Source organism: Symphalangus syndactylus, chromosome 10 (assembly GCF_028878055.3).
Source record: "Symphalangus syndactylus isolate Jambi chromosome 10, NHGRI_mSymSyn1-v2.1_pri, whole genome shotgun sequence".
Taxonomy (NCBI): domain Eukaryota; kingdom Metazoa; phylum Chordata; class Mammalia; order Primates; family Hylobatidae; genus Symphalangus; species Symphalangus syndactylus.
Genome location: NC_072432.2, coordinates 126,550,610 through 126,692,397, shown reverse-complemented (window position 1 = coordinate 126,692,397; position 141,788 = coordinate 126,550,610). Strand labels below are relative to the sequence as shown.

At 45.4% G+C, this 141,788-nt stretch overlaps 5 protein-coding genes, 1 non-coding gene and 2 pseudogenes across 16 annotated transcripts; 3 read left to right on the top strand and 5 right to left on the bottom strand.

The window, feature by feature from the left end:
* Positions 1-17,757: 17,757 nt before the first annotated feature.
* Positions 17,758-26,150, top strand: DUSP26 (dual specificity phosphatase 26). Of its 2 annotated transcripts, none has more exons than XM_055295936.2 (4): positions 17,758-18,116; positions 20,200-20,493; positions 23,695-23,909; positions 25,262-26,150. In XM_055295936.2, the coding sequence occupies exons 2-4, from the start codon at positions 20,273-20,275 to the stop codon at positions 25,459-25,461; spliced, it is 636 nt and encodes a 211-aa protein (XP_055151911.1). In that variant the 5' UTR covers positions 17,758-18,116; positions 20,200-20,272; the 3' UTR covers positions 25,462-26,150. The 2 variants fall into 2 exon arrangements, with proteins under 2 accessions (XP_055151911.1, XP_055151912.1); XM_055295937.2 differs by having other exon boundaries at positions 20,197-20,493.
* Positions 26,151-48,686: 22,536 nt separating this feature from the next.
* RNF122 (ring finger protein 122) lies at positions 48,687-68,417 on the top strand. 2 transcript variants are annotated; one of them, XM_055295939.2, is made up of 6 exons: positions 48,687-49,163; positions 57,390-57,546; positions 64,784-64,829; positions 65,087-65,128; positions 66,682-66,764; positions 67,311-68,417. In XM_055295939.2, exons 1-6 carry the CDS (start codon positions 49,139-49,141, stop codon positions 67,423-67,425), a joined length of 468 nt encoding a protein of 155 aa, XP_055151914.1. In that variant the 5' UTR covers positions 48,687-49,138; the 3' UTR covers positions 67,426-68,417. The 2 variants fall into 2 exon arrangements, with proteins under 2 accessions (XP_055151914.1, XP_063467543.1); XM_063611473.1 differs by having other exon boundaries at positions 48,719-49,163; positions 66,685-66,764.
* A 7,280-nt stretch (positions 68,418-75,697) lies between these two features.
* Positions 75,698-76,636, bottom strand: LOC129491495 (large ribosomal subunit protein uL16-like). The gene has a single exon (XM_055295938.2). It carries the CDS (start codon positions 76,458-76,460, stop codon positions 75,963-75,965), a length of 498 nt encoding a protein of 165 aa, XP_055151913.1. The 5' UTR covers positions 76,461-76,636; the 3' UTR covers positions 75,698-75,962.
* On the bottom strand, positions 76,324-76,421 carry LOC129492414 (uncharacterized; annotated as a pseudogene).
* A 14,964-nt stretch (positions 76,637-91,600) lies between the features above and the next one.
* On the bottom strand, positions 91,601-94,282 carry LOC129491670 (thymosin beta-4-like; annotated as a pseudogene).
* An 8,773-nt stretch (positions 94,283-103,055) lies between these two features.
* On the bottom strand, positions 103,056-103,159 carry LOC129492437 (small nucleolar RNA U13). Its single transcript, XR_008660884.1, has one exon. It is a non-coding gene; the product is annotated as a small nucleolar RNA U13 (small nucleolar RNA).
* Positions 103,160-103,432: 273 nt separating this feature from the next.
* TTI2 (TELO2 interacting protein 2) lies at positions 103,433-120,656 on the top strand. Of its 9 annotated transcripts, none has more exons than XM_055295932.2 (8): positions 103,433-103,553; positions 103,931-104,676; positions 106,711-106,897; positions 109,256-109,348; positions 113,092-113,279; positions 113,455-113,598; positions 116,637-116,799; positions 117,830-120,656. In XM_055295932.2, the coding sequence occupies exons 2-8, from the start codon at positions 104,030-104,032 to the stop codon at positions 117,932-117,934; spliced, it is 1,527 nt and encodes a 508-aa protein (XP_055151907.2). In that variant the 5' UTR covers positions 103,433-103,553; positions 103,931-104,029; the 3' UTR covers positions 117,935-120,656. The 9 variants fall into 9 exon arrangements, with proteins under 9 accessions (XP_055151907.2, XP_063467534.1, XP_063467538.1 ...); XM_063611464.1 differs by having other exon boundaries at positions 103,479-103,553; positions 103,964-104,676; positions 117,830-118,030; XM_063611465.1 differs by having other exon boundaries at positions 103,491-103,675; positions 103,964-104,676; positions 117,830-118,030.
* Positions 115,778-132,165, bottom strand: MAK16 (MAK16 homolog). The gene is made up of 10 exons (XM_055295935.2): positions 131,630-132,165; positions 128,410-128,459; positions 128,208-128,317; positions 128,039-128,103; positions 127,698-127,849; positions 126,486-126,540; positions 121,234-121,308; positions 120,341-120,457; positions 119,785-119,850; positions 115,778-118,671 (listed from the first exon to the last, which is right to left on the bottom strand). Exons 1-10 carry the CDS (start codon positions 131,642-131,644, stop codon positions 118,474-118,476), a joined length of 903 nt encoding a protein of 300 aa, XP_055151910.1. The 5' UTR covers positions 131,645-132,165; the 3' UTR covers positions 115,778-118,473.
* Positions 132,166-141,788: the final 9,623 nt, after the last annotated feature.

Here is a 141,788-nt window from a genome sequence, read left to right as displayed (position 1 = left end):
CTGGGTGACAAGAGCAAAACTCTGCCTCAAATATATATATATATATATGTATATATATATATAGAGAGAGAGAGAGAGCTAGGAACATTTTGTAACAGACATAACACTGCTTGAAGTCTTTTTTTTGTCTACTGTTACACTTTAATAAGGAAGTATATCTGACCTCATCAAAGATAAAGGCCACTATCATAAACTTTTTTTTTTTTTTTTTTGAGACGGAGTCTCTCTCTGTCACTAGGCTGGAGTGCAGTGTCTCAATCTTGACTCACTGCACCTTCCACCTCCCGGGTTCAAGCAATTCTCCTGCCTTGGCCTCCCGAGTAGCTGGGACTACAGGTGTGCACCACCATGCCCAGTTAATTTTTTTATTTTTAGTAGAGACAGAGTTTCACCATGTTGGCCAGGATGGTCTCGATCTCCTGACCTTGTGATCTGCCCGCCTCAGCCTCCCAAAGTGCTGGGATTACAGGCGTGAGCCACTGCCTGTAGCTTAGGCATTGTACTTTGCATGTAGTAGAGTTTTAGTAGCTGAGTAGCTGGGACTACAGGCATGCACCACCATCTACCATGCCCAGCTAATTGTTTTTCTTTTTTTGAGAGCCAGGGTCTCGCTCTGTTTCCCAGGCTGGCCCAGAATTCCTGGGCTTAAAAAATTTTTTAACTTTTTTAAAATTCTTAATTCAATCTCTAAATTTCCCTCAAATATTTTCTTCTGTAGCCAAATTACAAATTATTTAAGCTCTTTTTCAGTGATCAAGAATTTTTCTAATCATTGCAATTTGCATTATGAATAAAGAAGACTGGAGTGGGTAAGCCATAAAACATCACTAAAAGTCTACTACATGCAAAATACAATGCCTAACCTAATGCCATATTACATAACAGGCTCTAATAAATGGGGATTTGAGACCCAAGCTCAAGGCCAGCCCCTGTGGCTCCAGGACACAAGCCTGCTCCTGTAGACCCAGCCTCCAGGCCCACCTCAGCACAGCCCTGTGGCCTCAGACTCCAGGCTGACCATTGCAGACCCAGCCTCCTGGCCAGCCCCAGCAAACCCAGGCACCAGGCCAGCACCTGCAAACATAGGCTCTACACTAGATCCTGCAGACCCAGGCTTTAGGCTGGCCTCCATGGACCCAAGACCTAGGTGTGCCCCCACAGGCTCAGACTCCAGAAACATTCTTATGGACTTGGACACCAAACCTATCCCAGTGCCAGGCCAGCCGTTACAGACTAAGGCTCAAGGCCCACTTTGGTGCCAAGTCAGCTTCTGTGGACTCAGGCTTCAGGTCAGCACCCATGGATCCAGGATACAGGCCTGTCCCTGCAGATCTAGGCTTCAGGCCCAACCTCGGAGAATCGGTTGACACAGCAGACCCAGGCTCCAGGCCCAACCCCACAGACCCAAGCATGATGCCCAGGCCCTGTGGACCCAGATACCAGGCCAGTCTGCCTTAGACCTCCAGCAGTAAGCCTGCCATGATGGCCCACCAAGAAACACTGGACAGGCTGACTGGCAAAGGGCTTTTCCTAACAAAGTCAGCCTGTAAAGATCAAAACGAGTGGGTGGGCACGGTGGCTCACACCTGTAATTTCAGCACTTTGGGAGGCCAAGGCAGGTGGATCACTTGAGGCCAGAAGTTTGAGGCCAGCCTGGCCAAATGGCAAAACCCAATCTCTACTAGAAATACAAAAATTAGTCAGGCATGGTGGCATATGCCTGTAATTCCAGCCACCTGGGAGACTGAGGCATGAGAATTGCTTGAACCCGGGAGGTGGAGGTTGCCGTGAGCCAAGATCACACCACTATACTCTAGCATGGGCAACAGAGCGAGACTCTGTCTCAAAAAAACGAAAAGATCAGAATAGGTGCATGTTTCTTCAAATGTGCAGACACCAACACATGGCCATAGAAACTCAAATAATCAGGGAAACGTGACACCACCAAAGTTTCAAACTAAAGCACCAGTAATAAGAAATGGAAATCCACAAATGACCTGACAAATAATTCAGTTTTGACACAACTCAGTTTACAGAAAACACAAGAGTAGAGAAAAAATGTAAATGACACTATGATGGAACAAACAAGACAAGTATATGGGACATCCTTTAAGACAACTGGCCACTTACATCTAATAAGTCAATGTAATGGAAGAGGAACATGGTAGAGAGGTTATATTCTAAATTCAAAAGGGCCGGGCACAGTGGCTCATGCCTGTAATCCCTGCACTTTGGGAGATCAAGGCAGGCAGATCACCTGAGGACAGAAGTTTGAGACCAGCCTGGCCAACATGGTGAAACCTCGTCTCTACTAAAAATACAAAAAATTAGCTGGTCGTGGTGGCACATGCCTGTAATTCCAGCTACTTAGGAGGCTGAGACAGGAGAATCACTTGAACCGGAAGGCAGAGGTTGCAGTGAGCTGAGATCACACCACTGTACTCCACCTCAAAAAAAAAGAAAGGAAGGAAGGAAGGAAGGAAGGAAGGAAGGAAGGAAGGAAATTCAAATTCCAAAATAGCTTCCTAAAGTGATTTCTTGGCCAGCCAAGAGAAAAAAATGAAAACTTAAAATGATCTTTCTCCTTAAATCACAACTCCAAACTGAAGAGTCTTTATCCTACTCTTCCTTATCCTGCATCTTATGTTATTTAAACCTCCCTCTGCCCCTATCTTCTTCTCTTATCTGTTCCCCTCTTTTTCCTAGCTAGCCAGCAACCCTCAAAACTCAATTGCCTCTTAAAATTAAACTTTTCTTTGAACACAAAAAAGTTCTTAAGGTTGATTTTAAGCTCTTATCTTGCTTTTAGTTGAGAGTCATTGTCAAAATCTTTAGAAAGTCTAGACAGGATAGAGAGAAATTGCAAAGAGGAAAGAAAAATATTTGATATGGTCTTTCCAACCAGGGGAATTCTAATCTGTCTTTCTAGTGATAGAGGTATTCATTTTACTGGGACTATTATTAAAGAGCTTTACAGAGCCCTGACACATTCAGATACTTCACTGTCCATATCACTCCCAATATTCAGGAAAGATAGAAAGAAATAAAGAAATTCTAAAACTCAAATTACCAAAATTCTTCAAGACTCGCAAACTTCCATGGTCTAAGGTATTGCCGTTGGCTTTAATGATAATGAGATCAACTGTTTCTGGGGCTTAGCAACTCTACCCATGAGTTAGTAACAGGCTGGCTCGGGAGTCTAGAAAGTTTATCTCTAAATGTAGACATCACCCTGTTCCAAGAAGACATGGTCAACTGTTTTAAGGGGCTAGTACAATACACCCATTTTTATCATCAATAGGTAGGGGAAGCTGTTCTTCAACTTTTTCCTAAACAACCCTTGCATGACTTAAAATCTGGAGACCTGGGCTGGGAGACCTGGGCTGGGCATGGTGGCTCATGCCTGTAATCCCAGCACTTTGCTGAGGCAGGAGGATCACCTGAGGTCAGGAGTTTGAGACCAGCCTGGCCAACATGGAGAAACCCCATCTCTACTAAAAATTCAAAATTAGCCAGGCATGGTGGCAGGTGTCTGTAATCCCAGCTACTCGGGAGACTGAGGCAGAAGAATTGCTTGAACCCAGGAGGGAGGTGGAGGTTGCAGTGAGCCAAGATCGTGCCACTGCATTCCAGCCTGAGTGACAGAGCTAGACTCCATCTCAAAAAAAAAAAAAAAAAAAATCTGGAGACCTGGTTTTTTGGAACAGACTTCAGAGAAAAACAGCCCTTGAACCATGGGGGAAATGACCCTATCAGGTGCTGTTAACAATTAGCACAGCAGCAAAACTGTAAGGTGTTGATCCTCCAGTTCGTGCCTGAGGCACCCCCAAGATGACTACATCCTAAATCCAGAAATCTGTGAATTTGTTACTTTTTGTGAAAAAGGGGACTATGAAGTTATAATTAAGCTTAATTATATTAAGGTTAATTACCTTGAGATAGAAAGATGATTTTGGATTTTCCAGGTGGAACCAATGTATTTACAAGCATCCTTATAAGAAGGAAACAGGAGTTTCACAAATAAAGAAAAAGCAATGCAATGAGAGAAGCAGAAAAAGAGAAGGATTTGAAAATACCAATGGCTGGCTTTAAAATGAAGGAATGGATCATGAGCCAAGGAATACAGGTGGCCTCCAGAAGCCAGAAAAGGCAAGCAAGCCGATTGCCTCCTAAGACCTCCAGAAGGAAGGCATTCCATGGACTGATTTTAGATTTCTGACCTCCAGAAATGTAATAAAATAAACGTGTGTTATTTTAAGCCATAAGCCCATGAGAATTTGTTACAGCAGCAACAGAGAACTAAGAAGGCTGTCTCTCAACTGAAGAAACATAAACTATCCCTGAGTTATTGGAAGACTGTCGTTATCAGAGACCTTAACCTGAGCATTTTTAGGAACCTACAGAAACATACAGTCTTTGGGAAGAGATAACGTTTACCCAACAAGACGACTGTGGGGGATATAGACATTCCCACCTGAGGTCCATGCACTAAGACCACAGATTGCAACTCTTTAATCTACGTTCTTTTGTTTTTTGTTTTCCTACCTCTCTTCTTTTCTCGGTTGCTGATTTGAGGCTATTTTCACCTATTTATTCATTAGACCCCTATTCTTTTTTTTTTTTTTTTTTTTTGAGATGGAGTCTCGCTCTGTGGCCCAGGATGGAGTGCAGTGGTGTAATCTTGGCTCACTGCAACCTCTGCCTCCCAGGTTCAACTGATTCTCCCACCTCAGCCTCCCGAGTAGCTGGGATTACAGGCACCCGCCATCGTGCCTGGCTAATTTTTATAGAGACAGAGTTTCACCATGTTAGCCAAGCTGGCCTTGAACTGCTGACCTCAGATGATCCGCCCACCTCGGCCTCCCAAGGTACTGGGATTACCAGCATGAGCCACCATGCCCAGCCAGACTCCTATTCTTAATATTGTTTTGTTTTGTTTTGAGACAGACTTGCTCTGTCACGCAGACTGGAGTGCAGTGATGTGATCTTGGCTCACCACAAACTCCGTCTCCCAGGTTCAAGCCAGGATACTGAGAAACACCCTACAATTCATAGGAGAGCCCCTTCACTCAGCATCAACTCCAAGTGAAGTTCTGCCATAGAGTTCTGACACTAATTACCCAGAGTTAATGAAGACATCACAGATTAGATTCAAAGTCCTCCACAAGACTGCTCTCACTTCAGACACAAGCTGTCAGTCTCTGGGGTCCTCAGGCCTCCTACACTTCTGATTGTCTATAAATGTAGGGGCTTTCCTGACCTCCTCAAATTCAGGAATTCACTAGAATGAGTCATAGAACTCAGGAAAGTGGTATAATTACAATTACTATTATTGTAAAGAATACACATAGGGCAAGACCCAGGAAGGAGTGACGACCTACCATGCCCTCCCCCCATAGCATAGAGTGCATTTCCCTCCTAGTGCATCCGTGTGTCCACCAATCAGGAAGCTTCTCTGAGCTTCAGTGTCCAGAGTTTTTACTGGGGTTTCATTATGTAGGCATGATAGATTAAATCATTGGTGAAATGATCAAGCTCAATCTCCAACCCCTCTCTCCTTTCCAGAGATTGTGTAACTGAAAGTCCCAATGCTGTGCCTATGTGTTTGGTCTTTCCAGTGACCAGATTGCATCCTGAAGCTTTCTTGGGTCCCACCCTGAGTTGCTCTATTATCATAACAAAGATACACTTATCATTCTGAAATTTCAAGAATATCTCCTCTCAGAACCAGGGATAAAGGCCAGTCAAAGTTTTTATTATGGAACATCCACACCAAGAAATGACCAGGCCTAAAATGTCAATAATGCCAAGTTTGAGAAACTCTGCTTTAAAACTATCTAATGACCCTGATACTACAGATTTCTTTGTCTGGTGCCAAACTATTCTTGGTGAGCAGTGTCAGAATGTTACAACCATTAGATAATCTTGTAGGGTTATTTTGGCCAAAAATAGATTATTAAGTGGCCTCCAATGACTATATTGAATTTGTGGCACAAAGACCTAGTAACCATTTTCTTTAAGCTGGACAGAAACATATTACCTTGATCAACCAATGCCTGCTTTCAGGAGAGACACTAATGTCACCTAGGATCAATTTTGGCTTGATTTCTTCTCTAGAAAAAGACACATCATTAGATTATTTAATTCAAGTAGAAGAGAGACTAAGCATTGACTTTAATTAATTAATTTATTTATGTATTTTGAGATGGCGTCTTGCTCTGTTGCCCAGGAAGGAGTGCAGTGGCGCAATCTCAGTTCACTCCAACCTCCGCCTCCCAGGTTCAAGCAATTCTCCTGCCTCAGCCTCTTGAGTAGCTGGGATTATAGGCATGCGCCACCATGTCTGGCTAATTTTTGTATTTTTAGTAGAGACGAGGTTTCAAAATAGCCTCAAATCAGGACAGACGTGTTGGTCAGTCTGTGCTCAAACTCCTGACCTCGTGATCTGCCTGCCTTGGCCTCCCAAAGTGCTGGGATTACAAGCGTGAGCCACCGCGCCCGTCCACGTTGACTTTATTTTTTAACCTAAATCCTACCCACCTAAGGAGAATTCTGGATTGTTTTCTTTCTTCTCCAAACCTCTTCACTTCATGCATCACAATAGTCCTGAAAAGTAAGGTGAATCCTAGAGTGTGACAGGGAAGTTAGACAATGCCATCAAGGCTATGGGAGTACTCACCTGAGAAGTTCATGAAATTGGAGGTCAGGCATGGTGGCTCACACCTGTAAACCCAGCACTTTGGGAGACCAAGGTTGGTAGATCATCTGAGATCGGGAGTTCAAGACCAGCCTGGCCAACATGGTGAAACCCCAACTCTACTAAAAATACAAAAATTAGCTGGGCATGGTGGCTCATGCCTGTAATCCCAGCTACTCAAAAGGCAAAGGCAGAAGAATCGCTTGAACCTGGAAGGTGGAGGTTGCAGTGAGCCGATCCTGGGTGACGCAGTGAGCCAATCCTGGGTGACACAGTGAGACTCTGCCTCAAGAAAAAAAAAAAAGAGAGAAATTGAACAGGCAGGGGTACAAAATGAAGATGACTCAGATTTAATATTGACCTCTCATAAGAAATAGTTATTCTTTTAGGGGAAGAATGTTGTACTTACTGCCCTACAGACCTCTGGAATCTTTCCTGTAATAGTCAATATTTTCAGAAAAATTAGGTAATTTGGCTAATAACACCAAATTTGATTTTGTGGGATCCTCAGACTAGGGATGTGATCTGTGGTCTTGATTTACTTTGGGCACACTTGGCTCCTGGTTGAGAAGTAGAAGACAAACTCTGAACATGATCCTTTGTTTAGTACATTTGTCTGTGTTGCTGTGTTCATATGGTGATCTACAGAGTCTTAAATGCTGAGATGCAATAGCTGTCCCAACTAATAATTCAACAAATAATCATCCAAAAAAACAGCAGGAAAACCTCATGCTAATGGAGGTTGAAACATGTACCTTTGGAATCTTGGAGATTGAACCAACCATTCCCAGAAACTTGATACATAATTGTGATGCCTCAAAACAGCAAGGATCTGGATTGATCACATCCCAAATACTAATGGTCTATCCTTCAGCTCAGAATGAAAGATGGTAAAAAGGAGAAAAATAAAAAACAAAACTATCTACCCCTACATAGTTTGCTGTCTGCTTTAACAGGACTTTACCATTCCATTGTCTTCATTTGCATAACTTTGCTACCCCAAGACACTTGTCCAAGGAGGTGAAAGTTGCAAATAACTTTCTCGTTCACTGTAAAAACTTATCAAAAGATCCAGCAACTCCAAAAAGCATCAGTATACAGTTTATATCCTAAGAATCTTTGAGCTCCTCTTCGCAAAATTCTTACCTTGCTGTTTCTACAGATTCTAAACTATTGTATGATGATAATTACTCAATTCTAATGAAGTCCATGCATTGAAAGACCCATCTTAAACCAAACTTCAAAATATCAATAAATCAGATCTTGCAATTCCTTCTGAGAGTTGTTGTCTGCAAAGTTAGCATTCTCACTTACTGTGATAAACAATAAACTCAGCTTTGTGATATTAAAAGGTTATCCTGATGATACTTGGGAAGCCAGCATTCTACAAGGGCAATGAGAAAATTCTACAGCCAACATAAAGGGAAGGCAGATTACAACAAAGAAATGGTTAAGAACCCCAGAAGAAAAGACTTCTCATTGGCAAAAATTAATGCTGGAAGACAACGGGGTAACATCTTTGATGTGCTGAAAAACAAAATTGGGAGCCTAAATTTCTAAACTCCAGCAAAATGTCATTCACAAGTCAGAAAAAATTTAAAATTTATAGATATTCAAGCACTTAAGAATTTACTAACAATAGTCCTTTACAAAAAGAACTACTAAATAAGAAAATAAACCTACAAGGAACGAACAGTATAAAGATATATATAAAATGCCAAAGAATTGTTTAAAAATGCTGGTAAATCTAAATAAATACTGAGTGGGAAAAAAGTTAGAATAGCCATCATTTTTTGAATGTTTTTAAAAACCAGCTGGCTCTCCCAGTTGAAGATAGCATATTAAAAGCAAGCATTTAATTCTGTTTCTTCCTGAAACCTCATAAAAATGACAGTAGATTTTCTATAGACAGATATAAGTATCTATATATACATATATTTATCCATACATATTTATACATATATAAATGTATGTGCATATATATATATTCCACAAGAATGAAAATAACAGAAAATCTTTTAATAGCAACAAAATGTTGGAGGCTGAAAAGCAAAAAGAAAGTCAGTTGGGGAATATTGACAATCAACGTGATTTACACCACAGAAATATCCAAAAGGCTCAGGAACTGGCGACACTGTTACCTCTGGAAGCACATATAAGAATGTGTAGCCCAGACTTATCTGCAAATCTGTTTAAATTAAACCCCCAGATCTCTAATCACTGCCCAGTCAGGCAACTGTTCCTGCCCTACACCAGTATAAGATTGTAGGTTCATTCTCTGAAAAAGTAAAACAAAGGATCTCTTGATTAGGGGGATACTAGGCATATTTGAGCATAATGTTATTCTAAAGCAGGACACTGCAAAAGATAAATAAATAAAAACTTAAAAATAAAAGCCAGAGAAGGCCCAGGAAACAGGACGTTCAGAGGCAAAAAGAATTCCCAGCATGAGAGTAAAAGATTCTAATCTCCAGGGTGACCAAGCTTTATACTAGTGTAGACGGCAACCAGTCCAGATGAGGGTAAGTCAGAAGGCTCCAGAAAGGACTTAATGAAAAAAATGATATTAAGAAAACAACTATATTTACCAAGAAAACATATAAGCAATTGGGAAAGAATATGGGGGCTGAATTACTGAGACATTCATTGAAAATTAAGCAAACAAACAAACAAAAAATAATTATTTACTGACGGGAAGACAGAAGATTATGCAGGAGAAGAAATCATGGCATATGACATGATTCAACTGTGAATAACAATTGTATAGTTTTTAATATTCTGAACACTGAATATTTATATAACAAAATTATGATATAGTTATATAAGAAAAAACAGGTGGCTGAGCATGGTGGCTTATGCCTGTAATCCCAATGCTTTGGGAGGCCGGGACAGGAGGATAGCTTGAGGCCACCAGCCCAGGCAACAAAGTAAGACCACGCCTCTATAAAATCTAAAAAAAAAAAAGAAAGAAAGAGATATATATAGCTGGTCACCTGTTGTACCAGCTACTTGTGGGGGCTGAGGCAAGAGGATTGCTTGAGCCTAGGAGGTCAAGGCTGCAGTGAGCCAAGATTGTGCCACTGCACTCCAGCCTGGATGACAAAGCAAGACCTTGTCTCCAAAAAGAGAAAGACAGAGAGAGAATGGAGGAAGGAAGGAAGGAAGGAAGGAAGGAAGGAAGGAGGAAAGGGAAGGAAGGGAAGGAAGACAGGAGGGAGAAGGGAGGGAGGGAGGAAGAAGGAAGGAAGGAAAGAAGGAAAGGAAGGAAGGAAGGAAGGAAGGAAGGAAGGAAGGAAGGAAGGAAGGAGGGAGGGAGGGAGGGAGGGAGGGAGGGAGGGAAGGAAGGAAGGAAAGAAGGGAAGGAAGGAAAGAAGAAAAGAAGGAAGGGAGAAAGAGAAAGAAAGAAAGAAAAAAGGAAAGAAAAGAGAAAGAAAGAAAGAAAGAAAGAAAGAAAGAAAGAAAGAAAGAAAGAAAGAAAGAAAAGAAAAGAAATAAAGAGGTGCAGAGAATGATATCCCAAAGTATGGTGCTTTGGCATGCTGAGCAGTTTTGAATTAAAGGAAATCAGAAGGCCTCAGAAGCTGCCTCAGAACAAAGGACTTCCTAACCCTCTCTTATTGCCCCCCAACCCACCCTCCAGCACAGGGAGAGTCTCTCAGAAATTTTCTTATCAGAATAAGATGATATTTTCCAAAAAAAATGCAATTGTCTTAAGACCCCCTCCCTAAGAATCTCATCAAATAACCAGGAAAGATTAACGAGAAGAGAAGAGACAAGAGAAGAAACAGGAATAAAAGTCATCACCAGTCTCAGACAGACGTCTCATCTATTCTTCTGAGGGCAGCTCTGAGAGATTACCTATGAGACTTTACCTGCATAATATGACAACCTTTGATCACAGTGCAGTTCCACCCCTCACCTTTCCATAACTTACCAGTCCTGTTCAGTTTACTCACCTAATCATTTTAAAACTATTGTCTGCTTTTTGGGCCCATTCATTTCCCCCGAAAATTATTTCCTACTCTTCACAATTGCTCACATTTCCCCCACCTCCCTCTCCCCTATGAAGAGGGTATGTAAGTTTCAACCATCTGGGGCTGGGTGAGATGGCTCATGCCTGTAATCCCAGCACTTTGGGAGGCCGAGGCAGGCAGATCACCTGAGGTCAGAAGTTTGAGACGAGCCTGGCCAACATGATGAAACCCCATCTCTACTAAAAATGCAAAAATTAGCCAGATGTGGTGGCACCTGCCTGTAGTCCCAGCTACTTGGGAGGCTAAGGCAGGAGAATCGCTTGAACCTGGGAGGTGGAGGTGGCAGTGAGCTGGGATCACACCACTACACTCCAGCCTGGGCAACAGAGTGAGACTCTATCTCAAAAAAGAAAAAAATAATAATAAAAATAAAGACTTACATAGAAGGGAGATAAAGATAGAAATTTGCATCCCAAAACAGGAATTATATATTCTTTTCAAGCATATATGGAACATTTACTAAAGTTGGCCACATAAGAAGCCACTAAAAAAGTCTCAACCAATTTCATGAAACTGACATTTTAAAATTAATTCATGGCCAGGCACAATGGCTCACATCTGTAATCCCAGCACTTTGGGAGGCCAAGGCAAGTGGATCACAAGGTCAGGAGATCGAGACCATCCTGGCTAAGATGGTGAAACCCCTTCTCTACTAAAAATACAAAAAATTAGCCGGGCGTGGTGGCGGGTGCCTGTAGTCCCAACTACTCGGGAGACTGAGGCAGGATAATGGTATGAACCCGGGAGGCGGAGCTTGCAGTGAGCCAAGATTGTGCCACTGCACTCCAGCCTGGGTGACAGAGAAAGACTCCATCTCAAAAAAAAAAAAGAAAAAAAAAATTAATTCGTACTGATTGCAGAGAATTTGGGAAATAGAGACAATTTAAAGGACAAGATTAGAAATGGTCTGAGCTAGGGCGTGGTGGCTCACACCTGTAATTCCAGCACTTTGGAAGGCCAAGATGGGCAGCTCCCTTGAGCTCAGAATTTCGAGGCCAGCCTGGGCAACATGGCGAGACCCCCATCTCTACAAAAAAATATAAAACTTAGCTGGGCATGGTGGCACGTGCCTGTAATCCCAGCTACTTGCGGGGCTGAGGCAGGAAGATCGCTTGAGCCTGGGAGGTTGAGGCTGCAGTGAGCCAAGATTATGCCACTGCATTCCAACCTGAGTGACAAAGTAAGACCCTGTCTCAAAAAAAAAAAAATTATCTGAAATCTAGCCAAGCATGGTGGCTCCCACCTATAATCCTAGCAATTTGAGAGGCCAAGGTAGGAAGGTCACTTGAAGCCAGGAGTTCAAGAGCAGCCTGGGCAACATAGAGAGACCCTATCTATACAAAAAATCATAATAATAACTGGGTGTGGTGGTGCCTCCCTGTAATCCCAGCTATTTGGGAGGCTGAGGCAAGAGGATCCTTTGAGCCCAGGAGATTGAGGCTTCAGTGAGCCATCATTGCACCACTGCACTCCAGCCTGGGTGACAGAGCAAGTCCCTATCTGAAAACAAAATTATCTGAAATCCTATTCGGGCTACAGTTTACCTCTTTTAATATTTGACATACTTCTTTTCAGTCTTTCTCAAGATGTGTATTTAGGAATTTTTTTCTATCTCCTTGTTGTTGCTCTTGTTGCAATACTGAGATTTACTCTATATTCTTTTTGTATCCTGTTTTGCAAATAATAATTCTACTTTATTACCACTAGAGGAGCACTAGCCTCCCTTACAAAGTTATGCTAATGGAAAGAATTTCTGCTCTTGCAACAGTGTGTGGTCCTTAGAAGAAAGCTAATATTTAATATTAACAGTGTTAAGATGGTTTCACCCCCAGGTAAATTGGCAGGAAAATGGAGCGAAATGCATTGGTGGAAAGGTGAAGGACAGAAGTGGAGTTGAAGCAAAACCAGATTCTCACTCTACACAAAAGACCAGCGTGCCTGTCTCCCCAGTTCAGAGCCAGCAAGAGCCCCACTAATACCACCACCCGCTTGGTGCCTGCAAGAACTGACCCAAAGCACACGCAAGGCCGTGGAGGAAAGCAGGAGTTAAACGGGCAACAAAAAAAAGCTGAAGAAGGTTTGGGACGGGGAAGATGCAGATTTAGAAAAATAACATTATGAAAATGGGCACCCTTGAAGAACATTCTGTGCCCCTTGTCCCCTCACCTTATTTATTCCATCGCCAAATGCAGTCACCGCTGTCGGTCCTCTGCTATCTGAAGCATTAGGTGAAAGTGCTGTTTCACCCAGCAGCAGACTTCAGGGTGGGCCAGCCCAGGAGGGATGGGCATGGCGGTATCTGGTGTGTGGTTGGGAGGAAGCGCTATCCTCTACTTAGGAGGAAGGATTACATAGCAGCAGGGAGCTTCTCCAGAGATTGAAGAGGCTGCTGGTCCCAACCTCTGTACGCATCGCACCTCGCAGATCCTGCCACCGGGAGCCACATCCCTGAAGGGACAAAGCCAGGAGAGTCGCTTGAGAATGATTCATGCTATTTCTGTTAAATGCCTGGCACACAGCAGGACTTGATACATTTTAACAACTACTCTTCTATTTTCTTTAAGTCTACTACAGTGGTTTGAGGCACAGGCTTTGGTTTACAATAGTTCTAGGTTGAAATCCGTGCTCAAATTCCACTCATTAGCTCTCTGGCCTCAGAGTGGATTTACCACTAGCACTCTAAACCTGTTTCCTCAACTGTGAAATTGAATTAATTAAATCTATTTATGGGATTGAATTCGCTAATGTATTTAAAGCCCAGCCCACAATTAAATGGTAGCAGTTAGAATTGACCTTTAACATATGCCATATTTTGATGGTCATTCTTGTTTTTTTTTTTTTTCCCACATTCTATTTTGGAACAACTCCCTGTCTGTATATTTATTTAATCATTTCTTTCAAAACTATTTTGAAATCTATTTTTATCTTTTTTTTTTTTTTTTTGAGTCACCCAGGCTGGAGTGCAGTGGCACAGTCATGACTCACAGCAGCCTCAAACTCCTGGGCTCCAGCGATCTTCCCACCTCACCCTCCCGAGTAGCCAGGACTACAGGTGCGTGCCACCATGGCCAGCTAATTCTTTATTTTTTGTAGAGTCATGGTCTCACTATGTTCCCTAGGCTGGTCTCCAACTCCTGGCTTCATGAAATCCTCCCACCTCGGTCCGCCAAAGTGTTGGGATTACAGGCACACAAGCTGCAGTGCCTGGCCCTATCTTTATCTTTCCATAGCCTTATTTTTCCATCTCTAATCTGTTCATCCCAGCATAGTGTATCCATTCGTACTTCTAGTACGGGCAATATGAATTTAAATAAGTGTATAAATAAATGAAACAAATATAGCTCATAGGTCCTTTGATGGAAGTGTATATGAGAGCACAAAGAAGGAAACGGACAAATAAGAGTGGATCTAGGCTGGGCACAGTGGCTCATGCCTATAATCCCAGCACTTTGGGAGGCCGAGGCAGGCAGATCACTTGAGTTCAGGAGTTTAAGACCAGCTTGGCCAAGATGGTGAAACCCTGTCTCTACTCAAAATACAAAATTTAGCCAGGCATGGTGGCACACTCTTGTATCCCAGCTACTTGGGAGGCTGATGCAGGAGAATTGCTTGAACCCGAGAGGTGGAGGTTGCAGTGAGCTGAGACTGAGCCACTGCACTCCAGCCTGGGTGACAGAGCAAGATTTCGTCTCAAAAAAAAAAAAAAAAAAAAAAAAATAGTGGATCCAGGCCAGGCACGGTGGCTCACACCTATAATCCCAGCACTTTGGGAGGCTGAGGCAAGTAGATCATGAGGTCAGGAGCCCGAGACCAACCTGGCCAACTTGGTGAAACCCCGTCTCTACTAAAAATACAAAAAATTAGCTGGGCGTGGTGGTGCATGCCTATAATTCCAGCTACTCAGGAGGGTGAGGCAGGAGAATTGCTTGAACCCAGGAGGCAGAGGTTGCAGTGAGCTGAGATCATGCCTCTGCACTCCAGCCTGGACAACAGAGCAAGACTTGGTCTCAAAAAAATAAAAAGAGTGAATCCAAAAAGGCTATACAGAGGAAACGATTCTCCAGCCTAGTCTTGAAACACTGAAGTTTCAAATAAGGTAGCCCTGGGTTTGAACCTGTGTCCTGCCACACACTAGATGTGGATGAGTTAACTAATCTGACCAAATGTCAGTCTCTCTCAGGTATTCAATCAGAATGATGACACCAATTTAATACATGGGTGAGATAAAATGAGCTGATTGGCAGGGCATGGTGGCTCTGGCCTATAATCCCAGCACTTTGGGAGGCTGAGGCGGGCAAACCACCTGAGGTCAGGAGCTTGAGACCAGCCTGGCCAACATGGTGAAACCTAATCTCTACAAAAATACAAAAATTAGCCAGGTGTGGTGGCAGGCACTTGTTATCCCAGCTACTCAGGAGGCGACACACAAGAATTGCTTGAACTGGGGAGGCAGCGGTTGCAGTGAGCCAAGATCACACCACTGCACTCCAGCCTAGGAGACAGAGCAAGACTCTGTCTAAAAAAAAAAGGGAAAAAAAATTGCCAGGCATTGTGGCATGCACCTGTATAGTCCCAGCTACTTAGGAGGCTGAGGCAAGAGGATCCTTTAAAAGAGGATCGTTTAAGCCCAGGAAGTTGAGGCTGCAGTGAGCTATGATTACACCACTGCACTCCAGCCTGAGACGCTGCCTCCAAAAAAAAAAGAAAACAAATCAAATGGGCTATAGATCGACTCATGAAAATGATCCTCACAGATATGTCAGTCCCCAGGCAATTTCTATAATTACCCATAAACAGCTGTACACATTGTCTGTGGTGTACTTTAAACCATATTTTCCCAGCATTTTGAAAAAAGTGCAATGCAGGGTTGAAACAGAAGTCTCGTCAAAGATTGAGATCGGCTTTACCTACAACATCCTCTCAACCTACCAATCTTGAAGACTTTTCACTTAAAATGACATTGATCTTCACATGAGGTCGGGAGTTCGAAACCAGCCTGGCCAACATGGAGAAACCCTGTGTCTACTAAAAAATACAAAATTAGCCAGGCGTGGTGGCGCATGCCTGTAATCCCAGCTACTCGAGAGGCTGAGGCAGGAGAATCGCTTGAACCCGGGAAGCAGAGGTTGCGGTGAGCTGACATTGCACCATTGCACTCCAGCCTGGGCAAAAAGAGCAAAACTCTGTCTCAAACAAACAAACAAACAAACAAACAAAAATGACATTGATCTTGTAAGTGCTCTTTCACAATTCGTTTTGTGATAATGTTTTAACTAGGTTTTCCTGGGTGTGCAAATTAAAATCTCAAATTTCTCAGGTCAATTCCTTGGGGCTTTTTGTTTGTTTGATTATTTGTTTGTTTTCACTTTTGTTTGTTTGTGTGTTGCGATGGAGTCTTGCTCTGTCGCTCAGGCTGGAGTGCAGTGGCATGATCTCAGCTCATTACAACCTCCACCTCCCATGTTCAAGCGATTCTCCCACCTCAGCTTCCCAAGTAGCTGGGACTACAGGCGCCTGCCACCACGCCTGGCTAATTTTTGTTTTTTTAGTACAGACGGGGTTTCACCATGTTGGCCAGGCTGGTCTCGAACTCCTGACCTCAGGTGATCCGCCCACCCTGGCCTCCCAAAGTGCTGGGATTACAGGTGTGAGCCACCATGCCCTGCCTCTTTGTTTTAAATGACAAGGATTTCATTTCTTATTTAAACTGCTGTACCACAAGGGACAAGGAAAAGTGAAAAGAATTTTGTTTCTCTAGAGAAAAAAAAAGGCTAGGAGGTACATTAAACTTGGATGGCAGCCTGTCATGGAACCTGGGGATTGTCACATTGGCCAGTACTTTCTCTAACCCAGAGATCAAAACCTGATCTGCCACTACTGCTGGGAATGGAGTCAGTCCTGGTTTCAGCTATAGCTGACCACATCAGCTTCAATCTGAGCCAATCTACTTTCTGCCTTTCTTCTAGTAGACAGCCAGAGTTCAAGCCAGCCTAGTTCTCAACAGCATCATCTGCTAACATTTATCATCTCCCCCACTTCCCTCTCACACAATAAGGTAGGCACTGGGGAAGGTAGCACAGTCCCTGCCTTCAAAGTGCTTACAATCTTGGTGCTTACGATAAAAATGCAGATCAAGTGAATATGTCACTAGAAGGCAGCACGTGAGAAATTAATATGAAGATGGCCAGGCACAGTGGCTCATGCCTGTAATCTCAGCACTTTGAGAGAAGGTGGGTGGATCACTTGAGGTCAGGATTTCAAGACCAGCCTGGTGAACATGGTGAAACCCCGTCTGTACTAAAAAACAAACAAACAAAGAAAAAATATATACAAAAAATTAGCCGGGCATGGAGGCGGGCACCTATAATCCCAGCTACTTGGGAAGCTGAGGCAGGAGAATGGCTTGAACCTGGGAAGCGGGTTGCAATGAGCCAAGATTGTGCCACTGCACTCCAGCCTGGGCAACAGAGTGGGACTGCATCTCAAAAAAGAAAGAAATTAATATGAAGATGAATGTTTTGAGAGTCTGGGGAAAGTGAAGTTCACTATGAGCTGAGCTGGTGGAAATGGCTTCCTGAATGAAGGAAATCCACGGTGCCTTCTCCATTTTGTGGGAGGCACTGGTTTAGAGAGTGGTTAAGGACATAAACTGCAAAGCCAGGCTGCCATTGTTTGAACAAGCTCAGCTCTGCCAGTAACAAGCTGTGTGACCAGGGCAGAGTACCTAGCCTCTCTGTGCCTAGGTCGCCTCCTCCCTAAAATTAGAACAATAGTAATCATGTCTCCCTCATAGACTTGTGGGGAGGATAAAATGCCTTAAGCTAAATGAAGCACATGGCATATAATGAAGGCTAATGGGGGCTACGGACCATTGTTCTTTATGACACGGTTTCTTCAGACCGAGGCATGTACAAGCCAGTGCACAGAATCGTGTCTATGTAATTAGTTAATTCTGTCTGGGAGGAGTGTGTGCGTTTAAGGCAGTGCCTGGGATGACTTATAATGTAATCTTTAGGCAAAACGCTTTGTAATTGGTGCAGCTCTGAGAACACACGCATGCATTCCAGGCGGTGCTGCTGGGGCTCGGCGGGGCCGTGTCTGGTCTGCAAGGCGCGCGGGCTCGTGGGGGGTTGCTGGGGAGCCCACGCTGCCTGGCGACTCGGGCCACTGAATGTGAGACCGAGTCCCTGTATGTCACCAGCGCACACGCTGATTTGAACCCTGCTTCGACGTGTGTGTCATGGCTTAAAAATAGCTGCTAATCTGTCAACCTGTCTTGGGCAGAAACAGCGGCGGCGACAGCAGCAAGAGCGTCATGGCCGTGGCGCTGTCTGCGCCGGCGATCCGCCTTTCGGACTGAGGCCCAGCGCAGCGCTTGCAAAGAGGTAGAGGGGCTGCGGCGGGCCTTCGCCTTCCCAGCTGGCTCTCCAGGCTGGGGAGAGGCGCCCAGCTAGGGGCGAAGGGGGAGGGAGGGGACCGGGAAGCGGGCACCCGAGCCCAGCGAGCCAGCCGCTCTCTCCCGGGCGCCCTCCCTCCGCGCGCGGGGCCGGGCTGCCTGGCTGGCGAGGACTGGGGCGACAGCCATGGACCTGTTACAAAGGCGACCGCAGGCGGAGGGAGGGAGCGGTGGGCCACGGCCCCTGGAGCCGACGGATGGGATTGGAGAATGCCCAGGGCTGTATCCCGGGACAGAAAGGGGCTTCTGCACCCCCCGGGAAAAACAGCCCCACGGAGATCCTTCTTAGAAATGGGCTCCTTCACGCGTCCCCCATCCCATTCATCACCTAGTAGACAGCAGACTCTCTAAGAGGAAAGGTTGTATTGTAATAAAGTAATGGGGTCTTTAGGCCTGGGTGCAAAGGTAGAAGATGATGATGATAGTGATGGTGGTGATGGTGGTAGTGATGATGGTGATGGTAATGGCTGTAGTGCTATATTTCTGTGCTCCTTCTGGACCTAGCCATTGAAAACTCTCTCTCTCTCCCTAAACACCCTAAGATCCAATCTTCCCTCACCAATCCTGGTCCTAAAACCCCTGCTTCTAATGCCTTGTAAGTGCTTGGTTTCTCTTGGCACTGGGGCAAGGGAGAGCTGGGCCCTGGCTAGGGGTGTGAGATGGGGACAGAGCATAGGCAGGGACAAAGATGGCCTCTCACTGCTGGTCATAGAGTTGAAGTCCCCCTGGCGGAAGGCCAGGAAGGGAGTGGAAGGGGATTCTGCAGGCTCCAGGACCTCCTGCTTTCAAACAGGCAGGACCACAGGTGTGAGAGGATGGGGAGGGAGGGGGGAGGGGCCTTGCCATTGTTGCCTCCCTGCTTGAAGGTCCCAGGGCAAGCCTCAAACGCTGATCCTTCCCAGCTCTGCAGCTCAACAGGTAATCTGAGACACACCTGCTAAGCCCCTCATTATTGACCTCACGTGTTTTGTAGGGTCACTTGACTCCAACAGCCATACGGTTGGTAATTCTAAGCCTCTGAGCCCCTGGACCTGGCAGGATCCCTCATTTTTCCCTTTCCTTCCTGCTTTCTAGGCCCCCACCACACACCTCTGTCCCCGCTCCCCTCAAGACACACACAGACAAAACACTCCAACCCTGCATCAATTCCCCCACCATCCACCTCTGTCACCCTCCCCTCAAGACACACACAGACAAAACACTCCAACCCTGCTTCGATTCAGAAATTCTCACATTAGAGCTGAGATCTGATCAGTAATTTCCTAATGCTGATCCAAGGAGGGTGGTTTGCCTGTTGTGCACATAGATTGGTGCCTTCTTCCATAAGCTCGTGCATTCAGCAAGTATTTATTTTTCCCAAACTTACTCTTCCTCTTTATTGCTATTCTCCACTCACCCCATCCCCCGCCCCCACCACACCCTTCCCATAGCAGGTTTATCTCTGAGGCAGTGGCAGGCCATGAAGGGGTTAAAGTCTAACTCTCTGGCACAGAGATGGCAGGCCTGACATGTGTCATGGCCTCAGCTGCTGTTGTCTCCCTGCTAATTCTCTCTGCAAGGGTCTAAATGTACCCCCAACCCCATCCCAGCTCCCTAGGCTCTCTGCCTATAGCCCCAGGCAGATGAGACCCAGATTCCAGCTGGCAAGATCCCCAGCAGTGGGGACAGCCACCCAAGTGCCAAGTGTGTGTGTGTGTGTGTGTGTGTGTGTGTGTCTGTATGCGTGCTGGCAGTGGGGGTGGGGTGATGGAGCTGAAACCTAGCAGCTGGGCAGCTCCCTCTCCCCGTAAACAAGGACATGTGACTCTCCCACCTCGTTGCGTGGCAGAGCCAAAGAGCTGAGCAAAAGGAGCTGCTGCAGCTTGAAGGAAAAGCCACCCCTGAAGGCTCCCGCCAGAGCCAGCTTACCTTCTCTCCCTCGAGAATCTTCTCCCGAAGGACCAGCCCAGGGAAGGGAAGCAGCTGCTCTGGACTCACTCAAGTGTGTCTCACACCCCTTCCTCTTCCAGCAGCAGCTACCTGGCAACTGAACCCATCATTGCCGCAGCCACTCCTGCAGCTGCCACGGTTTCTGCCACCTCTAAGATGTGCCCTGGTAACTGGCTTTGGGCTTCTATGACTTTTATGGCCCGCTTCTCCCGGAGTAACTCAAGGTCTCCTGTTCGAACTCGAGGGACCCTGGAGGAGATGCCAACCGTTCAACATCCTTTCCTCAATGTCTTCGAGTTGGAGCGGCTCCTCTACACGGGCAAGACGGCCTGTAACCATGCCGACGAGGTCTGGCCAGGCCTCTATCTCGGAGACCAGTATGTATCGGGCAGACTGGGCCCACGGCAGAGTGTGTGTGCGTGTGTGTGTGTAAGAAAGGAGAAGGGTGGCAGACAGGCATGGAGTGGTGTCATTGGTTCCTGGTTGAAGATTGAGGGGATAGGGCACATGGGCCGAGAGTAGAGGCTGCAGGTTTGGGAGAGTTTGGCCAGGATTATTGAAATGCCCAACTCCGGCCAGTCAGTGTCTCTTGCCTGTAATCCCAGCACTTTGAGAGGCCGAGGCAGGAGTATGTAGAGTATCGGAGTTCTAGACCAGCCTGAGCAACAAAGCCAGACCCCATCTCTACTTATTATTTTAAAATAAAATTAATAAAATAAAAATACCCAACTCTGGACAGAAAGACTCTGTTCCAGTAATAATATCATTCATGTATCACATATTTATTGTTACGTGCCAGTGCTACATACCAGGCACAATAGATGACTTCTCTGACCTTCCATCTATTGTGCAATGTCTCTGGGAAAAGGCAGTCACTGGAAGCCAGGAGCAGTAGGTAGGAAGCTGCAGTGGTTTCTCTTGAGACCAAGCAAAGCGGTAGTGCCTACAGAGATTCTGCAATTTGAAGGCTATAGAGAGAAAAACATCAAAGGAAGAGCCATCCCCACTTCTCTCCCTCAAAGTTATACAAGGATGCTTTTTTTGCTTCTTTGGTTGGTTTTGGTTTTGGTTTCGGTTTCTTTCTTTTTTTTTTTTTTTTTGCAGACAGAGTGTCACTCTGTTGCCCAGGCTGGAGTGCAGTGGCGCGATCTTGGCTCACTGCAACCTCCGCCTTGCGGGTTCAAGCGATTCTCCTGCCTCAGCCTCCAGAGAAGCTGGGACTACAGGCACACACCAGCTAATTATTTTTTTGTATTTTAGTAGAGACGGGGTTTCACCATGTTGCCCAGGCTGGTCTTCAGCTCCTGAGCTCAGGCAATCCACCTGTCTCAGCCTCTCAACGTGCTAGGATTACAGGTGTGAGCCACCGTGCCCAGCATTGTTTTTGTTTTTGAGACAGGGTCTCACTGTGTTGCCCAGGCTGGAGTGCAGTGGCCCAATCTCAGCTCACGGCAAACTCCGCCTCCCCCGTTCAAGCGATTCTCCTGCCTCTGCCTCCCAAGTAGCTGGGCTTACAGGCGCCCATCACCACGCCCAGCTGATTTTTGTATTTTTTAGTAGAGACGGGGTTTAGCCATGTTAGCCAGGCTGATTTTGAACTCCTGGCCTCAAGCGATCCACCCGTTTCGGCCTCCCAAAGTGCTGGGATTATAAGCATGAGCCACCATGCCTGGCCTACAAGGATTTTTTTCACACACATTATCTCTCTTAATCTTCACAACAGCCCTGTGAGATAGGTATCACTCTCCCTGGGTTACAGATGAGGAGACCAAAGCTCAGAAAAGTTGTGACTGGCCAAGGCCACATGTGTTGTAAGTAGCAGAGCCCGGACTTGGAGACTCAAGTTCAGTGCTCTTTCTGCGTAAGGAGTTTGCACTGGACAGAGCATTTGCCCTGAGATATGACTGTGGTGCCCAGGGGTGTCTGCCACCAAGCTGAGGGGTCTGGGCCAGATGAACACCTGAAGGTGACATCATAAAACAGGGTAAATGTGGCCGGGCATGGTGGCTCACATCTGTAATCCCAGCACTTCGGGATACTGAGGCGGATGGATCACGAGGTCAGGAGTTCAAGACCAGCCTGGCCAAGATAGTGAAACCCCGTCTCTACTAAAAATACAAATATTAGCCTGGTGTGGTGGTGGGCGCCTGTAATCCCAGCTACTCAGGAGGTTGAGGCAGAGAATTGCTTGAACCCAGGAGGCAGAGGTGGCAGTGAGCCGAGATCGCACCACTGCACTCTAGCACTCCAGCCTAGGCAACAGAGCAAGACACCATCTCAAAAAAAAAAAAAAAAAAAAAAACACGGCAAGTGTGAGCCATGGAATATCTGGCAAAAACACAAGAGGGTTCTGGGTGTCAACAAGAGTAGAGACATAGGGGAGTTAGGTGTGGAAGTGGATGTCAGAACCATACTATCTCAGGGTGGGCAGGACCGATGAAATGAGCAGAACACTCTGCCTGACACTCATTTCCCCTCTGCAGCATCCATGGCTGCATGGCCATCTCCTCTTTCTGCCTGAATACCCCAGGGACAGGAAAACCACTCTCTCTCTCGAGGTGCTCCACCCTTTCCTCAGCTAGACTCCACCATTAGAATGTACTTCCTTGTATGAAATTGAAATCAGCTGGCCAGGCACAGTGGCTCACGCCTATAATCCCAGCACTTTGGGATACCTAGGTAGGTGGAACACGAGGTCAGGAGTTCGAGACCAGCCTGGCCAACAAGATGAAATCCTGTCTCTACTGAAAATACAAAAATTAGCCGGGCATGGTGGTGGGCACCTGTAATCCCAGCTACTCAAGAGGCTGAGGCAGGAGATTCGCTTGAACCTGGGAGGCAGAGGTTGCAGTGAGCTGAGATCGCACCATTGCACTTCAGCCTGGGAGACATAGCAAGACTCTGTCCCCTCTCCCAAAAAGAAAAATGAAATCTGCTTCCCTGGGGCTTTAATTCTTTGATCCTCATTCTACCCTTGAGAACCCTACAGATCCAACACAATCCCAATTCCAGAAAACACACTTTCAGTTTTATTATGGCTATTTTCACCCCATCCCCTTAGTCTTCTCTTCTCCAGGCAAAACATCCCCTATACCTTCAACCACGGCTCACAGGACAAGACTCCAAGTCATTGCCCATCTTGGTTCCTCCCTTCTGGGTCACTAGTAAGTAAAGTAGTGTCCTTAGGCCAATAGTAGGATCCAGGAGGCCAGGCACGGTGGCTCACACCTGTCATCCCAGCACTTTGGAAGGCCGAGGTGGGAGGATAACTTGAGGTCAGGAGTTCAAGACCAGCCTGGCCAACATGATAAAGCCCCATCTCTACTAAAGATACAAAAATTATCCGGGTATAGTGGCATGTGCCTGTAATCCCAGCTACCTGGGAGGCTGAGGCAGGAGAATCGTTTGAACCCAGGAGATGGAGGTGGCAGTGAGCACTCTAGTCTAGGAAACAGAGCGAGACTCCCTCTCAAAAAAAAATCAACAATGGGATTCAGGAAGTTAACAGGGTGTAGACAAGGGAGTCTTCCCCAACAACCTGGCTTTCCCACCCTTCCTCTAACCTCTACTCAATGCAGGGACATGGCTAACAACCGCCGGGAGCTTCGCCGCCTGGGCATCACGCACGTCCTCAATGCCTCACACAGCCGATGGCGAGGCACACCCGAGGCCTATGAGGGGCTGGGCATCCGCTACCTGGGTGTTGAGGCCCACGACTCGCCAGCCTTTGACATGAGCATCCACTTCCAGACGGCCGCCGACTTCATCCACCGGGCGCTGAGCCAGCCAGGAGGTAGGAGGGGAATGCTGGGAGCAGGAAAGAACAGGGTACCTGGAATCTGGGGAAGTCCAAGGGTCTGAGAGTGGAGTGAGATTTTAGTGACATGAAAAAATGCTCAGGATCTTGTTAAGAAAGAAAAAAATACTATCTCAACCATTTTTTTAAAGCAATACAGAAAAAGACAAGAAGGAAATTATCAAAAATGTTAAGAGTGGCAAGTTACACCTGGGTGGCAAGATTATATGTGATCGACTATTTCTTTTTCGTTTTTTTGAGATAGAGTCTTTCTCTGTCACCCAGGCTGGAGTGCAGTGACGTGATCTCGGCTCACTGCAACCTCCATCTCCCAGGTTCAAGTGATTCTCCTGCCTCAGCCTCCCAAGTAGCTGAGATTACAGGTGCCTGCCACCACATCCAGCTAATTTTTGTATTTTTAATAGAGACATGGTTTCACCATGTTGGCCAGGCTGGTCTCGAACTCCTGACCTCAGGTGATCCACCTACCTCGGCATCCCAAAGTGCTGGGATTACAGGCATGAGCCACTGCACCCAGCCAGCAGGAGGATTTCTTGAGCCCAGGAATTAGAGGTTGTAGTGAGCTATAATTGTGCCACTGCACTCAGCCTGAGAGGCAGAGCAAGACCCTGTCTCTCAATACATGTATATATTCAATGGTTGAGAATAACAAGCTGGAATGGTGGATAGATTGAGGAAGGGGCCAGTAACAACAGTGTTTTCAATTGATTCATTCACGCTACTCTATGCAAAGCTGGCTCTTACATCAGTGGTGAGTCTCCACCTTTGACCCCTTTCAGGTTTATGGACACTGAGCCACTGCGTGTCCCCTTCCTCTCATTCTGTCCAGGCCTCTCCCCTTTTGCCAGGGATCTGCATTCCTAACACCCACTCATCTGCACCCATCCCTGTCTTCATGCACCTGTACTTACCTGTCTTCCTCTTCCCTGTCCATGTCACCCTTTTTTTTTTTTTTTTTTTTTTTTGAGATGGGGTTTCGCTTTTGTTGCCTGGGCTGGAGTGCAATGACACAATCTTGGCTCACTGCAGCCTCTGCCTCCTGGGTTCAAGTGATTCTGCTGCCTCAGCCTCCTGAGTAGCTGAGATTACAGGCATGGGCCACCACGCCCAGCTGATTTTTATATTTTTAGTAGAGATGGGGTTTTACCATGTTGGCCAGGCTGGTCTCGAACTCCTGACCTCAGGCGATCTTCCCCCTTCAGCCTCCCAAAGTGCTGGAATTACCGGCATGAGCCACCATGCCCGGCCCCATGTCACCCTTTCCCCAGCCTCCTCCAAGCTGCCACAAGCAGTCTCAAAGCTCTCTCTCTCTGTGTCTCTCCTCTCAGGGAAGATCCTGGTGCATTGTGCCGTGGGCGTGAGCCGATCCGCCACCCTGGTACTGGCCTACCTCATGCTGTACCACCACCTTACCCTCGTGGAGGCCATCAAGAAAGTCAAAGACCACCGAGGCATCATCCCTAACCGGGGCTTCCTGAGGCAGCTCCTGGCCCTGGACCGCAGGCTGCGGCAGGGTCTGGAAGCATGAGGGGAGGGGGACAGAGGTCAGGCCAGGCCCGTGGGTGGGTCCCTGGCTTCCAGCTGGAGATAGGAGGCCCAGGTGGCAGGTAGCAGGAGGCCCAGGTCACCCATCCTCCCCTGGGGTCAGGAGAGGCCGAGCCCCAGGCCACTGTCACTCTTTGTGGGAGGGGATGGGGAGTGAGGTTGGGCAGTGTGGTGGATGGGCACCCAGGAAGGGTTGACCAGGGAAAGCGGCAGCTAGGCTGTAGATGGAAGATGGTCCTGGGATTCGAACACCGCTGGGATCTGGCCAGGGTGCTCCCTGGGATTCACAGTCCCTTCCCCTCTTTGTGCCCAAGTGTTCCCCTCTCTCCCTCACCAAAACAAAAGGGCCATCTCTGCCCTGCACTTGTGCAGAAAGTCAGGGATACGGCAAGCATGAATGCAACGGTGTAGAGTTGTGTGAAACCCCTAGCATAGAGACAGACAGCGAAGAGATGGTGTGAAAAGCTTGCAGAACCAGAGAGAGAACCCCACAGACTTTCCACTCCAAGCGCAGGAGGAGGTAGCTAGCGTGTGAGGGTTGGCACTAGGCCCACGGCTGCTGCTTGGGGCCAAAAACATACAGAGGTGTATGGCTGGCAGTCTTGAAATTGTCACTCGCTTACTGGATCCAAGTGTCTCGAGGATAAATAAAGATCATGAAAAAGAAGAGAATTTCTTGAAGTCATTGAGAGTTTGAAAGAGTTCTAGGCCTCTCTCCTGGGAACCCCAGCCTTGCTGGAGAAAAGGACAGTCCTGACTCCCTCGTATCCTCCACCAGCCTTCAAACCTCACCAGTTCTTCTGGTGCCCTTTCTCCCAAGTCCAATTTCATGCTCCTACAGCGATATATTGGGCTGTTGTTTCCAGCCAGTCCACAAAGGGGCAGCAGAGGACCAGAAAGTTCAGGTTTGCAACAAGCTCTGCTGTTGTTCAGAGGGCACACCCTGTACCTTCCCAGCTTTGAAGAGGTCTCTAGACCGGGCGCAAGGGCTCACGCCTGTAATCCTAACACTTTGGAAGGCCGAGGAGGGTGGATCACCTGAGGTCAGGAGTTCAAGACCAGCCTGGCCAACATGGCGAAACCCCATCTCTACTAAAACTGCAAAAATTAACCAGGCATGGTGGCGCACGCCTGTAATCCCAGTTACTTGGGAGGCTGAGGAGGGAAAATCGCTTGAACCTGGGAGGTGGAGGTTGCAGTGAGCCGAGATCGCGCCACTACACTTCAGCCTGCGCGATGGGAGCAAGACTCCATCTCAAAAAAAAAAAAAAAAAAAGAAGTCTGCATTCACACACCTGGATGTTAAGAAATATAATACCACCAGGTGCGGTGGTTCATGCCTATAATCCTAGCACTTTGGGAAACCAACGCAGGCCAATTGTTTCAGCCCAAGAGTTTGAGATCAGCCTGGGAAACACGGCGAGACCCCATCTCTATAAAAAAATTAAAAATTAGCCAGGCGGGGTGGAGCATGCCTGTAGTCCCAGCTACTTGGGAGGCTGATGTGGGAGGATCGCTTGAGCCCAGGAGGCTGAGACTACAGTGAGCTGTGACGGTATAAAGGCACTGCAGCCTGGGCAACAGACCAAGGCCATGTCTCAAAAAGAAAAGAGGCTGGGTGCGGTGGCTCATGCGTGTAACCCCAGCACTTTTGGAGGCTGAGGTGGGCGGATCATTTGAGATCAGAAGTTCGAGACCAGCATGGCCAACATAGTGAAACCCTGTCTCTACTAAAAATACAAAAATTAGCTGGGCATGATGGTGCACACCTGTAATCCCAGCTACTAGGGAGGCTGAGGCAGGAAAATCGCTTGAACCCAGGAGGCGGAGATTGTAGTGAGCAGAGATCACGCCACTGCACTCCAGTCTGGGTGACAAAGCTAGATTCCATCTCAAAAAAAAAAAAAAAGAAAAAGAAAAAAAGAAAAGAAAATACAGGGGGAACAAAAAAAAAATCACTTAATATAGCTGTGTGTCCGGTCCCAAAGTATAGAACTCAGAACCTTAAAGTTGGTAGGTGCCTTCATAGATTATCCATTTCCACTCTCCTCAATCATGGTGTTGCTCTGTTGCCTAAGCTGGGTTGGGGTGATCTTGGCTCTCTGCAACCTCCGCCTCCTAGGTTCAAGCGATTCTCCTGCCTCGGCCTCCTGAGTACCTGGGATTACAGGCGCCACCATGCTTGGCTAATTTTTGTATTTTTAGTAGAGACGGGGTACCACCATGTTGGCTGGCTGGTCTCAAACTCCTGACTTTAGGTGATCTGCCCACCTCGGCCTCCCAAAGTGCTGGGATTACAGGTGTGAGCCACTGCACCTGGCCACTTATTCAGTATTTTTGACAACAGTCATCAAGCATTTGCTCAAACATCTTTGAGAACAGGAAACCACTACATAATTTCCACACCATCCCACCAGCTTTAAATTTTAGAAAGCTCTGCCTTGCATGCACATAATGCAATTGTGTTACGGTGGTGCTGAGAGGAGGTTGAAAGATCTGACCAGCTAGGATTCCTGGGCTGACTGCAGCACGCACCAATTAGGGAAGGTGGGTGAGTCACTTTACTTCTTCCCCCTCTGTTTACTGGCAATTGTACAGCAGACTTCCACGGGATTGTTGTGATCATTTAATTAGATAAGAGGCTGGGTACGCGGTGGCTCATGCCTGTAATCCCAGCACTTTGGGAGACTGAGGTGGGCAGATCACTAGAAGTCAGGAGTTCAAGACCAGCCTGGACAACATGGTGAAACTCTGTCTCTACTGAAAAAATACAAAAATTAGCTGGGCATGGCAGCAAACACGTGTAATCCCAGCTACCCGAGAGGCTGAGGCAGGAGAATTGCTTGAACCTGGGAGGTGGAGGTTGCAGTGAGCTGAGATGGCACCACTGCACTCTAGCCTGGGTGATAGAGTGAGAGTCCATCTCAAAAATATATATATAAAATAAAGTAGATAAGAGACATAAAGCCCAAACACATCAGTATTTAATAAGTGTTCTTTCATTAGCTCAACCATTGTGGAAGACAGTGTGGTGATTCCTCAAGGATCTAGAACTAGAAATACCATTTGACCCAGCCATCCCATTACTGGGTATATACCCAAAGGATTATAAATCATGCTGCCATAAAGACACATGCACAGGCCGGGCGTGGTGGCTCATGCCTGTAATCCCAGCACTTTGGGAGGCTGAGGCGTGTGGATCACGAGGTCAGGAGATCAAGACCATGGTGAAACCCCGTCTCTACTAAAAATACAAAAAAAATTAGCTGGCATGGTGGCAGGCGCCTGTAGCCCCAGCTACTCGGGAAGCTGAGGCAGGAGAATGGCATGAACCCGGGAGGCGGAGCTTGCAGTGAGCCGAGATTGTACCACTGCACTCCAGCCTGGGCGACAGAGCGAGACTCCTTCTCAAAAAAAAAAAGACACACGCACACATATGTTTATTGAGGCACTATTCACAATAGCAAAGACTTGGAACCAACCCAAATGTCCATCAATGATGCACTGGATTAAGAAAATGTGGCACATATACACCATGGAATACTATGCAGCCATAAAAAAGGATGAGTTCATGTCCTTTGTAGGGACATGTATGAAGCTGGAAACCATCATTCTGAGCAAACTATCGCAAGGACAGAAAACCAAACACCTCATGTTCTCACTCATAGGTGGGAATCGAACAATGAGAACACTTGGACACAGGAAGGGGAACGTCACACACTGGGGCCTGTCGTGGGGTTGGAGGAGGGAGGAGGGATAGCATTAGGAGATATACCTAATGTAAATAAAGAGTTAATGGGTGCAGCACACCAACATGGCACATGTATACATATGTAACAAACCTGCACGTTGTGCACATGTACCCGAGAACTTAAAATATAATAAAAAAAGAGTGCATTGAAAAAAAAAAAAGTGTTCTTACTCTTCTTCCTTCCCTGTGACAGCCCTTCCTGTGCTTTGAAGCCAGCTGTCAGGGTTCTCCTATGTCCTCCTACTTTTAGCCTAACAGCCATGATTGTTTTCAATCGCCTGCATTTGTCATATTTTAAGTTGCCAACATTGGCATTCTTTTCCAACTATGGCAACTGAAATTCCAGATCTCACAGAATGTGTAGTTTTCAATGCTCCAGGCTAGACCTATAAGATAGGAGGCCAGCAAGATCTATTTACTGGCTGTGATCTCAAAATGTGGTCACTGTTAAGGGACACATTTATCTAAGGGAGAGAGTGAGGCCTTCATTAGCAATGTTGACTCTCGGCCGGGCACGGTGGCTCACGCCTGTAATCCCAGCACTTTGGGAGGCCTAGGTGGGTGGATTACTGGAGGTCAGGAATTTGAGACCAGCCTGGCCAACATGGCAAAACCCCATCTCTACTGAAAAAATACATATATATGTATTAGCTTGGCATGGTGGTGCGTACCTGCATTCCCAACTACTCTGGAGGCTGAGGCAGGAGAATCACTTGAATCAGAGAGGTGGAGGTTGCAGTTAGCTGAGATCACACCACTGCACTCCAGCCTGGACAACAGAGTAAAACTCTGTCTCAAAAAAAAAAAAAAAAAGAAAGAAAGAAAGAGAAAGAGGAAAGAAAGAAAGAAAGAAAGAAAGAAAGAAAGAAAGAAAGAAAAGAGAATGAAAGAAGCAAGAGAGAAAGAAGGAAAGAAAGAAAAGAAAGAAAGAAGAAAGAGAAAGAGAAGAAAGAAAGAAAGAAAGAAAGAAAGAAAGAAAGAAAGAAAGAAAGAAGAAAGAAAGAAAGAAAGAAGAAAGAGAAAGAAAGAAAGAAAGGAGGGAGGGAGGGAGGGAAGGGGAGGTGGGAGAGGAGGGGAATGTTGACTCTAATTAAATGCTTTGATTCGCTGTCAGACCATGGGCCAAAGGACTTAAGTATAACTAAAAAGAGCCCTCAAATCACTCAGGCTCTTAGAAGGACTGACTGTAATTATGATCTCTCCTCCTTTTTGCTATTGCTCTTTTTTTCTTTTCTTTTTTTTTATTATTATACTTTAAGTTTTAGGGTACATGTGCACAATGTGCAGGTTTGTTACATATGTATACATGTGCCATATTGGTGTGCTGCACCCATTAACTCGTCATTTAGCATTAGGTATATCTCCTAATGCTATCCCTCCCCCCTCCCCCCACCCCACAACAGTCCCCGGAGTGTGATGTTCCCCTTCCTGTGTCCATGTGTTCATTGTTCATTCCCACCTATGAGTGAGAACATGCGGTGTTTGGTTTTTTGTCCTTGCGATAGTTTGCTGAGAATGATGGTTCCTATTGCTCTTTATTTTTTTAGAAATCGTCTTGCTCTCTCACCCAGGCTGCAGTGTAGTGGTGCCATCATAGCTCACTGCAGCCGTGAACTCCTGGGCTCAAGTGATCATCCCACCTAAGCCTCCCAAAATGCTAGAATTACAGGTGTGAGCCACCATGCCCTGCCAGTTCTCATTTAGAAAATATATACCTACTAATCTAACCTAACAGCCGTAACAATATCTATCCAGTCTGAATGGTTTTAGACTCTTTGCATGTTGAATAACTTCAGAATTTAATTCTAACTTCTAGTAGGGAAGTATTGCTACTAAAGTATATTTGAGGCCGGGTGCAGTGGCTCATGCCTGTAATCTCAGCATTTTAGGAGGCTGAAGCAGGCAGATCACCAGAGGTCAGGGGTTTGAGACCGGCCTGGCAACATGGGAAAACCCCATCTCTACTACAAATACAAAAATTAGCCGATGTGGTGGCACAAGTCTGTAATCCCAGCTACTCAGGAAGCTGAGTCACGAGAATTGCTTGAACCCAGGAGGTGGAGGTTCCAGTGAGCAGAGAACACGCCACTGCACTCTAGCCTGGGCAACAGAGTGAGACTCTGTCTCAAAAAAAAAAAAAAAAAAAAAAAAAAAAGTATATTTGACCAAAGAACAGCTTCCAGATTATCCTCATAAAACACTTTGTACGTTTTTATTATTTAACAAAGACATATTATGGCTATGCCCAGGCATTCTTCTGTCTTTATAGATACCAACTCATTTAATCCTCATAAAAGCCCTATGAAGTAGGTATAATTGCAATTGCTTAGGAATGGGCAGATTAAGGTTGCCTAATTTGCCCAAAGACACACAAATAGTAAATAGAAGAGCTAGGATTTATACCTGGGTTCTCAGACTCCAGAATATATATATATATATATATAATCATCCTACTATGCTTTGCCTTCAACTCCACCATCTCAAGTTGTATGTGTGGTGTGTGTGTGTGTGTGTGTGTGTGTGTGTGTGTGTATTGTGGGAGGGAGAAAAGGACTTGCTACTGAGACTTCAGACTGGGAAGCCCCACTCTTACTAGCTCTGAGAGTTTACATCTGGAGATATCAAGCAACTGAAGATTTCCCTATCTTTTCTAGAGATTGCCACTCTTCTAGAGGGATCTATGTAGTTCAAGGGGGAGAACTGAGAGGCCACAGCCTGGGTGTCACATAGATAGAATCAGGCCTATCCTTCCAGGGGGGCCAAGGGTGACACCTGTCACAAATGAGTCTCACTCCCACCTCCAAAACCAAAATTAAAAATCCAGCCAGCCTCCCCCATCCTGCTCTTGGGCAGTTAATCATTTGATCCCAAACAATGGGCCAGAGCATTAGTAGGAATAAATGTGCTCCTGTATTTAGCCTGTGCTTCCAGCCCATGGAGCCTCAATGCTCCAAAAATGAGATCCAAGTCAATCTTGTCATCCTACCCCTTCTTCCCTTATCACCTCCAGTCACCAACTCTGCAGTGTTCACTCAAATCCTTGAGCAGACCCCTAGAGCCTTTGCTTTCTCTGGGGAGGTGGGGGGATGTTTGCCCATTCCTTCACCCCCGTAACTAATCCCAGCTGGGAAATTCCACAGGGATGCAGCTAAGGGAAAACTACTGATTCTGAGCCCCAGTGTGGCAGATGGAGCTGGAAATACACAGGTGGGCAGCTCAGAATTATGCTGGCTATAGTGGGTTCAGCATTGCTGCACCAAAAGACCCCTGCTAGAAACGGATCCCTTAAAGAAAAGGAGGACTGAATAGAAGAAAAATGGTCCAGATTATAAGGAAAGATAAAGCCTGTTTATCATAAGTTTCTGTTCTTATTACTTTTTTTTGAGTGGGATGAAGAGGCAAGAGATTCAAAAGTTTATGAGAAAGCCCTGTTCACACTCAAATCCCTAGAACTTGTGAATATGTCCCCTTAGCTGATCAAAGGGACTTTGCCCTTGATTAAAATGGCAACCTTGAGATGAGGATATTACATTGGAGTGTCTGAATGAGCCCAATCACAGGAATCCTTCAAAGTAGAGAACCAGCTGGGCGCAGTGGTTCACACCTGTAATCCTATCACTTTGGGAGGCCAAGGCACGAGGATAGCTTGAGGCCAGGAGTCTGAGACCAGCCAGGGCATCTCTACAAACAAGCAAACAAATAAACATTTTAAAAATTAGCCAGGCATGGTTTTAAAAATTAGCTAGGTTAAAACCATGCCTGGCTAATTTTTAAAATGTTTATTTGTTTGTAGAGAGGGGTCTAGTCTCCCAAGGCTGAGGTGGGAGGATCACTTGAGCCCAGGAATTCGACACTACTGTGATGGATCCTGCCACTGCACTCCAGCCTTGGCAACAGACCAAGACCCTGTCTCTATAAAAAAAAAAAAAATTAAAATTAAAAAGTGGTGAACCTGTTCTGTGGTGAGAGGTTTGTTGTGAGAAAGGCTGGACCCCCATTTGCTGGCTTTGATGAAGAAGAGGGACAGTGGCTCACACACATAATCCCAGCACCTAGGCTCAAACGATCTGTCTGCCTTGGCTTCCCAAAATGCTGGGATTACAGATGTGAGCCACCTAGGCTCACCTAGGCCCCATTTGCTGGCTTTGATGAAGAAGAGGGGCAGTGGCTTGCACACGTAATCCCAGCATGCTGGGAGGCTGAGGCGGGTGGATGGCTTGAGCCCAGGAGTTCAAGACTAGCCTGGGCAACATGGCGAGATCCTGTCTCTATGAATAATAATAATAAAAAAAAAGTTGTGCAATGGAATACTATTCAGCAATTAAAAATGAATTATTTAATAAAGAAGAAGAGGGACATAAACTAAGGAATGTGGGTGGCCTTTAGAAACTGGAAAAGGCGGCCGAGCGCGGTGGCTCACGCTTGTAATCCCAGCACTTTGGGAGGCCGAGGCGGGCGGATCATGAGGTCAGGAGATCGAGACCACGGTGAAACCCCGTCTCTACTAAAGATACAAAAAATTAGCCGGGCGTGGTGGCGGGCGCCTGTAGTCCCAGCTACTCGGAGAGGCTGAGGCAGGAGAATGGCGTGAACCCGGGAGGCGGAGCTTGCAGTGAGCCGAGATTGCGCCACTGCACTCCAGCCTGGGCGACAGAGCGAGACTCCGTCTCAAAAAAAAAAAAAAAAGAAACTGGAAAAGGCAAGAAAGTGGATTCTTCCCTCAATCCTCCAGAAAGGAACACAGCTGAGGTCTAAACTCTAGCTTTTTTCCTCTGTTGCCCAAATTCCTTTCTTTTTTTTTTTTTTTGTTGAGATGGAGTCTTGCTCTGTCACCCAGGCTGGAGTGCAGTGGTGTGATCTGGGCTCACTGCAACCTCCACCTCCTGGATTCAAGTGATTCTCGTGCCTCAGCCACTCGAGTAGCTGGGACTACAGGCATGCGCCACTATGTGCCACCACATGCGGCTAATTTTTTGTATTTTTAGTAGAGATGGGGTTTCACTATGTTGGCTAGGCTGGTCACGAACTCCTGACCTCAAGGGGGATCCACCTGCCTCAACTTCCCAAAGTGCTGGGATTACAGGCGTGAGCCACCACGCCCAACCCCAAATTCCTTTCTAAGGGGCCCCAGGATTCACCTTCTACAAATCGTAAAATCTCATCAGGTGGGTTTTATTTAACCCTGTATAACGTGGCTTACTTTCCAACCTGACTCTGGCACAACATCACATGAAAGGCAAAGAAGGAAACAGTCAGGTGCAGAGGCTCGTGTCTGTAATCCCAGCACTTTGGGAGGCCAAGGCAGGCAGATCGTTTGAGCCTAGGAGTTCGAGACCAGCCTGGGCAATATAGGAAGACAAAAAATACAAAAATTAGCCAGGCATGATGGCGCATACCTATAGTCCCAGCTAGTTGGGAGGCTGAGGTGGGAGGATTGCTTGAACCCAGGACGCAGAAGTTACAGTGAGCCAAGATTGTGCCACTGCACTCCAGCCTGGTCAACAGAGTGAGGTGATGTCTCAAAAGAATAATAATAATAATAATAATCTCTATTAACTAGACCTTTCCTCTTCCAGACCCTCCCAATCCTGAAGAGATTAGCTAGAGTGTAGCATCTTTTAAAGGTCTAAATAGGAAACATTTGCCATTTATTGTCTCTAAGGGCAGCCACCTATGAGACTTCATCTACATAATAACTCTCATCTCTGCACACCCTTACCTATACTCAGACACCACTTTCTATTGATTCCAGGTCTGTGGATAATAACTCTTTCAACCAATTGCCAATCAAAAAATCCTTGAATCCACCTGTGACCTGTAAGCCCTGCTTTGGGTTGTCCTGCCTTTCCAGACTGAACCAATGTGTACCTCACACATACTGATTGATGTCTTATGTCTGTATAAATCCAAGCTGTAACCCAATGACCTTGGGCACATGTTCTCAGGACCTCTTGAGACTGTTGCTTTGGCCATGGTCATTCATATTTGGCTCAGAATAAACCTCTTTAAATATTTTACAGAGTTTGACTCTTCATCAACACAGCCCTACTGACAGGCTTGATTTTAGCCCAATGAGATCTGTGTCAGACTTCTGACCTACCTAACGAAGAGAATAAATTTGTGTCCTTTAAGCCATTAAGTTTGTGGTTATTTACTACAGCAGCAATAGGGGTCTAATATGAGACCCTTGACTAACCATGAAGACCCTTCTCCATGGAAATCTAGACAAATGACAGAACTCATCTCTAACATGGTTTGAGAAATTGGTCATTGGTGAAGCAAAAGTATATGGAGAAGGATGTATCTGGCAAAAACTTTAAACCAGGGGTTGCAAACGAAAAGCCCAAGAGCAAAGCCTACAGAAGAGGGTATTTTGTTTTCTGGACACTGCTTCAATAACTAGAAAACATGAAATTTGGGGTTCTGGTTTCTCTTAAAAAGTTGAAAGGGAGGCCAGGTGTTGCGGCTCATACCTGTACTCCCAGCACTTTGGGGGGCCAAGGCAAGAGGATCACTTGAGGCCAGGAGTTCAAGACCAGCCTGGGAAACAAAAACAGACTCTTGTCTCTACCAAAAACAGAAAAATTAGCGGGTGTGGTGGCGCATGCCTGTAGTCCCAGCTACTTGGGAATCTGAGGCAGGAGGATGGCATAAGCCTAGGAGTTGGAGGTTGCAGTGAGCTGTGATCAAGCCTCTGTACTCCAAGCTGGGTGACAAAGCAAGATCCTGCCTCAAAAAAAAAAGTTATTCATCTTAAGGGTTCATCTGAGTTCTTCGTCTTAAGAACTCAGGCTAGACCAGGCGAAGTGGCTCACCCTGTAATCCCAGCTCTTTGGGAAGCCAAGGTGGGCAGATCACCTGAGGTCAGGAGTTCAAGCCCAGCCTGTCCAACATGGCGAAACCCCATCTCTACTAAAAATACAAAAATTAGCCAGGCATGGTGGCACACACCTGTAGTCCCAGCTACTTGGGAGGCTGAGGCATGAGAATCACTTGAACCCAGGAGGCAGAGGTTGCAGTGAGCCGAAATCACGCCACTTTACTCCAACCTGGACAACGGAGTGAGACTCCACCTCAAAAAAAAAAAAAAAAAAAAAAAAGGAACTCAGACTAGTTCACCTTCTTTCATCTTCTCCCAATCCCCACTCCTCTCCCAGCCATTCTGGGAATGCTCTCAGTTTTTGGGCAGTGGTTGCTGGCCTTCAGAATGGCCTAAGATTTTGTGTTCCCTGATACAGCACACACTTAAGCCCCCAGCTGGATTCCCACCCAGCAACTGGAGCCAGGCTGGGAGAAGGTAGCTAACACAAGCAGGCCACTCAGGAAGGAGCTTTAGAAACAAGTGGATAGAGGCCAAACCCTGTCCTTGGGAACCAGAGAGGGAGATGTGTTTATCAGTTCCCAGGCAGGCTTCTTTCTGAAGGTCTGCCCAGGAAAAGGCCGAATGCCCCCTCCTCCTGGGTAACTTTCCCTGGAGCAGTTTGTGTTCTGGAGAGATACCGAGATGAATTCAGGCCCCTCCTCTCTGGCCTCCGGAGTTTACTCACAAACTGAGTTGGGGCTGGGTAAATTCATATCCTCAGTCTATAACCTTGACGGAGCCTGAGCTCTTGATTCCAGTCCAAACCAATGGCAGCCTACAAGAGGACATGGCCAGAGGGTGAGTAAAAATATTAACCTGGGGAGAGAGGCAGAGTCCGCTCCAACAATCTGCAAGTCCAACACCAGGAGAGTGGTGCAGCGCAGAGGTCGGTGAGCGGACGCATACTGGCAACCCACAACACTCCATCCCAGCCCCACCACACTTTGGCCCCTGGTCCCGGGAGGAAGGGGACCCTCGCTTGCATTAGGAGAAAGGAAAGATATGTCCCTTCCTCATGAGGGGTGAAAGGAAGTGACGTGACTCTGGACAGCCAGAGCATTTTCCTCGGCCAATGCATGCCAAGTACAAAAAGCTCACAGCAGCCAAGCAAGACAAGGCTGTGATTCAACCCAGTTCAGGGCACACAGGTGAATGGTCACAACCTCAAAAATACTAGAACTGGAAGGAATCCAGGAGAACTTCTAGTTTGGTGATTTTCAGACAGTGCTTGGCAGAGCCCTAGTATTTTAAATAACTTTCAAATGGGCCACTGATGTGGAAGAGGGACAAAGAGAGAAATCCCACTGTGATTCAAACAAAGCAGCTCTATTTTTATTTTTTACTGTATTTTTAAAATTATTTTAGAGACAGGGTCTCACTTTGTCACTTCGGCTGGAATGGGAGTGCAGCGATATGATCAAAGCTCACTGTAGCCTTGACCTCCCTGGCTCAAGCAACCTTCCTGCCTCAGACTGCCAAGGAGCTGGGACCACAGGAGTTCACCACCAAACCCAGCTAATGCTTCTATTTTTGTAGAGATGGGATCTCACCAAGTTGCCCAATCTGGTCTCAAACTCTTGGCTCAAGCCATCCTTCTGCCTCAACCTCCCGAAGTGCTGGGATTACAGGCATGAGCCACCATGCCTGGATATTTTTATTTTTTATACATAGTTTGTACATTTCATCTCAATTAAATATTTAAATAAGTTAATTAAATTAACTATATTACTGCACATGAGCCAGGTGTAGTGGCCCATGCTTGTGTCCCAGCTACTCAGGAGGCTGAGGCGGGAGGATTGCTTGAGCCCAAGAGTTCTAGGCTGCAGTGCGCTATGCCAATTAAATGTCTACACTGAATTTGGCATCAATATGGTGACCTCCCGGGAGCTGAGGGCTATCAGGTTGCCTAAAGAGGGATGAACTCACCCAGGTCAGAAACGGAGCACGTCAAAACTCCTGTGCTGATCAGTAGTGGGATCATGCCTGTGAATAGCCACTGCTTTCCCGCATGGACAACATGTTGAGACCCCATCTCTTTTTTAAAAAATGACTGCATTAAAAGACTAAGCTACAGGTCATGTGTAGTGGCTCACACCTGTAATCCCAGCTCTTCGGGAGGCCGAGGCAGACAGATCACTTGAGGTCAGAAGCTCAAGACTAGCCTAGTCAACATGGTGAAACACCATCTCTACTTAAAAAAAGAGAAAAAAAAAAAAAATGGCCAGGCGCGGTGGCTCAGGCCTGTAATCCCAGCACTCTGGGAGGCCGAGGCAGGCGGATCACGAGGTCAGGAGATCGAGACCATCCTGGCTAATACAGTGAAACCCCGTCTCTACTAAAAAAAATAAATAAATAAAAATACAAAAAATTAGCTGGGTATGGTGGCAGGCACCTGTAGTCCCAGCTACTTGGGAGGCCAAGGCAGGAGAATGGCGTGAACCCGGGAGGCAGAGCTTGCAGTGAGCTGAGATCGCACCACTGCACTCCAGAACTCCAGCCTGGGAGGCAGAGCCAGACTCCATCTCAAAAAAAAAAAAAAAAAATTACCTGGGCATGGTGGTGGGCACCTGTAATCCCAGCTACTCTACTCGGGAGGCTGAGGCAGGAGAATCGCTTGAACCAGGGAGGCGGAGGCTTCAGTGAGCCAAGATCCTGCCACTGCACTCCATCCTGGACAACAGAGTGAGACTCCATCTCAAAAAAAAAAAAAGGTTAAGCTGGCCGGGCATGGTGGCTCACACCTGTAATCCCAGCACTTTGGGAGGCCAAGCCGGGTGGCTCGCCTGAGGTCAGGAGTTCAAGACCAGCTTGGCCAACATTGTCTCTACTACAAATACAAAAATTAGTCGGGCGTGGTAGTGGGTGCCTCTAATCCAAGCTACTAGGGAGGCTGTGGCAGGAGAATCTCTTGAACTTGGGAGACAGAGGTTGCAGTGAGCCAAGATGTCACCATTGCACTCCAGCCTGGGCAACAAGAGCAAAACTCCATCGAAAGAAAGAATGAAGAAAGAAAGAAAAGAAAGAAAGAAGGAAGAAAGAAAGAAAGAGGAAGAAAGAAAGAAAAAGAAAGAAGAGAGAAAGGAAAAGGTTAAGCTACAAAAAAAAAAAAAATCAAAAATCACCAATCTTATTCTTCACTTTATAAATGAGAAAACTGAGATACAGAGGCAAATAACTGGAAGTCACAGAGAAAGTAACCAAACCAGGACTCAAGTATGGAGAAATTTCTAGGCATCCACCAGATTCCATTCTCCCTTTCTTCCTTTTATTGAAACACCTGCCCCAGGCTTTAACCAGACACATAACTATTGGGCTAGAGACCACAGTCCACAGCCTCCTTTGCAGTGACTAAGTTCTCAGCAATGTGAATTAAAATAATGCTCTGTTTCTTATAAGGAAAATGCTGTTTCTTCACTCTCTGGTATCTTTCCTTTGGGTTGGGACATAAGATATCTAACTGTTGAGATAAGATAAGACCTTATGAACAAGGAACACGTCTCAGGACACACCCACATAGAAAAAGAACGTGGATCTCCCAAAGGCTTTGTGAATCAGAACCACCTCCTTGCCCTGCACTTTCTACTTTCTTTGGAATATTTATGAGACAGAAATAAACCGGATTGTTGGAGCACTCTGGTATTTTTATGTCTTTTTGTTACAGTAGCTATATCATTTATGAATTGCTAAGTAACAAATTACTCCGCAACTCAGTAGCTTGAAACAACAAACATGGGAGGCCCAGGCAGGAGGATCACTTGAGGCCAGAAGTTCAGTGCCAGCCTGGGCAACATAACAAGAACCCATCTCTTCAAAAAAAAAAAAAATTAAAAATTAGCTGGGCATAGTGGCTTGCAGCTGCAGTCCTAGCTACTCAGGAGGCTAAGGCAGAATGTTTGCTCAAGCCCAGGAGTTTAAAGTTGCAGTGAGCTATGATCACACTAGTATACTCCAGCCTGGGCAACAAAATGAGATCTTGTCTTAACAATAAAAATTGGCTGAGCACAGTGGCTCACACCTGTAATCCCAGCACTTTGGGAGGCCAAGGCAGGCAAATCACCTGAGGTCAGGAGTTTGAGACCAGCCTGGCCAGCATGGTGAAATCCTGTCCCTAATAAAAATACAAAAATTAGCCGAGCGAGGTGGCGGGTGCCTGTAATGCCAGCTACTTGGGAGGCTGAGGCAGGAGAATCGCTTGAGCCTGGGAGGTGGAGGTTGTAGTGAGCCCAGATCGTGCCACTGCATTCCAGCCCGGGCAGCAGATCAAGACCCCATATCAAAAATTAATTAATAAATAAAAATTAGTGCCTCACATCTGTAATTCCAGCACTCTGGGAGGCCGAGACTGGTTGATCATGTGAGGCCAGGAGTTCAAGACCAGCGTGGCCAACATGGTGAAACCCCGTCTTTACTAAAAATACAAAAATTAGCCTGGTGTGGTGGTGCATGCCTGCAGTCCCAGCTACCTAAGAGGCTGAGACATGAGAATCGTTTGAACCCAGGAGGTGGAAGTTTCAGTGAGCTGAGACTGAAGCACTGCACTCCAGCCTGGGCAATAGAGTGAGACTCTGTCTCAAAAATATAAATTACACAATTAATTAAAATTAAAATTAAAAAAATTTAAAAACATTTCTTGTCTCATAGTTTCTGTGGGTTAGGAACTCAGGAGCAGCTCAGCTGCCTCAGGATCCCTTCTGAGGCTGCAGCCAGAGTATTGGTGGGGACCACAGCCATCCAGAACTGCTAGCTCAGGACTAGAATATTCACTCCCACGTTCAACCACTCTGGCTGTCATCAGAGACCTCAGCTCCTCATCACGTGGCTTCTCCACAGGTAAGTGTCTTTGTGAGGCAGTTCTTGGCTTCCCCCAGAGCAAATGACCAGAAATAAGGAGTGGCCCAGAAGGAAATTGCAGTGCATTTTTATAACCCCAGTCCCAAGTCAAGCACTGTCACCTCCCTTTCATTCTATTTGCTAGAAGAGTCACCAAGTTCTTTGTAATCCCATCACCTTGGGAGGCCAAGGTGGGAGGCCAGGAGTTCAAGACCAGCTGGGCAACATAGCAAGACCCTATCTCTACAAAAAAAACAAAAGAAAATAAACAGCCAGGCATGGTGGTACACACCTGTAGTCCTAGCTACTCGGGAGCCTGAGGTGGGAGGATTGCTTGAACCCAGAAGTTGGAGGAAGCGGTGAGCTAGAATTGAGCCACTGCACTCCAGCCTGGGTGACAGAGCAAGACACTGTTTCAAGAAAAATAAAAATAAAAATAAAAACAAAAAATACGGCTGGGCGCCGTGGCTCATGCCTGTAATCCTAGCACTTTGGGAGGCTGAGGTAGGCAGATCACCTGAGGTCGGGAATCTGAGATCAACCTGACCAAAATGGAGAAACCCCATGTCTACTAAAAACACAAAATTAGAGGTTGCAGTGAGCCGAGATGGCACCATTGCACTCCAGCCTGGGCAACAAGAGCGAAACTCCATCTCAAAAAAAAAAAAAAAAAAATTAAAAAAAAAATTAAAAATTAAAATAAATTTCTTTTTTAAAAAAGTCACCAAATCCTGCCCAAGCTCAAGGGGGTGAGAACTAGGCTTCACCTTTTAAAGGGAGGAGTATCAAAGAATGTGTGGACATATTTTCAAACTACCATAGTGGCTCAGCCTGTATCCTATCATTATTATTTTTAACTCATCAACTTTTTAATTTTTCTTTTTTTGAGACAAGTTCTGGCTCTATCCCCCAGGCTGCAGTACAGAGGTGCCATCTCGGCTCACTGCAACCTCCACCTCCCAGGCTCAAGCGATCCTCTCATTTTAGCCTCCAGTGTAGCTGGGGCTACAGGCGCATACCACCACAGCCAGCTAATGTATGTGTGTGTGTGTGTGTGTGTGTGTGTGTGTGTGTGTGTGTGTCTTCTTTTGTAGAGATGGGATTTTGCTATGTTGCCCAGTCTGGTTTCAAACTCGTGAGCTCAGCTGGGTGCAGTGGCTCACACCTGTAATTTCACCACTTCGGAAGGCCAAGATGGGCGGATCACCTGAGATCAGGAGTTCAAGACCAGCCTGGCCAACATGGTGAAACCCTGTCTCTACTAAAAAAAAAAAAAAAAATACAAAAATTAGCCGGGCATGATGGCGGGTGCCTTTAATCTCAGCTATTCGGAAGGCTGAGGCAGGAGAATCGCTTGAACCTGGAAGGTGGAGGTTGCAGTGAGCCGAGATCTAGACTCCAGTCTAGACAACAAGAGCAAGACTCCATCTCAAAAAAAAAAAAAAAAACCACTCATGAGCTCAAGCAATCCACCCGCCGCAGCCTCTCACAGCACTGGGATTATAAGGATGAGCCATGGTACCCAGCCTAATCCATAACTTTTACGGAATTTTTTAATCCTGCATTCTAATTAATACGCTAAATCTACCAACTCCTATCCCAGTGCATATTCTGAGCCATAATGCTTCATGATGTAGTTCAAGGACAATAATAACTAACATCACTGGGGGCTTTTTATGTGCCAGGCACATGCCAAGCATTTTCAAACATTTTGTCCCTCATAAGAACCTCTGTGGTAGATTCTACAACAAGCCTTAATTTTTTTTTCTTTTTTTTTTTTTTGAGTTTCGTTGTTGTTGCCCAGGCTGGAGTGCAATGGCACAATCTCAGCTCACTGCAACCCCTGCCTCAAGTAATTCTCCTGCCTCAGCCTCCTGAGTAGCTGGGATTACAGGCATGCACCACCATGCCTGGCAATTTTTTTATTTTAGGTAGAGACGGGGTTGCGCCATGTTGACCAGGCTGGTCTCAAGCTCCTGACATCAGGTGGTCCACCCGCCTCAACTTCCCAAAGTGCTGGGCTTACAGGCATGAGCCACTGCGCCCTGCCTACATGCCTTAATTTTATAGGTGAGGAAACAGGTTTAGCAGAGTTCATACCAGGCCAGGCTCCCACACCTTACTCCTTTTTTTTTTTTTTTTGAGACGGAGTCTCACTCTGCTGCCCAGGCTAGAGTGCAGTAGCACGATCTCACCTAGCTACAACCTCCACCTCCCAAGCTCAAGCAATTATTGTGCCTCAGCCTCTCAGTTAGCTGGGATTACAGGCACCTGCCACCATGCCTGGCTAATTTTTGTATTTTTAGTAGAGACAGGTTTTTTTCACCACATTGGCCAGGCTGGTCTCAAACTCCCGGTGGGTGATCCACCCACCTCAGCCTCTCAAAGTGTTGGAATTACAGGCATGAGCCACTGTGCCTGGTCCCAAGCCTTACTCTTTTTATTTTTTTTTAGATTTTTAATAAAATTATTATTATACTTTAAGTTCTGGGGTACATGTGCAGAATGTGCAGGTTTGTTACACAGGCATACATGTGCCATGGTGGCTTGCTACACCCATCAACCCATCATCTATATTCGGTATTTCTCCTCTTGCTATCCCTCCCCCAAGCCTTACTCTTAATCACTGCACTAGTGCTGGGGAAAATGTGTGCTTTATGGAGAGAGACTGAGATTGGTTGGAATTCTGGCACCAACACTTAAGAATTATCTGATTTTGGGCAGGGCATCATGGCTCACACTTGTGATCCCAGCACTTTGGAAGGCCGTGGTGAGTGGATCACCTGAGGTCAGGAGTTCAAGACCAGCCTGGCCAACAGGGTGAAACCCCATCTCTACTAAAAATACAAAAATTAGCCGGGCGTAGTGGAGGGCACCTGTAGTCTCAGCTACTTGGGAGGCTGAGGCAGGATTATTGCTTGAACCCAGGAGGTGCAGGTTGCAGTGAGCCAAGATCGTGCCACTGCACTCCAGCCTGGGTGACAGAGCGAGACCCTGTCTCAAAAAAAAAAAAAAGAAGAATTATGTGATTTTTCTTTCTTTTATTTGCTCATCTTTGTTAGGCAAGAATTATGTGATTTTTGGTGAAACCTAATCTTCTTAGGCTTTGATTTTACCTTATAGAAAAATAGAAAAAAAGATAATCCCTTAACGGTTATGATGAGGAATAAATAAAACTATCCAAAGATCTGAGCACAGGGCTTGGCACAGATAGGGGTGGTCAGTAAAAGGTGGTCTTCTCCCCTCCTTCACTGTTTTCTCAAGTCTCCACTTTCATTCATACATGAGATGGTTCAGCTGTGGCCAGACTGTTGGCTTCGTTCCAGAAAGCAAAACGTAGCAGGAGTATGCGGAATTCCTGGGAAACCAGGTACGCCTGAACTCCATAGCCTTTGTTTCCTCCCAGCCTCAGCTGACACTTAGGAAAAGCACCAGAGCATTCCCTAAAGAAATGCTTTAATTAATAAAAGCCCCTGGCACCATCCCAGAACTGCCCCAGCTTCTGGAGAGAGAAAGTGTTTTCCTCCTTAGTCACACCAATGCCTTTTTCTCTGATTGCACTTTCCACGTGGTTTTCAAGCTGACAGGAAGGGTGGGAAATTGCTGCTTTGTTTTCCTGGAGAACCACAGACTAGGACCTGGGGGCATTGCTGGGTAGATTATGAACACCTTTGGCCAAGAGTTGCATCAATCCCCTAAAAAAATCTAGGTACTGGCCAGGCACGGTGGTTCACGCCTATAATCCCAGCACTTTGGGAGGCCAAGGCGGCGGATCACCTGAGGTCGGGAGTTTGAGACCAGCCTAACCAACATACGAAAAATCCAAAATTAGCCAGGCATGGTGGCGCATGCCTGTAATCCCAGCTACTCAGGAGGCTGAGGCAGGCGAATCACTTGAACCCGGTAGGTGGAGGTTGCGGTGAGCCGAGACTGCGCCATTGCACTCCAGCCTGGGCAACAAGAGTGAAACTCTGTCTCGAAAAAAAAAAAAAAAAATCCTGTGACTGAGACTTCTAGCGTATCTGGACAGAGGAAGGCTAGATCTTCTAAGAATAAAAATTGCAGCCGGGGAGACAGAGCAAGATCTTGTCTCAAAAAAAAAAAAAAGGAAGAAAAAGTGAAGGCTTCATTTGCCCCATATACAATGCACGACTCGGGCAGTGGGAATAAAAAGAATCCCTTGATTCCTTAGAAGCTTTTCTAAGCCAGGCACGGTGGCTCCTACCTGTAATGCTAGCACTTTGGGAGGCCAAGGCTGAGGGATTGCCTGAGTTCAGGAGTTCAAGACCAGCCTGGGCAACATGGCGAAACCCCAGAAAATTTGCCAGGCACGGTAGTATGCGCCTGTAGTCCCAGCTAGTCGGGAGGCTGAGGTGAGAGGATCGCTTGAGCCTGGGAGGTGGAAGTTGCAGTGAGCCGAGATGTCACCACTGCACCACTGGGTGACAGAGCAAGACCCTGTATAAAAAAATTAATTAATTTAAAAAAGTTTTTCCGGAAGTTTAGTATTTTTTTTTCTCTTTCCATGAAATATTTTAAAACATATGTATTTCTTTTCTTTTTTCTTTTTTTTTTTTTGTCTTGCGCTGTTGCTCAGGCTAGTGTCTAGTGGCTCAATCATAGCTCACTGCAGCCTTGAACACCTCAGCCTCTGGAGTAGCTGGGACTACAGGCATGTGCCGCCATGCCCAGCTGATTTTTATTTTTTGTAGAGATGGGGTCTTGCTATGTTGTCCAGGCTGGTCTCCAACTCCTGGCTCAAGCTCCTTCACCTCAACCTCTCAAAGTGCTGAGGTGTGAGCTACCACACCCATCCTAGAAACATATTTCTACTTCATATTTATCAAGTAGCTTTGAATATATGGCCCGTCATCTTCTTTACTGTTTCAATAAACCAGACTAGTCTTCCTGACTCATGTGGAGCTGAGTCACCTGGTGGTGAGGGTAGAGGAGTGAGAGATCTAAATTTGGTTGACCTGATGTGAGAAATCAGCTTATCTTCCATAGAACCCTTCAGTCCAGGAAAATGCTGGGACTGAACCAATCATTTCAAAGATGCCCAGAACCAAAGCCCTTCTACCAACATATAACTCCCAATGTCAGCCATCAGTTGAGGTCCTGTGGCCACACTGGCCAGGAGGGACGAGGGGAGGAGAGTGTGAAGGGATGCACTAGTTTTTCAAAATTGGAGTCCTTAAGTGCCTCAGGAGATCTTATTGAATGCTTAAAGTATCAGGCTTAAAATATAAATTGTTGCACCTGTAATCCTAGCTACTCAGGAGGCTGAGGCAGGAGAATCACTTGAACCCGGGAGGCGGAGGCTGCAAGTGAGCTGAGATCAAGCCACTGCACTCCAGCCTGGGCGACACAGAGCAAGACTCCGTTTCAAAAAAAGAAGAATTTCCATCGTTCCTACGTTTAAGTGTGTTTTCCTTCCAAGAACCTCTAGTCCAAAGGGGAGTGGGATGGGAGGTGTTCCTCACTTCCCGTCAATTTTCCCTTCAAAGGCTCTCCTTCTTTCACAGTCGTGCTGGAGGCAGTTAGCAGGACAGCCTTAATAAAATTAGGATCACCCATCACACCTCTCCCCTGAGCCAATGAATAGAAAGAACTATTGGATAAGTTACCATTATGCACACTTTTTTTTTAAAGACTTTATTTTTCAGCGTAGTTTTAGGTTCACAGCAACACTGAGAAGAAGGTGCAGAGTTCTGATACACTCCCAGCCCCACACATGTATAGATAGCGTCCCCCATTAATCCCAGCACTTGGGAGGCTGAAGCAGGCAGATAGCCTGAGCTCATGAGTTTGCGACCAGCCTGGGCAATGTGGCGAAACCCAGTCTCTACAAAAAATACGAAAAAAAAAAAAATTAGCCGGGCATAGTGGTGAGTGCCTGTAGTGCCAGCTACTCAGGAGGCTGAGGTGGGAGGATGGCTTGAACCCAGGAGGTGGAGGTTGTAGTGAGCCAAGATCACGCAACAGCATTCCAACCTGGGCAACAGAACCAGACCTTGTCTCTAAATAAATAAAACAACAAAAAAGAAAGAATATACACAGCCTATGTTCAAGGAAGAGTAACAACAAAAAGCTTCATGGCTGATGAGTAGTGTGTGGTGAAGGGGAGTATTTGAGTATGAGGAAGATTGAAACAAATAAGGCTAGACTGAAACACTTTATTTTAATAGTTTTTTCTTTTTTCTTTTTGAAACAGAGTAGTCTCATTCTGTCGCCCAGGCTGGAGTGCAGCGGCACAATCACAGCTCACTGCAGCTGCATCTTCGACTTCTGGAACTCCTCGACTTCTCCCACCTCAGCCACCAGAGTAGCTGGGGACTGCAGGTGCGCACCACCAGGCCCAGCTAATTTTTGTATTTTTATACACGTGGCTTCACCATGTTGCCCAGGATGGTTTCAAACTCTTGAGCTCCAGCAATCCACCCGCCTCAGCCTCCCAAAGTTTTGAGATTATAGGAGTGAGTCTAGACTGAAACACTTTGAATGCCACACTCTAGTTTACAGAACTTTATTCTGTAAACACTGGAGACCAACAAATGTTATTAAGCAAAGAAATGTTCAGATTTACATTTTACAAAGATAATTGTGACCAGAAGGGATGGACTTGAGAGTGAAATCAGAGCACTGTTTCTTTCAATAGCCGCATGAGAATTTGAGGGGTGGGGAAGACAAGGCACATTAAAATGAAAATTTCTGGGTCCACCCTTTATTGAATCAGAATCTCTGGGCTCAAGGCCTGGGAATCTGCATGTTACATCTGAAACATAGGAGTGATTCTTGTAGGCTCTGAAGTCTGAGCTATAGACTAGAATCAGAACGGCCAGTTAGGAAGCTTTTGCAATCATCCAATTAAGAAATGAAATGTCCTGGGTGCCATGGCTCATGCCTATAATCCGAGCAATCTGGGAGGCTCAGGCAGGAGGATCACTTGAGTCCAGGAGTTCGAGACCAGCCTGAGCAACATAGTGAGACCACTCATCTATACAAAACAATTAAAAAGTAGCTGGGCTTGGTGGCAGGCACCTGTGGTCCCAGTTTCTTGGGAGGCTAAGGTGACAGGACTGCTTGGGCCCAGAAGTTGGAGGCTGCAGTGAACTATGATTGCACTGCTGCACTCCAGCTGAGTGACAGAGCAAGGGTCTAACTCAAAAAAGAAAAAGACGGCTGCGCGCGGTGGCTCACGCCTATAATCCCAGCACTTTGGGAGGCTGAAGCAGGAGGATCACTTGAGGCCAGGAGTTCGAGAACAGCCTGTCTAGCATGGCGAAACCCCGTCGCTACTTAAAAAACAAAAATTATCTGGGCATGGTGGTGAGCGCCTGTAATCCCAGCTACTCTGGAGGCTGAGGCAGGAGAATCACCTGAACCCGAGAGGCGGAGGTTGCAGTGGGCTGAGATCGCGCCGCTGCACTCCAGCCTGGGCGATAGAGGGAGACTCTGTCTCCAAATACATAAGTAAATAAATAACAGATCTGTAGGCCGAAAACGATGTGGCAGTAATTGTTCCTTTGCCTTGGTGTCCCTGAGCAAAAGGCGGGCCCCCACCCCGGGGCATCGCACGTCGCCGCTCCCTTCTCTGCAGACCGGAGTTTCCCCAGCCCTGGGAAGACAAAGTGTGAGGCGCCCACGGTGCGAAGATCCTCCCGGCTTCCAGGGAAGGGAGGCCGGGCCTGCAAATAATAGCCGGGGGCAGGAGAAAGGCTCCGATTGGTCGGAGGGAGGGTGACGAACAAGGGGCGGAGTTTTCCTGGGGGCTGGTGGGGGAAGTAAAAGGGAGGGGGTGTGCACCGCCGGGTGTCAGTTTCGGAACCCTAGCCAGCTCATCTCCGCGCTGCTGAACCCGATCCGAGCCTCCGGCAAAGGTTTTTCCCTCCTCCCCCGGCCGAGGGCTTCTGCCGCCCGGGCACCCCCGCCCCGCGGCGCCCCACATTCCCCCAGCCCGGGGCCCTTGGCGCGTGCGCTCCGTGCGGCTCTGCTCCGCGGGACTGTTTGTTTCCTCCTCGTCCCTCTTTGTTGGGCTGAACACCGGCCTCGCCAAAGCCCCCGACTCCGGAGGGAGTTCGGCTTCTCCAGCAGGGCGGCTGCAGCGCGCTGCCCCGACCCCGCCTGCGGCCCCTCACGCCGCCAGTGCTCCCACCCCGCCTTCCTGGCACCCCGCCTGCGTCCGTTCGCCCGAGGAAGCCAACCGCGACTTCATTGATGCACCCATTCCAGTGGTGTAACGGTGAGTCCCCGGGGCGAGGGCCGAGACTACGTGGGGCTGGTGGGAGCCGCGGCGCTGGGAGCAAGGTCGGACAGCAGCGCGCTGGTCCTCCCTCGGGAACCAAGTTTCTCCTGAAATGGGACAGTCGAGAAGGCGTCCTGGCGCCCCACTCTGCTCTGCACAGCGCGGAATTTGAAACTATCCAGGTTTCACTCCAGAGCCTGGAAGGGGCCTTCGGACGGGCGGCGGGCCGGGGGCGTGGGAGCCGAGGGGTTCCCGGCCTTTGTGTGGCGGCCCCGCTCTTGTACCCCCTTCCCCTGCCTTTGTGCGCTCAAACTCTGTTCTTTGTTGTGGTTGTTGGAGGAGAATTAAATCCGCACTCGGGCTGGGATCTCCTAGAGGGAGCTCAAGTTCCCGGCCTGAAACTTTGCAGGCTATTGTAAATATGTATACCGTGCAGCGTGCGGGACGGGGCGCGGGGGTGGCTTCCTCTGGCTTTGTTGGTTTCCCACGGGCTGCTGGCGTGGCTTGGTGCCTGTGGAAGACTGGATTAAAGAGTCGCTTTCGGCCAGGCGCGGTTGCTCACGCCTGTAATTCCAGCACTTTGGGAGGCCGAGGCGGGCGGATCACCTGAGGTCGGGAGTTCGAGACCAGCCTAACCAACATGGAGAAACTCCGTCTCTACTAAAAATACAAAATTAGCCGGGCGTGGTGGCACATGCCTGTAATCCCAGCTACTTGGGAGGCTGAGGCCGGAGAATCGCTTGAACCCAGGAGGCGGAGGTTGCAGTGAGCCGAGATCGTGCCATTACACTCCAGCCTGGGCAACAAGAGCAAAACTCCATCTAAAAAAAAAAAAAAAAAAAAGAGCCGTTTTTCTGAGTTGATAAACCCTTGCAGAGAGCTCCGCGCCCGGCTGTCCCTGGGGTGCGAGGTTGGCCTGGCGGGAGCCGTGCTTTCTGGCCCCGAGGCCAGATTGGGGTGTCTGCTCCTGAGCCCAAGTGAAGGCCACACCTCCAGACGCGTCAACCCCTCGCCCCCATTTCACCCCAGGCCTGGGTGATGCTTCTAAGTTAGTTCATTTCACCTGAGGCTTTTTGGAGGTTCAGGTGATACTGGGTTAGGCTGGAGTCTGATTCCTCAGCAAGCTACCTGAAAGGTGTTTCTGAGCGGGACACTTCAAAACCTTGGATACTAATCGCCCCCCACCCCACCCCCTCCAGTCCTCCTGGGGTCCTAGCCTTGACCGCATTGTCCCGATGCTCGGAGAGTTTCTGGGAGAGAGAGATGGGAAGCAGTTGGCCTTATCTCTCAGTATGGTAAGCGAACTAGTTACAGGGGGAAAAAAATCATTCTTGAGAGTAGACTCCTGCCAGATCTTGGATTAATTATGTCAAGAGGCTTTGTTTTAAGGCAGGGTTTGGGTAGCATGTATACCCCCCCCCGTCCCCCCCACCCCGCCTTCCTCCTTTTGCTGGTCGGATCTCATTTCCTGAAAATGAACCAAGCCGTGTGTGATAGGCGGTTTTGTGGGAGAGGGGGCAGAGGATGAGGGTTGAGGAAGGCCCTTGCACCCTAGCATCTGGGAAAGATTCCCGTTGGCTGGGAAAGAGAAGCAGTTCCCAGATCCCCTGGTCTTTCTTGGCCAGCCCTTGTCTGACGTCATTCCTGCTCCCAGCCTGCCAGATGAGATGAGACATTCTGATGTCAGTGCTTTCATAGGTTGGCCGAAACAATGGAACAGAGACTTAGGGAGAAATGAGGCAGCTGTCAGTAACACTGCCCTGTCTGGGCAGCCCCTTTTCATATCAGATTTTAGACTTGCTGCTTTATTTTTTTTATTTTTTATTTTTTATTTTTTTGAGACTGAGTTTCGCTCTTGTTGTCCAGGCTGGAGTGCAATGGTGCGATCTTGGCTCACCACAACCTCCGCCTCCCGGGTTCAAGTGGTTCTCCTGCCTCAGCTTCCCAAGTACCTGGGATTACAGGCATGTGCCACCATGGCCGGCTAATTTTGTATTTTTAGTGGATAGTGGAGAGGGGGTTTCTCCAGGTTGTTCAGACTGGTCTTGAACTTTTGACCTCAGGTGATCTGCCCACCTTAGCCTCCCAAAGTGCTGGGATTACAGGCGTGAGCCACTGCGCCCAGCCTACTTTAATTTTTTTTTTTGAGAGAGGGTATCACTCCGACAACCATGCTGGAGTGCAGTGGCATGATCAGGGCTCACTGCAGCCTCCAACTCCCAGGCTCAAGGGATCCTCCTGCCTCAGCCTTCCAGCATAGCTGGAACCATAGGTGTGTGCAACCATACCTGGCTACTGGCTAATTTTTAATTAATTAATTAATCTACTTTTTAGGGATAGGGTTTCACTACATTGCCTGTGCTGGTCTTGAACTCCTGGGCTCAAGCAATCCTCCCACCATGGACTCTCAAAATGCTGGAATTACATGCAGCAGCCACCTTGTCTGGCCCTCTTTGCACTTCTTAGAAAAGTGACTGAGAGATCCTGTCCTTTGACTCCAGTGAAGAAGCAACCCCTCCCCCCCTTCAGAAACTACCTGGAACCCCTTTCCTGGGGCTGGTATTCTCTGTCCTTATATAGTTTTAAAGAAAAACTTACTACAGTGTCAGCTTTTGACCAGTGGACTATTTTGCCATTTCTTTAATGGTAACACAAGCAAATGAACCATCTCCTCTTGACTATGCTCTTCCCACCGACCTCTTTATCACGTGAAATACCAAGCTCACTGATTCAATCAGTGGGAGATAAAGGGGAAGCCTTTATCAGGCAGGATAAGATGGTGGGGATAAACTGATCAGAGGACTTGCGGGGACCATCGTGCTTGTGGAGTGCACAGATATCCTCTGTAATAGCTCTGACCAGGTTCTGCAAGTTCCCAGAACTGGAAACCAGAGGAGGTTTCAGCTCATAAAAGGTGCCTGGAAGAACTAAGGAAATGGATGGTTAGACCCTCTTGTAACATCAAATACTGCTGAGGACGGAGGTGAGAAAACAGCTGGGAGCACCAGGTCTTGTTGGAAGGGAAGTCCTGAGCCCCTTTTCCAGCATAGACTGAAGTTTGTCAGTCTAGCCAGTCTGCCATGATGTCCTCAAGGAAAATTGTTCTTCTTCGACCCACAGAAAGTAAATATTTGGGTGGGGAGTGGTGGTGAAAACCACTTTCTCTCTAACCCCTACTAGAGCCTAGACACCAGGAACTTCCTGTTGGGCACAGCAAAGTTTAGTAACTAATTATTTCTTTCATTTCAACTTAATCAAAAAGTCTTTCACAACAAGAACTTTTACTTTCTGTTTTCCCACAATGTGTAGGTCAGTGCATAAAGCAAGCCCTCAATAACACTTGCTGGTTGACTGGTGATCCATTAGCGGAGGGCAGTTTCTGGGCAATTTTCCCAAACATCAGTCCTGCTGCTTTGAAGTGGGAGGTTTTGCCAAGGGGACCAGGTTATTTTAAGAAAATGGGGAATTACTTATCTATTAACTAGTTATTGAGACCAAGCCAAACTCTAGGCTAGGCCGGACACTGGAGAATATACAAAAGTCCAGGTTGGAGTGAGCAAACCTAGGAGGGTTCAGGCTTTTTTTTTTTTTTTTTTTCTTTTTTTCTTGAGACGGAGTCTCGCTCTGTCGCCCAGGCTGGGGCACAGTGGCGCGATCTCAGCTCACTGCAGCCTCTGCCTCCTGGGTTCAACCAATTCTCCTGCCTCGGCCTCCCGAGTAGCTGGGACTACAGGTGTGTACCACCATGCCCAGATTTTTTATTTTGTTTTGTTTAGAGACTGGAGTCTCTCTCTGTTGCCCAGGCTAGAGTGCAGTGGTGCGATCTCGGCTCACTGCAACCTCCGCTTCCCAGGTTGAAGCAATTCTCCTGCCTCAGCCTCCCGAGTAGCTGGGATTATGGGTGCCAGACACCACACCCAGCTAATTTTTGTATTTTAGTAGAGATGGGGTTTCACCGTGTTAGCCACATTGGTTTTGAACTGCCGACCTCAGGTGATCTGCCACCTCAGCCTCCCAAAGTGTTGGGATTACAGGCGTGAGCCACTGCGCCTGGCCTGAGCCTCACTTTCTATGGTGAAAATCTTTGTGTCTTCTTTTCCTATGTGGTAAGATCATCTAATCTTTTTTTTTTTTTTTTGAGACAAGGTCTTACTCTGTGGCCCATGCTAAGTGCAGTGGTGCAATCATGGCTCACTGCAGCCTCGATCTCTCAGACTCAAGTGATTCTCCAATCTCAGCCTCCTGAGTAGCTGGGATTATAGGCACTTACCACCACACCCAGCTAATTTATCATTATTATTATTTGTAGAGGTGGGGTCCTACTATGTTGCCTAGGTTAGTCTTGAACTTCTGGCCTCAAGCGGTCCTCCTGCCTCAGCTTCCCAAAGTGCTGGAGTTACAGGTGTGAGCCACCACACCCGGCCTGTGCTTTCTTTTAATAGTACTTACCATATAATCAATGATTAATGCACATTTGAGTTAAAGTAACTTAATGCTAGGAACGATGTAAGACAGTTAACTGAGTAAGCAGGGGCCAGAACAAATGATGGAGGTCATGAGTGCTGTAGAATTCAAGGAAGAGAGGTTATTGGACTATCACAGGCTTGATGGGCCTCAGAGAGAGCGTTTCAGGCAGGGAAAGCTGTGTAAACAAAGACAGGGGAGCAGACAAGGACAAGATTGTACAAGAAATAGTGAAAAAGACTGGCCCACATGGGGTAGTATTGGAGAACTTTTAAGTAGGAAGTTGTGAAGGGACAGGGTGAATGTTTTAGGAGGACTTGAAGCCAGTCATGAGTTTGTAAAATACAAGATCAAAACGACTAGGAGGGGGCGGGGCACAGTGGCTCATACACTGCAATCCCAGCACTTTCTTGGGAGGCCAAGACAGGTGGATCACTTGAGGTCAGGTGTTCAAGACCAGCCTGTCCAACATGGTGAAACCCAGTCTCTACTAGAAATACAAAAACTAGCTGGGCGTGGTGGTGTACACCTATAGTCCTAGCTACTCAGGAAGCTGAAGTAGAAGGATTGCTTGAACCCAGAAGGCAGAGGTTGCAGTGAGCCAAGATAGTGCCACTGAACTCTAGCCTGGGTGACACAGCGTAAGACTGTCTAAAAAAAAATTAAAAAAAAAAGAAAGGCAACTAGGAGGATGTGTCAGGCATGTGGGGTAAATGAGAGAAGGAACTAGAAACAGGGATGACATCAACTAGGAAACAGTAGGAGGTGATGAGTGTTTACAATAGGGCTGTGGCGGTAGAATTGGGCACAGTCTGAAAGAGGTTTGAATGGAGGCTCGTTATATAGTCATCAGTAAGGGATGAAGAGGACTGATGTCCAAGTTGACTTCCAGTCTTTCAAGCCACCTTCTGCTGAGCTGTGGTAGCACTGGTCATTAGCATATAGAATTCTGTGGCATGTGAATGCATCCTGGCTCCTAACCAAGATGTCAGGAAAGTGCCTAGAACCCAAGGCCTGGGTACAGAGAACCCTTTGGAGCTGGGCTTTCCTAGCTATTTGACTGTGGGCGAGTTACTAAATGATTGAGTCTTTTTCCCATTGGTGGGGGAAGTAACCTTTACTGTGGCAGTACAAAGATTAAATTGATAGCATGAGAATGTGCTTAGGATGTAGCAGGTGGACAGCAAATTCCAGCTCTCCCTTTCATCAAGGACTCCCCTCTTTCGCTTTCCCTTCTGCCATCCTCAGCCATTTGACCTTTTTTTTTTTTTTTTAGATGGAGTCTTGCTCTGTCTCCAAGGCTGGAGTACAGTGGCACCATGTCAGCTCACTTGCAACCTCCACCTCCCAGGTTCAAGTGATTCTCCTGCCTCAACCTCCCGAGTAGCTGAGATTACAGATGTGTGCAACCATGCCCAGCTAATTTTTTGTTTGTTTGTTTGTTTTTTGTTTGTTTGTTTGTTTTTTTGAGACGGAGTCTCGCTCTGTCACCCAGGCTGGAGTGCAGTGGTGCGATCTCGGCTCACGGCAAGCTCCGCCTCCCGGGTTCACGCCATTCTCCTGCCTCAGCCTCTCCGAGTAGCTGGGACTACAGGCGCCAGCCACCACGCCCGGCTGATTTTTTTTTGTATTTTTAGTAGAGACGGGGTTTCACCGTGGTCTCGATCTCCTGACCTCGTGATCCACCCGCCTCGGCCTCCCAAAGTGCTGGGATTACAAGCGTGAGCCACCGCGCCCGGCTGCCAGCTAATTTTTTAATAGAGATGGAGTTTCACCATGTTGGCCAGGCTGCTCTCGAACTCCTGACCTCAAGCCATCCACCCGCCTCGGGCTCCCGAAGTACTGGGATTACAGGCGTGAGACACCATGCCTGGTCAAGCCATTTGACTTTCTACTAGGCTGCTCTTTCCAGCTACAGCTTGGCTATCACAATTCTAGGTGTCTCTGAGAGACATGACCCCTCCTGCCCCGAAAAAAAAGAACCTGCCAGGTGCAGTGGCTCATGCCTATAGTCCCAGCACTTTGTGGAACTGAGGCAGGAGGATCTCCTTGAGGCCAGGAGTTGGAGGCTACAGTGAGGCATGTTTACACCACTGCACTCCAGCCTGCAGAGACAGAGTGAGACCTTGTCTCCAAAAACAAACAAGCAAAGTTCCTTTTCCATCAGATCTCTTTGTTTCTTTGCTTAGAACCTGGTCACGTACCCACCTGAACACCAAATACTGGCAAGGGGGGGAAGGGAGAGGTGACTATCATGATGAGTAGGCCAGTCAGTATTTATCGCTAAGCCCCGTGAGAAGGGATGCATCTAGTGGCTGGCCAGTGCTTTTCAAACTGAATGTGCAGGGGAATCACCTGAGGAGCTTGTTAAAATGTAGGTCCTGGCTAGGTGCTGTGGCTCATGCCTGTAATCCCAGCACCATGGGAGGCCAAAGTGGGTGGATCGCCTGAGGTCAAGAGTTGGAGACCAGCCTGGGCAACATGGTGAAACCCCACCTCTACTAAAAATTCAAAAATTAGCCGGGTGTGGTGGCGTCCGCCTATAATCCTAGCTACTCGGGAGACTGAGGCAGGAGAATCGCTTGAACCTGGGAGGTGGGGGTTGCAGTGAGCCAAGATCACCCCACTGCCCTCCAGCCTGGGTGACAGAGCAAGACTCTGTTTCAAAAAAAAAAAACAAAAAAAAAAAACAGCATAGGTCCTGATTCAGTTAGGCCGGGATGGACGCGAGAATATACGTTTCTAAAAAGCTCCCAGAAGATGCTGCTGCCATTGGGACCACACATTGAGGCTTTGAGGAGAAAGAGGGAAGGTGACCACAGTAAGGGAAGTTGCAACCTCCTCCCCACCCCCATCACCACTTTCTGGAATGCTGGCCCAGGACTTGGAGTGAACGATTTCTATTCTAGTCCTGGCACAGCTTGTCTTCTGGAGCAGGTGGCTTAATAATGACAAATGACCTTTGCAATTGTCCTTTGCAATTTACAAAGCATATTTTCTTACGCGCTCATTTTCAGTCCTCTCTCTATTTTGCTTGTTTTCATATAACAAAGTGAAGCTTAGAGGTAATTTCTTAAAGGTCATATGGCCAGCTAGAGATGGGGGAGTTGGAACCCAAATAATATTTTCTCAGCTAAGGCAATATGGGCTCCTACTTAATGGAATTAAGTTCTCCAGTTTCTGCCTATTGCCTAAATTCTTTTTTTAATTTTTAAAAATAGAGATTGGGTCTCATGCTGTCACCCAGGCTGGTGTGCAGTGGTGTAATCACCGCTCATTGCAGCCTTGTACTCTTGGGCTCAAGTGATCCTCCCACCTCAGCTTCCTGAGTAGCTGGGACTACATGGTAGTACATGTGCTACCATGCCCAGCTAATTTTTCTATTTTTTTTTTTAGAGATGGGGGTCTTGTATGTTGGCCAGGCTGCTCTTGAACTCTTGGCCTCGAGATCACCTGCCTCAGCCTCCCCAAGGTACTGGGATTACAGGCGTGAGCCACCACACCCAGCTTGCCTGAATTTATTATCCCTTAGATGGGGATATTGTTTTAAGTATTTTGGATAGTATTCAATTTTGTAGATCAGATTTACTCAAGATTACATAGCTAGTAAGTGTTAGAACTAGGATATAAAACTGGAGCCACTGAATCTGAGGCTTAGGTGCCCAGAGCCTGCCAGTTATTTCTATCCTGCTGACACAGTGCTATCAGCCCAGCAGTAAATTTCCAACCCTAATGATTTTTTTTTCTCTCCCTTTGCAGGGTGTTTCTGTGGCCTGGGACTGGTTAGCACCAACAAGTCCTGCTCGATGCCACCCATCAGTTTCCAAGACCTTCCGCTCAACATCTATATGGTCATCTTCGGCACAGGCATCTTTGTCTTCATGCTCAGCCTTATCTTCTGCTGCTATTTTATCAGGTGCGTGGATCCCTGGCTGACAGGGGTGGGAGTCCAGCAGGAGGGAGGAGACCAGGGCTGTGGGGTAAGCTGAGCGAGGGTCCCACAGCAGAGTCACCAGTCTTATACTGGAGCCACCACTTTGAGGACATGGCTGAGCCTGCCCTTCTCTAGGCCCCTGAGGGTCTGGTGTTTCTATTTACATTAGCCTATCAAGTTGTTCCTGAGCATATAAGGTCACCACGGGTTGGGCTGCATCCCACCTCCTTGCCAGTTATTCGAAGGTTGCCTAGAATTACTGTGTGACTGAGTAATAAAGTTAGTGGTCCCTTCCTTGTCTGTCTGTCTCTGTTCCTACTCATGCCCTTTGGGTGGTCGGAAACAGGTGGGCATCAGTTATGCCAGCGTCATGTTCCTTTGCCCTCCTGGGACCTGTTGTCAGCCCTCCAGATACTACTATTAGGAAGCAAGCCGGTGTCTGGAGAGCTACTTGGTTTTTGTTTTGTTTTTTTGAGATGCTCAGGCTGGAGTGCAGTAGTGCAATCTCAGCTTACTGCAACCTCCACCTCCTGGGTTCAAGCAATTCTCCTGCCTCAGCCTCCCAAGTAGCTGGGATTATAGGCCCATGCCACCATGCCTGGCTAGTTTCTGTGTTTTTAGTAGAGATGGGGTTTCACCATGTTGACCAGGATGGTCTCGAACTCCTGAGCTCAAGTGATCTACCCACCTCAGCCTCCCAAAGTGCTAGGATTACAGGCATGAGCCACCACACCTGGCCAGAGCTACTTGTTTATTCTGCCTTATAAGCTCTTATTTTTGAGAGTGGAAAAAACCAAAACCAAAACAAACCTAAAAAACTGTCATTTATTCTTAATTGCTTAGGTATCCAAGAGAAGACCTGGAGTGTGGCAGGGCTCGCCACACTCCAGGAACGCTTTCTCTATCTCTTGCTGAAGGACATGGGAACTGGTGGCTGTTTTTTTTTTTTTTTTCACTTTTTCTTTCCTTTTTTTTTAGATGGTGTCTCACTTCATCAGCCAGGCTGGAGTGCAGTGGCACAGCCTTGGCTCACTGCAACCCCTGCCTCCTAGGTTAAAGCGGTTCTCCTGCCTCAGCCTCCCTAGTAGCTGGAATTATGGGTGCATGCCTAGCTAATTTTTATTTTTGTATTTTTAGTAGAGACGGGGTTTTGCCACATTGGCCAGGCAGGTCTCGAACTCCTGACCTCAAGTCAACCACCCGCCTCGGCCTCCCAAAGTGCTGGGATTACAGGCATGAGCCCTCGTGCTCGGCCTCTGGTGGCTGTTTTCTATAAAAAATTTTGAGCATGACTGGTATTTAGAATGGGAATCAAAGTAGTAGTGTTTCTGACTGGGGTTTACTGTTGGCATTGACAATTCCTCATTGTATGGGACAGTTCTGTACATTGGAGAATATTGAACATCCCTGGCCAGTAGGGCATGCTAGTAATCTTTAGGGCCATTGTGGCCATTAGCTGTCTCCCCCGCCACCCACACATTACCAAATGCTTGGGTAGACATCAGCTGGGGTCTGGGCTGGTAACTGATCAAATAATTTAAGAAGATTAAATTAAGATTAAGGAAAAGGCTTTGCTGGCTTTATTCCTAAGATGCCCTTCTGGGTTTGAGTGCTTTGCTGGAAGGCAGCTACAAGAGAGGCAGATACTAGTCCATCTTCCCCAAGGCTGGAAGAGCTCCCTCTAAGAATGGGAAGTGCCCTCAGGCACATCTCCCCACCACTCCCAGCTGCTACCTTGGACCTGTTCTTTCTCAGAACTTTTCACACAGGTCCCTGAAACTAGAATTTTCCACATAAAAATCTATGCAGAGGAGGTATTGGTTTATCTTCCCTCTTGTACAATTGAGTCTGAAGATTGCATCTAACCATTAAGTGGAGGTGAGGGTAGATTTCTGGTATCTCTCCTCTCTTCCTGTCTCCTCCCCTTTCCTGAAGTCTGGTTTTTTCCTCGAATTCTTCCTGACCACCAACCTGCCCACTCCCGCACACCCGTGTTAAGCAGTTCACACTTAAATCCTGGAGACAGGGATGAAGAGATACCAAATACCAAAGATTTCTTTATGATGAGGCTGAGAGGGGTTTGTAAAACCAACTTTCCTTGGTCCCTTTCCTCCCTGCTCCCCCTGCCCACCACACACACACAGAGGCATACACATGCCAAGCGGCAAAGAGCTTCAAGAGACCATCTAGGCCAGGCACCATGGCCCTTGCCTGTAATTGTAGCACTTTGGGAGGTCAAGGCAGGAGAGTCGCTTGAGTCTAGGAGTTTGAAACCAGCCTGGGAAACAAAACTCCATCTCTACAAAAATGACCTAGAGAAAACTACTCTAGGCTAGGAGGTGGATGACCAGGGTTCATTTCCTAAATCAACCAATAATAGGTGTGACCTTAGGTTTTCTTTCTTTCCTTTTTTTTTTTTTTTTTTTTGAGACAGGGTCTTGCTCTGTTGCCCAGGCTGGAGTGCAGTTGTAAGATCTCGGCCCACTGCAACCTCCACCTCCTGGGCCCAAGCCATCCTCCCAACTCAGTCTCCCGAGTACAGGCATGTGCCATCATGCCCGACTAATTTTTTAAATTTTTTGTGGATAATTTTTATATTTTTTGTAGCAATGAGGTTTCACCATGTCACCCAAGGTGGTCTCAAACTCCTGAGTTCAAGCCATCTGCCTGCCTCAGCCTCCCAAAGTGCTGGGATTACAGGCGTGAGCCACCGTGCCCGGCCTTTAGTCACTCTTTACCAAGGGCTTTCCATAGGCCAGGCGTTGTGGTCAGCATTTGAAAAAACATTTAGCTCACTTAATCCTCAGTATAGGTATTAGCCCACTTTATAAATGAGGAACTTCATGCTCAGACAGTTCAGGATCTGCCAAGGTGATACATAGAGGAAGATACAGAGGTGGACAAGTCCGGTAGCAATGAGCTAGGGTCTTGCCGAGTCCTTCCAAGTGTTTGCCTTTTGAGTCATATTCCTTGAAGTAGAGGAGCCGCTATAGGCTCCACGACCACCCCCTTGCAGATCAGGATCAGTGCTTGCAGAAGGACAGGCTGGAGAGCTGTGGATTGCTGATTTCTTTTTCTTTGGCTGTAGTCAAAGAACAGAATAGGGCCGGGCGTGTTGGCTCACGCCTGTAATCCCAGCACTTTGGGAGGCTGAGGCAGGTGGATCACCTGAGGTCAGGAGTTCGAGACTGGCCCAACCAATATGGTGAAACCCTGTCTCTACCAAAAATACAAAAATTAGCTGGGTGCCGTGGCAGGCACCTGTAATCCCAGCTACTTGGGAGGCTGAGGCAGGAGAATCACTTGAACCCAGGAGGTGGAGGTTGCAGTGAGCTAAGATCATGCCATTGGACTCCAGCCTGGCAACAAGAGTGAAACTCCATCTCAAAAAAACAACAACAACAAAAAAAAAAAAACACAAAAAACACAACGGTAACCACATGATGCTAAAAGCTGACCCCACTGTGGTGCTACTGAGCACCACCTGTTCCTTCGGTAATCTGCTCCTTCGTCACCCTGCCCTGGTCTGTAGCCTGCCTGAAGCCTGCTGACCCTGGAGTTTCACAGTCTCAGAGGCCCACTGGTACGTGGTAGCCTGTGAATGTCTATATATAGAAAGACACACAGGCGCAGAAGCCACCACTTCCTCTCCTTGCTTCTCGGTTTCCTCCTCAGCCAAAATAGGCCCCACTGCTCCCGACCTGGTGAGCTCAGCGGCCAAGGCCAGCCCCTCACTCATTCTTCCCCCTCTCTCAGAGCTGACCTCTGCCCTACACAGGAATGGAGGGGCCGGGGAAGTACAAATAGTCAGGAAGGGAAACATTATTTTCAGGACCTGGCCTCATTGTTTGTTCTAAAAGGGAAAAGAGGAAAGGGAGAGCCCACTGGCAGCAGCTAGAAATGGTCTCATTGAAATCGGGGTATTTTTAGTTGCTGCGTTCACCCAACAGCTGAGAAGGCCACCTGTCCAGACTGGTTGGTACTAGGTCCCCAGCTGGGATTGCCCAGGGTTTTTGCTTTTTGCTCTGTTTTCCTTGCAAGCTTTTCGGCCACATTTCATCATGATCTCATCCTTTCTGAGCTGAAATCTATATGCAGGATGAGGGGGCAACTCTGAAGCCCTTTCCTGTTCTGAGTTTTGGAGGATCCCTGGGCAAAACCACTAAAGGATCCAGCCAGACAAGAGGCATGATGGGTGGGGAAGTGGTACTCTAGGTGCCTGGGGTACAGAAAACAGAAAAAGACGGCATCTACTACGTAAGTACAGCCACATTGCAGGTGAGACATTGGTGCCTCAAAGATGCATAGCAGTCACTCCTTCCCCAGACAGTTAAAAACACAGGCTTTTCACCACTTCCTTGTTTACTCTGCACGTACCTCATAACAGAGCAACAGTGTCTTTCTCCCTCAAGTCTGCTGTGAGCTCCCTGTCCATGGGAACACTTCCTTCCCACCTCTGCTGAACCCAGTGTCAGTCAAGCAACAGTAGCCACCTAAGCGTTGGGCATGTCCTGCCCTGCTCATTTGGAAATTGGGACAGAGACACGTGTATATACGAAGACCTTTTCTGGACCAAGGAGCTCTCTGCAAAGTGAAGGATGGGACAGTGGGAGCCTTGGTTAGGCCTTTAGCCCAGCCCTGCCTTAAGCAGAAAGGATATTGTGGGAAGAGGGGGAGGGGAGGGCACGGTGGATGTGCTGCCCCAGCGCCCAAGCCCGTGGCGTGAGTCCACTTGGACTGAAGCTCTCAAGAGGCTCCGGGAACATGAACCTCGCCAGGTCACCTGACTTCCCATCAGGAACAATGGAGGAGGCTGGCAGCCTGATCTTATCTGCCATGCACTGTGCTGCGGGCCTGGCTCTGCCCCCGTCTTCTGCCTCTTCCATTACCCAGGGAGCAGCTTCAGCTTCTCACCCTACTCCCTTCCACTGGGGCTGTTTGTGATTGGAGCCTTCCTTTTATTGACTTGGGTCAGTCATCCATCTATCCACTCATTTGTTTATTTATTTTAATTGCTTATTTAAAAACATTTTTTTTGACAGAGTCTCACTCAGTTGTCCAGCCTGGAGTGCAGTGGGGGCAATCCTAGCTCATTGTAACCTCTGAACTCTTGGGCTCAAGTGACCCTTCAGCCTCAGACCCCCCAAGTAGCCAGGACTACAGACATGCACCATCATACCTGGCTAATTTTCTTTTGTTTATTTATTTTCAAAGAGACAAGTTCTCACTGTGTCGCCCAGGCTGGTCTCAAACTCCCGGCCTCAAGCAATCTACCTGACTTGGCATTATTCTTTATTTCTGTTTTCAACCATTTAAGAATAAAAACCACTCTTAGCCTGTGGACCCTGCAAAAACAAGTAGTGAGCTGGATTTGGTCCTCAGACTGAAGTTTCCTGCTTCTCCTGGCTTGCTGGGTTTCTATGTTTCCTTCCAAATAACCCAGGACTGTGTTAAGAAGTGATCACCAGGAAAAGTTCCATAAAGTTCCCCCACAGCACACATACAGGAGGCATTCTTTTTTTTTTTTTTTTTTTTTTTGAAACAGGGTCTTGCTCTGTCACCCAGGCTGGAGTGCAGTGGTGCGATCCTCTGCTAACTGCAACCTTCGCCTCCTGGTTTCAAGCGATTCTTATGCCTCAGCCTTCTGAGTAGCTGGGATTACAGGTGCACGCCACCATGCCATGTGAATTGCCCTGTAAATTTTTGTACATTTTGTAGAGATGGGGTTTCATCATGTTGCCCAGGCTGGTCTCAAACTCCTGAGCTCAAGCAATCTGCCCACCTCGGCCTCCCAAAATGCTGGGATTACAGGCGTGAGCCATCCCACCCAACCCACATACGGGAGGCATTCTAAAGCTACCTGCAGAGTTCAGCAGGTAAGATCCTCCACTCCTTCCTTGAAAATAATATGGCACAAAATCCAGTGTATAATTATGGTCTCGGCCATTTGCACAGCAAGCCATTCAGAGTTGTAAACTTAATAAAAGGTAGGGTGTGTCCCAGGACCAAATCGTATTCTCAGGACTATGATGTATTCCACCTGATTAGGGGAACAGACCACATTATATGGTAAAGAGCTTGGACTCTGTCATCACACCAACTTTGATTCAAATCCAGACTCTTGCTACCAATTAGCTCTGTGATGTTTAGGCAAATAAATTCACTTCTTTGAGCTTCATTTTTCTTTTTCTTTTTATTTTTTTTGAGACAGAGTTTCGCTCTTGTTGCCCAGGCTGGAGTGCAATGGCGCAATCTCAGCTCACTGCAACCGCCGTCTCCCGGGTTCAAGCGATTCTCCTATCTCAGTCTCCTGAGTAGCTGGGATTACAGGCATGCGCCACCACACCAGCTCATTTTGTATTTTTAGTAGAGACAGGGTTTCACCATGTTGGCCAGGCTGGTCTCGAACTCAAGTGACCACCTGCCTCGGCCTCCCAAAGTGCTGGGATTACAGGCATGAGCCACCGCACCCAGCCAGGCTTTATTTTTCTTATCTATAAAAGCGAAGGTATCTCACTCTTAGAGTTTGGAATCATTAGAACATACATGAATGTGTTAAGTGTTCCAGCGACACATAGCAAGTGCTTCATAACCATTATATTATGCTATTGCCATTAGTAATGGCATGCCATGTTTTGGCCATTAAGAGTCAGCCCGTATGCAGGCCACCAGCTTAAAATGAAAAGAAGAAAACAAAGGAGGCATCGTCTGTGTTGTGTTATCTGGCACAGTGAAGGGAAGAGTGTGCTTTGGTTCCAGAATACTTATGTTCTCCGGGTGGAAAATTCCCTAGGGTCAACAGAGACTTATTCTGCTATCCTGGCTTAATGGAAATAACCCTTTTATGCATATCTGTCTAACTTCTGCACACTCAGTAAACACAGTGTTGATTTCTATATCGTTTGGGTGACTGAAGGAATTTGCTGACCAGAAAAATGCAGGGTGAATGAATGAGCTATTTGGGGATGCTGTGCTGGAGGGTCCCCCAATCTGTGTATGAGACCTGGTGGTGAATTTTGAGGCTGTCAAACCTGAGTAAGAGTCTTAGTCCTTCATCAACCCTTGTTGGCCCACATAAGTCCAAAGTATGCCCCGTGGTGTGTATGGGACAAGCACCCCTCCCTTCCCTCGGAAGAATGCCCAAGCAGCCAGCCAGCCTCTCCTACTTTGAATCATTCTGTTTAACCAGCTTTCTCCAATTTTTCTCTCTTTCCCCCAGCAAACTCCGGAACCAGGCACAGAGTGAGCGATACGGATATAAGGAGGTAAAGTGCTGTGTGTTTCCCAGAAGCTTCCTTCTCTGCCTGACCTGTTACGAAGAGGCAAGGAGGGCAGGCTCAGACTCTCCTGGGCAGGAATCCCCCTGGCCTCACCTCTGGGCCTCCCTGAGGCTAAACCCTTCAGTGTCTGAAGTCTGGCTTGCCCCAGGCAGTCCAGGGGACTCCCTTCATTGGTTGATACTACCTGGCTGGCCCCAGTGGTTGGTTCTTCTTTGGTCATCATGCCTCCTCTTTCTTTTCAGGTGGTGCTTAAAGGTGATGCCAAGAAGTTACAATTATATGGGGTAAGTGTGCCAGGAGAGTGTGCAGGAGGGCCCCAGCAGGTAAGGCAGACAGCACCTTGCTCCAGTTCTCTGCCTGGATGCTTTTCAGAAAACTGCTTAGTCCATGCCTTCGTATCTCCTTTGGCCAAATAATAGAGACACATCTCAGCAAGTAATTAATATGTGGAATTGATTACATCTGGAACAGCCTCAGGCAGACGACATGAAGGGATCACAGAAGGGTTTAGATAAGTAGTGCCCCACGGCCCCAGGAATCCCACAATACATAAATTTTACCGGGAGGATGGTCATACCCTTTCATGCCATAGACAGAATTCAGCTAACTTTCCCTATGTTCAGCCCCTACGTCCTGGTCGTTACCATAGAAAATGAGGTCCTTTTACTTTTGTATATACCCCATCTTAACAGACTAGATCTGACTAGTGTATTCATTCCCATGGCTCTGCCATTTCTCTCCCACCCCACTCCCACCCATACACCAATTCCTTGAGTCCCCTCAACTCCGACCTGAGGAATTAGTCATATCCTGTTCCTTTCCTACCTATGCCTCTAAGGTCACCTAACCCATTTCCCAAGGCTCCTGTACATGACCACAGACACTCCTACTCAGAGCATGTTTGTGGTTCTCTGGGAGTGGGAAGAATCACAGTTCACTAAACATGAGATTGCCTAGACATGGCCTTATTTTGTCTATTACGCCTCAGCAAGTGCAGATGTTTCCCAAGCCTTTCTCTCGAAGAATAATTCAACTGAGATCAAGGGAGTTAATATGTGGGAAGTCTGGATTTAAAGAATGTAACTGGGCTGGGTGTGGTGGCTCACGCCTATAAGCCCAGCACTTTGGGAGGCCGAGGTGCGTGGCTCACCTGAGGTCAGGAGTTTGAGACCAGCCTGACCAACATGGTGAAACCCCATCTATACAAAAAATACAAAATTAGCTGGGTGTAGTGGCACATGCCTGTAATCCCAGCTTCTTGGGAGGCTGAGGCAGGAGAATTGCTTGAATCTGGGAGGTGGAGGTTGCAGTGAGCTGAGATTGCACCATTGCACTCCAGCCTGGGCAACAAGAGTGAAACTCTGTCTCAAAAAAAAAAAAATAATAATAACTGATCACATATACCATGCCCTCATCCTTACCTCTAGCTGGTATTAAGTGCCACATCACCAAATGTATATTGGACAAGAAAGGATTGAAAACCATTCTTTTAGGACAGTACTTTCCAGTGCAGTGGAAACTTCTGTAATAATAGGAATAATATCTGCGCCATTCAATATGGAAACCATTAGCACCATGTGTTTGTTGAGCACTTGAAATGTGGTGAGTGTAACTGAGGGACCGAATTTATAATTTCATCTAATTTTGTTTAATTTAAATTTAAACAGCCACATATGGTTAATGACTGCCATGCCATCAATACAGTTTTGTAAAGGATGGCTAAAAAGTTTCTCTGCCTGGTAGAACAGACTAGGCTAGAGCTTAGTTTTCTTGTCTGGGGATGAATAAGTGATATGCTTCCCCAGTTCCTCACACACCTGCTCTTTTCTCTCTGCAGCAGACCTGTGCAGTCTGTCTGGAAGACTTCAAGGGGAAGGATGAGTTAGGCGTGCTCCCGTGCCAACACGCCTTTCACCGCAAGTAAGTGGGAATGTGTCCAGGGTGCGTGTCGAAGGAGAAATAATCAGGGAGCATCTTCTGGAAACTTCCAGTCTCTGCCACTTTCTATTTGCCCTTTGTCAGTGAGGCCCCAGGTCCTACGTAAACACCGAGCAAAGCCCAGAGGGATTAGGTTGGGACAGGGATAGGGATATTCTTTTTTTTTTTTTTTTTGAGATGGAGTTTTGCTCTTGTTGCCTAGGCTGGAGTGCAATGGCACGATCTCAGCCCACTGCAACCTCTGCCTCCCAGGTTCAAGCAATTTTCCTGCCTCAGCCTCCCAAGTAGCTGGGATTACAGGTGTCCACCACCATGCCTGGCTAATTTTTGTATTTTTAGTATAGATGTGGTTTCACCATGTTGGCCAGGCTGGTCTCGAACTCCTGACCTCAGGTGATCCACCTGCCTCAGCCTCCCAAAGTGCTGGGATTACAGGTGTGAGCCACCACAGGATATTCTTGTTTTGAGAGACAACTGGAACAGTGTGGTCTGTCTTGTTAGAGATTACCATTCTTCATTTGTTCCCAGGTGTCTGGTGAAATGGCTGGAAGTTCGCTGTGTCTGTCCCATGTGTAACAAGCCCATTGCTGGTCCCTCAGAGGCCACGCAGAACATTGGGATTCTATTGGATGAGCTGGTGTGAGCGCTGCGGCTACACCGAGACCTGGAGAAGACCTCTTGCCTCATGGATGCCTGATCCCTCTGCACAGCTCCAACCAACAGGACTGTAGGGTGATGATGATCACTTTCCTGTGATGAGAAGGGTGGTCTAGGGCTGGGCTTCCACTCTCAGTGTGAGACCAGTGCCAGATGTGCCCCCACTTCCTGCCTCCTGAAGCCGCCTTCCCTGCTACTCCATGCTGGTGGTCTCACCCATCAAGACCACTGTCTCCTGGTACTGGACTATCTACCTGCCTTGTCCCTGTTCTGGGGGAAGGTGTCCACCCCAATCAAGAACATGGAGAAAGTCCTCTTTCAAGGCTCCCCTTAGGAGGATGAGCTGCCCTGACCCAGAAGGGATGAGATGGGCTCTTACCTCTCTACAACCTTCCCTCCCCTTCCCACTCCTTCTGGAGAAAGGTTAGAAGGGAAGGAAGGAAAGATCAAGGAACCAAGCGCCTCCACGGGAGGCGAGGGAGGCTCTGTATGAAACAGAAGAGCAGGGACATAAAGGAAAATGTCAGTGTTTACATGGGACCTATGGAAACAAAGGCTGGCCGGCGCCGGCTGACTCCAGGGTAAGAGAGGGCCCTTCCCCTGCCAGGACCCACGGTGCTATCCATTCGATCTCTTCCTCAGTTAATCTCGGAGCTTCCTATTCCATGTTGAGGTTTGCGGGCCGCTCTAGAGGAGGGCTAGTTCTATACTTAAATTGATTCCTAGGGGCCTTTTGTTTTTTTTTTTTTTTGATCAAAAGGGGTGTGGGGATGGGGGTGTCTATGGTTAAGCAACAGATACCTCCTTCCCTTTGTAAATAGTATTTTTATACTTCATCCTCACCTCTCAGACTTTAGATACGAAATCCCCAGAATGGAAGGGGGTGGGGATTTTCTGTTCCTCCCTGGAGTGGGTGAGGGTGGGAGAAAGTTACATATTTAAAGAAAAATAAATTTAATAACAAGTTTCTCTAACCTACTTTTGCTTGTGGTTGTGGCTGCCTGGCCCTTTTCTGCCAATAGAGGGAAAAAAGTTCTTCAACTGCCTCTTCTCACTTTCCCATACCCAAATCAAACACACACACACACACACACACGTTCCTGATCCTTTTTAAATTTCTTCACTTTTATCTTTTTGAGGCAGGGTCTCACTCTGTCATCAAGGCTGGAGCATAGTGGCATGATCACGGATCACTGTAACCTCCCCGGCTCAAGTGATTCTCCCACCTAACCTCCCAAATAGCTGGGACCACAGGCGTGTGCCACAATGCCTGGCTAATTTTCTAAAATTTTTTGTAGAGAGTAGATCTCCTGATGTTGCCCAGGCTGATCTTTAACTCCTTGGCTCAGGCAATCCTCCCACCTCAGCCACCACAGTGCTAGGATTACAGATGTGAGCCACTGCACTCAGCCTAAAAGTTCCTAATCCTTAGGAACAAAAATCGATCTTAGGTTATTACCTGAACAATATATGTTAGGATTAACACCAAGGTACATCAAGACCTTGCTAAACCAGGCTCCGTCTGATTTCCAGCATATTTTTAAAGGAAGTTGATATTTTCAATCACAGCATTCCATCGACTAAGACTTTAAACTAAGAATTCTACTTGTAATTCAAGCAATTGTCAGTGCCCTTAACACAACTAGTCACAACTAAAAAGGTCGACCTTTTAGTTATACCATAAAGATTGCTACCATAGAGGCTTTGATCTCTTTTTTTGTTTTGTGGTGACAGTGTCTCTGGAGTGCAGTGGTGCAATCCCGGTTCACTGCAACCTCCACCGCCTGGCTTCAAGTGATTCTCCTGCCTTCGCCTCACGAGTAGCTGGGACTACAGGCATGCGCCACCACACCCAGCTAATTTTTTGTGTATTTAATAGAGACAGGGTTTTATGATGTTGGCCAGGCTGGTCTTGAACTTCTGGCATCAAGTGATCCACCTGCCTCAGCCTCCCAAAGTGCTGGGATTACAGGCGTGAGCCACCGTGCCCACCCCCTTATTTTTTTATTTTTATTTTTCTTGAGACAAGGTTTCACTCTGTCACCCAGTGTCACTGGAGTGCAGTGGCACAATCATAGTTCACGGTGGCCTCAAACTCCTGGGCTCAAGCAATCTTCCCACCTCAGCCTCCAAGCAGCTAGGACCACAGGCACACGCCACCATGCCCAGCTGGGTTTTTTATTTTTTGTAAAGATGGGGTCTCACTGTGTTGCCCAGGCTGGCCTCAAACTGCTGGGCTCAAGTGATCTGCCCACCTCAGCCTCCCAAAGTGTTAGGATTACAGGGGTGAGCCACTGTGCCCAGGCCTCTTATTTTTTCTTAGCTAGTAGCTACAATTGCTGACAATTTCTGCCACCTCTAGCAATGTTGCATGGTGATGCTTTATGGTCCTATGTGCACGCAGACCTTGCATCCATGCCCTCCAGCTTTGTTCTGTCCATGTCCCAAGGAAGCACTGAGTCAGTAGGGGGCATGCAAAGTGCGTTAAGAGTGTTGGGAATGGCCTGTAATACCAGCACTTGGGGAGGCCGAGGCAGGCAGATCACTTGAGATCAGGAGTTTGAGACCAGCCTAGCCAACATGGCAAAACCATGTCTCTACTAAAAATAGGAAAATTAGCTGGGCATGGTGGTGCGCCCCTGTAACCCCAGCTACTTGGGAGGCTGAGGCACGAGAATTGCTTGAACTTGAGAGGCAGAGGTTGCACTGAGCCGAGATTGCACCACTGCACTCCAGCCTCAGCCACAGTGAGACTCTCAAAAAAAAGTAAAAATGTTGGGAATGATTTTCGTGACCATAATAAGCATGGAGCAGCTGGGCCTATATTGCCCCTGTGTGTTGACACAGAGTGTTTGCTGAGTAAGTATACTGTTCTGGTGTCATAGGTAAGCAGGATATGCCCATGCACCCAGAGGTGCCAGGCCCCACGGGTAGGTGCGATGCCTTCTCACCCCTGTGGTTGGGCCATGGAGGCAGTCAGCACAGTGTGTGCTCATGCTGGGCAACCCCAAGGTGCGGCTGGGGCACCTGGCAGTCCTGGTGCGGTTGTTGATACCTGTCTTGATGGAATTCTTTGCTCAAGGGTACACCTGTTCTTATCACCTATTTTTCCCTCACAGAGAGGTAACCCCTGCTCTTCCTTGAAGCCACCAGCTCCAGCTTGCTGCTGCCAACCCTATGGGGCCTGATCCTTTCTTTGTTGGGGGGTGCTGCATCATCTCCCAGCACCCCCCAGCTTGGTTTAATGTGGGAAATAAAATGCGTTTCCTAAGCAAGACACAGAGCCTTCCCTCCAGCTCCTGCTGCAGCCTCATGGTAGATGCATTGCTGGGATCAGATAGGGAAAGCATGATCAGTAGGTTGGCTTCAACTTTCCTGCCTCAACCATCTCCCCTTCCTCTTAAGGAAAATTTATCGGTGTTGAATTCATCAGATTAGCATCATTCTGATTTATTTTTCTTTTTTTTGAGACAGTCTTACTATGTCACGCAGGCTGGAGTGTAGTGGTGCGATCTTGGCTCACTGCAACCCCCACCTCCCAGGTTCAAGTGATTCTCCTGCCTCAGCCTCCTGAGTAGCTAGGATTCCATGCCTGGCTAATTTTTGCATTTTTAGTAGACACGGGGTTTCACCATGTTGGCCAGGCAGGTCTCTAACTCCTGAACCTCAGGCGATCTGCCCACCTCAGCCTCCCAAAGTGCTGGGATTACAGTCATAAGCCACCATGCCCAGCCAATTTTGATTAAAATATTAGCACTAAATTGTCTGTGTTCACAAATTTGAAAAGCAATGCCCTGAAGTCAAGAGGACAGGGGAAAAACTTCCTTGTATTATTTCTAGTGCTTCCATACAGTTAGGTAGAATGCCATGACGGAGCACCAAGAAGGGAAAGCTGGATATTGTTTAGCTGATCAGATACGATTTGGCAGCAGCTGAAAACAAGTTAAATAATCATGAATCAACTTGTAGTCATTAGTGTGGTCTTGTGACTCAGTTCAGTGTTTCTAAAGAACCTACTACCTGGGCCAGGTGCTGAGATAGGATAGCTCCTGTCTCATAAAACAGTGTAAGCAGTGTATTTTAGGTGAGGCGGCTTGTATGGCAGAGAGACCCTTAGCACCACTGCTGTGAAAACTGCAAGAGTACCTGCTGGGATATGATATCTGAGTCTTGAGAGCAGTGTGGGCAAACTCACACAGGACTAACAGCTTGTTGGGTACCAGAGAGTGCAAACTGTAGAGAATAAAGTTGAGGTGGGCAAAGGCTGCAGAAGAGAAGTCTTGGGTGGGGCCAGACACCTGGGACTTGATAGAGTGAGAATTCTGAAGTTTCTTTAGGTTGGGCTTTTTAAAAATTTGGGCACCATTGGGCCAGGCACAGTGGCTCAGGCCTGTAATCCCAGCACTTTAGGACGCCGAGGTGAGTGGATCATGAGGTCAGGGGTTCGAGACCAGCCTAGCCAACATGGCAAAACCCTGTCTCTACTTAAAATACAAAAAATTAGTTAGGCGTGGTGGCGGGCGCCTGTAATCCCAGTTACTCAGGAGACTGAGGCAGGAGAATCGCTTGAGTCTGGGAGGCAGTGATTCAAATTCATACCATTGAATCGTTTGCAGTGATTCAACTTCACACCATTGCACTCTAGCCTGGGAGACAGAGTGAGGCTCTGTCTCAAAAAGAAAAAAAAAAATTTGGGCACCATTTGGGAGCTAAGCACATAATTTTCCTCTCTGTTCATGAGATAACCATGGGCAGCTACAGTATATTTAGTTCTATTCTCATTACTGAAGGGTAATTTGTACCGTGAATGTGTTTCAATGTGTAAAAAACTGGGCCGAGCACGGTGGCTCACGCCTGTAATCCCAGCACTTTGGGAGGCCAAGGCAGGTAGATCACTTGAGGTCAGAAGTTTGAGACCAGCCTGCCAACATGAAACCCCATTTCTACTAAAAATAAAAAATTAGCCAGACATGGTGGCGGGTGCATGTAATCCCAGCTACTGGGGAGGCTGACGCAGGAGAATCGCTTGAACCCGGGAAGCAGAGGTTCCAGTGAGCCAAGATTGCACCACTGCATGCAGTCTTAAAAAAATAAATAAATGAAAATAAAAAGGTAAAAAACTGAAGGAAGCTGGGTGATAATCATAGGTACCAGAATTCCAACTACAATGATCTTATCTGTGGCAAACAAACACCAATCAGTCAAAGATGATAAGCATTTACCCACCAAGTTGTTTCACAAAATGCATTTCCTGCTTCCCCCTGCCCTGCCCCCGCTGCCATATATATCCCTGTGAGTTTCGGATTAGGAAAGAACGTTGAGAAAAGCAACGGCTTACTTGTGACTACACAGATAATAAGCATCAGAGTCCAGGCAAAAACCCAGGTTGTATGGATCTAAGTTCAATATTGGCTTTGGGCCGGGCGCGGTGGCTCACGCTTGTAATCCCAGCACTTTGGGAGGCCGAGGCGGGCGGATCACGAGGTCAGGAGATCGAGACCACGGTGAAACCCCGTCTCTACTAAAAATGCAAAAAAAAAAATTAGCCGGGCATGATGGCGGGCGCCTGTAGTCCCAGCTACTCGGGAGGCTGAGGCAGGAGAATGGCGTGAACCCGGGAGGCGGAGCTTGCAGTGAGCCGAGATCGCGCCACTGCACTCCAGCCTGGGCGACAGAGCAAGACTCCGTCTCAAAAAAGAAAAGAAAAAAAAAAAAATATATTGGCTTTGCTGCCCCATGTAGCTTCAGAAGCAGATTGCTCTCTGCAAAGAAAGCGCAGGTGCTATTAATGCCTGGACTGATGCAGTCCAGGAAGACAAAAACCCCAGAAAATTGTCAAGTGATTTGTGTGCTTGTCATTATCTAGGGCCATAGGGTGTGAGTTTTCTTTTTATACTATTTGTACGTGTTTTGGGGGTACATGTGATATCTTTGCCTGTACAGAATGTGTAATGATCAAGCCAGGGTATTCAGGGTATCCATCACCTCGAGTATTTACCACTTCAATGTATGGAAACATTTCAAGCCCTCTCCTCTGGCTATTTTGAAATATACAATATATCGTTGCTAACTTGAATCATCCTACTCTCCTGTGGGATATTAAGACTTACTCCTTCTGTCTAACTACATGTTTGTCTCCATTAATCAACCTCTCTTTACACTCCCCACACATACCTTTCCCAGCCTCTGGTATCTATCATTCTACTCTCTACTTCTATGAGATTTTTTTTTTTTTTTTTTTTCTTTTTGAGATGGAGTCTCGCTTCATCACCCAGGGTGGAGTGCAGTGGTGTGATCTCGGTTCACTGCAAGCTCCGCTTCCTGGGTTCACGCCATTCTTCTGTCTCAGCCTCCCAAGTAGCTGAGACTACAGGCGTCCGCCACCACGCCCAGCTAATTTTTTGTATTTTTAGCAGAGACAGGGTTTCACCATGTTAGCCAGGATGGTCTCGATCTCCTGACCTCATGATCTGCCTGTCTTGGCCTCCCAAAGTGCTGGGATTACAGGCGTGAGCCACCGCACCCAGCCGTTTGTTGTTTTTTTAACTCCACAGTGGATTAGTTCTTTTAAAGAAATCTATGTTTGTTTGATTGTTTCTTTTTTTTTTTTTTTTTTGAGATGGAGTTTCGTTCTCGTTGCCCAGCTGGAGTGCAATGGCACGGTCTCGGTTCACTGCAAACTCCACCTCCTGGGTTCAAGTGATTCTCCTGCCCTAGCCTCCCAAGTAGCTGGGATTACAGGCACCCACAGCCATACCGAGCTAATAAGGAATCTATGTTGAAGCAGAATTTATGAAATGGGTAATTGCAGCGTGGATGAGAATATGAAAACTCCTGACTGATAGACTGAAACAATGGGTCTCTTCAAGGACTGTGCCCTCCCATTCCTCCTTATTCCCTCCCATCAGTTTTTTGTTTTTGTTTAAAGACAGGACCTGGCTCTGTCACCCAGGCTGGAGTGCAGTGGCACGATCTCAGCTCACTGCAACCTCCGCCTCTCAGGTTCAAGCAGTTCTCCTGCCTCAGCCTCCCAAGTAGCTGAAATTACAGGCGCTCACTACCATGCCCAGCTAATTTTTGTATTTTCAGTAGGGACGGGGTTTCACCATGTTGGCCAGGCTGGTCTCCAACTCCTGACCTCAAGTGATCCACCTGCCTCAGCCTCCCAAAGTGCTGGGATTACAGGCGTGAGCCACCGTGCCCGGCCCCTCCCATCAGTTCTTTCTTCTGCCACCTATCCCTCGACAGGGCTTTTCCCATTCTCACCTGGGGTTCTTATGTTTCCCCAGTTTTGCATGTTTTCCCCACTAAGGTAGGACCCAACCTCTGCCTTCCATTCTACCACCCTCTTCCATCTTTGCGGGTGTCAGAGTAATATCCTGCATGCCTTTGACTCACTCAGAGGGTGTCTTCTGTTGAAGCCATATGCACAGGTTCAGAGGGACAGATGTGATCAAATTAGAGACAAGGACAGACTGACCAGTAATGCAGGCATGTGTGGCCTGTGCCATTCATGGAAAAAAAATCAAGCTGTTTATGACACCCCAGTCAGCACTGGATTCCTACTTATCTTATTTTTAAAATCATGCCCATTTAATTCCTTTTCTAATAAACTAGTCAGCCAGGGAAGCAAGGAGGACCTGACCAATGTCACTTTTGTGCATGGGCACAGCTTCCTATTCCGTTCCCATGTGAAAGTCTCAGTAAGAAACACGGTGGCTCATGCCTGTAATCCCAGCACTTTGGGAGGCTGAGGCAGGTGGATCACAAGGTCAGGAGTTCAAGACCAGCCTGGCCAACATGGTGAAGCCCCGTCTCTACTAAAAATACAAAAATTAGCTGGGCGTGGTGGTGGGCATCTGTAATCCCAGCTACTTGGGAGGCTGAGGCAAGAGAATCGTTGGAACCTGGGAGGCAGAGGTTGTAGTGAGCCAAGATCGCGCCACTGCACTCTAGCCTGGGAGACAGGGTGAGACTCCGTCTCAAAAATAAATAAATAAATAAAAGAAGAAAAGAAACCAGGGCATGTGCTCTGTAGAGGAGGGAGAGCGCCAGGAGTACTAGAAGATGCTTTTGATGGCTACTGAGCACTCTTCCCCATCTTCGGCACCTCTCTGGTGCTAAACATGAGCACTTCTTTCTTTCTTTTTCTTTACGTGGACAGGAAGTAGCATTTATTGGTGGGTATTAAGAGGGGGCAGAGGCCGGGTGCAGTGACACCTGCAATCCCAGCACTTTGGGAGGCCAACACGGGCAGATCACGAGGTCAGGAGCTGAAGACCAGCCTGGCCAACATGGTGAAACCCCGTCTCTACTAAAAATACAAAAAGTTAGCGGGGCGTGGTGGCAGGCGCCTGTAATCCCAGCTACTTGGGAGGCTGAGGCAGGAGAATCGCTTGAACCTGGGAGGCGGGGGTTGCAGTGAACCGAGACCGCGCCATTGCATTCCAACCTGGACAACACAGGGAGGCTTTGTCTCAAAAAAAAAAAGGTGGGGGGTGGGGAGCAGTGCAGTGGAAGCCCTCACCAGTGCCAGACCTGCCACTTGTCCAGAGGGCCATGATTGGGGATGTCCTTGACCCTGCAGCCATCTGGGATGAGCTGCTTCTCAGCCACCATGTCTTCACATTCATCCACATTGAACTTGGTAAAGCCCCACTTCTTGGAGATGTGGATCTTCTGGCGGCCGGGGAACTTGAACTTGGCCCTGCATGGTGCCTCAATCACATGCTCCTTGTTCTGCAGCTTGGTGCAGATGGACTTAACTTGGCCAATGTGAACCCTGGCCACAGTGCCCTGGGGCTTTCCAAAGGCACCTTGAATGCCTGTTTGGAGCCTACATCGGGGTAGTGCAAGGTCAGAGACATGAACACACATTTGAAAGGCCTGTCTCCAAGGACCCATAGAGCAACCCATACAAGAAACAGGCCATGTACACCACCAAGAAAGCTGCTGTTTGCAGCCATTGCACACTGGGATCAGAACTTCTTTCTTATCAATCTCGTCTCTTCTCCCATTCATTTTTTCTCCCTCTTCCTTTCTTTCCTCTTTTTTTTTTCCCCCTTCATCTCAGTTTAGTCTCTATCATGGCTGAGAATGCCAAGCCATTGCAAAACCCTTCTGATGGGCCACGATGATCATGAATAGTTCAAAGGATACACAGATTACTAAGAGTACACCCAAATGGTGGTTTAAGCCCCCACAGCAACCAGCTCTGAGTTTCTGAATGTTTACTTATATATGTCTATTATTTCTCAAGATGATGCTGATATCCTCAAAGACAGGAATAGAATCCATGGCGACTTTGATGCAATGTGAAGGTGGCCATCAAATACCAACACAAATGAAGAAAAAACTAGATTTGCTTAAGTGTAGGAGAAATTTATTTGGAAGCACAGTGGATGTCAAGTTGGTCATAAGGCAGAAAAAAATCAAAACGAATCCAAAATGCAATAGCACAATTATAACATGCCAGGAAGAAGTCCTTTCTGCCTTCAATATTGACCAAATTTCTATTGGATTCCTTTACTCTCATTTTACATAGCAGAAAAACCGAGAGGCTGTAAAAAGTGCCATGAGGGGCCAGGTACAGTGGTTTACACCTGTAATCCCAGCACTTTGGGAGGCTGAGACAGGAGGATCGCTTGAGCCCAGGAGTTTGAGACCAGTCTGGGCACTATAGTGAGACCCCAGCATATATATATATATATATGCTGCCATGAGGAAGAAATTGAAAGAGTATTTTTAAATCTGGAGGGACAAAGACCAAGAGACAAGCAAGTTGGTGGTCATCGGTATTATGTTGTAAGCATGAATCTCCATTGCAAACTCAGACATTCTAGAAATTACAGTTTTCCTCCCATTAAATTGATGCTGAGCTGTCAACCTTCTGAGATCATGGGAAATCCATACCCTGTCTGCAATGCTGTCTTTCTTTCCATAAATATTCATGTACCTCACAGTCACACAGATCAACACTGCCCAGCCATCCTTCTGTACACACCATTTAACCACTAAGCTGCTGGTCTCCCGGGCACCTTTTCTGGCCCCTGCCCCTATCTGTAACCCCTCATGCCTAATGTGGGGTGCAGGAAGCTTACTGAAGTGTCAAAGGCCCAGACACTGGGTGAAAGCGAGAGACCCTGTCAGAAAAAAAAAAAAAAAAAATGCATTTCAAAGCAGATACCAGTAAGCTTCTTATAGTAACTTGTGGTGCTAGCTTCTCTTTTTGTGAGTTAACTGAGGATGACTAGAAATCCGCCTTGAATATGAAGATGAGCAGAGAACTTGCTGACAGATTTTTGAAGAGTAGCTCTGACTTCAGGGTGGTTTCAGGAATAACTCAGGTATGTGGCCAGGTGTGGTGGCTCCTGACTGTAATCCCAGCATTTTTGGAGGCCAAGGTGGGAGGATCACCTGAGCCCAGGAGTTTGAGACCAGCCTGAGCAACATAGTGAGACCCCCATGCCTGCAAAAAATTTAAACAAAGGTGAGCTGGGTGTGGTGGGCCCATGGACCCAGCTACACAGGAGGCTGAGATGGGAGAACTGATTTAGCGCAGGAGGTTGAGCCTAAAAGTGAGCTATGATCACACCACTGCACTCCAGCCTGGGCAAAAGAGTGAGACCCTGTCTCAAAAAAAAAAAAAAAAAAAAAAAGGAATAACTCAGGTATGAAATCATTTCATATTTATGTATTTATTTATTTATTTGGCATGGTGGGGACGGAGTTTCACTCTTGTCACCCAGGCTGGAGTACAATGGCACGATCTCAGCTCACTGCAACCTCCGCCTCTTGGATTCAAGCGATTCTCCTACCACAGCCTCCTGAGTAGCTGGGATTACAGGCACCTGCCATCACACTCAGCTTATTTTTGTATTTTTAGTAGAGACAGGGTTTCATCATGTTGGCCAGGCTGGTCTCGAACTCCTGACCTCAGGTGATCCACCCATCTTGGCCCCCCAAAGTGCTGGGATTATAGCCGTGAGCCACCACACACAGCCCATTTCATATTTAAAATGTGATGGCAGTGGCAAAGAGTTGACTGCCGCCTCACTTAGCTTTTTTTTTTTTTTTTGAGACACGATCTGATATGGTTTGGCTGCTCCCCCACCTAAAATCTCATCTTAAATTGTAACCCCTATAATCCCCATAATCCCCAAGTGTCAAGGGCAGGACCAAGTGGAGGTAATTGGATCATGGGGGTGGTTCCCCCATGCTGTTCTCATGATAGTGAGTCTCACGAGATCTGATGGTTATTTAAGCTTCTGGCGTTTCCCATGCTTGCACTCACTCTGTCCGTCCTGCTGTCCTGTGAAGAAGGTGCCTGCTTCTCCTTTGCCTCTTGCCATGATTCTAAGTTTCCTGAGGCCTCCCCAGCAGTGCAGAACTGTGAGTCAATTAAACCTCTTTCCTTTATAAATAACACAGTCTCGGGTATTTCTTCAAAGCAGCATGAGAACAGAGTAACATAGGGTCTCACTCTGTCACGCAGGCTCTGGAGTGCAGTGGCACAGTCATGGCTCACTGCAGCCTCGACCTTCTGGGCTCAGGTGATCCTCACACCTCAGCCTCCCAAGTAGCTGGGACTACAGGTTTGTACACACCCAGCTAATTTTTTTTTATTTTTTATAGAGACAAGGTCTTGCCATGTCGCCCAGGCTGGGCTCAAGCAATTCACCTGCCTCGGCCTCCCAAAGTGCTGGGATTACTAGTGTGAGTCACCACACCTGGCCCTCATTTAACTTTTAAGCTTGATAAATTGTATGTTGTACGTCGAGGCAAAACAGAAGAGAGGTTGGGGGGCAGAGGCAAGCATCAGGTGGGTAGAATACCCTTCCCTTATCACACATATGAACATTTCTTGCACAATTACCCAGTGAACATTCTCATTTTGGACTTTTTCCACAACCTAAATTTAGTAAGCTAGAATTATCTTTATTTCTCTTTTTTTTTTTTTTTCCTAAGTCACTGATTTAGGATAGAATTATCTTTTAAGCACCACTTTAAGCAACCCTTTTGAAAGGAAGAATGCTGACAAGGAGGAGATCTGTGTTTCCTTGTGGTTAGAATGCAATATCCTTAACTTAATCATTCTGCCAAGAAGCCAAGTCTCTTTATATGCTGACAATAGAGCAACGACAGTAATCCAACACATTCATTACAGGTTTGTAAGATTAAAAATTTATACATTCAGATTGGAAAACATGAGAAACAGACTTGCTGCCAGACCATTAATTCCAGGCATCTCTGCATTCTGTGTTCTGAAAGCTGTGCACATTGAATTGAATAATTGCCCGAAACATGCCAGGGGTTTTCATTATCTAAAGAAGTCTATGTCGAGCCTTTTTACAACTAAAACACTCTCTAAAATGAGACTTAAGGAGATTTTTACTTAATTTATAGACTTTAAAACACTAAGATCTGTATATAAATGAATTTTTATTTAAGTGAGATGTGCCTATAGAATAAAACAATTAGAAGTGATTTCTTTGGTTTTCTTCTTATTATTTTTTAGTAGAGATGGGGGTCTTGATTTTTTGCCCAGGCTGGTGTCAAACTCCTGGCCTCAAGTGATGCTCCTGCCTTGGACTTCCAGATTGCTGGGATTACAGTCATAAGCCCTTGCTCCTGGCCTAGAAGTAATTTATTTAAAGTCTTGTTTACAAAGAGAAATGCATGAAGCACGTACAGAGGAAGAAAGAGCAGTTCCAAATGAATGATTTTTGTTCCTAGTATTTGAGGAACAAAAGGTTCACTGGCAAGAGTCAGTGACGAAATGTGGCTGTGTTTTGGGAAAACATGGGATCTTTCCCTTCCACGCCTCATTATGAGATTAATCTGTAGTGTGGAATAAACAAAGCTAGCCCTGGAATTCAAAGAATGGGTTTTAAACCCAGCTCTGCCTCTAATTAGCTGGGAGACCTCAGCCTAGTTCCTTAATCTCTCTAAGCCTCCTTTTTCTCCTCTGCAAAATGGAGATATAGTAACTGCCTCAGAGTGTGATTAAGACGAGTACATAAAAAAGTGTATATGAAAGACTTGAAGTCATGCTAATTATAAGCTATTTTTGTTTCTAAGTCACAGGGGGCAGGGCGCAGTGGTTCACACCTGTAGTCTCAGCACCTTGGGAAGCTGAGACGGGTGGATCACGAGGTCAGGAGATCGAGACCATCCTGGCCAACATGGTGAAACCCCATCTCTACTGAAAATACAAAAACTAGCTGGGCATGGTGGCATGCACCTGTAGTCCCAGCTACTTAGGAGGCTGAGGCAGGAGAATCACCTGAATTTGGGAGGCAGAGGTTGCAGTGAGCCGAGATTGCGCTACTGCACTCCAGCCTGGGTGACAAAGCAAGACTCCATCTCAAAAAAAAATGAATCAATAAAATAAAAATAAATAAAGTCATAGGAAGCCATGCAACTGAACAAGGGGACTAAGTGAAAAGTCTGTAAGAAATAAGGAAGTTTGTGTGTATCCCTCCCCTACCATTATCCCAATTAATATAGCTGTCCCTTACTGAGCCTGTACGAAGTCACAAGCACTGCATTCCGGGTTTGCTTTCTTTCACTGGGCAGAGCTGATGCCCACTGAATATACAATTTGTAGAGAAGTCTGATGTGGATGATTGTACTTAGAGTCAAACTTCTCAGACTTATTAAACAGCCAACACATATTGAGTGCCTACTACATGCCAATCATTGTGCCAATGAGCAAGACCAAAATGGCTCCTACTCCCAAGATGTTTACAGTCTAATGGGGGAGATGAAGCCTAAACAAGCATACTCATATATTTAATACATGGACCAACCATCGTAAGGTATCCAGTGACTACCTTCGTAAAAGCAGAGGAGAGGGATGGACAAGGAAGGTCTTTCTGAGCAAGAGACATTCAAGCTCTGAGCACAAGAATGACAAGAGGCAGGGAAAGGCCAGACAGCAGAGTGTATGTAAGAAATTGAGGGCTGGGGGCGGTGGCTCACGCCTGTAATCCCAGCACTTTGGGAGGCCAGTGGGCGGATCACCTGAGGTCAGGAGTTCGAGACCAGCCTGGCCAGCATGGCAAAACCCCATCTCTACTAAAAATACAAAAAAATTAGCCGGGCGTGGTGGCGGGCACCTGTAGTCCCAGCTACTTGGGAGGCTGAGGCAGGAGAATCGCTTGAACCTGGGAGGCAGAGGTTGCAGTGAGCCAAGATCGCACCATTGCACTCCATTCTGGGCAACAAGAGCAAAACTTCGTCTCACAAAAAAAAAAAGAAAAGAGAAGAAATTAAGACAGAATAGAGCTTGGGCTGTTGGTGAACACATCCCATGTAATTAAGCTTAGTGAGAGATGGGGAAGGGAGGTACAAATGAGGTCAAAGAGACACAGGAGCAGATCAGGGAGGGCCTAGTAGCCATGTTAGGAAATTCTAACTTATGATAATAGGACTGAAGCAGAAAAGTGACATTATCCAGGTTAAGTTTTTATTGGAAATAGAATTGTGTACAAGAATGGAAAAGAGGCCGGGCGTGGTGGCTAATGCCTGTGATCCCAGCACTTTGGAAGGCTGAGGCAGAAGGATCGCTTGAGGTCAGAAGTTCAAGACCAGCCTGGGCAACATGGCGAAACCCCATCTCTACAAAAAAAATATATATATATATATAAAATAATACAAAACAATTAGCCAGGCATTGGGTCGTGTGCCTATAGTCCTAGCTACCCAGGAGGCTAAGGTAGGAGGATTGCGTGAGCCCAGGAGGTTAAGGCTGCAGTGAGCCATGGTTACGCCACTGCACTCTAGCTTGGACAACAGAGTTGTTACTGGTAGAAGGTATCCGAGTCACATGGCACCAAAATATGTTAGACAAGGCCAATTTGTAGGGGTCTGCAGCAATCTCAAATCCACAAGGCCAATTTGTAGGGGTCTGCAGCAATCTCAAATCTTGCTTCCTCAGAAGAAAGAATTCAACCGAGGGACCTAAGGCAGAAGGAGAAACCAAGGCAAGTTTTAGAGCAGGAGTGAAAGCTTATTGAAAAGCTTTAGAGCACGAATAAAAGGAAGGAAAGAACATACACTTGGACGAGGACCAAGTGTGTGACTTGAAAGACAAGTGTGCGGTTTGACCTTTTGACTTAGGGTTTTATAAGCTGGCATGCTTCTGGGTCTTGTTACTTCTCCCCTGATTCTTCCCTTGGGGTGGGCTGTCTGCAGGCACATTCCTGAACCCACTTCCCCAACCCTTGAGGTCTTCTCAAGAAGCCACTGATCACATTTCAGGTGTTTTCCATGTATTAGGACACTGCCTTTCCCTGACACTGGCTGTGACCAATTATTATTTCAGAAAGACAGTTAACAACTGCCTGATCATCACCTGATGGTTGCCTGACATTCTTGATATTTGTGTGTGTTGGGCGGAGCCCTCTCCTGCCCTGCTCATGCCTGACCAGCTACCTACTGTAACAAAGTAAGACTTTGTTTCAGAAAAAAAATAAATAAATAAAAAGAATGAGCTGGGCAGGGCGGGCACGTTATCTCATGCTTATAATCCCAGCACTTTGGAAGGCCCGGGCAGGATGATCACCTCAGGTCAGGAGTTCAAAACCAGCCTAGCCAACATGGTGAAACCCCATGTCTACTAAAAATACAAAAATTAGCCAGGTGTGTGGTGCACACCTGTAATCCCAGCTACTTGGGAAGCTGAGGCACAAGAAATGCTTGAACCCAGGAGGCAGAGGTTGCAGTGAGTCGAGAGCATACCACTTCATTCCACTGAATTTGGCAATGAGGAGGCTATTGGGGGCCTGAGCAAAAGCAGTCTTGCTGGATTCATGGGGTGAAGGAAAAATTGAGTGTGTTGAACAGTGAATGAGCAGGATACACTGGCTCATGCCTGTAATCCCAGCACTTTAGGAGGCTGAGGCAGGAGGATCACTTGAGACCAGGAATTCAAGATCAGCCTGGGCAACACAGCAAGACCCCATCTCTACAAAGAAAAATAATAATATATGAGAAGAGACAAGCCATTCCTAGAAAATTGAAAAGAAACAAAAATGCATATAAACGTATATCAAGTTCCTCACATAGCCATTGTATAAGTCAGAATTTTCCAGATAGGTAAATAAGAGGGTATTTATTAAGGGAACTGGTTCACATGACTAGAGGCTGAGAAGCCCCATGATATACCATCTGCAAGCTGGAGAACCAGGGAAGCCAGTGGCATAATTCAGTCTGAGTCCGAAGGCCTGAGAACCTGTGGGCCCCTGGTGTAAGTCCCAGAGTCTGAAGGCCTGAGAAGCTAGAGTTCATATGTCCAACAGCAGGAGAAAATGGGTGTCCCAGCTCCAGAAGACAGAGTGAATTAGACTTTCCTCTGTCTTGTTATTCTATCCAGGCCCTCAACAAATTAGATGATGCCTGCCCACATCAGGCAGCTCTTCCTTACTCAATCACTGATTCAAATGCCAATCTCTTCCAGAAACATCCTCACAGACATAACCAGAAATAATGCTTTACCAGCTATCTGGGTATTCCTTGACCCAGTTGAGTCGACATCTAAAATGAATATCACAGCTATATAGAAAAGAAGCCTATTTCAAGTGACTTGAAACATAGCATTTGATTGAAATTATTGTTATTTAAGACAGGGTCTCGCTCTGTCACTCAGGCTGGAGTGCAGTGGCCCAATCATGGCTCAAGCAGCCGCAACCTCCTGGGCTCAAGTGATCCTCCTGCCTCAACCTCCCAAGTAGCTGGGACTATAGGCATGTGCCATCTCACTTGGCTAATTTTACTTTCTGTAGAGATGGTGGGGGTGGTCTAGCTATGTTGTTCAGGCTGGTCTAAAACACCTGGCCTCAAGCAATCTTCCTGCCTTGACCTTCCAAAGTGCTGGGATTACAGGAGTGAGCCACCATGCCCAGCTGATTGCAATTATTTACTCGGTATACCCTAAAGACAAAAACAAATAGCAAAGAAGTCTTAAATTATATTCAATAATCTTATGGTTCTTTCTTTCTTTCTTTCTTTCTTTCTTTCTTTCTTTCTTTCTTTCTTTCTTTCCTTCCTTCCTTCCTTCCTTCTTTCTTTCTTTCTTTCTTTCTTTCTTTCTTTCTTTCTTTCTTTCTTTCTTTCTTTCCTTCCTTCCTTCCTTCCTTCCTTCCTTCCTTCTTTCCTTCTCTCTTTCTTTCCTTCTCTCTCTCTCTTTCTTTCTCTCTCTCTTTCCTTCTCTCTCTTTCTTTCTCTCTCTCTTTCCTTCTCTCTCTTTCTTTCTCTCTCTCTTTCTTTCTTTCCTTCCTTCTTTCTTTCAGACGGAATCTCTTTCTGTCACCCAGGCTGGAGTGCAGTGGTGTGATCTTGGCTCACTGCAACCTCTGCCTCCTGGGTTCAACTGATTCTCCTGCCTCAGCCTCCCAAGTAGCTGGGACTACAGGCACATGCCATCATACCTGGCTAATTTTTGTATTTTTCGTACAGGTGGGGTTCCACCAATGTTTGCCAGGCTGGTCTCTTAACTCCTGACCTCAGGTAATCTGCCCACCTCAGCCTCCCAAAATACTGGGATTACAGACATGAGCCACCACGCCCAGGTAATCTTATGTTTAGTAATAACAATATTGCTATTTTAATACCTTTATGTGTATATTTTAGAATAAAGCAAATAAGTAATTACATTAATGTTATTATGAATCAAGATTTTTGGCCAGGCGCGGTGGCTCACGCCTGTAATCCCAGCACTTTGGGAGGCCAAGGTGGGCGGATCACAAGGTCAAGAGATGGAGACCATCCTAGCCAACATGGTGAAACCCCGTCTCTACTAAAAATACAAAAAATATTAGCTGGGCATGGTGGCACGTGCCTGTAATCCCAGCTACTCGGGAGGGTGAGGCAAGAGAATAGCTTGAACCTGGGAGGCACAGTTTTCAGTGAGCCAAGATTGTGCCATTGCCCTCCAGCCTGGGCAGTAAAAGAGAGGAGAGATACAAGCCTCATTTTAAAGAAGTATAAGCCTGAAATCTTAAATCTGAATTGGAAATATTAATACAAATTTATGATTTTTTTCCTGCTTTTAAAGAGCATATATTTCCTAGATGTGTCATCCACCGAGACCTAGAAAACTAAAATCAATGTGAATTCAAGAGCAATGGCATCTCACTCTTCAAATTGTAGCTCGTAAATAGCCTTTCCCCTTACTAGGAATTAGGGCTCCTTGAAGACATGGTTGCTTCAATCTTGCCATTCTAGAAAGGAAGGAAGCAATCCACTACTACTGGGTCATGTTAATAGGACACAGAAGCCAAAATGAAAAGACCCCTATTGGCAAAAGATGGGACGATTTGAGTATAACAAAAATAATTACAATGGAATAAAACTCATTACATGTATAAAATTCCTTAAGATCATATAAAACTAGTAAGAACAGGCCGGGTGTTAATGGCTCATGCCACCCAAATCCCAGCACTTTGGGAGGCTGAAGTGGGAGGATTGCTTGAGCCCAGGAGTTAGTAGACCAGTCTGGGCAACATAGTGAGATCTTGTCTCCACAAAAATAAAAATAAATAAAATAAAATAAAAACTAGCAAGAACAACAACCAAATATCAGGTATTCATTGAAGGTCGCTAAGGCACTAAATTCATTATTCTAAAAACTGGTTAATGAAAGGAAAAAATCAAGCATTTATCCTGCTTTTCCTGTGCAAATTGTATTCAGGGTGATCAGATAACTGGTTGCTGGGGGAAAGTTCTATTTAAAGCAGAGTTCCAGGTAAAGATGCAAAAGGAAGTAACAGAATTAGGAAATTGCCATTTTGTAACTCTAATGAAGTAATAAAAATAAGCAGTGATTATTCATGGCTCCTGTAGCCACCAGGGGAAAGATTGATGGAAACTTTTGTAACAGATCAATCTGTCTTATCATTAGTAAAAGTGGGACAATCAGACATCACATGCCTCCTGCGATACAGTAAGAAGTATACAGCCCCACCCCCAAGGCTGATCCTAAATTTCATTTTATCTCTAGATCCAACCACCCCTTTACAGGAAATGGGTTAGATAGAGGAACAAATTAAAAATAACATCAAGAGCACCTGTAATCCCAGCGCTTTGGGAGGCCAAGACAGGCGGATCACTTGTGGCCAGGCTGGCCAAGATAGTGAAACCCTGTCTCTACTAAAAATATAAAAAAGTAGTCAGGAGTGGTGGCGCATGCCTGTAGTTCCAGCTACTCGGGAGGCTGAAGTGTGAAAATTGTTTAAACCCAGGAGGTGAAGATTGCAGTGAGCAGATATTGTGCCACTGTACTCCGGCCTGGGCAACAGAGTGAAACTCTACCTCAAAAAATAAATAAATACCTGGGCGCGGTGGCTCATGCCTGTAATCCCAGCACTTTGGGAGGCCGAGGCGGGAGAATCACCTGAGGTCAGGAGTTCGAGGCTAGCCTGGTCAATATGGTGAAACCCCATCTCTACTAAAAATACAAAAAATAGCTGGGCATGGTAGTGTGTGCCTGTAATCCCAGCTACTCGGGAGGCTGAGGCAGGAGAATCGCTTGAACCCAGGAGATGGAGGTTGCAGTGAGCCAAGATTGTGCCATTGCACTACAGCCTGGGCAACAAAAGCGAAATTCTGTCTAAAAATAAATATATATATATATTTTTTAAGTATTTTTGATTAGGGTAGGTAATATATTATCTAAGAACATCTTACCCAAAGGATAAGATCACACTTTTTTACTTTAGTGCTCCAAAATGTTCAATTTCATTGTTGAAATGTTCTATATGCCATATTTCTCTCCAGCAATTGCTATTTCTCTGCTCAGCAAAATGTCTTAAAACAAAAACAGGCTGGGCTCAGCGGCTCATGCCTATAATCGCAGTGCTCTGGGAGGCCAAAGGAGAAGGATTGTTTGAGCCCAGGAGTTCAAGACCAACCTGGCAATTAGGGAGACCCCATCTCTACAAAGTAAAAAATATTCACCGTGCATGGTGCTGCACACCTGTAGTCCCAGCTACTTGGTAGGCTGAGGTGGGAGGATCACTGGAGACCCGGAGTTAAAGGCTGCAGTGAGCCATGGGCATGCCACTGCACTCCAGCCTGGGTGACAGAGTAAGACCCTCTAAAAAACAAACCAAAAAACCACAACAAATCCACACCTGTTGTCTCCAATTATCTACTCCTCTTTTTAAAATTTTTTATTTTTTGATCATGTTTCCTAAGTTTTAGTTTTCTTTTTTTTTTTTTTTTTTGGAAATTAGAGTTATCCTGGAATGTTTCTTTTTTAAATTGTTTTAAAAACAGAGACAGGGTCTCACTACATTACCCAGGCTGGTCTTGAACTCCCAGGCTCAAGGGATTCTCCTGCCTTGGCCTCCCAAAGTGCTGGGATTACAGAGTGTTTCACTAATGTTGGCCTCGAACTCCTAACCTCATGATCCGCCTGCCTGGCCTCCTAAAGTGCTAGGATTACAGGAGTGAGCCACCGTGCCCAGCTAAATACTTGTACAAATATTAAACTGAAAACACGGAATGAAAAGGAAGCTAGCTGGGTGTGGTAGCTCACGCCTGCCAACCCAGCACTTTGGGAGGCCAAAGTGGGCAGCTCTGTTGAGGCCAGGAGTTTGAGACCAGCCTGGCCAACATGACGAAACCCCATCTCTACTAAAAATACAAAAAATTAGCTGGGCATGGTGGCATGTGCCTGTTAATCCCAGCCTCTAGGGAGGCTGAGGCACGAGAATCGCTTGAACCCAGGAGGTGGAGGTTGCAGTGAGCCGAGATCATGCCACTGCACTCCAGCCTGGGCCACAGAGTGAGACTCTGTTTCCAAAAAAAAAAAAAAAAAAACAAAAGAAAAGAAAGAAAAGGGAAAAGGAAGCTAAGCAATCTTATAATTGTTGTAGAAGAAGTAAGGGAACGTTAGTAATGTGATGGGTTTGTATCACAGTCAAAGCAGACACGTGGAGTCAAACGTTCAACATGGATATGACTTCTGTTACTTTCATGGCTATTTCATATTTACAAGATTTTTTTGTTTATATAGCTGTCTTTACATTGTTTGAAAATATTTTGGTTTCACTTGGTGCTTGTTCTACAAATTTAAAAACATAAAATAATCCCAACAATTTGGGAGGCCGAGGCAGGTGGATCATGAGGTCAAGAGATCGAGACCATCCTGGCCAACATGGTGAAACCTCGTCTCCACTAAAAATACAAAAATTAGCTGGGTGTGGTGGCGTGCACCTGTAATCCCAGCTACTCGGGAGGCTGAGGCAGAAGAATTGCTTGAACCCGGGAGGCGGAGGTTGCAGTGAGCCGGGATCACGCCACTGCCCTCGGGCCTGGTGACAGAGCGAGACTGTCTCAAAAAAAAAATAAAAAATAAAAATAAAAAAATAAATACATAAATAAAAATAAAATAAAATGTTTAGTATATTAGAATATTCTTTAAAATTATTAGTATATCCCTGAGCCTAAACTAGCCTTCATAATCCACATTAAAAATTTTGTAGGCTGAGCACAGTGGCTCACGCCTGTAATCTCAGCACTTTGGGAGGCAGACGCAGGCAGCTCCCTTGAGCCCAGAAGTTTGAGACCAGTCTGGGCAACATAGTGAAACCCCACCTCTACAGAAAAATATATATATTAAATTTTTATTTTAAAAAATTCTGTAGCCTCATATGCAAAAGAATATAGTGGTTCCCTGATTCTTAGCAGGCATTCAAGGATGATAAATATTGTAATATTATTTTTCCATTTGGCCTATAATCAGAAAAGTAGCTCTGCTGCAAGCAGTAATTATCTTACAGTGTGTTTCTTTATTTTTTTATTTTTTGAGACTGAGTCTCACTCTGCTGCCCAGGCTGGAGTGCAATGGCACAATCTCGGCTCACTGTAACCTCCACCTCCTGGATTCAAGTGATTCTCCTGCCTCAGCCTCCCAAGTAGCTGGGATTACAGGCGTGCGCCACCATGCCTGGCTAATTTTTGTATTTTTAATAGAGACGGGGTTTCACCATGTTGGTCAGGCTGGTCTTGAACTCCTGACCTCATGATCGGTACCCCTTGGCCTCCCAAAGTGCTGGGATTACAGGCATGAGGCACCGTGGCCAGCCCTTACAGCGTGTTTCAAACTCCTGTTATTAACCACGTTTAGACCACATGAACCTTGAAAGCTGTGGTTGGTATATTTGTTATGATTCAATTCCATTAGTTTGTTACTCTTAGAATGAAGGGGAGCAAATACTTCCTTTTTTACTTTCTCTCACTTTTGTTTATCCTTATGAAGAAATCTTCATCTAAAATTGTTGATCATATGGTCTTTGGAAAGCTAAGAGGTATTGCTTACCATTTAGTCATCAATTCCCAGGAATTTATTTCAGCCTTCCATTTCTTTTTAAAGGAAATACTTTAAAATGTAATCTCTTTATCATAATCACATTCATACATAATTTTACTTAACTACATAAATATAGTAACATATATGCTTTGTAAAAAAAAAAAAGTGCTTTTTTTTCTTTCCTTTTGTTTTGCTGAGCCCCCCATCTTCCTCTCCTCCTTCCTTCCCCTATGTCAACACCATTTGCCCAAGGTCACCCATCCACACCGAAAACCTGGGAGGTATCCTCCCATATTTTCTCTTTACTTAGGTAATCTTATACCTACACATATATATGAGTCTACACATACAGAGTATTCACTTATTTTTTGGGGGGAGAAAGGGGACAGAGTCTGGCTCTGTTACCCAGGCTGGAGTGCAGTGGTGCGATCTCAGTTCACTGCAACCTCCGTCTCTCAGGCTCCAGCGATCCTCCTACCTCAGCCTCTCAAGTAGCTGGGATTATAGGTGCATGCCACCATGCCCAGTTAATTTTTTGTATTTTTGGTAAAGACAGTGTTTTGCCATTTTGGCCAGGCTGGTCTCAAACTCCTGACCTCAGGAGATCCACCCGCCTTGGCCTCCCAAAATGCTGGGATTAGAGGCGTGAGCCACTGCACCCGGCCGAGCAGTCACTTCTTAAATCATAGTTTTGTAAACAAGCACTCACGGTATCTTTCTTATTATTTATTTTTTATTTATTTATTTATTTTGAGACAGAGTCTCAGTCTATTGCCCAGGCTGGAGTGCAGTGGCACAATATTAGCTCACTGCAACCTCTGCCTCCCAGGTTCAAGTGACTCTTGTGCCTCAGCCTCCCGAGCAGCTGGGATTACAGGTGTGTACCAACACACACAGCTAATTTTTGTGTTTTTAGTAGAGATGGGGTTTCACCATGTTGGCCAGGCTGGTCTTGAACTCCTGACCTCAAATGATCCACCCACCTTGGCCTCCCAAAATGCTGGAATTACAGGAGTGAGCCACCACACCTGGCCTGTTAAATCTTAAATTCGCCATTTAACAATACCTTATGGAAACCTCTCCTTGACATCTGGCTTAGCTCCATGTCATTCTTAAAAAAAAAAAAAAATGGCTGGAGAATTCCCCAGTGTGGATGTGCCATTGATGAGCAAGCTTTCACTGTTTTCACGTTTCTGCATTATGAATAGTGATGTGATAAACCTACTTCTTTATCTTTATGGTCTTGAATCCATATCCTTATATATGGTTATTTGCATTTGCTAGTTACAGGAGAGTTGTCATTGAATTTATTCTTTTTAAGAGATGTTGCTTTCCAAAACCTTGAGGAAGAGAGTCAAGAAAAGAAAGGCAAACTTGAACAGAAATGCCTACTCCATGAATTTTTATTTATTTATTTTTTTGAGACAGAGCCTCACTCTGTCGCCCAGGCTGATGTGCAGTGGTGTGATCTTGGCTCACAGCAACCTCCGCCTCCCAGGTTCAAGCAATTCTCCTGCCTCAGCCTCCCAAGTAGCTGGCACTACAGGCGCCCGCCACCAAGCCTGGCTAATTTTTATATTTTTAGTAGTGACAGGGTTTCACCATGTTGGCCAAGCTGGTCTCGAATTCCTGACCTCAAGCAATCCGCCTGTCTCGGTCTCCCAAAGTGCTGGGATTATAGGTGTGAGCCACCCCGCCTAGCCCCTACTCCATGAGTTTAAATTGTGAGGATTGAGTGAGGACATAGGTACAGTGTAAAGACCAACCTGGCTGATAATATTTTTTGTTCTCTAAAGACTGTGGGCTCCTTTAGGTCACCAGCTGGGTCTCTGATGAGTGCCATTTACATGGTACACAGTGAGAGTGATGTTCCAGGATTGTGTAACTGAAAGGTTTAGAAAGAAAGGGTGGAGCCGTGAAAAGCACAGGCTTTGGAGTCAACAATCTGAAGTTTAAGTTGCAGCTCTACCACTTTCTGCTGTGAGATCTTGGGCAAGTTACTCAACTTCTCGGAGCTTCAGTTTCCTCCTCTGCAAGATAGAGATAATGATGCCAGTCTGAGAGAGTTGCCTTGAGGAGGAAGTGCATGTAAGCCCCTCAGCAGAGTGCCTGGTGCTCATTAAATATGATGGGTTCTTTATCAGATGTCTTCCTGATAGTTCTATCCAGCTATGTATCATTGTTTCCCCTCGTCAGATGAAAACCTGTCGAATGCAGGAACTGTATCTAATTCATCTTTGCATCTTTACATATCCAGTCCCTAACTTGGTTTTCCCTCCTACCAACTACATCCAGGTCTTTTGCTCTGCTAAATAAGCATTGATTGAAATAAGAGCAATAACAATTTTTTTGTTTTTGTTTTGTTTTGTTTTGAAACAGCAACCTGCTCTGTCACCCAGGCTGGAGTGCAGCGGTATGATTACAGCTCATTGCAGCCTTGACCTCCTTGGCTCAAGCGATCCTCCCGCCACAGCCTCCCAAGTAGCTGGGACCACAGGCATGTGCCACTAACACCCAGCTAATTTTTTTATTCTTAGTAGGGATGAGGTCTCACTATGTTGCCCAGGCTGGTCTCAAACTCCTGAGCTCAAGTGATCCTCCCACCTCAGCTTCCTAAAGTGCTGGGCTTAAGGCATGAGCCACTGTAATTAGCCCAGCTAATAACAACAATTTTTATTATGGGCAATTTCAGAGTTACACTAAAGAAGTGAGATTAACATAGAGGACATCTGTGATCCATCACCCAGCTTCTACAGTTGTCAAGATGTTGATAATCTTTTTCATCTAGCTTTTGACCACTCCTTCACCACCATCCTCTGTCATGGAGAATTTTATTTTTTAAGTTTTAAAACTTTTTATTTGCTTATTTTAAAAATTGAACCAGGCGTGGTGGCTCATGCCTGTAATCCCAGCACTTTGAGAGGCCAAGGCAGGCAGATTACCTGAGGGCAGGAGTTCAAGACTAGCTTGGCCAACATGGTGAAACCCCCATCTCTACTAAAAATACAAAACAAAACAAAAAATTAGCTGGGCATGGTGGCAGTCACCTGAGGCTGAGGCAGGAGAATTGCTTGAACCTGGGAGGCGGGGTTGCAGTGAGCTGAGATTGCACCATTGCACTCCAACCTGGGCAACAAAAGAGAAACTCTATCCCCCCAAAAAAAAAATTATGCATTTCCATAATTAAAATTATTTGAACAATAACCAAAAAAATTGGCACTCTGATTAAACTGCATTTTACAGCCTGCAAGATGCTTTGGGCCAGCTTAGTTTTATTCTAGATTTCACTGCCATCCTACCACACTTCTTCCTTCACCAACATGCAAGTTCTTTCCTTCCCTGCCAGCCAGACAAGCAGATAAGAGAGGCTGGCACAGCCATCATCATCAGCAGTTCTTTGATGTGAAAGGGGCAGCACAGTCATTTAAACTTGATTTAACCTCTTTGCATCCTTCAAAGTTAAACAGCTAAAAGAAGTAAAATAGAAAGCAATGCTTTGTGGAATGAACAGTGCATATTGGCGATGCACGCCTCATTACGAAGCCTGCTTGCTTCTCCTGTTCGATCCATTACTTGGAAGGCAGTGGATTTTTCTCTTGCATTTCTGTCTTCTTCAGTTTCGACTTATTGAATTTCTCGATCTCATCCATATTGGACTTGTCAGACATAGTCACAGAGGAAGCTGAGCAATGCCCACTAGCAAGTGGAATCTGGTCTGCTTAGTGTCTACTGCCCAGTGTTGGGAATTTTAAAGCAAATCCCAGACATTGCATCATTTCAACAATTAATACTTATGTGTGTTTCTAATAATACTTTACAAAGTGTGGTCTGGATTCCTGGGACTTACCAAGGCCCTGTCAGGCAGCCTGCTAAGTCAAAACTATTTTTATAACAATATTAATATTTTGTTTATCTTTTTGTTCTCATTATCTCGTGTACAGCAGAATTTTCCAACAGATTGAATGCAGCCACAAATCTGAAAATCCAGCTGTCTCCTATTAAACTAGATATGACAGAGTTGCAAATTTTTACAAATCTATTGACAAAAGTGTAAAACAATGTCATTCATCATGATGCTGTTTGAAAAATATACTTATTTTCGTAAAAATAAGTCCTTAACATGTAATATGTTTATTATTACTATGTTTTTTAAATTTTAATTTTTTTTTTCTTGAGATGGAATCTTGCTCTGTCACCTAGGCTAGAGTGCAGTAGCACAATCTCGGCTCACTGCAACCTTCGCCTCCTAGGTTAAAGCAATTCTCTTGTCTCAGCCTCCCAAGAAACTGGGACTACAGGTGCTTGCCACCACGCCCAGCTAATTTTTAGTAGAGATGAGGTTTCGCTATGTTGGCCACACTAATCTTGAACTCCTGACCTCAGGTGATCCACCCACCACGGCCTCTCAAAGCGCTGGGATTACAGGCATGAGCCAACACACCAGAGCTGTTTTTAAAAATCAAATGAGTATTTTAAAAATTTTTTCAGTTTTAATTTCTAATGTTAGAAAATAATCCATTTATCTGAATATTTATGCATCAAACATAAAGGAAAGCTCTTTGGGGTCCTTAATACTTCTAATTATATATATATATATATATATATATATATATATATTTTTTTTTTTTTTTTTTGAGACGAAGTTTTGCTCTTCTTGCCTGGACTGGAGTGCAATGGCTTGATCTTGGCTCACTGTAACCTCTGCCTCCCAGGTTCAAGTGATTCTCTTGCCTCAGCCTCCCGAATACCTGGGATTACAGGCATGAACCACCACACCCAGCTAATTTTGTATTTTTTTAGTAGAGATGGGGTTTCACCATGTTGGTCAGGCTGGTCTCGAACTCCCAACCTCAGGTGATCCGCCCACCTCAGCCTCCCAAAAAAGTGCTGGGATTACAGGCATGAGCCACCGCGCCCGGCCAATACTTCTAAAATATTTTTGAGATTTAATTCGTAAACCACTAGATTCACAATTTTATTTATTTATTTATTTTTATTTTTATTTTTATTATTTTTATTTTTATTTATTTATTTTTTTGAGATGGAGTCTCGCTCTTTCGCCCAGGCCAGACTGCAGTGGCGCTATCTCGGCTCACTGCAAGCTCCGCCTCCTGGGTTCACGCCATTCTCCTGCCTCAGCCTCCCGAGTAGTATTTATTTTTAATTATTTTAGAGTTGGGGTCTCACTCTGTCTCCCAGGCTGGAGTACAATGGTGCAATCATGGCTCACTGCAGCCTCAAACTCCTGGGTTCAAGCAATCCTCCTGCCTCAGCCTCCTGAGTTGCTGGGATTACAGGCAAGTACTGCCATGAGCAGCAGCTTCACTATTTTAAAATGTACACCTCAGAAACAAAAAACAAGAAACACAAAAAAATAAATAAAATATACACCTCATGGTTGGGCATGCTGGCTCACACCTATAATCCCAGCACTTTGGGAGGCCAAGGTGGGCAGATCACTTTAGGCTCTGAGTTTGAAACCAGCCTGGCCAATATGACAAAACCTTATCTCTACTAAAAAATACAAAAATTAGCCGGGTGTGGTGGCACACGCCTGTAATCCCAGCTGCTCAGGACACTGAAGCAGGAGAATTGCTTGAACTCAACAGAGGTTGCAGTGAGCCAAGATTGCACCACTGCACTCCAGCCTAGGTGACAGAGTGAGGCTCTGCCTCAAAAAAATAAAAAATAAAGTGTACACTTCAGTAGGTTCTGGTATATTTGTAAGGTTGGGCAGCCACTGTCACTAGCTAACTCCAAAACCTTTTTATCACCCCAAAAGAAAACCCTATATCCATTTCAGTCCCTTCTTTTTTTTTTCTGAGATGGAGTCTCACTCTGCCTCCCAGGCTGGAATGCAGTGGTGCGATCTCGGCTCACTGCAACCTCTGCCTCCCGGGTTCAAGCGATTCTCCTGCCTCAGCCTCCCGAGTAGATGGGACTACAGGCGCCTGCCACCATGCCCAGCTAATTTTTGTATTTTTAGTACAGACAGGGTTTTACCATATTAGCCAGCCTGGTCTCGAACTCCTGACCTTGTGATCCTCCTGCCTCGGCCTCCCAAAGTGCTGGGATTACAGGCATGAGCCACCACACCAGCCTATTAGTCACTTCTACATGTCCCTTCCCATTATCTGCTGGCAACCACTAATGTAGTTTTTGACTCTACAGATTTACCTATTCTGGGCATTTCAGATAAATGGAATCATACAATATGTAGCCTTTTGTTTCTGGCTTCTTTCACTTAGCAAAATGTCTTTAAGGTCCATCCATGTCGTAGTATGTATCAGAACTTCATTCCTTTTTATAGCTAAATAATATTCCATTGTATGTACATACCACATTTTGTTTACCCAATCATCAGTTGACTTTTGGGTTGTTTCCACTGGATATTACAAATAATGCAGCTACGAACATTTGTAGCCAAGTTTTTGTATGAATACATGTTTTTAGTTCTCTTGGCAATATATCTAGGAATAGAATTGCTGGGTCCTATGGCTAACTCTATGTTTAACTTTCTAAGAAACTGTCAAACTGTTTTACATAGCAGCTGCACCATTTTACATTTTAATCAGCAATGTATGAGCATTCCAATTTATCTTCCAATTTCTCTACATCCTTGCCAAAACTTATTTTCAGTGTTTTTCATTCTAGCCATCCTAATGAGTATGACTCAATAATTTTTAAGAGTGTAAAGGATCCTGAGACTAAAACCTTTCAGAACTGCTTTTCTAATAGCTTTCAAAAAAAACATAAATGTGCTAACATTATCAATTTAAAAAATTAACAATGATTCCACAAAATTGTGTAATACTAGGATAATCATGTTTGCCTGGGACAAATCCAGTTTACACCTTTGTCCCAGCACAACTGTTAATAGAGCCTCCTTGAACTCTCAACATATTCTGCTTACATGACAAATTATATGAACACCCTAAGAACTAATCTATATTCACGTTTCCCTGATTGTCTTAAATATGTCTTTTTACAATTTGGGTGGGTTTACTTTTTATTTTTTTGTGGAGACAGGGTCTCACTTGTTGCCCAGCCTGGTCTACAAGAGCTCAAGCATGAGCCACTGCACCTTGCCTATAATTTATTTACTGAAAATAAGATCTGGGCCGGGCGCAGTGGCTCGCACCTATAATCCTAGCACTTTGGAAGGCCAAGGCGTGCGGACCACCTGAGGTCAGGAGTTTGAGACCAGCCTGGCCAACATGGCAAAAACCCATCTCTACTAAAAATACAAAAATTAGCCAGGTGGGGTGGCACATGCCTAGCTACTTGGGAGGCTGAGGCAGGAGAATTGCTTGAACCCAGGAGGTGGAGGTTGCAGTGAGCTGAGATCACGCCACCGCATTCCAGCCTGGGCAACAGAGCAAGACTCTGTTTCTAAAAAAAAAAAGGCTGGGCACGGTGGCTCACGCCTGTAATCCCAACACTTTGGGAGGCTAAGGTGGGTGGATCACCTGAGGCTGGGAGTTCGAGACCAGCCTGACCAATATGGAGAAACTCTGTCTCTACTAAAAATGCAAAATTAGCCAGGCGTGGTGGCGCATGACTGTAATGCCAGCTACTCGGGAGGCTGAGGCAGGAGAATCACTTGAACCAGGGAGGTGGAGGTTGCAGTGGGCTGAGATCACGCTGTTGCACTCCAGCCTGGGCAACAAGAACGAAACTCTATCTCAAAAAAAAAAAAAGAAAGAAAAGAAAAAGAAAGAAAGAAAATAAGATCTGGTGGGGCACGGTGGCTCATGCCTGTAATCTCAGCACTTTGGGAGGTTGACATGGCAAGAAAGCTAGACCTTGCCTCTGAAAAAAAAACAAAGAAAGAAAAGAAAGAGGGAAGGAAGGAAGGAAGGAAGGAAGGAAGGAAGAAAGAAAGAAAGAGAAAAAATATGCAACATTGTTAGTTGATGATATCTTAGAACTTTTAATCTGTATCAGTTCTCATCCTTGGCTTGACTGATTATATCATCTTGGTGTCTTTAAAAAATTAATTAATTAATTTATTTATTTATCTTTCCTTGAATATATCAATGGAAATTCTTGGTGTCTTTTGTTTCTTTGCCCTCCATGTTTCTTGTCATTTGGTAGTAGACCTAAAAATTTGATTAGATTTAGGGTCCATTTTTGGGTAAGAATATTTCATAGGTGATGTACTTCCTACCTTATTCCATTAAGAGGTGCCTGGCTGCCTTGCTTTTAGTGATGGTCGATAAATCAGTAGTTCAGTTATAAAGTTCCCCTTCAACCTTCACCTCATAATTGTAATCACAATGGATGATAGTTGCCTTGTCTCAATGTTTCATTAGGAGGTGTGGATAGTGACTTTCTAATTCTACCATTTTGTTGCATTTACGACCCTTAGAAATGATTTGGGTACCCTCAAATAGACAGAAGAATAAATGCTTGATTTTTTTCCTTTATATATCAATTCGCAAAATAAACATTTGTTTTCTTAAGTGATCCAAAGGTGAATGATTAGTGATTTTTTTTTAGTATCATTATGAACTCATGGATTTGTATATATTTGTTTGAATTCATTACAGTCATTACTCCTTTACAAGACCAGTGCTGTAATCCCTGAGCTACAGGGCCTTGGGTTTTTTTTTTTTTTTTTTTTTTTTTCACATCACCTCAGCAGCATTTAATAGCTACCTTGCTTTCAGGCATAACAAAATGCCACAGGCCCACCTTGTGCAATTCCTGCCCTAGTTCTGAAATCAATCATTTCCTAAAGCCTCACTGGTTCCTTAGTGGGAAATGGCATTTAAACTACGAATTTGGACATCCAGGGTGCTCACAGCCAGTAGACTGTCATTCTTCTTGGCCTTTCAGTGGACACAACCGGGATATATATACATATGTGTGTGTGTGTGTGTGTGTGTGTATATATATATATGTATATGTGTATATATGTATATATAAATTCATACCAACATTGCCAATTCTAATTTCAGATTACAGATTTGTTTACTCAAATATGTGACTCAATCAGATTACAGAATTTATAGCTAACTTAATTGATTTGATACTAGTATCTCTTTTATCTTTAACTGAAAATCTGGGTTTCTAACAATATTGTTACTTGTTATTTTATATACATATATATTATACAAAATACATGTAATAACACCTAAACAGGCCAGGCGCGGTGGGTCGAGCACTTTGGGAGGCCGAGGCAGGTGGATCGCCTGAGGTAAGGAGTTCGAGACCAGCCTGGCCAACGTGGTGAAACCCCGTCTCTAGTAAAAATACAAAATTAGCTGGGCAAGGTGGCAGATGCCTGTAATCCCAGCTCCTCGGGAGGCTGAGGCAGGAGAATCGCTTGAGCCCAGGAGGCAGAGGTTGCACTGAGCTGAGATCGCACCACTGCACTCCAGCTTGGGCAAAAGAGGGAGACTCTGTCTCAAAAAACAAACAAACCCCCCAAAAACATACCTGAAAAACAATATTAGTATTACCATTAGTATACCATTATTAAATGCAGTTTTTTCTGTTTTTAGGCTTTGTCACACTAAGGATATAGAGTCAAATTAACGAGTTTTACAGTTAATTTGTGTGGTTATGCCAGTGACTCAATGTACACTTTATTTCTTTTCTTTTAGTAAATGCTTTGTTATTTTCTTTTAAAAAATAGTAATGTAGGCCCTTGAGTTGCTTGCTTTGACCCACTCTTGCCCTGAGGAGTATACTTTCATTTTCAATACATCTCTGCTTTTGTTGTTTCAAAAAAAAAAAAAAAATTATGTGGCCGGGCACAGTGGCTCACGCCTGTAATCCCAGCACTTTGGGAGGCCAAGGCGGGCGGATCACGTGAGGTTATGAGCTGCAGACCAGCCTGGCCAACATGGTAAAACCCCATCTCTACTAAAAATACAAAAATCAGCCGGATGTGGTGGCAGGCACCTGTAATCCCAGCTACTTGGGAGCTGAGGCAGGAGAATCACTTGAACCCGGGGTGGCAGAGGCTGCAGTGAGCCGAGATCACACAATTGCACTCCAGCCTGGGTTGGAGTGAGGCTCTGTCTAAAAAAAATAAAAAAGTAAAACATTTACATGAATCCAAAGTTGAAGCTATTAAACAGTGTATACAGAGAAATCTAGCTTCCATTCCTATTTCCTTCACCCCGTTCTTTTCTTACATGTAACCATTTTTATTAGTTTATAATTTATACCCTATTGCTTCTTTAACATGTAAGCAAATGCACACATCATTATTTCTATTTTCCCATCTTTCTTACAAGAAAGGCAGCATTTCAACACGTGTGAAAAGGAGGAAAAATAAAAATAAAGGCAACACATATATGGTCTCTGTCCTGCTTTTTTCTCTTAACAATACATCCTAGATTTCCAAGGCAGTCCACAGAGATGGTTCTCTTTCCTCTGTACAGCAGCATAAAACTGCATTGTGTGGATGTACGTAGCTTACTCAGCCAGTCCTCTGTGGATGGACGTGTGGGTTCAACAAACATTTATTGCATGACCAAATTGTGCCAGGCACTGGGAATAAAGACGTGGTCTCTGGCTTCAGGAAACTCAGAAGTGCAGATGGGGAGATCTCCACAATACAAGTGCTTTCCTTATAAGAAATAATAGCTTGGGTCCACTTAGCACAAGGGGCACATGGATCAGGGAAGAGACGCTTGCACACAGGAGGGACACAATAACTGTATTTATTGGCATCTTGCTTCCACTTGGGCCTGCAAAGAGGAGAGTCCCCTTGGGAGGAGATGGTTACCAGTGGTTGAAATTGCTTAGAAAATCATGAGTGCCACCAATTGGTCAGAGAAGGGAAAGCTGAATGAAAGAGGCAGACAGGGAGGGTCCTAACCACAAAATTACCCTGGAAAGAGGAAATGTTACAACACAGGAGCTGTGGTTTAACATGAGCCAACACCTATGTAGAACTTTCTGCTGACCAGATATTGTTCTAAGCAGTTTACATAAAATTCCTTTCTCACAACACTCCTAAGTGGTATGAATTATTACTACCTGCATTTTTCCGATAAAGAAATTAAGGTGGCTGGGCAAGGTGGCTCACGCCTGTAATCGCAGCACTTTGGGAAGCCAAGGCAGGTGGATAACTTGAGGTCAGGACTTTGAGAGCAACCTGGCCAACATGGTGAAACTCCGTGTCTAGTAAAAATACAAAATTAGCTGGGCGTGGTGGGTGCCTGTAGTCCCAGTTAATCGGGAGGCTGAGGCATAAGAATCGCTTGAACCTGGGAGGCAGAGGTTGCTATAAGCCAAGATCGCACCACTGCACTCCAGCCTGGGCGACAGAGGGAGACAAGAAAGAAAAGAAAGAAAAAGAAAGAAGGAAGGAAGGATAAAAGAAAAAGAAAAAAAATTAAGGCACCAGTGAGGTGGGTGGTTCACACCTGTAATCTCAGAGCTTTAGGAGGCCAAGGAGGGAGGATCGCCTGAGGCCAGGAGCTCGAGATCAGCCTGGGTAATACAGTGAGACCCCATTTCTACAAAAAAATTAGAAAATATTAGCAGGGTGTGGTAGGGCGCACCTGTGGTCCCAGTTACTGGGAGACTGAGGCGGGAGGATCGCTTGAACCCAGGATTCTGAGGCTGCAGTGAGATATGATGACGCCACTGCACTTCTGCCTGGGTGACAGAGCAAGACCCTGTCTCTAAAAAAATATTTTTTAATTAAATAAAAAATAAAAAGAAACGAAGGCACAGAGAGGTTACCGAACTTTTTTGCCCAAGGTCAGACAGCAAAATGGAAAGGAGGACAGGCGAGTAGGCAGCAACACACCACAGATGGGACAGTTGCAAGTAGTGCACCAAGAAGCTGGTGCCCTCCCCAAGGTGGGACGAAAGTACTGTATGTCCCTCTGCCCCATAACCACCTACCCGCGAGGACAAAGGACACCTGACACGTCACCCCTCCCTCGCCCCTGCGCACACACACGTCCCTCACCCTACCCCAGGTCAGAAGACCCCGAAGGGCTTTCTCTGGACTCCCGGGACCCTGGAGGCGCGGCTGACGCCTTAGAGGCTGAATGAGAATACCTCTCCGAGCAGCGGGCGAGACGTCTCTCTCGCGCCACACCTCCCAGGGTCGCAAGCTCCCGCCTGTGCCGTGGCACAAATGAAGTTTGCCTCCTCGGGCTCCTGCGAAACCGTGGAAGGTATGAGAGTCACAAGTTCCTAAATGTAAGCAGCCCCTCGGGAACTGAAGGCCAATCGGACGCAATTCCACCCTAAAGGAAAGCGCAGGAAGAGGGAACAAGCAATGCCGACGCGGCGTGCGGGACGTAACACAGAGCGGTCGCACACTCGCGCCTTCTCAAAACCCAAGCAAACACGGCTGGTTCCTACACCCGCCGGGGCCCGAACCTGCAGCCTCCGGCTCCCTTGGCCCTTTCTGGGCGCCGCCTGCGGCCCATGCCCAAGACTGCGCTCTGCTGTCCCTGCGCACCCGGCGCCGACACTGGCGGGGCGGGCCCAAGCCGGATCCGCCAACCCGACGACCCACCTCCCTCGGGGCTGCCCCAGACGCCAGCTGGGGGCTTCTACCTTGACGCTAGAATTTGAATTTTCAAACGCTTGTGGCTACAGGTTTTAAAACGCTAGGTCCAGAAACCAGCTAAAGTACTGCATTGAACAGAAAACCAAATACCGCATGCTGTCACTAAGTGGGAGCTAAACATTAGGAACACGTGGACATAAAAGTGACAACAACAGACACTGGTCTACTAGAGGGGGCAATGAAAACGGGGTAAGCTGCACTCCAAATCCCAGCATCACACAATATATCCAGGTAACAAACCTGCGCAGATATCCCCCAAACCTAAAAAATTAAAGCCATTAAAAAGCACTGCACAGGCCAGGCGCGGTGGCTCACGCCTGTAATCCCAGCCCTTTGGGAGGCCGAGGCTGGCGGATCACGAGGTCAATAAATCGACACCATCCTGGCCAATATTGGGAAACCCCGTCTCTACTCAAAATACAAAAATTAGCTGGGCGTGGTGGCGCGCGCCTATAGCCCCAGCTACTCGGGAGGCTAAGGTGGGAGAATCTCTCGAACCTAGGAAGTGGTGGTTGCAGTGAGCCGAGATCGCACCACTGCACTCCAGCCTGGCGACAGAGCGAGACTCCGACTCACAGAAAGAACAAAAACAAAAACACATTACACAGTCGGACAACATAACAGTACCCGGGCGTGCAGCGTACAGCCAAAAAAAGGGGTACCGAGAAACGGCAAAAACGAAACGATGAAACCACGTAACTAACTCAGCCTACAAACAAAACGTTAGATTGATCCTTAAAGTTCAGGTCAGAAGGGTAATGTGCCCACGTCGTAACAAGGTTTAAAGGTGGCACATCTCACACAACCGTATGAACACCCAATCATCACGCTCATGAACTACAAAAGGATCATCCTATAATTCATATTAAGGAGTGCCAAGTATGTGCCACCAATTTTACACATAGGGTGACTACCGTAATGCGATACATCCATTCTTCACGTATAAAATCCTGGATATTTTCAAAGCCCCACTGAGATTCTGTGATTATTCTTTTGTTTCTGCCTTAGCAAAGGAAAACAGAAACACAATTAGCGAGCGGATTATTATATATGCAAATTTATTCTCCATAGTTCCAACGCTCCGTCATTTTCCCGAGCCTGGATCTTTATTGCTTTACGACCATACGTCGTGAAATAAGAAAGTGTTGCGGCAGTACTGGCGGAAGCTAGCCTTGTGTTTTGCGGCAGCAATATGAGCTAGGTCCGGATCCTGCTAGACACCGGCGGGCGCGGGCCGTTGCAGGTACCTGGAGGTGGTTACGTTGGTGACATGGCTCAGAAGTTTATTTCTTTAAACTTTTAAGTTTTTTTTCTTTTTAGTCTTCAGAAAGGCAACAGTAGTCTTTTAAAGTCACTGTTACAAGTGTAAGACTCTTTTACTCCCTGAGAGTCCCCTTTCCCTTTCTTGCGTCCCTTCCTTTCTCTTTATTCTTTTTTTTTTTTTTTTTTTTTTTTCCTGAGACGGAGTCTCACTCTGGCGCCCAGGCTGGAGTGCAGTGGCGCGATCTCGGCTCACTGCAAGCTCCGCCTCCCGGGTTCACCCTTTCTCTTTATTCTTATCCCGGTCAGACTCGCCCCCTCCTCCAAGACATTATTCCGTTTTATTTGATTTGATTTTAGTTCTCTTTGGGTGATCGCTCCTTCCCTCTTCAGCGGATCCCTCCCCGCCTCCATCGTCGTCCTGTGGGAGAGACCAGCCTTCTGGTGCTGCGGTCAGGAATGGAGCTTGACAGCGCTCTGGAAGCCCCATCGCAGGAAGACTCTTCTTTGTCCGAGGAGTTGTCTCACTCCGCCCTTGGACAGGCCTTCTCCAAGATTTTACACTGTCTTGCCCGCCCGGAGGCACGACGAGGCAACGTAAAAGATGTAACTCTTAAAGGCCTCGGTGATCTAATAGAAGCCACCGAATTTGATAGGTTATTTGAGGGGAGTGGTGCTCGGCTTCGCGGAATGCCAGAGACACTGGGGCAGGTGGCAAAAGCCCTGGAGAAGTATGCAGCCCCCCGCAAGGAGGAGGAAGGTGGAGGTGATGGGCACTCCGAAGCGGCCGAGAAAGCAGCCCAAGTTGGGTTACTGTTTCTTAAGCTGTTAGGGAAAGTTGAGACTGCTAAGAATTCCCTGGTCGGCCCTGCATGGCAGACGGGCCTGCATCGCTTGGCAGGACCCGTTTATATTTTTGCCATCACACACAGCTTGGAGCAACCATGGACCACTCCGAGATCTCGGGAGGTTGCTAGGGAGGTGCTTACCTTACTGCTTCAAGTTACTGAATGCGGTTCTATGGCAGGATTCCTACATGGAGAAAATGAAGATGAGAAAGGCAGACTTTCGGTGATATTAGGGCTTCTCAAACCCGACTTGAATAAGTGAGTACTCCTGCCCTTTGCCACTGACTTGAGCCTCACATTTTATTTTTATATTTTATTATTTATTTGTTTTCGAGACAGAGTTTCACTCTTGTTGCCCAGGGTGGAGTGCAATGTTGCGATCTCAGCTCACTGCAACCTCCGCCTCCTGGGTTCAAGCGATTCTCCTGTCTCAGCCTCCGGGGTAGCTGGGATTACAGTTGCCCGTCACCACGCTTGGCTGATTTTTTGTATTTTTAGTAGAGACAGGTTTCACCATGTTGGCCAGGCTGGTCTTGAACTCTTGACCTCAAGTGATCCATCCGCCTTGGGCTCCCAAAATGCTGGGATTACAGGCGTGAGCCACTGCGCCTGCCCTAGCTTAATTTTTTATAGCGTTAGACCTCAAAGGAAGCTCAGTTTCTTCATCAGTAAAATAAGGGTTCTGCAACCACAGATCTCTTAAGGCCCAGAAACGTTGTGATTTGCTATAAATGACGTAACTGGATAGTGGCAAATTGGAGGTCATAACTGAGGTATTCGGGCTCAGTTGTCCAGTGCACTTGCCAGCCCTTAGGACGACTGCCTAGGAAAATTGGAAATTCTGTCCCACTTACTTGGAGTTAATAATTACAAAATGTGGCAGGGCGAGGTGGCTCACTTCTGTAATCCCAGCACTTGGGGAGGCCGAGGAGGGTGGATCACTTGAGGTCAGGAGTTTGAGACCAGCCTGGCCAACATTGTGAAACCCCCTGTCTACTAAAAATACAAAAATTAGCTGGGCATGGTGGTGGACGCCTGTAATCCAAACTACTCGGGAGGCTGAGGCAGGAGAATCGCTTGAAACCAGGAGGCAGAGATTGCAGTAAGCTGAGATTGGGCCACTGCCCTCCAATCTGGGCAACAGAGCAAGACTCCGTCTCAAAAAAAAAAAAAAAAAAAAATTACAAATTACTAGAATTTGGATGGGGGATTTGGAGAGGATTTAAACTAATGGTTTGAATTTAGACTTGGGGATCTTGAATCTCATTACTACTTGTTAGAGAAGGATGACTATCAGCTAAGAAAGCCATGTTTAGGATAAAAAGTGAAAAGCACCTTTAGATTACTATTAGCTAAAGTTCTTTCAATGAGTTTCCACTTGCTACTTTGTTAGCACTGGAGTAATGAGAGAAAAAGTATCTGTAACTGTCATTTTACCAGGAACATGGAGTTAAAAGGCTTGATTTTGAGTTTCATGCTTCTATTTGTTTCTCAGAGTAGGACCAGATTAGACAGTTCTCTGAATCGGTTTGTTTCTAATATAAAGATAATATACTTGGCCAAGTGTGGTGGCTGACACCTGTAATCCCAGTACTTTGGGAGGCCAAGGCTGTCAGATCACTTGAGGCCAGGAATTCAGGACCAGGCTGGGCAACATGGTGAAACCCCGTCTCTACTACAAATATAAAAATTATCCGGGTATGATGGTGCAAGTGTGTAATCCCATCTACTCGGGAGGCTGAGGCAGGAGAATCACTTGAGCCTGGGAGGCGGAGGTTGCAGTGAACGTAGATGGTGCCACTGCACTCCAGCCTGGGCAATAGAGTGAGACTCTATTTCAAACTAAATATAATGTACCTATTACACAGTAATTATTTTGAGAATTAGTTAAGTCATGTGTACACTCACTTTATTAGCTATTAACAGGTGTTCAAGTATTGATTCATTTGTTTCCTTAGTGTAATACTACTAATACATTTCCTTTACTCCTCCCTCCCTTCTCAGCATACCTTCACCATCCATCACCGTAAGTCCTTTATGTAGCTCTGGTTATAATTGGCTCCTTCTCATTGGATAGGCTTTAGACCCAAAGCCCTGGGTAATTATTTGGTGTAAGTTATGGAAGTTATTTTAATCTAGATCTTAGAATGTATGATATAGAATCAAGAGTTATCTTATGTGCGTTGTATTTTTTTTTTCAAAGACATGAAAATACTCTGTTTAGCTTGAAGTAGTTTATTTTTTTGCTACTTATCACCATGTCACTTAATGTAATTCTGTGTATTCACTTAGGGAATCCTGGAAGAATAACCCTGCCATCAAACATGTTTTCTCATGGACTCTGCAACAGGTCACTCGGCCCTGGCTGAGCCAGCATCTGGAAAGGGTACTTCCCGCATCATTGCTCATTTCAGATGATTATCAGACTGAGAACAAAATCCTGGGTGTACACTGTCTCCATCACATTGTGCTTAATGTGGTAAGCAACCTCTGCCTTGTCATCTGTGTTGACGGGACAGACTGAGTCATTCCTGGCTGTTCTTCATTTCTAGTAATGCTAAGTCATTCAACTTTACTTATTTGTATTTTTTCCTCTATCAACCTGGTAGAAGTTGTATCCTATAGGTAATGTAATAACTAAAATGATAATTATAGAAGAAACAGGAAGGCATGGATCATTATCAAACCGAATAACCAGATCTTGAGAACTGGTTAACAGTTGATTTTCTTTCTTTCTTTCTTTTTTTTTTTTTTGAGACGGAATCTCACTCTATCACCCAGGCTGGAGTGCACTGGTGTGATCTCGGCTCACTGCAACCTCCACCTCTTAGGCTTAAGCAATTCTCCACCTCAGCCTCCTGAGTAGCTGGGATTACAGGCGTGTGCCATCATGCCCAACTAATTTTTGTATTTTTAGTAGAGATGGGGTTTCACCATCTTGGCCAGGCTGGTCTTCAACTCCTGACCTTGTGATCCACCACTGCACTTGGCCTACTTCCTTTCTTTCTTTCTTTCTTTCTTTCTTTTTTTTTTTTTTGAGACATTATCACTCTGTCGCCCAGGCTGGAGTGCGATCTTGGCTCACTGCAGCCTCCGCCTCCTGGGTTCAAGTGATTCTCTTGCCTCAGCCTCCTTAGTAGCTGGGGCTCCCTAGTAGCGGCCACCACACCCAGGTAATTTTTGTATTTTTAGTGGAGATGGGGTTTCACCGTATTGGCCAGGTGCATCTTGAACTCCTGACCTTAGTTAATCTGCGTGTCTTGGCCTCCCAAAGTGCTGGGATTACAGAGATCAGCCACCACGCCCGGCCTACAGTTGACTTTCAAGGAGGAAAACAAAACAAACAAAATCAGAACCTGAAAGGGACTATACCCAAATGTGGAAGCTATTACTCAAGGAAAATTTTTTAAAAAAAACTTTGTAGTATGGAGCTTTTAAAATATACACAGAAGTAGAGAGAGTGGTATAATTAATCTCCATGTACCTATAGGGGAGAGCCAGAGGTCACCTCCAACCCTGCCCCCCTGCCTTTTTTTTTTTTTTTTTGAGGCAGATTCTTGCTCTGTCGCTTAGGCTGGAGTGCAGTGGTGTGATCTCAGCTCACTGCAACCTCTGCCTTCCGGGTTCAAATGATTCTGATGCGTCAGCCTCTAGAGTAGCTGGGATTACAGGAATGCACCACCATGCCCAGCTACATTTTTTAAAAAAATTTTTGGTAGAGGTAGGGTCTCACCATGTTGGCCAGGCTGGTCTTGAACTCCTGGCCTCAAGCGATCCACCAACCTCGGCCTCCTAAAGTGCTGGGATTGATTATAGGCGTGAGCCCGGCCTCAGCCCCCTTTTTATCTCTTAGTGAGCTCTTTTCCTGGATCTAGAAACCAAATTGACAACAGGCAGATTAACAAGAGGAAACTATACACATTTTATTAGTTTTACGTGTAACATAGGGATCTTCACAAGAGAGAGAATTCTGAAGAAGTGGCCAAAGCAATATGCTTTTATACTTTTTAGACAAAGAATTATGAATTTTTCATTTTTTTTTTTTTTTTTTTAACTACCCCTAGCCAGATTTTCTTTGTCCTGTCATTTTTTCTGACAGGACAAAGAAAATCTGGCTAGGGGCAGTACATTTTCCTTTTTTTTTTTTTTTTTTTTTTGAGACAGGGTCTTGCTCTGTTACCCAGGCTAGAGTGCAGTAGCCCAATCATAGCTCACTGCAGCCTCAACCCCCCTGGGCTCAAGTGATCCTCCCACCTCAGCCTCCCAAGTAGCTGGGACTACAGGCACGCACCACCAGGCCAACTAATTTTTTAATGTTTTTTTTTGGTAGAGACAGGGTCTTGCTCTGTTGCCCAGGCTGGTCTCGAACTTGGCCTTAAGTGAGCCTCTCACCTTGGCCTTCCAAAGTGCTGGGATTACAGGTGTGAGTCACCGTGCTTGGCTCTAGGGTAGTCACTAGGAGATATATGGTTGTGGGTGGTGGGGGGGTGGATAGGTGGAAGATAAAGGTTACTTTGTTTAGTTTATGTAGGTCCATTGCAGCCTTCAATTCCAAGTCTCTATAAGGACTGTTTTCTTACCCTGGTGTGGAAAGCGTACCCCACCCAGAGGAATCTTTTATCACTTGCTGCATGCAGAAAGAGACAAGTCAGCTCACCCTTTCTGAATCTACAGTTTCTGCAATATTTTCAACTCGAAACAATCATGATACCAATCTGGCATATTTTGGGATGGCATGTTCTTCATGCTTCATACCCATAATCCAATTTCAAAGATAGTCAACATTTGCCAATCTTGGGAAACTGTTCTTTTAATTTTATGATTTGTCTGGTTGCAGCCAGCTGCTGATTTGCTCCAGTATAACAGAGCCCAGGTCCTATACCATGCCATTTCCAACCACCTGTACACGCCAGAGTACCACCTCATTCAGGTAATAGTATGATTTCTTCATAACTCTGTCTGGATTCTCTGAATCTGAGTAGAAGGTTGCATTGTGTGAGTAGTAATAATTGAGAGACATTTTCCTGACTTGGAAAGTGAGGATGATAACTAAAAGCTGTTGCCAAGTTAAAAATATCTCAGCACCAAGCAGGCTTCCACATTCCTGAGTCTCCACAGATAAGACAGTGTTTTTTTTTCATCTGAGTCAATTGTATATTACTTTGGGCTGGGCGTGGTGGCTCACGCCTGTAATCCCAGCACTTTGGGAGGCTGAGGGAGGCAGATCACCTGAGGTCAGGAGTTCAAGACCAGCCTGGCCAACATGCCAAAACCCCTTCTCTACTAAAAATACAAAAAAAATTAGCTGGGCGTGATGTTGTGCATCTGTAGTCCCTACTACTCAGGAGGCTGAGGCACAAGAATCATTTGACCCAGGTGGCGGAGGTTGCTGTGAGCTGAGGTCATGTCACTGCACTCCAGCCTGGGTGACAGAGCAAGACTCCATCTCAATTAAAAAAGAAAAAAGCCTGGCACGGTGGCTCACGCCTATAATCCCAGCATTTTGGGAGGCTGAGGTGGGTGGATCACGAGGGCGGGAGATCAAGACCATCCTAGCTAATACGGTGAAACCCCGCCTCTACTAAAAATATGAAAAATTAGCCAGGCATGGTGGCACGCGCCTGTAGTCCCAGCTATTCGGGAGGCTGAGTCAGGAGAATCTCTTGAACCCGGGAGGTGGAGGTTGCAGCGAGCCAACATCGTGCCACAGCACTCCAGCCTGGGTGACAGAGCGAGACTCTGTCTCAAAAAAAAAAAAAAAGAAAGAACAAAAAGTACATTACTTTGGGGGCAGCTTTAGGGGGCAGTTTTATGTCTGAAAAGGTCTATTTTTATTAGTTTAAGTGTTCTGTTTTGCCTTACATCAGCACACACACTTGAAATTTCCTGCATGTTAGATATCGGAGTGTCATTTATTATTTCATCCAACAGACATGGTTCCAAGAGTAAATGAATCGCATAGGGATTTTTGGCTTTAAGATAAGCTTTGGAAAAGACATTTATGTAAATACAAATATGTACTTAGATGTCTACATATGTATACAGTACAGAATGATAACTGCATTAGAAGAGGTTTGTATAAAGTGCAGTGGGTGGCCAGGCACGAGGGCTCATGCCTGTAATCCCAGCATTTTGGGAGGCCGAGGCGGGCAGCCCACCTGAGGTCGGGAGTTCAAGACCAACCTGACCAACATGGAGAAACCCCGTTCTACTAAAAATGCAAAATTGCTAGGCGCAGTTGCTCACATCTGTAATCCCAGCACTTTGAGAGGCTGAGGTGGGCGGATCACGAGGTCGGGAGATCGAGACCATCCTGGCTAACACGGTGAAACCCCATCTCTACTAAAAATGCAAAAAATTAGCCGGGCATGGTGGCACGTGCCTGTAGTCACAGCTACTCGGGAGGCTGAGGCAGGAGAATCGCTTGAACCCAGGAGGCGGAGGTTGCAGTGAGCCAAGATCGCGCCACTGCACTCCAGCCTGGTGACAAAGCGAGACTCCGTCTAAAAAACAAACGCAAAATTAGCCAGGCATGGTGGCGCATGCCTCTAATTCCAGCTACTCAGGAGGCTGAGGCAGGAAAATTGCTTGAACCCAGGAGGCAGAGGTTGCAGTGAGCCGAGGTCGTGCCATTGCACTCCAGCCTGGGCAGCAAGAGTGAAACTACATCTCAAAAAAAAGAAGAAAAAAAAAAGGTTCAGTGGGTATCAAGCAACAGGTAACTGACTAACCAGGTTTGGATTGACTTTAGGAGGTTTTGGGAAGGAGGTGATACTTAGCTTTATGAAGGATGAATGAGTAAGTTTCTTAGGAGGGAGAAAGAAACTCCAAAGACAGAAGAAACAAGTTATATAAAATTAGAGGTGGAAGCAACCTTGTTTCTTTTTTTTTTTTTTTTTTTTTTTTTTTTTGAGACGGAGTCTCACTCTGTCGCCCAGGCTGGAGTGCAATGGCGCTATCTCGGCTCACTGCAAGCTCCGCCTCCCGGGTTCACGCCATTCTCCTGCCTCAGCCTCTCCGAGTAGCTGGGACTACAGGCGCCCGCCACCACGCCCGGCTAATTTTTTGTATTTTTAGTAGAGACGGGGTTTCACCATGGTCTCGATCTCCTGACCTCGTGATCCGCCCGCCTCGGCCTCCCAAAGTGCTGGGATTACAAGCGTGAGCCACCGCGCCCGGCCCTTGTTTCTTTTTTATGCGTTACTTCCCTCCTTTCCCCCTCCCCACCCTGCTGCCTTTATTTTTATTTTTATTTTATTTTATTTATTTTTTTGAGGTGGAGTCTTGCTCTGTCATGCAGGCCGGAGTACAGTGGCGCGATCTTGGCGCATTGCAACCTTCGCCTCCCAGGTTCAAGCGATCCTTCTGCCTCAGCCTCCCTAGTAGCTGGGATTACAGGCAGTGCCACCATGCCCAGCTAATTTTTGTATTTTTAGCAGAGACGGGGTTTTGCCATGTTGCCCAGCCTGGTCTCAAACTCCTGACCTCAAGTGATCTGCCTGCTTTGGCTTCCCAAGATGCTAGGATTACAGGCATGGGCCACTGCACACAGCCTCTTTTTCTTTTTAAACAGTATTTTAAATACTGGGTATTGAGAATCCAGACTGTAACAGCCAGAAAGGCTGGGGTTCTTAAGGTGGTAGAGAAAATAAATTTTAAAAAACCAAAACACCAAGAGAAAAACCGAAGGTCCCAGGAAAGTTAAAAGGAAGTAGCTGAACCAAGCTTGTCCAACCCACGGCCTGCATGCATCCCAAGATGGCTTTGCGTGCAGCCCAACACAAATTTGTAAACTTTCTTAAAATGTTGTAAGATTTTTTTTTGCATTTTTTTTTTTTAAAGCTCATCAGCTATCATTAGTGTTAGTGTATTTTATATGTAGCCCAAGACAATTCTTCTTGCAATGTGGCCCAGGGAAGCCAAAAGATTGGATACCCCTGGCCTAGACACTGCAACTTCAGCAAGTAGGGTGGTCAAATTTGACCCAAATCTGGAACATCTTAGATTCTGCTTAAGAGCAGTTTTATTAAAAGTATGTGTAAATATTTGCCGAGTGCAGTGGCTCATACCTGTAATCTAAGCACTTTAGGAAGTCAAGGAGGGTGGATCACTTGAGGCCAGGATGGTGAAACTCTGTCTCTACTAAAAAATAGAAAAGTTAGCCAGACGTGGTGGTGCACACCTGTAGTCCCAACTAGTTAGGTGGCTGAGGCACGATAATCGCTTGAGCTTGAGAAGCGGAGGTTGCAGTGAGCTGAGATTGCACCACTGTCCTTCAGCCTAGGCGACAGAGTGAGACTCTGTCTCACAAAAAAAAAAAAGTGTAAATATCATGTGTCACTAAGTCACTTAGACTTAGTGACATAGTAACAATAGACTTAGATTCCTAAAATCTGGGTTAGAGTCCTAGCTCTGCCATTTTTCCCATTTTATAAATTAGCAAAGAATGGTCCTGAGGAGAATGTATTGATTTGAGACTGTCAGATGGAGATTAAGAATGTAAAAAAGTTTGAAAATGTAAAGTAATGTGCACTTCATATAGATTACTAGTATCTTAGAATTCTCTGTTATGAACCCTAAGGACGTTAGATTAATGAAGTTCTAGAGAAGTCAGTGAGTATTGTAAATGCAAATGGATAAACTATGCAGCATCCTTCCATTCCTTCCTCCTAGGCTGTGCTCCTGTGTCTGCTGGATTTATTCCCCATCCTAGAGAAAACCCTGCACTGGAAAGGAGATGGAGCTCGACCCACCACCCATTGTGATGAGGTCCTGCAGCTGATCCTGACCCACATGGAGCCAGAGCACCGCCTTCTTTTACGCAGGACCTATGCAAGAAACCTGCCAGCTTTCGTGAAGAGGTGAGTCCCTGGGTTTTTATTTATTATTATTTTATAGAGACAGGATCTTGCTATGTTGCTTGAGCTGGTCTCAAGCTCCTGGCCTCAAGCAATCCTCCCACCTCAGCCTCCCAAAGTACTGGGATTACAGGCACGAGCCACTGCACTGGCGTCATATTTTCTCTTTCATCTTTAGGTTGGGGATCCTAACTGTCCGGCACTTAAAGAGGCTGGAGAGAGTCATCATTGGTTATCTGGAGGTTTACGATGGACCTGAGGAGGAAGCTAGATTGAAGATATTGGAAACCCTAAAACTTCTCATGCAACATACTTGGCCCAGGTAATAGCAGCCTTAAGGCGCAAAACTCAGCTGATTTTCTCTTGAGAACTTGCTTGGATGTATTTAATACATTCAGTACAAAGTATTAAATGTATACTAAGTATTTGAATACCTCCCATTTTCACACACCTACAGGATTTTAAACTGAGAAAATGGCATTAGAAAGATAAAATATACTGTAGTTACTTGAGGTGCTCATAGTTGACCCTTTTACCAGGTATCAGTTCCAGATTCTGACACTGTTAAATCACTTCTCTTTGAAACTCTAGTGTATCTTTTTTTTGTTTTTGTTTTTGTTTTTTTTTTTTTGAGATGGAGTCTCACACTGTTGCCCAGGCTGGAGTCCAGTGGCACAATCTCTGCCCACTGCAACCTCTGCCTCCCGGGTTCAAGTGATTCTCCTGCCTCAGTCTCCCAAGTAGTTGGGATTACAGGCGCCCACCGCCAGGCCCGGCTAATTTTTTGTATTTTTTAGTAGAGATGGGGTTTCACTACATTGGCCAGGCTGGTCTTGAACTCCTGACCTTGTAATCCACCTGCCTTGGCCTCCCAAAGTGCTGGGATTACAGGCGTGAGCCACCATATCCAGCCTTTTTCTTTCTTTTTTTTTTTTTTTGAGATGGAGTCTCGCTCTGTCACCCAGGCTGGAGTGCAGTGGCACGATCTCAGCTCACTGCAACCTCTGCCCCTCCTGGATTCAAGCGATTCTCCTGCCTCAGCCTCCTGAATAGCTGGGATTACAGGTGACCTCCACTATGCCTGGCTAATTTTTTTTTAATTTTTAGTAGAGAGAGTGTTTCACCATATTGGCCAGGCTGGTTTCGAACTCCTGATCTCGTGATCGGCCCGCCTTGGCCTCCTAAAGTGCTGGGATGATAGGCATGGGCCACTGTGCCTGGCTATATATCTTCAGAATGGTTTAGATTGGTGTTTTGCAGAATCCCCATCTAGGTACTCTTTGATGCCCCACAGGAAAAAAAAAAATTCTGTGGTCAAATAGGTTGGGAAACCATACAGGTTGCACCTCTCTCTAGATTTAGAATGTGTATTAGAAGATTAAAGGTCATATAGAAGTGTTGCAATAGACATTTGCTTAACTTTGTTAATCCTAATGTTCTTTAAATCTAATTGAGAGTAGAGTACTTCATAGCACATCATTTAACATCTGCAGGGCAGTGATCAGAATACCAATCTAGAGGCCGGGTGCGGTGGCTCACGCCTGTAATCCCAGCACTTTGGGAGGGCAAGGCTGGTGGATCACCTGAGGTCAGGAGTTCAAGACCAGCCTGGCCAATATGGTGAAACCCCGTCTTTACTGAAAATACAAAAATTAGCTGGGCATGGTGGCGTGCACCTGTAGTCCCAGTACTCAGGAGGCTGAAGCAGTAGAATCACTTGGACCCAGGAGGCAGAGGTTGCAGTGAGCTGCGATGGAACCACTGCACTCCAGACTGGGTGATGGAGCGAGATTCTGTTTCAAAATATAAAAAAAAAATTAAAAATTTAAAAAAAGAATAAAAAATACTAATGTAGGATATACTTGCTTGGAAATCATTCCAACTCTGGTTTGAGGTAGGTGTCAGGAACTGGAACCCAAACTTGAGTCAGCAGAAGCATCTCTTGTGTAGCTGAAAGTTGAATTCAGCCAGAGAATCTAGTGCCCCAACAACATGTAGTATCTATTCTGGACCATATTCTCTCACTTCCTTATAAATGTTCAAAGAATCCAGAGTAACATTCCCCATGACAACCTTTCCCTTAGGCATATTGGTAACTAGGTTGCATTTGTTTACTATTTTTCTCCCTACTGAATTATAATCTCCAGGATAACGGAAAACCACATCTATTATATTCTCCCAAAGTATGCTCAGTACCTGGTATTAGGTATACAAATATTCGAAGAATGAATGGACTGGAAGAGAATGAATCAATGGATGAATAAAATCGAATCAGATTGTCAGGTCTTTAAAGAGCAGAGACCAAGATTCCAAGAAGGGAGAGTGAATAAATGTAGGGAGGTAGAAAAGGAATATATGCGTATGTGTATGAGGGGGTGGAGCATGGGAAATGGAAAATAGAGCCGATTATAAGTTGAATAACGGAGGGCTGAGAGGCACCCAAACCATAGGAAAATGAGGAGTATTTAGATAAAGAGATGAAAACTTTTTTCTCCCAGTCATGCATCTGTCCATAAATATGATTTATTGTACATTTCACATTGTGTTTTCACATTATAAGTTAAATTATTTTCCACCTTTCATTAAGGTTTTTTTAGGGTTTTTTGTTTATTGTGGTAAAAATACATACAAATTTTCCATTTTAAAGTGTACAGTTCAGTGGCATTAAGTACAGTCACAATATTGTCTAGTCACTAGCATTGTCCATTTCTAGAGCTTTACCAAGGTGATGAAAACTTTTAGAAAGGTTAATAGTTAGAAGTAAGTAGGCTGGACTTCACTGATGAACTAGGATCTGAAATTAAATGACAGAAAATTCAACTTGATACTAAGTCCCAGAAGCCAAGCTCATTTCCCTCACTCTGTCTTTAACTTCCAGGCCTAAGATGGCATTAAAGTTAAGATTGGGGGCTCTCTCCAAGCATAGTTGTTAATAGAGTTGAAAAATAAAAGTATAGGCCCTTGGTTAGGGGAGATCCTGGTTTCCGCTTCTCAGCCCATGAAGGAGCTGTTGCTTACAGAAGAACCAAGCTTCTGGAAGGAAGGAAGAGAGCAGCATGGCAGAGGGTGTGTGTGTGTGTGTGTGTGTGTGTGTGTATAGGGAGTATGCTAAGGAAGAGAGCAGTGTGGCAGAGGGTGTGTGTGTGTGTGTGTGTGTATAGGCAGTATGCTAACAGGAGACTTGAGGGTAAGAAATCTAGAGGCTGTCTTTGGTTCTGTTTTTAGGTCTTTTTTATTTAACTTTGACCTAAGTTCCTTAATTTATGAAATGATAGCTTTCCACTTGACAGTCTTTGAAGTCTCTTCCAATTTTAATATCCAGATTTGGAGTATGAACATAGCTTTTCTTCCTGATTCCAGAGTTTCCTGCAGACTTGTGGTCTTACTGAAAGCTCTCTTGAAACTGATTTGTGATGTAGCAAGGGATCCAAACCTTACACCTGAGTCTGTTAAGAGCGCCCTGCTACAGGAGGCCACAGACTGCCTGATTCTCCTGGACCGCTGTTCTCAAGGAAGGGTAAAGGTAAGGCAGACTGAAACTTGGTTTCAGTTGGGCCTCATTATCCTTACGTAATTCCTATGATTGATTATAGTTTACTATGTATGTGCCTGACCAAGTCTGGAAATGAACATGGAGGGTTTTAGCCTCAAAAGAGCTTGATCTTTTTTCTTATTCATCTTTTAAAGCTAATCAGAACCATTTAGAACTAAAGGCAGGAGGATCAGCACATGTCACTGGGGCTAAGGACGAGACAGAATGGGCAAAAGCATTATGATCAAAAGTTTGTAAAATTTAAGTTCTGTTCTAGTCTTCTGAATTAAAAAAAAAAAAGTAAAAATAATGGGCTATAAGCTCCCAGGAATAATAACATAACTAGAGCATTTCAGATGTTTCCAGTTTTTTAGGGACAACCATCTTTTAGGTAGATGTTTTTCCTTATTCTTAATTTATCTACATGGAAATTCTTCCTTTGGTTTCATATTCCACAAAAGTTCTCAAAGCCACGGCATATAATAGCTGTGTACTTCTATGTATTTAATAAACTATTGCCTCATTTCTTACCCCTTTTAGAAATCTTTAGTTGAAGACTGAAGGTAGCATGAAAAGAAATTCATGCCATAACTCACTGGACAATCTACCCAGCAGGAAAAAAAAAATTCATACCCTAAAAATATGTTGAGATAGTATGAATTGTTATTTTACCAGTTTGTTCAAACTATTTCATCTTAGCTCTTTAATCTTGGGCAGTTTTCAAGCCCCAGATCCAACTTAATTTGCCTTGGCTGGAATTCTGCTGTTTCATGAGCCAGCAGGAGATTTGCAAGTACATTAACACAGTTTTTAAAGTAACACCTTCAATACATGAGAGCTATATAAATTTAAAAATAATAATAAAAAACCAACTAATACCTATTCTGTTTAGTGACCTGTCTCCGAGTGTCATCCATTCTTTCCTCCTTTGAGTATGATACCAAGGAAGAAGAATCAAGCAAAGGGGGAAAAAAGTAATTAAAAAAAAAAAAATCAAAGCCTGTTTGGTTTCATGTTTCAGGGTCTCCTGGCCAAAATTCCCCAAAGTTGTGAAGACAGAAAAGTGGTGAACTGTATCAGAAAAGTGCAGCTGGTTTCTGAAGGTGCTCCCTATGATGGAACTTAAGACTTGTATTCACTTTCCCAAGAGGAAAGGATTTTCTTCCCATCCCAGTTTGTATGAATGGAGTTATTTAAGAAAAAAAGATATTTTTACATGAAACTTTGTAAGTGAAAGCTGCTTTTTCCTTCTTTCTTTCCTTTTACCTCCATAAGAGTAGGGAAAGTAGAACAAGAAAAAAATGAACTCCTTCCATTTCTAAATAAAGTTTGGGAGAAAAAAGGACACCAAGGAATGTAGCATTTAAAATTCAGAAATATTTACATCTGTCATCTCATCCCAGATTCAAGAACTCATCTGTTAAGTTTCTCGGGCACAAGCTGTTACTTCAACACATATGCTATAAAAACACTCTTGTTCACAACTTAGCTTTCTTCACTCACTCCAGATTTCTTGCCCCACTGATGTGGCATAAATAATAAAAACACAAATATTGTGTTCAATACAACAGAAAAGAGCAAAAACTGGAGGTGTGTATGTGTTTAAGATAAAAAAAAGAAACAGTTCTGCATGTTCAGTCCTGGGTATAAATGCTGAAAGGGAAATCACGTGGTTTTGGCCTTGGCCACGGGCTCTGTCTCCTGCTCATATTCTATTTCCACATAGGCTCGTTTTCTCCGCAGTGGTCCTCTCAAGGGCGTTTTGCCTTTGTGTTTCGCACTAAGGGCCTTTTCTTCCTCCTCCTCACTGGAGGATTTACCATCCTGATCTTCATCACTGCTGGCATCCAGTTTATCCATATCCTAATACGGGGAGAGAAAAGATAAAGGAAGAGGGAAAACACTAGATTTCTCCAAACTCCCTTCATTGTCCCTTCAATTTAGAACAGACTAGGGCATTGATTTGTCTATGTCTGTGTTCAGAAATCGTCCCTTTTTTTTTTTTTTTTTTGAGACAGGGTCTTGCTCTGTTGCCCAAGCAGGAGTGCAGTGGCATAGTCATGGCTCACTGCAGCCTCAAACTGCTGTAGTCAAGCAGTCCTCCCACCTCAGCTTCCTGAGTAGCTGGGACTACAGGCAACCACCACCACATCTAGCTGAATTTTAATTTTTTTTTTTTTTTTTGAGATGGAGTCTTGCTCTGTTGCCCAGGCTGGAGTATAGTGGTGTGATCTCAGCTCACCGCAACCTCCATCTCCTAGGTTCAAGTGATTCTTCTGCCTCAGCCTCCCAAGTAGCAGGCATTACAGGCATGTGCCACCATACCTAGCTAATTTTTGTATTTTTAGTAGACATAGGGTTTTGCTATGTTGGCCAGGCTGGTCTCGAACTCCTGACCTCACGTGATCCGCCCACCTCGGCCTTCCAAAGTGCTAGGATTATAGGTGTGAGCCACCGCGCCTGGCCATGATTTTTAAAAAATTTTAGGCCAGGCCCTGTGGCTCACGCCTGTAATCTTAGCACTTTGGGAGACTGAGGCAGGCAGATTACCTGAGGTCTGGAGTTCTAGACCAGCCTGGCCAACATGGTGAAACCCCGTGTCTACTAAAAATACAAAAATTAGCCGGGTGGAGTGGCACATGCCTGTAATTCCAGCTACTTGGGAGGCTGAAGGAGGAGAATTGCTCGAACCCGGGAGGCTGAGGTTGCAGTAAGCCCAGATCGTGCTATGGCACTCTAGCCTGAGCTACAGAGCGAAACTTCATCTAAAAAAAAAAAAAAATTTTTTTATTAGAGATGAGGTCTCACTGTGTTGCTCAGGCTGGTCTCGAACTCCTGAGCTCAAGCGATCCTCCCATTTTGGCCTCCCAAAGTACTGCAATTATAGGAGTGAACCACGGTGCCTGGCCACCTCCCTGTTTTTTTTTTCTTTTTTGCTGCAGGCCAAAGGACAATCTTTTTACCCATAAAGCTCACCTCAAAATCACTTATGTCACTCTCATCTACCTCATCATCTTCGACAAATTCTCTTTTCCCCACATCCTATAAATAAAACATAACTGTTAGGTTCAGAATACATAATGAAGATTCAGATTAGACATCTAAGTAAGTACAAAATAACATAATGAGAACCACAGTCTTTTTGCTAGGCAACGAAAATTTAGTTCTTCCTAAGTTTAATGCTTCTGAATTTTAAAAATTTTAGGGCTACCAGATCATTCTTATTCTTGATTTAAATTATTAGCAATAAAACATCCTCATTATGGTTAAAAACTAGATACAGACAGGAAAGGCTTTATAATTTGTCACCTTGCAGGAACAATTTTAGAAGACCAATAAATTAAGACTAAAACTGTTAATGGTTTGTTGGTTAGCCTGAAGAACACAGCAACCAGTGCTAAACCAAAATTAATCACGTGAAAGAAAAAAGAAGACATATCATTTTTGGTTAGCGGACTAAAGATGATATTCTGTTTCTCAGTTATATACAAATAGTATCTAGTAGGTTTGGCAAAACAAAAACAAGACTTACTTCCTCATCATCATCTTCATCATCTTTTTCCTCAGCATCTGAAGAGTCACTCTCTGCCTCCTGTTGTTCCAGGGCCTTGTCGAAGGCATGAATGGGGAAGTTGTAGATGTCGCCATACTGAAGAACATAAACACAGATTGGCTTTAACTACATTTGGATATTACACTTGAAGTTCCACAATCTATAAAACCCATGCATTGGGACAAATGTAATTTTGCTGACAAGGGGAAATAATAAGGAAAAAGCATACTTTAGTCATGTTGTGTGTATAAACAACACTAATTTTTAAAAAGAGAATAAAAACTTATTTCAAAGAGCCTTAAAAGACTAGGGTAATATGTAGGAGAAGCAAAACCCCATGGCTTTTTTACAGAAATCTGGAATTGTCTTGGGGAATGGAGTTGAGAATAATGGCAAAAAGGGAAAGGTCTCTTATAGTGAATGGAGTATCAAGGGTAACCAAAGCATTTTATGTGGTTGCATTAAGGAAGCCAGGCCGATACGGATTTATTTTATTCCAGGGATAAAATTCGAGTGGATATCTTCATATCATGTTAAAAACCATTTCCCAGCCAGGCGCAGTGGCTCACGAGGTCAGGAGTTCAAAACCAGCCTGGCCAAGATGGTGAAACCCCGTCTCTACTAAAAATACAAAAATTAGCTGGGCGCGGTGGCGGTGCCTGTAATCCCAGCTACTCAGGAGGCTGAGGCAGGAGAATTGCTAGAACTCGGGAGGCAGAGGTTGCAGTGAGCTGAGATTACGCCACTGCACTCTAACCTGGTTGACAAAGCAAGACTCCATCTCAAAAAAAAAAAAAAAAAAAATCCCAATATGTCTTAGCAACATACCACCACTTAAAATTTCAGTACCCCAAAGCTAATGGCTTTCTCACCGTATCTTGTTTCAGTCTCTCCAGTAATTCCTTCTCAATGGCATTGTCCAGCTGAGCAGCTATTAATGCCTTTTCCTATAAGGGGGAAAGAGCAAATCTGTTTAATTCATCAGTGCTCATTATTCATCTTATAAAAATGGAAGAAACTACCAAGTTGTTTATAAGAAAGACAATGTAATTATTTCCCCTCCTTGCTATTACTGGCTTTTGCCTCTCCAACCAGATAGATTTCTTCTTTCTCTTGTAAACTTTCTTGGGAACATTTCCATTTTGAAATTCCTATGGTTTTGTAAACAACATTCTAAATTCTAACACAGGCTTTGACAGATACAAAACATGTAAGTCTATATACATTTAAGTGTCTCAGAAATAATCTAGCAACTCTGGAGCCAGGCTTTGTAAAAGCTGAGAAAAGAGAACAGAAATCTTCATTCGTTTACATTTTCTAAAATCATGCGAAATTCCATGTGACAGAATAGGTAAAAAGCTCTTCCTCCAGTGATCGCTCATTGGAGATGACACATGACATCAACATGTACTACCACACAATAGCCCAGGATGGTGCATTAATTTGATAGTGAAAGTCATAGAGGGTTTTAAAGTGTTATACCTATAAGTTATGTTAGAATGATTACCTAAAACTGTGTAGGGGCACATGGAAAATTAGCTGGGTGTGGTGGCAGGCACCTGTAGTCCCAGCTACTCGGGAGGCTGAGGCAGGAGAAGGGCGTGAACCCAGGAGGCGGAGCTTGCAGTGAGCCGAGATCACGCCACTGCACTCCAGCCTGGGCGACAGAGCGAGACTCCATCTCAAAAAAAAAAAAAAAAAAAAAATTGGCTACAGCGACGTTCCACACTCTTCTCTAGAGTAGGGTGTTTACACTACAAGGGTATCCGCTGAAGTGTAGGAAGAAAATATTCAAAACTTCCACGTATCTCTTTTTCCTTAAAAAATTAAACGTCATTACTACTTTTCTTGTACACCGACATTGGTGCCTTGACTCTGTCTATAAGGTAAATAGTTGTGTGTCAGATACAGTGAGCCAGATAGCTCAAGGGAGGAATACTGCACATAGGCCTTGCAAGTGGTAGTCTCACTCGTTTATTTAGATGACTATTTAACTGTTTATGTTTGCTTAGTTAAGTGGATTCATAGATGACACTGAATATTCTGCCAAAGATAGAGAGTAGTTATAAAAGTATGCTGGTTATCTAATGGGTTAGTACTTTTTTAAAAGTTGTAGAACCAGGCTGGCAAGGTGGCTCGCGCCTGTAATCCCAGCACTTTGAGAGGCCGAGGTGGGCAGATCACCCGAGGTCAGGAGATCAAGACCAGCCTGGCCAACGTCGTGAAACCCCGTCTCTACTAAAAACACAAAAAATTAGCCGGGCAGAGTGGCGTACACCTGTAATCCCAGTTACTGAGGAGGCTGAGGCACAAGAATTGCTTGAACCCAGGAGGTGGAGGTTGCAGTGAGCCGAGATGGCGCCACTGCACTCCAGCCTGGGCGACACAGCAAGAGTTGTAGAACCTAAAGATGATCCATGCATTTTTCACAGAAAGAAAAATATTCCAAATTTGCCAATCTGTTTATGTAACCCAGTAGATGTTTTTAAAAATAAATACACTTAATCTGTCTCTTCCAAACAAAAGCAACATTTTAATAGTTTAAGGAAGACAATTGTTTTTTGAAAAAAAAAAACAAAAAACTTGTTCTGTGAACATTGTGAAAAGTGATTATATCTACATATGGCACTGCTGAAAACATGTCTCCTATAAAAATTGCAATCACACACTTTAAAAATGTGGAAACAATATTGTAATTCATTTAAAACTCTTCCAAATCTACATTTTTCAGAGGGTTACAAACTCAATTGGTAAAAATAGAAAAAATTAATTTCTTCTGAAAGGTTTGTAGGAACACCTGTTTGACAACTGGAGATGAAAACTCACTAACTGGACTTGAAAAAACGCCGCTCCATAACTAATGGACCATAATGAAAAATTAAAGTACTTAAGACCACCTATCAACAATGCACTTCTCTACAATCCCTCAGTTATGACAGCCCTTCAAGACAAAATCATACTCAGCTAAAAAGCAGACTTTTGTTTCACTACATCACAATTAGTTATAATACACGTTGTATTATTAGTGGAAGTGTATATGTATAATAACATTTATAGCCTGTAATGCCAGCACTTTGGGAGGCTGAGGTGGGTGAATCACCTCAGGTTAGGAGTTTGAGACCAGCCTGGCCAACGTAGTGAAACCCCATCTCTACTAAAAATACAAAAATTAGCCGGGCGTGGTGGTGCATGCCTGGAATCCCAGCTACTTGGGAAGCTGAGGCACAAGAATTGCTTGAATCTGGGAGGCAGAGGTTGCAGTACGCCGAAATTCCACCACTGCATTCCAGCCTGAGAGACAGAGCGAACCTTTGTCTCAAAATAAAATATTTATAAATAACATTGGGGAGTACATGTTCAAAAATTTTATTGAGGTGAGCACAAGTTTGCAGACCAATGATACAGATTTTAGATACATAACTGTGATTAATGGGGAGAGAAGCATCAAAAGAAAAGCTATCCCTATCAAAATACCAATGACAAATATAAATATATAAAAAAAAGAAAAATACCAATGACATTCTTCCCAGAAATAGAAAAAACAATCCTAAAATTGTTATGAAACCACAAAAGATCTAGGATAGCTAAAGCTATCCCAAACAAAACAACAGCAAAAAACAAAACAAAACAAAACAAAAACCTAGAGGAATCACATTACCTAACTTCAAATTATACTATGGACCTATAGCAACCACAACACTACAGTAATGGCGTAAGAACAGACACAGAGACCAATGGAACAGAATAGAGAACCCAGAAACAAATCCACACACGTACAGTGAACTCATTTTCGAAAAACGTGCCAAGAACATACACTAGGGAAAAGACAGTCTCTTCAATAAATGGTGCTGGAAAAACTTGATCTCCATATGCAGAAGAATGAAACTAGGCCCCTATCTTGTGCTATATACAAAAATCAAACCAAAATGGATTAAAAAATCTAAGACCTCCAACTATAAAACTACAAGAAAACACTGAAAAAACTCCAGGTCATTGGTCTGGGCAAAATTTCTTAATATCCCACAAGCACAGGTAACCAAAGCAAAAATGGACAAATGGGGTCACATAAAAAGCTTCTGCACAGCAAAGGAAACAAGAAAGTGAAGAGACAATCCACTGACTGGGCAAACTATCCACCTGACAAGGGATTAATAACCAGAATATAGGCCAGGCGAGGTGGCTCACGCCTGTAATCCCAGCACTTTGGGAGGCTGAGGCAGGTAGATCACCTGAGGTCAGGAGTTTGAGACCAGCCTGGCCAACATGGTGAAACCCCATCTCTACTAAAAATACAAAACGAACAGCCAGGCATGGTGGTGCACGCCTGGCATCCCAGCTACTTGGGAGGCTGAGGCACAAGACTCGCTTGAACCTGGGAGGCAGAGGTTGGGGTGAGCTGAGATTGCCCCATAGCACTCCAGCCTGGGTGACAGTGCGAGACTCCATCTCAAAAACAAACAAAACAAAATCCAGACTATATAAGGAGCTCAAACAACTCTATAGGAAAAAATTCTAATTATTGGATTAAAAAGTGAATAAAAGGGCCAGACATGGTGGCTCACACCTGTAATCCCAGCACTTTGGGAGGCTGAAGTGGGTGGATTGCTTGAGCCCAGAAGTTCAAGACCAGCATGGGCAACATAGTGAAGCCTCGTCTCTATAAAGTATATAAAAATTAGCCAGGCATGGTGGCATGCACCTGTAGTCCCAGCTACTTGGGAGGCTGAGGCATGAGAATCACTTGAACCCAGGAAGCAGAGGTTGCAGTGAGCCAAGATCACACCGCTGCACTCCAGCCTGGACAACAGAGTGAGACCTTGTCTCACAAAAAAAAAAAAAAAGGCAGGGGACAGGGATTGGGGAAGCAAAAGATTTGAGTAGATGTTTTTCAAAAGAAGACATACAAATGGCAAACAGGCATATGAAAAGGTGTTCAGCATCACTGATCATCAGAGAAATGCAAATCAAAACAACGAAATATCTCACCCCAGTTAAAATGGCTTTTATCTTTTAAAAGACAGGCAATCACAAATGCTAGAGAGGATGTGGAGAAAGGGAACCCTTGTGCACTGGTGGTGGGAACGTAAATTAGTACAACCACTATGGAGAACAGTTTGGAACTTCCTCAAAAAACTAAAACTAGAGCTACCATACCATCTAGCAGCCCACTTCTGGGTACAGACCCAAAAGGAAATTAGTATATCAAAGAGATACCCACACTCCATGTGTGTTACAGCTCTGTTCATGACAGCCAAAATTTGGAAGCAACCTAAGTGTCCATCAATAGATGAATGGATAAGGAAAATGTGGTACTTATACATGATAGAGTACTATCCAGCCATTAAAATGAATGAGATTCTGTCATTTGTAACAACATGGATGGAACCGGAGGTCATTATGTTAAGTGAAAGAAGCCAGGCACAGAAAGACAAATGTTGCACGTTCTCACTTATTTGTGGGATCAAAAAATCAAAACAATTGAACTCATGGATTTACAGAGTAGAAGGATGGTTACCAGAGGCTGGGAAGGGTAATGGGGGTGGGGATGATTAATGGGTACCCCCGCTAAAAAAAATAGGACGAATGAAATAAGACCTAGTATTTGCTAGCAGCACAACAGGGTGACTATAGCCAATAATTTAATCGTACATTTTAAAATAACTAAGTATAATTGAACTGTTTGTAACACAAAGGATAAATGCTTGAGGGGATGGATACCCAATTTTCCATGATGTTATTACTGCATGCCTGTATTGTATTTCACTGCAGAAATTCCATTTGATAAGAATGCCCAAAATCTACTAAAGGTTTTATGTAGTATGTAAAATATGCAACATCAAAATTCTGAATTCTGAAATATTTGACCAGAAGAAATTTAGAAAAAGGAGTTGTGGATTCTTTCTGTTCTCCATTACATATATCCCCAAAGCACACATACTTTAACCTGTGCTGAAAATCATCATCTTAAAATATGAAAAATCAAATGTCCTAGGCAACTAATAGTTATCTATTAGTGAACCATTATCCAAGGCCTGAAGAGTTTACATAAATGATGGTGACTGAATCTATAAGAGACCCCCAGACAGAAAATGTAGAAGGTATGAATATCGCAACAATAAGTTACCTCTCTTCTTTTCTCCCTACGCTCCACCTTCTTACTCAAAGGAACAAGTTTCCTCCTAAGGGAAAGAAAATATATCAGAAAATCCACTGTCATGTGCTGTGTTCCTTTTTAAGGATGAGAAGAAAAAACGATTGGAATTGGTGACTAAAATGGAAGCCTACTCATGTGCAGGGCAGGATGGCTGAGCTTCAGGCATTCACGGAGGCTAGCGATTCAAACAAGCCCTGGAGCCCAAGGTTGGTGCTGTAGGGCTCAGCTCAATACAGCAAGATACACTAAACGCTTCTAGAAATTTAAGGCTATAAAAAGTGATATGTTTTTACATATATTTTAATCCGGCCATTTTTGTTCAAGCATTCTGGGATTCTCAGGGCATTCGCCATGCTAAAATTAAGACTTTAGTGAACTAAGAAAAAAGAATTTTCTGTCAAAGTCTGACATCATCTTTAGCATTCTCTGTAGATCACAATCAAAAAGCATTAGGGCCTAACACTCCTAGAGAAGGTATTCTGTTAATTCTGGGGATTTCGTATCACTTTTAAAAATTAGTTTTCAGTGAATCCAGAGTAAAGTTCTTACATTCCTGTATATTCACATGTCTTAGATCATTTTCAAATCTCTAAAGTTAAGATTCCCTCGGGGGTCATAGAGAAATTTTCTGAAGGCTGGGCATGGTGGCTCATGCCTGTAATCCCAGCACTTTGGGAGGCTAAGGAAGGCGGATCACTTGAAGTCAGGAATTCTAGACCAGCCTGGCCAACATGGTGAAACCCTATCTCTACTAAAAATACAAAAAAAAAAAAAAAAAATAGCCAGGCATGGTAGTCCATGCCTGTAATCCCAGCTACTCAGGAGGCTGAGGTGGGAGGATTGCTTCAACAGGGGAGGTGGAGGTTGCAGTGAGCTGAGATCACGCCACTGCAAACTCCAGCTTGGGCGACAGAGTGAGACTCCGTCTTAACAAAAAAGAAAATAAAATTTTCTGAAAGATTTTCAGACAAGGAGGGTGATAATCAAGTTGTATTCTACTGTTTTAAAAGTCCTGCCACATCAAAGGGCATACCTTTAGTCTAAGCTAAAGTTTCTTCTTAGTACATCATAACAGACTCCACGAAGTTGAATAGAAAGCCCCGAAGTTTCACAATTTCTCAACTTCAAAACAAGCTCCATAAAAAGATAGATTTAAAAATAATGAATGATCCAAATACTTACTGTCGCTTTAGTGTAAGTTTTCTAATTCGAATTAGGTATTGGGTGATCTTGGTGAATCTCTGCTTACATTTGTGTCGAATGAAACGGGGCCAGTAAATCAGATTTTCATCTATTTGCTCCAGTGCTTTCTCATAGTTTTTACTAAGCCGGACCTACCAAACAGTAAAAGGAAGTTTGAAGGGCAAGTGTAAATGATTCATTAGGTTTTCACTGTCAGTGACACCTATGGCCTAATGAGGATGGCCTCAAAAGTTAATGGTCATGGAATTGAGCATCATGGTCAAGCATGTGGCTTTGATGCTCTTGATCATCGGTCACTGTAGTTTTGTTGTAAGGCTTACCCGTTCCCAGAGACGCCGAGGAAAAGCTGCTCGTTCTATAACCTTCATATACAAGTAGCACTGTCCTGAGGATAAAGTAAAATAGCTTTAGTGTTATTTACAGAAACTAAAGAACATCCCTGTAAAAGCTGTGGAGCAGTTCTTCTAGAAGTTAAAACTGGGGAGTTACCTTTCTCTTCTTTAATAGTGGCATACTGACTATTTGCCAGGGGACAGGATGACCGATTACACAGTCCAGTCAGGCTATATTCATTTCGGCAGAAGCTCTGAGTCTTGGTTCTAGAATGGGAAAAAAGAAACAAAGATTATAAAATGGGTTGCCAAAGAGGCAACTGAAGGAATCTTTGACCAAGTTGTAAATCGAGACTCACCTTATTTTGAAGGAACAAAATTGCCTGTTTCCTAGTGTATCCCAGATGACCTGCAAGACAAAGTAAAAGCCCATTTCAAATCCTCTGCCCCAAGAGATACTATATTAATTCAAGAAGGCAATGCCCAAAGACAGGAATGAAGGGAAGAAATGTTTTGTAAAATAGCCTGACTTGTTTACTTTTTAAAATACAAACAGCAAGGCCGGGCACGGTGGCTCAAGCCTGTAATCCCAGCACTTTGGGAGGCTGAGTCGGGCGGATCACCTGAGGTCAGGAGTTTGAGACCAGCCTGATTAACATGGAGAAACCCTGTCTATACTAAAAATACAAAATTCGCTGGGCATGGTGGCGCATGCCTGTAATCCCAGGTACTCGGGAGGCTGGGGCAGGAGAATCACTTGAACCCAGGAGATGGAGGTTGTGGTGAGCTGAGATTGCGCCATTGTGCTCCAGCCTGGAAAACAAGAGTGCAACTCCGTCTCAAAACAAGAGTGCAACTCCGTCTCAAAACAAACAAACAAAAAAAACCCCAGCAGATTCTCATAGAAAAGCTAAATACAGATGAGCAATAATCATAACTCCATTACCCAGAGATAAAATTTCATTATTTTGTAAATATTTTTCCAGATTTTTTTTGACACACTGTGAAATCACATTTTATATACTTCGTAACTTTCCTTTTTTCTTATGTTCATTATCCATTATTAAAGGCTTCATGGGCCCGGCGCAGTGGCTCACACCTGTAATCCTAGCACTTTGAGTGCCAAGGCAGGCGGATCACTTGAGGTTGGGAGTTTGAGGCCAGCCTGGCCAACATGGTGAAACCCCATCTCTACTAATACAGAAATCAGCCGGGTGTGCTGGCAGGTGCCTGTAATCCCAGCTACTTGGGAGGCTGAGGCAGGAGAATCACTTGAACCCAGGAGGCAGAAGTTGTGGTAAGCCGAGATCACGCCACTGCACTCCAGCCTGGGCGACAGAGTGAGAATCCATCCCCAATCCCACCCCCCCCAAAAAAAAGGCTTCATGGTATTAGATTTTTAGATATACATACCATAATTTTATCTCATTGAGGGCAAAGAAAACTACCTACTGCTATCCTCCTGTAACTAATGTGCTCTTTATTCATTCAGCATTATATACTTAATTTATGTAAGGCACTGACATCTCCAAGTCCTGACACACAGTAGCCACTTAAGTATTTGCTGAATGAAAGAAAGTATACTCGTTAAAGAGTTTTGTCTATCTAGTTAGGGGAAAGATAAACAAAGTATCACAAAATAGCAGGTCTGAAGGCCACATAGCATGCATTAAGAGTATGATAGCCTTTGAGTGCGCTGCCTTGAGGAACTGGGGTAAAAAAAAGCTTTACCACTGTTAAAGGAAAAATATGAAGAGGGCAAAAGAATAAAACACACTTTAAGAATTTTATAGGTGTGTCTGGTGGGGGATGGTAGGAAACAGGTAAGAAGAATAAGGGAGCTCTTTTAGGCTTGTGGCTTTAAGTATCATCTCTAAATGGACGACTCCCAAATTGTTATTTCCTGGTCAGACTTCTTTCCTGAGCACCAGATTTGTATATGACATCTCCACTTCAATATCTAAAAGGCAACATAAATATTAACATATCCACAAGGAGTTCTCAATTCCACATCCCTCATAAGAACAGTCTTCCCTAGAGTTCTCCCACTTAAATAAATAAAATCACCATTGAACTATGTATTTATATCCCAAATCCTTTGATTTCTTCCTTTTCTTCTTCACTTAATCCATCACCAAAGTCTTGTCAATTATACTGACGTAACAGGTCTCAAATTCATCAATTTCTTTTCATCTCCACCATTAAATTACTACCTTAGGCGAAGCCACTTTCGTTTTTTAAAAAAATTTATTTACTTTAGAGATAGGGTCTCTCTGTCACCCAGGCTGGAGTGCAGTGGCGCCATCATAGCTCACTGCAGCCTCGGACTTTTGGGCTCAGGTAGTCCTTCTGCCTCAGCCTTCGAAGTAACTGGGACCTCAGGCGAGCACCACCACGCCCGGCTAATTTTTAATTTTTTGTAGAGATGGAGTCTCACTTTTTTGCCTAGGCTGGAATCGAACTCCTGGCCTCAAGTGATCCTCCAGCCCCAGCCTCCCAAAGCATTGGGATTACAGGCGTGAGCCACTGTGTCTGGCTTGAAGCAACCTTTGTCATACCCTAGTCTCCTTGCTTTCATTTTTTCTCTCCAAAAGTCCTTCACACAGCAACTAGACAACTTTTCACAAACAGATCATTAAAAGGCCTAAAAACACTTCCTAGAAGATTCTGCATGACCTCGCCCTGGCAAGCATATCTAATTTCATTACCTGTCTTACATTGTCACTTTGATGACCCTTATATTCATTCTCTCATATCTTCAACTCTTTGTACTTTACTGTTCCTACTGCCTGGATTGCTTTTTCCTCAGCTCCTCAGTGACTGGCTTATTCTTATCTTTTAGATCACAACTCAAACAACTTCTGTTCAGAGAAACCTTCCCTGAGTACCCCTATCTGAAGTGTCCTTCATCATCTCTGGTCTTTCTTTCATAGTATGATTATACAGTGTAATTGTTAATTTATTTGTTCACTTGTTTACTGTGTCTCCCCCACCAGTGTTCCAGGAGAGATGGGGCATTTTTTCTGGTTAACCAAATCCTCAATAATTACCACAATGCCTGGCACACTGTAAGCACACTGTTATTTCTCCAGCAAAAAACTCAATGAATGAGTCTAGGATACTTCCGAAATTATGACTTAGGCAGAAGTAGAGCAAATGTAAAGAAAAGCCGAACACAGGAAACGCAGATGGAAGAGTAACGCGCACATGGATCGAGAAGGACGCTTCAACTTGGAGTCAACTTCGCCAAATCCCCTGCCGCCCCCCACCCCAAGTCCAGAGCTGACAGCTGACAGCATGGCGCGACGTCCTGCATTGGTAGGCACGAAGGACGGGACACACCGACCCCATGGTCTGAGGTGACGGAGTCTTGTGCTCACAACCGGGCCGGGGCAGCGGGCAGGAAACCCCTGCTAGACACGCGTGAGAACCCATGTTGGAAAATCGGGGTTCCGGAAGCCTCGCATCCAGAGCGGCACGAGGCAACAGACCCGCTGCGTATGCGTTTTCTAAGTGTCCGAAAATGGGCAAAATTCCCTGCGCAAACCCCGGGTGTCAGAACAACCGGAGCAGACTCACATCATCCGACTGCATGGTGTCCAAGGCTCAGCGTGCAACTTCCGGCAGGGTCGCGGGCGCAGACATGCTCCTTCCGGGAAACCATTTCCGGAACGCCCAGCCTCACCTATCTCGAGAAACGCTGAGACTCTCGGTGTTGCGAAACGTCCCCTGGCAGTCTCGCCGCCGCGCGCGCGTCTCCGCGTCTCCACCACGCTGGCGTCTGCGCGCGCCCGCAATGCTGGGCTTGTTCACGCGCGCTGCCTGGAGCTGGAAGCCCGGTTGGAACCCAGTGCGATCCGCGGGAGTCAGGACGCGCGCAGATTACCGAATCCTGGAGCGCGGGGACCGCGGGGGTTGGGCGTGCTTCCCTAGCGCCCTGTTTGTGACCGTTCATGAGGATGGGACCCCTCCCTGTCAGGCCTCCCCTCTGCTGGGAGAAGGCTGGGGAAAGGTGCAGGCGGCGCAGCGGGGCTGGGTCCCCGCTCCTCCGAGTCCCCCCAACCGCAGCTCGCAGCCAGGCTCCGGCCCTGCCCCTCAGACCCTGCCTTAGCCACTCCCTACGCCCATGTTGGGTGCGGCACCGGGTCCTGACTTTAGAAACTCAGAACTTGAATTCCGCCTGCTTTGAGAAACCACTGACCAGGTGGAAGAGCATTCCAATAATAATAAACACCTGTGTCTTCCTCATTGCCTCTTTGAGACAACAAGCAAAGTTGATAAGGGAGGGAAAATAAGAAGAAAAGTGGAGGTCTAATAACCCGCAAAAACAAATCTGGAAGGCTAACAGCTCTTTTCTGCCAGGGGAAAAAGAAAATCTTTACTAGTTTGTATCGTATTACAGAAGAAAGACTGTCGGCCGGGTCGGGCGCGGTGGCTCTCGCCTGTACCTCAGCACTTTGGGAGGCCTAGGCGGGCGAATTACCTGAGGTCAGGAGTTCAAGACCAGCCTGGCCAACATAGTGAAATCCCGTCTTTACTAAAAATACAAAAATTAGTCGGGCGTGATAGCAGGTGCCTGTAATCCCAGCTACTTGGGAGGCTGAGGCAGGAGAATCGCTTGAACCCGGGAGGCGGAGGTTGTAGTGAGCTGAGATCGTGCCATGGCACTCCAGCCTGGGTGACAAGCAAAACTACCTCTCAAAAAAAAAAAAAAAAGAAAAGGAAAGAAAGACTGTCAAGAGGCATTTGAACCAGGGCAACTCCATCTTGAATAGGGGCTGGGTAAAATAAGGCTGAGATTTACTAGGCTGCATTCCCGAGGGTCAGGCCGTCGAAATCACAGGATGAGGTCAGCACAAAATACAGGTCATAAGGATGTTGCTGATAAAACAGGTTGCAGTAAAGAAGCTGGTCAAGACCCACCAAAACCAAGATGGCAACGAGTTTGACCTCTGGTCGTCCTCACTGCTACACTCCCAGCGGCGCCAGAAATGCCATGGTAACTTCAGGAAATTACTCCATATGGTCTAAAAAGGGGAGGCATAAGTAATCCACTCCATGTTTAGCATATAATCAATAAACAGGCTGGGCTTGGTGGCTCACGCCTGTAATCAGCATTTTGGGAGGCTGAGGCAGGTGGATCACCCGAGGTCAGAAGTTCAAGACCAGACTGGCCAACATGGTGAAACCCCATCTCTACTAAAAATACGAAAATTAACGAGGCATAGTGATGGGCACCTGTAGTCCCCGCTCGCTACTTGGGAGGCTGAGGCAGGAGAATCACTTGAACGCGAGAGGCAGAGATTGCAGTAAGCTGAGATCAAGCCGCTGCACTTCAGCCTCGGCAACAGAGCAAGAATCAGTCTCAAAAAATACATGAACAAATAACGATAAAAATGGGCAACCAGCAGCCCTCGGTGCTGCTCTGCCTGTGGAGTAGCCATTCTTTCATTCCTTTACTTTCTTAAAAAACTTGCTTTCACTTTATGAAACTTACGGACTCACCTCAAATTCTTTCTTGCTTAAGATCCAAAAACCCTCTCTTGGGTCTGATTGGGGACCCCTGTCCAGTAACAAAACCATTTTAATAACAAAAGTGTAAGAAGGACAGTCTCCGTAAGGATGGCGTGTGTCCGGGAGGCCACCCACAGGTCCTAGAGGCTGCTTGTGGCTTCTTGCCACATGGGATTTCTCAACGTAGCTCCTTACTTCGTCAAGCCAGCAACGAGTTAAATTCCAGTCTGCTAAAACAGAATCTTAAATAATGTAATTATGACAGTGACTTTCCATAGACTTTGCCTTATGCTATCGGTTAGATCAAGTCACAGGTGCCACCCTCACTGGAGGGTGACATGAACACCAGGGAGTGGGACTCACTGGGGACACCCTAGGGATACCCTGGATTTGACTGCAACTGAAACACATGAGAAATTTGATATAAAGTTTAAAAGCATTTATCATGATATTATGTAGTATTTAGCGAGGCAGAGCTTGCAGTGAGCCGAGATCCCGCCACTGCACTCCAGCCCGGGTGACAGAGCGAGACTGTCTCATTTAAAAAAAAAAAAAAAAAAAAACTAATCTCCAGTTCAAAAGAAGACTGAAAGAAAATTTAGCCAGGTGCGGTGGCTCATGCCTGTGATCCCAGCACTTTGGGAGGCCAAGGCAGATGGATCACCAGGTCAGCAGATCAAAACCACCCTGGCCAAGATGGTGAACCCTGTCTCTACTAAAAATACAAAAATTAGCCCGGCGTGGTGGTGGGTGCCTGTTATCCCAACTTTTCGGGAGGCTGAGGCAGAGAATTACCTGAACCCGGGAGGCAGAGGTTGCAGTGAGCCGAGATCGCACCACTGCACTCCAGCCTGGGCGACAGAGCGAGACTCAGTCTCAATAAAAAAGAAAAGAAAAGAAAAGAAAATTTAATGCTATTTCAACATTCTCTATACATACCCGTATTCTCCTCTGTTACCATAGTGCACTATGTATTCCTCACTAGTGTTGTATTATTGTTACTGGTTTGTTATCTCTTAGGCCTTGAGCTTTTCTGGTTTGTTTTTGTTTGGTTTTGATTTTTTTTTTTTGAGACAGAGTCTCACTCTGTTGCCCAGGCTGGAGTGTAGTGGTGCAATCTCAGCTCGTTGCAATCTCCACCTGCTGGGTTCAAGCAATTCTCTTGCCTCAGCTTCCCAAGCAGCTGGGACTACAGGTGTGTTCCACTATGCCCAGCTAATATTTGCATTTTTAGTAGAGACGGGGTTTCACCATGTTGGCCAGGCTGGTCTCGAACTCTTGACCTCAGGTGATCCGCCTGCCTTGGCCTTCCAAAGTGCTGGGATTACAGGTGTGAGCGCCCGAGCTGGGTCAACCTTGAGCTTTTCAAGATTAAGGATGATGTCTTTTCATTTCCTTATCCACAATCTCCTGTACAGTTCCTGGTACATAGTAAATTCATGATAAATTAGTCGTTAGGTCTCTCTTTATTTATTTAGAGACAGGGTGTCCGTTGTCTTACCTTCCAGACTTCTGCTACCTTCAGCCACTCCCACAAGCAACTTTTCCCAGAGCTAACCCTGGGCAGAGTCAGGTTTCCTATGAAGTGTACACACACACAAACACGAAACCCTGAAGTGTGGAAAGCAGCTTGTTGGAGGATTAAACCTAATAAAGTTGCTCATCTGTAAAGCATGTGTGTTTGCTTGTATACAAGTTTTGTATTCAAACCATTTAAGGAGAAGAAAAATACATAGTTTTTTGTCGTTGTTTTAGTAGAACCACAGAGCTCCCCAAGAGGAAGAGATGTGGGGCTAATGAATTTAGACTCTCTCTCTATAGATCTTGTCAGGCACTGTGGCTCACGCCTGTAATCCCAGCACTTTGGGAGGCTGAGGCAGGTGGACCACCTGAGGTCAGGAGTTTGAGACCAGCCTGGCCAACATGGGGAAACCCCGTCTCTAGTAAAAGTACAAAAAAAATAGCTGGGCATGGTGCTGGGCACCTGTAATCCCAGCTAGTTGGGAGGCTGAGGCAGGAGAATTGCCTGAACCAAGGAGGCGGAGCTTGCAGTGAACAGAGTTTGCTCCACTGCACTCCAGCCTGGGCAACAGAGACTCCATCTCATTAAAAAAAAAAAAAAAAAAAAAGAACCTCTCTCTGTAAATGTAATGACTAGCTGGAAGAAATGGGAGTCATTATCAGAGGTCTAGCATCTCTTTATTTTGTTTTTTCTTTCTTTTTTTCTTTATTAACTTTCAGGGTTCTTTTGCTCTAGCATCTCTTTATTAATGTGCTTTTTAGGATGCCAAAATAATAACTGAGCAGCTAGAACTGCAAAGGGGGAAAGGAAAGAAAATTGTTGGAGCTGGATGATCTTGAGTTCAACACAATGATCATAAGTCCTATGTAGAGGAGGAGGAAGAAGAGAAGTTGGTTAATGAGTACAAAAAAACACTTAGATAGAAGGATAAAGTCTGGTATTCGATAACACAGTAGGGAAATTATAGTTAACAATAATTTATTGCATATTTCAAAATAGCTAGAAGAGAAGAATTAGAATGTTTTCAACACAAAGAAAAGATAAATGTTTGAAGTGATGGATACTTCTATCACCCTAATTTCATCATTACACATTGTATACATGTATCACACGTACCCCCAAAATATATGTAACTATGTTATATCAATTTAAAAACACAAGTAAATAAAATGTAAATAATAAATTTTTTTTTAGAAGTCCTATGGGGAGGGTCATTTCTGCAGCCTCCTCTCTTGCCAGTGAGCTCGATCATTCAGAGTTTTGCACCCATGGATGAAACACGTTTTAACTGCCTCTCCATGAAAATTCCTTAAACGATTCAATATTTGCTTTAGCTCATAAAAAAGGTGCAATGGGGAATATCTGCTTCTATTTGTTCTACATTTGCTTCACATCTTGTTCACAGACGAAGAAATGTTGAGATGGAAGGGGATGGAAGATGAGGACTCTCAGATCCTGGGGTAGAGCATATTTGTGAATCTTTGTTCATTAGATGACTGTATATTTATCACAGAACATAGACCAGGATATGGAAAAAAGTAAACTAGCATTTTACATACCACATCTTCCCTCCTTTATCTACTTCATCTATCTTTTTATTCCATGTTAGAAGGGAAATATTTGGCCGGGCGCGGTGGCTCATGCCTGTAATCCCAGCATTTTGGGAGGCCGAGGCGGGCAGATCACTTGAGGTCAGGAGTTTGAGGCCATCCTGGCCAACATGGTGAAACCCCGTCTCTACTAAAAATACAAAAATTGGTCGGGCGTGGTGGCGGGCACCCGTAATCCCAGCTACTTGGGAGGCTGAGACAGGAGAATTGCTTGAACCCGGGAGGTGGAGGTTGCTGTGAGCCGAGATTGCGCCACTGCACTCCAGCCTGGGTGACAGAGCAAGACTCCCATCTTTAAAAAAAAAAAAAAAAAAAAAAAAAAGGGAATAGGAGAGAGGTGATGAGGAAACAATCTAGAGGAATGACTTTCAAGCTTGGTTATGTTCAAACATCAGAAGCAAATTGTGAACTGATGAATAATACAGATTTCATTGATAACATCAGAGCTGCTGCGTCAGAAACTCCAGGAGTAGAGCTCCCAGATGATTCACATATTAGATAGTGCCAGACACATTAGCAGTGCAGAACTTGCTCTGAAACAGTTTGTACCCTCTTAGAAACGGGGAATGCAAGAACTGAAGCTGCCTATAGAAGGTCACCAGGCTCCCTCTTTACTTGTTTCTTTTCTTTTTCTTTTTTCTTTTTTTTGAGACAGAGTCTTACTCTGTCACCCAGGTTGGAGTGCAGTGGCGCTATCTCAGCTCACTGCAACCTCCACCTCCCTCCTGGTTCAAGTGATTCTCCTGCCTCAGCCTCCCAAGTAGCTGGGACTACAGGCATGCACCACTACGCCTGGCTAATTTTTAAATTTTTTAGTAGAGATGGGTTTTTGCCATGTTGGCCAGGCTGGTCTCGAACTCCTGACCTCAAGTCATCCGCCCTCCTTGGCCTCCCAGAGTGCTGGGTTTATAGGCGTGAGCCACCGTGCCCAACTGGAGGAGCAGATTTTACAGGTGGTGAGAATTGAATTTTGGACATGTTACTTTATTTTATTTTTTATTTTTTTCTTGAGAGGGAGTCTCGCTCTGTTACCCAGGCTGGAGTGCCGTGGCACGATCTCGGCTCACTGCAAGCTCCGCCTCCTGGGTTCACGCCATTCTCCTGCCTCAGCCTCCCGAGTAGCTGAGACTACACGTGCCCGCCACCGCGCCCGGCTAAATTTTTTTTTGTATTTTTAGTAGAGACGGGGTTTCACTGTGTTAGCCAGGATGGTCTCGATCTCCTGACCTCGTGATTCGCCCACTTCGGCCTCTTGAAGTGCTGGGATTACAGGCGTGAGCCACTGCGCCTGGCCACTATTTTTTTAAAGACAGGATCTTGTTCTGTTTCCCAGGCTGGAGGATACAATCATAGCTCACTGCAGCCTCAAACTCCTGGGCTCAAGTGATCCTCCTGCCTCAGCCTTCTGAGTAGCTGGGACTACAGGTGGGTAGCACGATGCCCAGTTAATTTTTAAAATTTTCTGTAGAGACAGGGTCTTGCTACGTGGCCCAGGCTGGTCTCAAACTCCTGGGCTCAAACAGTCCTCTGGCCTCAACCTCTGAAAGTGCTAGGGATTATAGGCGTGAGCCACCATGCCCAGCCTGAACGCATTGATTTTCATTTGCTCACTAGACATTCAATTAGAGTTGTTAGTATCCAGCGGTAAGCACACAGCAGTCACTGCTCCATGCAATACTGAAATTCCACCCAGCAAATGTTGTCAGGTCCCTCTCCTCCAGGGGCAGGGAACATTCTATGATTAGGGCCCAGTTTTGCTTTCTAGGAATGGCTCTCTGACACCTTGTTCACCAAAGCTTTTGGATTGATTCTCTGAAGCACCTTTCTTTTCCATTATGCTTTGTGGATTCTTAGGAAGAAATGACTCCTGTTGGCAGCTGAGTGCCCTTCTAAGTCTGTATCTGGCCCACAGAAACTTGGGGCCTCAGAAACTTTTTTTTTTTTTTTTTTTTGAGACAGGGTCTCACTCTGTCACCCAGGCTGGACTGCAGTGGTGCAATCTTGGCTCACTGCAACCTCCGCCTCCTGGGTTCAAGCAATCCTCATGCCTCAGCCTCCCAAGTAGCTGGGATTACGAGTGTGTGCTACCACACCCGGCTAATTTTTGTAATTTTGGTAGAGACAGGGTTTCACCATATTGGCCAGGCTGGTCTCGAACTCCTGACCTCAAGCAACCCGCCCATTTTGGCCTCCTAAAGTGCTGGGATTACAGGCGTGAGCCACTGTGCCTGGTCAAAACATGTTTGCTATGTAAAACATTTGAAACTTTGTGAACTTTCTTTGTTGAGTCTGATTTCAGTCTACTCCGCTGGTCAAAAGCTATATACACCATTTTTTTTTTTTCAAACTTCTTTCCAGACTTGAGATTACTTTGACTGTAACCAGCAGCTAAGAGAAGACATTTTTATGATTCTTACTGGCTCTTTTGTTTAACTGAAAAGATCCATTAGTACCAACTTAACTCTTTTAAAGGTCTTAACAAAAGATCTTCCAGTCTCATCTTGAGGATCTTTTACTGGCTAGGGAGGCTGGAGATAAGAACAGGATTTATTTTCCAATCTGCTCAATTTTAATCTCTTGATAGTTCCTCTAAATTCGGTACAGAAGCCCTTTTCCCTTATTTCTCTTATTTCTTTCTGGCAGTCCTTACAATATGCAGCGAGAAGACACCAACTAACACATTTAGCATTCTGCCTGGAAATCATTTTATCAAGGCATACAAATTAAGTATGTTTTATATCTTGTGAGCTGTTACAGGTAATAGTTTTACCAAGTATTTTGCTGCTACCTAACATGTCATCATTTTTCCAGTTTGCTATAGCAGTTTTCTTAGCACCTTAAGAAAAGCCTCAAATTTTAAATTCATTTTGGAGTAAAACAGGCTGTTTACTATTTACAAGATTATTTCTGAGTTGCAAAAATTATCTGTCTATGTTTTTCCCTTTATTACCATGTTTTTTCTCCTGTATTTCCCCCACTCAATCTTGGCTGCCACAATCCAACAGAGAGCATGGCACTTCTTTTTTTCTTTTTGCATCTGTAGTGGAAACCTTGGCAGCAGACAGTAAGTGCATCAGGTCTGTCAAACACAAGAATGCTTCTTGCTTTTTCAGTGTTGCCCAGCACTTGGTCCCTAAACCAATGGCATATATTTTAGGCTTTTGTTAAACAGCATCCCATTTCTAGATGGCAATTTCTTTTTTTGTTTGTTTTTTATTTGAGATGGAGTCTTGCTCTGTAGCCAGGCTGGAGTGCAGTGGCGTGATCTTGGCTCATTGCAATCTCTACCTCCTGGGTTCAAGTGATTCTCTTGCCTCAGTCTCCCGAGTAGCTGGGATTACAGGCGCGCGCCACCACACCCAGCTAATTTTTGTATTTTTAGTAGAGATGGGGTTTCACCATGTTGGCCAGGATGGTCTCCATCTCCTTAACTCGTGATCCGCTCTCCTCAGCCTCCCAAAGTGCTGGGATTACAGGCATGAGCCACTGCATCCGGTCATAGATGCCAATTTCTGTATCAGTTAGCTACTGCTGTATAACACATGCCTCTGAAACTCAGTGGCTTAAACAGTAAGCATTTATTCATGTTTGTGTTTCTATGAGTCAGGTGGGTAGTCTGCTGACCTGGGCTTTCTCACATATCTGCAGTCATCTAGTGGACTGGCTCGAGGCTGATTAGTCTAGGATGGCCTCACTCACATATCTTAGAGTTGGGTAGCAATTGACTGGGCAACAGGGGTGACTGAGCCATTATCCCTCATGGTCCAGTAGGCTATTCTGCAGTTGGTTTCATGGCAGTTGCACAGAGTGGCAAGAAAATAAATGGAAGTATGCAAGGCCACTTAAGGCCTGGATCCAGAAATGGCATCCCGTCACTTCTGCTACATTCTGTGGCCAACACAAGTTACAGAGCCAACCTTGAATTTGAATTTTCTTTCTGTCTTTTTTTTTTTTTTTGAGATGGAGTCTTACTCTGTCACCCCGACTGGAGTGCAGCGGCAGTGATCTCTGCTTACTGCAGCCTCCGCATCCTGGGATCAAGTGATTCTCTTGCCTCAGCCTCCTGAGTAGCTGGGATTGTGGGAGCCTGCATCACGCCTGGCTAATTTTTGTATTTTTAGTAGAGTCAGGGTTTCATCATGTTGACCAGGCTGGTCTCAAACTCCTGACCTCAGGTGATCCACCCACATTGGCCTCTCAAAGTGCTGGAATTACAGGCGTGAGCCACCACACCCGCCCGTTTTCTTCTTTGATCTATGTGCTGTATAGAAGTGTGTTGTTTTTATCTCCATGTATCTGGAGATTTTCTAATTATCATTCAGTTACTGGTTTCTGGTTTAATTCCTTTGTGGTCTGATAGCATGCTTTGTGTGATGTCCATTCTTTGAAATTTGTTGAGGTGTGTGTGTGGTTTTTTTTTTTTTTTTTTTTAAACCAAGTTTCGCTCTTGTTGCCCAGGCTAGAGTGCAATGGCGCTATCTTGGCTCACTGCAACCTCCGCCTCCCGGGTTCAAGCGATTCTCCTGCCTCAGCCTCCTGAGTAGCTGGGATTATAGGCGCCTGACAGGATGCCTGGCTAACTTTTTTGTATTTTTAGTAGAGACGGGGTTTCTCCATGTTGGTCAGGCTGGTCTCGCACTCCCAACCTCAGGTGATCCGCCCTCCTTGGCCTCCCAAAGTGCTGAGATTACAGGCGTAAGCCACCGTGCCCTGCTGAGGTGTGTTTTATGGCCCAGTATACATGCCTTTTGATGTTTATATGTAGGTATGTGTATTAGGCCTGTACCTAGGAATTTCTGGGTCACAATGTGTATATTCAGCTCTCGTAAATATGAACAGACGATTTTCCAAAGTGGCTGTCACAACTGCACCGCCAACAATAGTGCATAATAGTTCTGTGTGCATCACAGCTTTGTCCTTGTGTTGTCTTGTCAGTTTTAAAACCTGTAGCCATTTTAGTGGATGTGTAGTATATATCATCATCGTGTTCATTTGCATTTCTTTAATGACTAAAAACATTAAGCATCTTTTTCACATACTGCCTGGCTATTTGGATTCCTCTTTGGTGAAGTGCTGTACTTATTGCTTTTCT

Excerpts from the sequence above, each read along its gene's own strand:
- DUSP26 (XM_055295936.2), top strand. The coding sequence starts at position 20,273 with ATGTGCCCTGGTAACTGGCTTTGGGCTTCTATGACTTTTATGGCCCGC. Across the intron at positions 20,494-23,694 it reads GGCCTCTATCTCGGAGACCA|GGACATGGCTAACAACCGCC; the intron begins GTATGTATCGGG and ends TACTCAATGCAG. Across the intron at positions 23,910-25,261 it reads GGCGCTGAGCCAGCCAGGAG|GGAAGATCCTGGTGCATTGT; the intron begins GTAGGAGGGGAA and ends CTCTCCTCTCAG.
- RNF122 (XM_055295939.2), top strand. The coding sequence starts at position 49,139 with ATGCACCCATTCCAGTGGTGTAACG. Across the intron at positions 49,164-57,389 it reads CCCATTCCAGTGGTGTAACG|GGTGTTTCTGTGGCCTGGGA; the intron begins GTGAGTCCCCGG and ends CTCCCTTTGCAG. Across the intron at positions 64,830-65,086 it reads AGCGATACGGATATAAGGAG|GTGGTGCTTAAAGGTGATGC; the intron begins GTAAAGTGCTGT and ends CTTTCTTTTCAG.
- LOC129491495 (XM_055295938.2), bottom strand. The coding sequence starts at position 76,460 with ATGAATGGGAGAAGAGACGAGATTGATAAGAAAGAAGTTCTGATCCCA.
- TTI2 (XM_055295932.2), top strand. The coding sequence starts at position 104,030 with ATGGAGCTTGACAGCGCTCTGGAAGCCCCATCGCAGGAAGACTCTTCT. Across the intron at positions 109,349-113,091 it reads CAGAGTACCACCTCATTCAG|GCTGTGCTCCTGTGTCTGCT; the intron begins GTAATAGTATGA and ends CCTTCCTCCTAG. Across the intron at positions 113,599-116,636 it reads ATGCAACATACTTGGCCCAG|AGTTTCCTGCAGACTTGTGG; the intron begins GTAATAGCAGCC and ends TCCTGATTCCAG.
- MAK16 (XM_055295935.2), bottom strand. Across the intron at positions 128,318-128,409 it reads TTTTGTTCCTTCAAAATAAG|AACCAAGACTCAGAGCTTCT; the intron begins GTGAGTCTCGAT and ends TTCCCATTCTAG. Across the intron at positions 120,458-121,233 it reads AGAGACTGAAACAAGATACG|TATGGCGACATCTACAACTT; the intron begins GTGAGAAAGCCA and ends TATGTTCTTCAG.